This window comes from Ascaphus truei, chromosome 2, assembly GCF_040206685.1.
Source record: "Ascaphus truei isolate aAscTru1 chromosome 2, aAscTru1.hap1, whole genome shotgun sequence".
NCBI lineage: Eukaryota > Metazoa > Chordata > Amphibia > Anura > Ascaphidae > Ascaphus > Ascaphus truei.
In genome coordinates, this window is record NC_134484.1 from 403,733,213 (window position 1) to 403,877,391 (window position 144,179).

The 144,179-nt window shown below is 43.3% G+C and overlaps 4 protein-coding genes across 10 annotated transcripts in view; 3 read left to right on the forward strand and 1 right to left on the reverse strand.

Moving 5' to 3' along the window:
* The first annotated feature begins 4,697 nt into the window (after nt 1–4,697).
* CLXN (calaxin) lies at nt 4,698–15,333 on the forward strand. Of its 4 annotated transcripts, none has more exons than XM_075587357.1 (6): nt 4,698–4,748; nt 5,821–5,976; nt 6,633–6,737; nt 12,749–12,900; nt 13,231–13,335; nt 15,092–15,333. In XM_075587357.1, exons 1-6 carry the CDS (start codon nt 4,706–4,708, stop codon nt 15,134–15,136), a joined length of 606 nt encoding a protein of 201 aa, XP_075443472.1. In that variant the 5' UTR covers nt 4,698–4,705; the 3' UTR covers nt 15,137–15,333. The 4 variants fall into 4 exon arrangements, with proteins under 4 accessions (XP_075443472.1, XP_075443471.1, XP_075443473.1 ...); XM_075587356.1 differs by lacking the exon at nt 4,698–4,748 and adding an exon at nt 4,755–5,314; XM_075587358.1 differs by lacking the exon at nt 4,698–4,748 and adding an exon at nt 4,755–5,314 and having other exon boundaries at nt 5,869–5,976.
* RBM48 (RNA binding motif protein 48) lies at nt 15,287–25,925 on the reverse strand. The gene is made up of 5 exons (XM_075587355.1): nt 25,776–25,925; nt 18,454–18,644; nt 17,643–17,788; nt 16,202–16,752; nt 15,287–15,586 (listed from the first exon to the last, which is right to left on the reverse strand). The coding sequence occupies exons 1-5, from the start codon at nt 25,884–25,886 to the stop codon at nt 15,503–15,505; spliced, it is 1,083 nt and encodes a 360-aa protein (XP_075443470.1). The 5' UTR covers nt 25,887–25,925; the 3' UTR covers nt 15,287–15,502.
* Nucleotides 25,926–26,018: 93 nt separating this feature from the next.
* PEX1 (peroxisomal biogenesis factor 1) lies at nt 26,019–83,865 on the forward strand. 4 transcript variants are annotated; one of them, XM_075587350.1, is made up of 24 exons: nt 26,020–26,423; nt 31,841–31,984; nt 35,196–35,279; nt 38,645–38,759; nt 39,208–39,965; nt 43,844–43,963; nt 45,511–45,634; nt 46,355–46,458; nt 48,461–48,558; nt 49,117–49,249; nt 50,253–50,349; nt 50,677–50,847; nt 54,824–54,978; nt 55,768–55,957; nt 57,344–57,510; nt 58,607–58,741; nt 60,793–60,857; nt 62,135–62,277; nt 62,374–62,477; nt 63,291–63,467; nt 64,709–64,939; nt 67,698–67,889; nt 68,665–68,792; nt 83,690–83,865. In XM_075587350.1, exons 1-24 carry the CDS (start codon nt 26,319–26,321, stop codon nt 83,763–83,765), a joined length of 3,816 nt encoding a protein of 1,271 aa, XP_075443465.1. In that variant the 5' UTR covers nt 26,020–26,318; the 3' UTR covers nt 83,766–83,865. The 4 variants fall into 4 exon arrangements, with proteins under 4 accessions (XP_075443466.1, XP_075443465.1, XP_075443467.1 ...); XM_075587351.1 differs by lacking the exon at nt 35,196–35,279 and having other exon boundaries at nt 26,019–26,423; XM_075587352.1 differs by lacking the exon at nt 67,698–67,889.
* A 37,093-nt stretch (nt 83,866–120,958) lies between these two features.
* The window catches only part of LOC142487670 (1-aminocyclopropane-1-carboxylate synthase-like protein 1), a 79,414-nt gene continuing 56,193 nt past the window's right edge, over nt 120,959–144,179 (forward strand). The window contains exons 1-7 of the mRNA XM_075587360.1: nt 120,959–121,118; nt 121,778–121,837; nt 128,489–128,559; nt 129,439–129,508; nt 130,464–130,530; nt 131,094–131,191; nt 143,898–143,975. Coding sequence (XP_075443475.1) covers nt 120,975–121,118; nt 121,778–121,837; nt 128,489–128,559; nt 129,439–129,508; nt 130,464–130,530; nt 131,094–131,191; nt 143,898–143,975 — 588 coding nt within the window. The 5' untranslated portion in view covers nt 120,959–120,974. The remainder of the gene's footprint in view (nt 121,119–121,777; nt 121,838–128,488; nt 128,560–129,438; nt 129,509–130,463; nt 130,531–131,093; nt 131,192–143,897; nt 143,976–144,179) is intronic.

The following is a 144,179-nucleotide window of genomic DNA, read 5'->3' on the forward strand; positions in this document are numbered from 1 at the left end:
TGTCATCTGCTGTGGCATTATCGGGTGTGGGATCACCCGGCAGGTACCTCACCTCATCAAGTGCACCAACTCTACACACTTTAGTGGGGGCAGCGCTGTCTCACACTTGGCTGGGTTGACTCTGTGGACACCAGAGTGGTTGGGTGCCCGGGGCCACCTCCGTGCTTTGGGGTAAATCCTACTGGGGGGTGGACACGGTGTTGGGGTGGCACTGTGAAGGGGGGTACGGTCCTGCGTGGCCTGGGTTGTTTTGTATCATATGCATTATTCTCCTATGTTCTGTAAAACTGTTATATCACACCAGTGTGTATTACTTGTATTGTCCGGCACGGGTTATCCCACACTGTTAGGATCCCGTACAGGTGAAAGCGCTACCAAGAGATGATTCAGGTACACCCCAGGCTCCCAACGGAGGAGGCTCAGGCCTCCTGTGAGCCACAGGTAAAGCAGCACACACACTAGCCACCATATCTCCCAGGGGGTGGGGGAAAGTGTGCTACATATATATATATATATATATACAGTATATATATATATTTTTTTTTTTTAAATATTTTTTTTACATGTATTGGTGTTTTTTTATTTTTTTATTTATATGTACAGTATTGTTTTTTTTAAAATATGTACTGGGGTATTTTGGCATGTGTTTGGGGGGGTGGTATGAGTGTGAGGAGGGGGGATTGAGAGAGTCGGGTAATTGACAGGGGGAGGAAGAGAGAGGAGCGAGGGGGTGAGGGAGGGAGTTAGGCTGAGATTATAGTGGCGGCGACGGCACCAAAACAAATACCTGAAGTCCGTCGCGGTTGCCCATAGTGCGCACGACCGCGCGGGTCTATATTGCGCACGACCGCGCGGGTCTATATTGCGCACGACCGCGCGGGTCCATAGTCCAACGATGCGGAGACCAAATTTTGAAGCTACAAAACATTTTGTTTTGAGACACGACGGCTGTGTGACGTCAGCGTCACGTGGAGCGGTTCAGCTAATAATGGCGAACCGCTCGCGTGACGTCACTGGCCACGCCACCCTCGCCCTCCTGCACCTATAGTGCAGGTTTTGACTGCGCGCCCCATGCGAGTGACGTCGCGCGCACGCCCCGCAGCCTCCCGCTATAATTTCGGCCTGAGAGTGAGACGCAGGGGGGAGAAATACATCTATGAAGGGGGGGGGGGAGAGTGAGAGGTGAGACGGGAAGAACATAGGAAGAGAGAGGGAAATAGAGGGGGCTCGCGAGGTGGAGGTGTGAAATGGGGGTTGGGGGCTCGCAAGACCGCCGACCCAGGGAAGGGGGGACCTGGTCGTAACTCTGTCTGCAGTCCTGATAATGAGAGGTCTCTTACATTATACAAGTAGTAAATAGATTTCTCCTTGTTTACAAAGTCTATGCTTGCAGTGCCCCTGTATATACAGCACTGTCCTCACTGTGAGTCTGTTACACTGCCCCTGTATATACAGCACTGCCCTCACGGTGAGTCTGTTACACTGCCCCTGTATATACAGCACTGTCCTCACTGTGAGTCTGTTACACTGCCCCTGTATATACAGCACTGCCCTCACTGTGAGTCTGTTACACTGCTCCTGTTTATACAGCACTGCCCTCACTGTGAGTCTGACTGCCCCTGTATATACAGCACTGCCCTCACTGTGAATCTGGCTGCTCCTGTTTATACAGCACTGCCCTCACTGTGAGTCTGTTACACTGCTCCTGTTTATACAGCACTGTCCTCACTGTGAGTCTGGCTGCTCCTGTATACAGCACGGCCCTCACTGTGAGTCTGACTGCTCCTGTTTATACAGCACTGTCCTCACTGTGAGTCTGGCTGCTCCTGTTTATACAGCACTGCCCTCACTGTGAGTCTGACTGCTCCTGTTTATACAGCACTGCCCTCACTGTGAGTCTGACTGCTCCTGTTTATACAGCACTGTCCTCACTGTGAGTCTGACTGCTCCTGTTTATACAGCACTGTCCTCACCGTGAGTCTGACTGCTCCTGTTTATACAGCACTGTCCTCACCGTGAGTCTGACTGCTCCTGTATATACAGCACTGCCCTCACTGTGAGTCTGACTGCTCCTGTATATACAGCACTGCCCTCACTGTGAGTCTGACTGCTCCTGTATATACAGCACTGCCCTCACTGTGAATCTGACTGCTCCTGTTTATACAGCACGGCCCTCACTGTGAGTCTGGCTGCTACTGTTTATACAGCACTGCCCTCACTGTGAGTCTGACTGCTCCTGTATATACAGCACTGCCCTCACTGTGAGTCTGACTGCTCCTGTATATACAGCACTGCCCTCACTGTGAGTCTGACTGCTCCTGTTTATACAGCACTGCCCTCACTGTGAGTCTGACTGCTCCTGTTTATACAGCACTGCCCTCACTGTGAGTCTGACTGCTCCTGTTTATACAGCACTGTCCTCACTGTGAGTCTGACTGCTCCTGTTTATACAGCACTGTCCTCACCGTGAGTCTGACTGCTCCTGTTTATACAGCACTGTCCTCACCGTGAGTCTGACTGCTCCTGTATATACAGCACTGCCCTCACTGTGAGTCTGACTGCTCCTGTATATACAGCACTGCCCTCACTGTGAATCTGACTGCTCCTGTTTATACAGCACGGCCCTCACTGTGAGTCTGGCTGCTACTGTTTATACAGCACTGCCCTCACTGTGAGTCTGACTGCTCCTGTATATACAGCACTGCCCTCACTGTGAGTCTGACTGCTCCTGTATATACAGCACTGCCCTCACTGTGAATCTGACTGCTCCTGTTTATACAGCACGGCCCTCACTGTGAGTCTGACTGCTCCTGTATACAGCACTGCCCTCACTGTGAGTCTGACTGCTCCTGTTTATACAGCACTGCCCTCACTGTGAGTCTGACGGCTCCTGTTTATACAGCACTGTCCTCACTGTGAGTCTGACTGCTCCTGTTTATACAGCACTGTCCTCACCGTGAGTCTGACTGCTCCTGTTTATATAGCACTGTCCTCACCGTGAGTCTGACTGCTCCTGTATATACAGCACTGCCCTCACTGTGAGTCTGACTGCTCCTGTATATACAGCACTGCCCTCACTGTGAATCTGACTGCTCCTGTTTATACAGCACGGCCCTCACTGTGAGTCTGGCTGCTACTGTTTATACAGCACTGCCCTCACTGTGAGTCTGACTGCTCCTGTATATACAGCACTGCCCTCACTGTGAGTCTGACTGCTCCTGTATATACAGCACTGCCCTCACTGTGAGTCTGACTGCTCCTGTTTATACAGCACTGCCCTCACTGTGAGTCTGACTGCTCCTGTTTATACAGCACTGCCCTCACTGTGAGTCTGACTGCTCCTGTTTATACAGCACTGTCCTCACTGTGAGTCTGACTGCTCCTGTTTATACAGCACTGTCCTCACCGTGAGTCTGACTGCTCCTGTTTATACAGCACTGTCCTCACCGTGAGTCTGACTGCTCCTGTATATACAGCACTGCCCTCACTGTGAGTCTGACTGCTCCTGTATATACAGCACTGCCCTCACTGTGAATCTGACTGCTCCTGTTTATACAGCACGGCCCTCACTGTGAGTCTGGCTGCTACTGTTTATACAGCACTGCCCTCACTGTGAGTCTGACTGCTCCTGTATATACAGCACTGCCCTCACTGTGAGTCTGACTGCTCCTGTATATACAGCACTGCCCTCACTGTGAATCTGACTGCTCCTGTTTATACAGCACGGCCCTCACTGTGAGTCTGACTGCTCCTGTATACAGCACTGCCCTCACTGTGAGTCTGACTGCTCCTGTTTATACAGCACTGCCCTCACTGTGAGTCTGACTGCTCCTGTTTATACAGCACGGCCCTCACTGAGTCTGACTGCTCCTGTTTATACAGCACTGCCCTCACTGTGAGTCTGGCTGCTCCTGTTTATACAGCACTGTCCTCACTGTGAGTCTGGCTGCTCCTGTTTATACAGCACTGTCCTCACTGTGAGTCTGACTGCTCCTGTTTATACAGTACTGTCCTCACTGTGAGTCTGACTGCTCCTGTTTATACAGCACTGTCCTCACTGTGAGTCTGGCTGCTCCTGTTTATACAGCACTGCCCTCACTGTGAGTCTGACTGCTCCTGTTTATACAGTACGGCCCTCACTGAGTCTGACTGCTCCTGTTTAAACAGCACTGTCCTCACTGTGAGTCTGACTGCTCCTGTTTATACAGCACTGTCCTCACTGTGAGTCTGACTGCTCTTGTTTATACAGCACTGTCCTCACTGTGAGTCTGGCTGCTCCTGTTTATACAGCACTGTCCTCACTGTGAGTCTGGCTGCTCCTGTTTATACAGCACTGCCCTCACTGTGAGTCTGTTACACTGCTCCTGTATATACAGCACTGCCCTCACTGTGAGTCTGTTACACTGCTCCTGTATATACAGCACTGCCCTCACTGTGAGTCTGTTACACTGCTCCTGTATATACAGCACTGCCCTCACTGTGAGTCTGTTACACTGCTCCTGTATATACAGCACTGCCCTCACTGTGAGTCTGTTACACTGCTCCTGTATATACAGCACTGCCCTCACTGTGAGTCTGGCTGCTCCTGTATATACAGCACTGCCCTCACTGCTCCTGCCTGTTGCATCTCTACCTGAAAGCAGCTGTCCAAAGCGCGGTCACGTCACAGCAGCGGCGGCGTGTCTGATTGGTGGATGAGGTCTCCATGGTGACGGCTTGTTGTGACTTGGCAGCATCCCATTCTGCCGGTACTCTCGGTACTCTGCGGCGGGCACAGCGCGGGGGAGCGGTACTCTCGGTACTCTGCGGCGGGCACAGCGCGGGGGAGCGGTACTCTCGGTACTCTGCGGCGGGCACAGCGCGGGGGAGCGGTACTCTCGGTACTCTGCGGCGGGCACAGTGCGGGGGAGCGGTACTCTCGGTACTCTGCGGCGGGCACAGTGCGGGGGAGCGGTACTCTCGGTACTCTGCGGCGGGCACAGCGCGGGGGAGCGGTACTCTCGGTACTCTGCGGCGGGCACAGTGCGGGGGAGCGGTACTCTCGGTACTCTGCGGCGGGCACAGCGCGGGGGAGCGGTACTCTCGGTACTCTGCGGCGGGCACAGCGCGGGGGAGCGGTACTCTCGGTACTCTGCGGCGGGCACAGTGCGGGGGAGCGGTACTCTCGGTACTCTGCGGCGGGCGGGGGAGCGGTACTCTCGGTACTCTGCGGCGGGCAGCCTCAGTTGCGTCATGTCCCAGCAGCATTTCCCCACCATGAATAGGAAGAACATGCAGAAGTTAGCGGAGACGCTGTGCAAGACCGGCAAGCACTGTGAGGCCATCAGCATGACTATGGGGCTCCGTCTCATTCACTGTTTAACATGTTGCAAACATTGGGAGACTGTATCATTCACTATTTAAGGTGTCTCGATCATTGTGAGACTGTATAATTCACTATTTAAGGTGTCTCACTCATTGGGAGGCTGTATAATTCACTATTTAAGGTGTCTCACTCATTGGGAGGCTGTATAATTCACTATTTAAGGTGTCTCACTCATTGGGAGGCTGGCACCTTGAATAGTGAATTAGACAATTATTGGGAGACTGGCTCTGAATGAAACATTTCATGCATGTGTGGTATTTGCTTCTCTTTTTTGTATTACATGCAGAATACTTATTTTACAGGTAGAAGGTGATGTAAAATCTAACAGCTCTCATCATGCAATCTGTGAAAAAAATTACTTTGCCACAAAGTCATGAAATAATTCCAGCCTTGCATTTTGCTTTTCACCTCTCTACATCATAACAGATTGCTGTAAATCCCTTGTTTATTTTCAGTCAATAAGAATGAAGTGGAGTGTCTCATCCGGCTTTTCTATACACTAGTGGAAGGCCCCAGTGAGCGCAACACAAAGGGAGGGATAGACCGAAACACCTTCAGAAATATCCTGCACAACACATTCGGGATGACAGATGATATGATCATGGACAGAGGTAAGAGTTATCGCTCAATCACCGAAAAGCGCTCAGCGCCACTTACCTGTGAAAATGATCTCTATAGATAAGACTGACAATAGGCTATTTCAGGAGTGGGCAACTCTAGTCCTCAAGAGCCACCAACAGGGCAGTTTTTAAGGATATCCTTGCTTCAGCATAGTTGGCTCAATCTGTGGCTCAGTCAAAGGCTGCGGCCCCGCTGGCGCTGACCGCGCTCATGCTTGGAGAGTGGTGACGTCACCAGCTCTCCAAGCATGAGCGCCAGGTGACCTAGCTATTTCTCAAGCACACGCGGGGGGGGGGGGGGGGGGCGTTGCAGGCAAGCTGAGCGCGGTTCAAAGTAACTTTTTTTTGTTTATATAAGCGCCAAGCGTGGGTGAGCGTGTGTGCCCGTGCACGAGCGAGAAGTCACCGTGTGAGCGGGGGGTCAAAATTTAAATTGCGAGAAGTAACCTCGCCAAGCAACGCGTGGTCAGGGCGGTCAGCGGCAGCATGGTCGCAGCCAAAGACAGCCACGGATTGAGCCACCTGTGCTGAAGCAGGGATATCCTTACACCCTGTCCTGGTGGTGGCCTTTGAGGACTGGAATTGCCCACCCCTGGGCTATGTAGACCAATCATTATTATTTACATGCCGAGGCATGCTTCTTCCAGTTTTCCGTGGATTTGACAAAGACAACGACAGCTACGTCACTGTAACAGAGTGGATTGAAGGTCTATCAGTATTTCTTCGTGGGACATTGGATGAAAAAATTAAATGTAAGTGTACTCTGCATATTCACAAATTACAGATCTACAATGAAAAACAATACAATCATAAAACCCCCTTTCTAATCCAGATGTTCAATAATTAAAATGTGTTGCCATGAGCAACTGTACATTTGTAGATATTTTGATTGACGCAGAATGCGCTAAAGTTGTTGATTAGTCTAATTCACATAAAGTAGATCTCTAGGGGATTACATACAAAGGTTTCTAAACTGCACAACTGGAGCAAAAGCCGTGCAAAACACAGCATCAAATTTATCAAAGAAAAGCAATTGTAGTTTGAACTTTTTGATAAATCCGGGGCAATTTTATTGCTCTAGTTCTGCCGCTGGAAGATTTTAGTAGCAAGACTGCTGCCAATCTTTGTGTTTGTCAGACTTAGAAGTCCAGTACCTGTAAAGATGGGTCCACATTTAACATTTGGGGGCACAGAAACTGCAGCTGAACGGAGCCTGATCCGGAGCCTGATCGCAGTTTTCCCATGCCCAAAAACTCAGTAGACTAAATTTCCCATAAGGAGTAACGCAGCGCGGTCCCTGCTTCTGAAATGCTTTAATTCCAGGTCCCGGGACCCCTTGCTTCCTGAGGTACAGGTCTCCGTATCAGGTGCCGGTATCTCCTTCAAGTTTAAATGTCCTGCGTCACAGCCACGGACTGGGACTTGTACCTCGGGGAACATGGGGTCCCCGGACCTGAAAGTAATGCGGCTCAGCTCCAAAAGATCCCCTGCTTCAATTCTATGCAATAATAATAAAAGTAGTTTCATTACCTTATTGCAGTGATTTTCAGCCGTGGTTCCACAGAACCCCGGGTTTCCACAAGCACCTTTCAGGGGTTCCGTGGCCAGCAGAGGGCGGCGGTACCCCACATAGCAGTGACCCGGGCCTCCCGAGCACCGCAGAAGCAGCAGCAGCCACCCGGTCACTGCTATCCTTCCTCTCTCTGCTCCTTCCGGAGCCCGAAGTTGTGTCAACTTCCGGCTGACAGGAGGGAGAGGAAATATTGGGTAAGAGCGTGCCTTTTAAGTGTGTATGTAAGTGAGAGGGAGAGACAGTGTGTGTGTGTGTGTGTGTGTGTGTGTGTGTGTGTGTGTGTGTGTGTGTGTGTGTGTGTGTGTGTGTGTGTGTGTGTGTGTGTGTGTGTGTGTGTGTGTGTGTGTGTGTGTGTGTGTGTGTGTGTGAAAGCAGTGTCAGATTTGCTATTAGATATATACCGCGGGTATGAGGGGCAGAATTTGGGGGCGGAAGATTTTCTCTGCATCTTCCTGATGTCACAATCCTCAGGCTCGGCACCTCCCCTAAGCCTGGATTAGAGGAGACATCTGAATGGGGAGAGGCCTACTACAAGCAACTGCACAGCGCAGGAACATTGTTTCAATTCTCTATGAACACGCTGTGCAGTTGCCTGTGTGAGGAGAAGGCGGCAGGGAGAGAGCTGTGCTGGTGAGTGAGGAGGGGGGGTGTCCGTGTTGTGTGTGTGTTGCAGGTGGAGTGCCATGTGTGTGTGTTGCAGGGTGGGGGGGGTTTGGCATGTTGTGTGAGTGTGTTGCAGGGGTGGGTGCCATGCTGTGTGTGTTGCAGGGGTGGGTGTCATGCTGTGTGTGTGTGTTGCAGGGGTGGGTGCCACGCTGTGTGTGTTTCATGGGGGGTGCCATGTTGTGTGTGTATGTGTTGCAGGGGGTGTGCTGTGTTGTGTGTTGCAGGGGGGTGCCATGTTGTGTGTGTGTTGCAGGGGGGGGTGCCATGTTGTGTATGTATGAGTTTTGGAAGACACAGATACCACAGTTTCCTAAATCAGGGCTCAAAAGTGTGCAGACACACCCATATAATAAATAATCTATAACAAGATGGGTGCAATATGTATTATAACAATATTGATAGAAAAATATGGATGGTGTATTCAGGTCACCAACGTGAATCAAACTTGAGAAGAGGTCACAATTGCTCAAATAAACACGGTGTGAATCTTGTTAACACGCTAAGGATGTCTGGAGAACCCACATGAATAGGGATTCTAGACCCCTAGAGCTAGACCAGTATAGTAATGAATAAGAAAGTCCATGAACTTGAAAAAATCGAGTATCCACGACCTTGTGGATTTAGGTGCCCGAATACAGCGTGCTCTCAGCCTGGGTTGAATGCAGGAAGTGATGTCCCAATAGGGAAGATTGAGGCGGTACACTGCGTTCCAAAAGAAACTGGAAGACGGAGGCTGGGTCCCTTGATAAAAAATGTTACTTTATTGAATTCACTACAACATGCTGGCGAACAGGAATCTTGAGAGGAACCTCTGACGCGTTTCTTGTTTTCCGGTTTTTTTTGGGGAACACAGTGTACCGCTTCAATCTTCCCTCTTGGGACATCACTTCCTATGTATGTGTGTTTCAGGGGGGTGCCATGTTGTGTATGTGTCTGTTGCAGGGGGGGATGCTGTGTGTTATTCGGGGGGGGTTACTATGTTGTGTGTGTTGTTGGGGGGGGGGTGCCGTGTGTGTGTGTTGCAGGGGGGGTGCCATGTTTGAGTGTGTGTGCTGCGGGGGTGAATTCAATTTGTGTGTGCTGGAGGGAGGTGTTTTGTGTTGGAGGGGTATTTTGTGTGATGGGAGAGGGGTGTATTATGTGTATTGAGGAGGGGGCGGTATTATGTGTATTGAGGAGAAGGCAAGACGAAAAATGTAGGGGCGGAAAAAGTTATGGGCCTAAGGGCGGTAAAATTGTAAATACGCCACTGTGTGTAAATAAATGAAAGTGGGAGAGTAAGTAAGTGAGAGTGGGAGAGTGTGTGTGAGTGGGAGAGTGAGTGTGTGTGGGATAGTGTAAGTAAGTGAGAGTGGGAGAGTGTGTGTGAGTGGGAGAGTGTGAGTAAGTAAGTAAGAGTGGGAGAGTGTGTGTGAGTGGGAGAGTGGGAGTAAGTAAGCAAGAGGGGGAGAGTGTGAGTAAGTGAGAGGGGGATAGTGTGTGTGTGAGGGGGAGTGAGTGCGTGCGCAAGGGGGAGAGTGTGAGGGGGAGAGACACGAGAGATGGGGGCGACAGGGGGTGGGGTGGCATAGGGGAGGCGAGAGATGGGGGATAAAGAGGGTGGACGAAGGGTGAGGGTTCCCTAGAATTTCACAATCGAATTCTGGGGTTCCCTAACCAAAAAAAGGTTGAAAACTACTGCTTTAGTAGCTAGCCACTAAGGTAATGAAGGGGTTAAAAAGCAGTAGCCGGTTTGTTGGTGGTAGAGGGGGTGGGTAAAGGATGTAGTTGCCCAGGGTGGATAGGGGAGGTTTAGTGGTAAGGGTTAACCCCTTAATTACCTTAGTGGTGGTAACCGCTAAGGTAATTAAGGGTTTACTGGCCATTAGCTAGTGTTTTAAATGTTGGTGCCACTGAAGAGGATGAGAAAGGCCTTCATCCTGGCAGGGGTAAGTACAACCTTTAGATACTACAGGGTGGCTGGCTATTTATTACTTTTAAATTGGCCACAGCACTATTAGCCAGATATGGCTAATAGGGCTTTTGCCCATTATGGTGTGTGGTGGGGGGGGGGGGTTGTTGTGGGTAGAGGAGGTTGGTAGTAGGGTGCTCATTGATTGCCAATGTGGCTATCTGTGCCCCCGTTGAGGGCATAGATAACCAAAGTGACAATGGATTAAATGCTAATGTTTGATTTGATTGTATTGTAATTTGTATTTTATTGTAATGTGAAGTACTGTATATTTGAATGGGCAAAAGCGCTGTAAGCCATATTTGGCCAATAGGGCTTTTGCCCATTCCTGTGTGGTGATATGAGTTTGTGGGTGGCAGAGGTGGTGGGTGAAGGGGGTAGTTGCCCCAGGGTGGGTGGTTAGGCCTTCCGGGTGGGTAATGGGAGGAGTTAACCACTTATTTACCTTAGCTGTATTAACTGCTAATTAACCTTCACTCTACCACCAACAAACCGGGTACTGCTGTTTTACCCCTTCATTACCTTCGTCGGTAGCCACTAAGGTAACGAAGCTACTTTCATTAAAATGTTCATACATAGTATTGAAGCAGGCGGTCTCCAGAGCTGAACCGCATTATTTTCATGTCAGGGCACCCCCTGCTTCCCGAGGTACAAGTCCTAATATGGGGTGTCGGTATCTCCTGAAAGTTTAAAAGCTCCGGTCACGTGACGCAGGATATTTAAACTTGCAGGACATACCGGCACCTGATACAGAGGGCCTGTATCTCAGCCCTAAAATGTATGCGGTTCAGCTCAGGAGACACCCTGCTTCAATCCTATGTAATAAAAATAAAACAGCACGACATCGAGAGGGACGGCTTCTCTCTGCGCAGCTCTTCCTGACTGGTGGCGGTAGGATTAATGCAGCAGGAGTCCCATTCAGAAGCAGACTTCTGCTGTGGTAATCCTTACAGGAAATTTCACTGCGCTGCACTTGGCTGCAGTCAGGCCACTGTCCACCAACTAACTGAAGCGCAGGTTGCATATGAATTTGGCCTCATCTGTATTTACAATAAAGCTGGCAATTTGTGGGCTCAATTGACTGATTCACAGAGATAACATTAAGGCTGTTAGCACAAACTACAGTATAACCAGTGGCGGATTTCAAAATCCGCCGCCCCATGGCACTTACATGTGTCCTGCCGCATCCTTGCTGCTTCCCTACATCTCCTTTAGAATCCCAGCATCAAATGACGCCGCAGACGTCGTCAATGTGACGGCGCACGGCGTCACCATTGTATCGCAACGTCATGCCGTCATTTGTCGAGACGCCGCGTAAAGTCACGTTGGGACGTCTGCTGCGTCATTTGACGCTGGGGTTCCAAAGGAGATGTAGGGCGGTAGCAAGGAGGCGGCAGGACATGTAAGTGCTTTCCCATTACTGTATTTCCTTGATTGTAAGACGCACAATCGATTTTTGCCCTTAAAATCGAGGAAAATTACTTTTTCACTTACCATGTTTCAGGAGAGGTCCCATGTCAGCGGAGGATGAAGCGGGCGGTGGCGGCAGGAGAGGTCCCACGTCTGCAGATGGTTGAAGATGGATAGTGTGCGGCGGGAGTGCGGCGGCGGAAGGACAGGTCCCAAGTCTGCAGGTGAATGAAGATAAGACAGCGGACGGGCGGTGGCCGCAGGATATCATAATAGCAGGAGAGCTGAGCGGCATAGGAGAACGACTGGGGTAGAGTGCACTTTGTAACTGGAAGTCAGACACCGGTCAACTTCCGGTGTTACAGTGTGCACCTCCCAAGCCGTTCCCCTATGCCGCTCTGCTCAGCTCTCCTGCTATTATGATCTCCTGCCGCCGCTGCCACCACACGCCCACTGTCTTATTTTCATTCACCTGCAGACTTGGCACCTGTCCTGCCGCCGCTGCACAACCGCCAGCTATCCATCTTCAACCATCTGCAGACGTGGGCCCTCGTCTGCCGCCGCCGCCCCCTTCAACCTCCGATGACATGGGACCTCTCCTGAAACATGATAAGTGAAAAGAGGGGATTAGTACTGTAGGCACTTTTTTTCCTTTTCATTTTTTTAATACATCGATTCTAATACGCACCCCGATTTCAGACATGTGAAAATCGAAAAAAAGGTGTGTCTTGGAATCGAGGAAATAGGGTAGGTCCGATAGGCCAGAGAGCACAGCAAATGCATATGGTCGTGGAAAAAAAATTCTGCCCCCAAATTTTGCCACCCCGGGATTAATGGGAAATCTGCTCCTGAGTATAAATGGGATTTAAATCCCTTTTCAGCCTGGCGAAAAATTACTCTGCAATGAATACAATGTGCTGTGTTTTGGCAGAGAACATGCTCACCCAGCACACTACTAAACACTAGTCAAGAAATATGTAGTTTGGCTGGAGAATGGCATACAAAATTGATTGCTTTTCTTTATCATATAGTTATTTTAGTTTTGTAAATCACACGTGAATGTGTATGCACATATGCTGGTGCAAAATGGAATAAAACTGATACTTTTTCAATGTTCTTCTCCCTACACAACTCTCCTGAATAACAATGTGCATCTTCAATAGATTGTTTTGGAGTTTATGATCTGAACGGTGATGGGTATATCTCCCGAGAAGAGATGTTTCACATGTTGAAGAACAGCCTACTCAAACAGCCAACTGAAGAAGATCCAGATGAAGGAATAAAGGACTTGGTAGAAATAACATTAAAAAAGATGGTAAAAATATATGAATTGACATATATAAGCAGAAAACCCTTTCCGACTGTATGTAAATCTGAGGTTTCATAACATGTTAAAAATTGAATGCAGTATTTTTTCTATAACCAAATAATTTGTTTTTGAGAGACATGGTCCAAAACTAGTCGCTATGCCGATTCGCTAAACTTAATAAACTATTTGTATGTTTTCAGACGAAATTCACCATTGCATTTCAGCCCAAAACGTCCCAATCAGCCACTTTGGTGGATATAGAATAAGCCCCTTAATGTTCTGTAGAACAGCTCATGTAAAAAATGCTGCACACAGTTATATTCCATCTTTTAACAGGATCATGACCATGACAGCAAACTGTCCTATGCGGATTTTGAAAAAGCTGTAAGAGACGAAAATCTTCTTCTAGAGGCATTTGGGCCTTGTCTCCCAGATATTAAGGTAAGGATCACATGGCGGGGATACCGGCTCCCCATACCGGGACCTGTAACTTGGGTAGCAGGGGGTCCCCGGATCTGAAATTAAAGCGGTTCAGCTTCGGAGACCCCCTGCTACAATACTGTATTATTAAAATAAAATAATAGCCCCGCAATCGCCTGTTAGAGGCGCACAGGCAGAGTGATTCAGTCTCACTCTTAGTGCACGTCTCTTACAGACAGGAGCAGCCTGGTAGGATTCACACAGCACGAGTCCCATTCAAACGCAGGGACACCCACTGTGTTAATCTGATGGGCCATTACGTGTTGCATTACTATGGCCGCGACGTGTTGCAGTGTGTTCTAGAATTTCCCTTAATACGCTGGCGCCATAAGGAAAGGCTGCATCTGTAGGAGGCATTGACTTACTCCAGTACTGTATGTATCGTCAGAAAATGAGTGGTTTCATCAGATAAGAGAGTAACTAGTAACTACAGTATTTTTGAACTCTCCAATAGTGGAATTGTTTCTGTATTCCATTCCAAACACATACACAGGAATCAGAATGTGACAGGGCTCTTGTTCAGTCACAGTTTTACCAGTGGCTGCCAGTAATAACTTTTACTTTAACTAGATTTACTAATACTAATTTAAAAAACTAATTTTACTAATTGAAAACATAATAGGAACATTTCCCTGATATACGGTATCTTACAGAGAAGAGGTGTTGGGAAATTAGGTGCGAGGTTTTAAATAGGAGAGGAATACTTGTCGACACAAGAAAAGAAGCCCCTCTTAGCAGCACTCAATTCCTATGTGAATCTTGTATTTACTTAAAATATAACCTATAATGTGGTATTCGTATAAAATAATATTGGACAAACTAACATAAAACTTATCTTATGCAACACATTAAAAAAGCTGGAATAATAGAAGAGCTCGGATCTGATTGGCCGATAGCCTATTGTGGTAAGAAACCCAAATGTATATTAGGATCCGATAGCTCTCGGTATATAATGACCCTAGACACCGTATGGAATGTGGAGAGGGATCAAAGACCTCATAGGTAATGTAGACACCAGAGTATACCTTGATATCTCATTAATGTTGGGTACGTAGTAGCCCAACAATGAAGGATGAAATAAAAGGGCACCGGTTTCCAAAATAACCTAGCTTAGTGTGGCCTAATAGTAAGGGTAACCCTGATGCATATCTTGGTACCCTGGCCGGCCAGCAAATGTCACTACATTAGTGGATATTAACACAGACTGTATGATTGTATTGATCTCTCTCGTAACGAGTGTCACGTTAAGCTAAGGCAAGGCAGTGCTAACTTAACATGGCGTTAAGCCTATGCGAATAAGATGACTAATGGCCTTTGTTTTTGCATATAAGTGGCTCTGTGAATTCATGTTAACCTGTGAGCATAATGTCCGTTACCGATTTTGATGACATTATGAGCTCTGCGTTAACGGAGCTTCGTGTATCCGGCTCAAAGTGTTGTTGCACCTTTTAAAGATCAATGCAGTCACATTACTCAACAGATTGGGCCGGAAAATGTTGCAAGTAGTAAGCAGCTGGAAAACAAGTTTACTAATGCGGTGTTCTTCATGCATCATTGTGCAGAGCTGGGCTACTTTTGTTTACTGCAACCCATAAATAAGTCAAGTTGCACGGATACACAACCTCATTCTTTAATCCTCTTAACTGACAAAGTTAAATACCCCTTTAAGTTAAAGTCATAACCTTTTTTTGTTTTAAAATGCTTTCTATTTTAACAGAGTATCATGGCATTTGAAAAAGAAGCATTCACACAGACCCCATAACCTATAGCAGAGACCATGAATAACATCCAGACAGACCCAGACTTCTTCATTGCTGCAGCAAGTAAACTTGGACTTACAATATATTCATTCACTTTAAGCCTACACTAATAAATGTTTCATAGACATGTTCAATAAATAAACACACAGCAATCAAGTGCAAAAATATATATATAATAATAAAAAAAAGGTTTAACATTGCTGTGTAAATCAGATGTATATTTGGTTCTCTTAATTTAAGCAAAAATATGTAATGATCAATATTTACTGCATGTGAGTGCAGTACACACTTGATTTTCTTCTTCCCCCCAGAGTAAAGAATTGGACGAAACAGTGTGGTATACAGATAAGGACATTGAGGGGCAGTGGTTAAATTCTTCTCCTCTGCTTTTTTGGTGGAATGGTTTGTATGTCGTCTTTCTCCTGTGTGGTATTTATCGGTGCAGCAGAAACCTATGGAAAGAAAGCATTAGTAATTCAGTCTAGTAGTGCACAATTGTTTTATTACACTGGAGCATTACCTCCTATAGTGAAACAGTTATAGTTTACTGTTGGATCAACTTGGTAAAGGGGTAACCATGTATCCATTGTACATACTAAGAACTCCCTAATATGGATATTTTTCAACGTTGCCCATCCACTGCATACCTATTTTAAAAAAAACATACTTAGGGGTATATTCAATAAGCACCGAAGCCTCTGATCGCACTGCGATCAGTTTTCGGCAGATTGTAGTGCGATCGTTCACTTTGGGGTTTAATAAATCAGCCCCCCAGTGTTTGAGATAATGCAGTGGAAGAGCACCCTTGAAAAAATATTCACATTGGAAAGTTCTATGTACAAGTTTGGATTTTGTTCCCACATTCATTTTTATAAGAGTAATTAAGCAGTCCCATGAATAGAATATGCTTCTCAGACATATCCTGGGGCTTACGTAATGTTTCCTTTTCTTCTTCCTATGTACACATGGTCGTAGAATAAACTGCATGCTCTTAGTGGTTTATGTAGCATCCATAACCTGTCTACACACGACCCCTTCCTCTGCGTGAGGGCTATGAACATACACACCTCTTTTAGTTTCACCCTGATTAAATTGGCGGAGACATTTAGAGAATTATCATCCATATCTACTTTTGGGATTTCTGGCAGCCGTGGTCCGATTACAATCGCTTCGCTGTCAGGGCTTGATCCACACAGAGCGAGGGCATTGCTTTTTTCTCTTTTTCTCTGTCGCTCTTGTAACTGAGCTGTCCTAGGCATGAATCTCACAATACCATTATCTGGAGGATTTGGTCTGCATTGTGCTGTGACACTTGTTCTTCTGCTCTGCCATGTCCCCGTTACGTTGCTGCATGAAGGCGTCTGGTGGACAGTGTCCCGAGATGCTTCTCGGCTGGTGTTCTGAAGTGCTGAAAATGAGCTGTGGATATGTTCCCTGGGAAAAGCAGGGGCACGACAAGGTGTAGGCACAAAGCAGGATTCCAGAGGGTCGCAGGGATGTGGATGAGGAGTACACCTGGAAGTGTGTACATCATTGAAACCAGGTTCAAGGAAACCAGACTCATACGTTTGGGTGACATCCTTAGCGACTTCTTGTTTCTTCTCTGTCACATGCCAAGCTTTAAAGTAAAACAAGCTTAGTTCAGAACTACAATAAATCGACTTTCATGCATCTTATGGATCAAACTGCATTATTTTAAAGCGACCGAGTCATAACTCATTGCTTATTGTTTCTTCTCAACACAGAAAAGTTGAGAGGGGAAAGAGAAAATTAAAAAGCAGACAAAATAATCTTGCTTTTGGAAATAAAATGGCTAAACAAGTGTTAAACATGTACACTGATTGAGTTGTCCGTAACATCAAGAAGACTGAAAAATCCCTTTTTTGGTATTAAGATTTCTCACCAATTCCATATTTTTTCGAACAGCACAAAACTGTCCTCTTCCTCCATGGTGATATTTAAAACACAAGGTAGTTCATGTTCAGAGACAAAAATAAATAAATAAAAATGTAGATTAAAAGGTGCAGGCTGTGTTTTTTCTTTTTAATGTTATCAGGGAAGCAGGGATCTCCGTAGCTGAACCCCGTTAATTTCAGCTATTGGGACCCCCTGCTTTCAGAGGTACTTACCTCCATAGCGGATGCAATCACCGCTGGGAACGCAATGCGGCTGTTTAAAGGTCCCGCATTGCACGGGCCAATAAGCAGCTGCAACATCATGCATCATGGCTTCCTCTTGGCCCACGGGACCTTTAAACATGCAGGAGATACCATCTTTACCTTCTCCAGTAAGTATCTTGGGAAGCAGTGGGTACCCATAGAAATGAATGAGCTTCAGTTTTGGAATCCATTGTGATCTTATTAAATATTGAATTAGCTAATCCCTGGTACGCTGTGTGCATTCTTTTTGTCCGTTTTAGAAACACCCTGCATCCCACGATGGGGAATATATATTATTTTTTTACGGAAATGCTGCTATAACAGACATCTCACATGTCGTATTACGAACCTCTGTCGGATGTTGCTTTTGCTACAAACTTTCTCCTTTCCTGAAGCTTCTCTCTGGTCTCTTGGACAGTTTCAAATTCTGGAGCATAGCACAGATGAAGCAAACCACCAAAGAAACTCCGCTCATCTAGTTTTCGTTTGGCCACTCTGTACGCAAGAAGAACAAAAAAAAGAAAAGTTCAGTCAATATGTTTAAATAAAAATAAATCAATACATGGCTTCTATTTTCAAACTGTCCTGTGAAATTAATTATCTTACCAGGCTGATATCACAATTACTTTCCAAAATAAAATAATGGATTGACACTGACGATATATACACAATATTCCACAAATAGCTCATCAATCCCCCCCCCCCAGTATTTTTAGACCCTAATTAACTACATTTGAAAACATTACTCCCTTTGGTCCTACGTGAAAATGCCCCTTAAATAACTGAAGAGCTAACGTACGACTAGTACAAGGACTGAAGACATCTGGATGAGGTATTATTCAGATTCAGGAGGTCACATTTACATAGAAAACTATTTTAACTTAAGAGCACCACAGTATATACTTATCCAATCTACAATGTTCATCTAACTGGTTGGGAAGCCCAGGCAGCTGCACAATTTGTAACATAAGTATTGACAATCTAACTCCATATCATGGTATTCTAATCTACCATGTGTCTCCAAACTTAATATCCCATCAGAATGCAAAATAAGCAAAATACAGTGACAATAATAATTAAAAAAAATCTTCTGAAAAGCTTTATAAAAACCCCCCAAACAAACAAAAACAAAAATGTACACCTTTAGTTCAGGACCTTACCTTGCACTCTGCAATCTCTGAAATTTAATAAGATACACCTCTGTGAACTCTTCTGCAGGGTATTCGTCTAAAGCATTGTACTCTTCTATAGTTCCATATAATGCAAACTGTTCAATCAGCTCCTTCATAACGCCTATTGCTGGAACACCCTGTACCAACAGGTAACGAGACTCCAAATTGATTGTGTACACCTAGAACACAGCAGTAAAGGCCACAATGTGAGCATTGTTACCATTGTTGAAGCATGATTGGAACACTATCCAAATTAACAGGCTATAATGAGTATAATGAGCAGCCTGATGTAAAACAGCAAATAATTGAGAAATAAAAAAAAATGTATACTGTAGAACAGGTGTGCGCAAACTTTATGCGCTTAATTTAAATGCCGTTGGGAAAAGCGCGGGCCTCTGCAGCCGTCGAGCCCCCCCCGAAAAAACCTTCCGTGCACCCCTTCTGTAGAATATAAAACAATACAATATATATCATATAGAAAAGCAGCGCTCACGTATTCAATAGCAAATCTACCTGGGTGCACTGAAGGTAAGTAATATATAAAGATTTAGACATCAGGCACTATCAGGATCAATAGATATAGAAAAAAAGGGTTTATTTGAATAGGATCAACGTTTCGGTCCCATCAAGGACCTTTCTTAAGATGACCTTGGGAAAGGTCCTTGAAAGGACCAAAACGTTGATCCTGTTCAACACCCACTTGTTGTAACTTAACTTCCATACTAAAATCTGAACATCTTAGTTAGGATATTGTTGATTCGTCACTGAAGAAAAGAGAGCGGAACAAATCTAACATCAGTGCTAGAAAAACACTGGGAAAGACAATAAAGAATGCTGCGTTCAAAATAAAAGCGTCCTTCCGTTGTAGCTGATGATAACTATATGCGTGAGAAACCTGAAGAGGTCTTATAGATAAGTTATGTGTTCAGAATGTCGCATATACTCTGGTCGGCTTGGGTTAGAAACCAGGAACCGCTGAGGCAGTGTTTCCCAACTCCAGTCCTCAGGGAACCCCAACAGGTCAGGTCTTAAGGATATCCCTGCTCCAGCACAGGTGGCTCAGTCAAAATGACTGAGCCGCTGATTGACCCACCTGTGCTGGAGCAGAGATATCCTTAAGACCTGACCTGTTAGGGTTCCCTGAGGACTGGAGTTGGGAAACACTGCGCTGAGGGAAGAGTGATCTCAGGAACCACGTCACCAGCCTTAACACAGTAGCCTTTAAGAAGCACAACGATAAACATTAGATACAATGTTCTTCAGGGGCTAATATTCTAGCCACATCATAAAGAGTATACCATAGTACGCACAAAATCCTTGATACTGGAAGTTGCGTTGGCGTGCTCCCTGCAGCATGGAACAGTATAGATGAAGAAAAAGATGACAGTGAACAGCAAGTAGAATAAAAGGACTGGATTGCAAAAAAAATAAGAGAAAAATGTATCCAACTTATCATAATTTTCTTTTCCTGGAACCATATGGCAATGGGCACCGTAGGGTTAAGTCCAGCTTTAGCTTGAGTGGGCCAGGAAATTTAATTCTGCAGGTAATACCATAAAAAGGCCCCCCTCCGACCTGCAGCTTGTCTTTGGTATCTTCCATAAAAAAATACAACTGACATATTAAACATAGTTTCCCGTCCTATGTATCCACTGTCATATGGTTCCAGGGAAATAAAATTACGGTAAGTTGGATACATTTTCGCTTTTCCTGTTCTCCGTGGCAGTGGGCACTGTAGTGACATACCCAAGCAATACAATAAGGGAGGCAATAATAAATAACACCAATATCAGTTTCAACTCATTTATTTTGTTACTACAGACTGAAGTACTTTGCGACCAAAGCTTGCATCCGGTGAGGTATGAATGTCCAGTCTATAGTATTTCATAAATGTGTTAAATGATGAGAATGCAGCTGCCTTGCAGATGATGCCTGTGCCATAAACACCCATGATGTGGCCATGGCCCTTGTTGAATGAGGCTTTTGACTTAAAAGGTGGATTTTCTCCTTTGTGTTCATATGTTTTCCTTTTGCATGAAACTATCCATCGGGATATTGTTCCTTTGGACACTGCTTGCCCAGTCCTGGGTCCTTCTGAGAGGATCAACAGCCTATCCGAATTTCTAAAACTTTGCATGCACTCAGTTAATATAGGTTTTCAAACATCTCACCAAATGGAGATTGTGTAATACTTCCTCTTTCTTACTCCCCGGTTTTGGGCATAATGAGGGAATTACAATTGTGTGATTAATGTGAAATGGAGATACCACGTTAGACAAAAAATAAATGGTAAATTGGTCGCATGACTGCCTTATCCTGGTGTATGATAAGGAACCGTTCTTTGCAAGATAGAACTTGGAACTCTCCCACTCCTTGCTGACGTTATAGCTACGAGGAACGCTATCTTTCATGACAGTAGTTTCAAAGATATCTGATATACAGGTTCAAAAGGATGTGCTGTCAAGGCATCCAGAACCAGCAAGAGGTCACATGACGAAACTCTCCTCCTGATTTGGGGTCTTAACCTTTTGACTGCTTGCAAGAAACGAATGATGAGCCTTTCAGATGCTATATTTCTTTGTAGTAGTGCCGATAAAGCAGATACCTGCCCTTTTAATTAACTCAGACTGAGTCCTCTGTCAAATCCTTCTTGCAGAAACTCTACCAATGTCACCGAGGTTGGTAAGAAGAAATCGTGTTTCTGTTATACACACCAATGCCTGAAACAAAGCCAAATTCTGTAGTAGACAGTTGATGTCGACTTTTCCTTGCTTCTAACAGAGTTCGTATAGTCCTATCTGAACATCCTTCGTCTCTTAGGACTTTCCACTCAATCTCCAAGCCACCAGAGCTAGTTGTCTGGGTTTTGGATGTTTGACTGGGCCTTGATGTAGCAACCCTTGTACATTTGGTAACTGCCACGGAGTGCCTATTGCCATGTTTATTAGATGGGCAAACCATGGTCTCCTTGGCCAATATTACACTATCAACTCTGCTTGATAGATTTTTATTTTCCTCAATATCTTTACAATAAGAGGGCCTTGGAGGAAAGAGATATGCCAGTTCGAGCGGTCACTTGAAGCGGAAAGCATCAATCTGCGCGATGGAAAAAAAAAAAAAAAAAATCGGGTTGACCCCAATGCTTCACTGTTTTGTCAAATACTTGGCTGTCTAAGGCCCATTCTCCAGGGTTAATTTTATTGCGACTGAAATAATCTACTGCCGTTCTTTGTGGACCTTGTATGTGTATGGCTGTCATAGTTGGACAGCCTTCTGTCATGACAGGATTTCTGATGTCAGTTTCATCAGTCTTCCACTTTTTGTCCCTCCTTGTTTGGCTATATACACACTTTACCACGGTGCTGTTGGCGGGTCTTATTTGTAAATTTCTACGCCTTATGTGACCTTGGAACGCTTCTAGTGCTTTCTGAACTACCTTAAGCTCTAGCAGATTTGCTGGTAAATGCTGATCTTTTGCTGAGCAAGCACCTTGCACCACTATCTCTCATCTGTGCTCCCCAACCTGCGCCGCTGGCATCTGTGGTGATTGGTAATCAATGCACTTGGTGTAGCGTATGTCCTTTTGACAGATTTTGGATTTTCTCCCACCGTAGAGATAGTATATATATTTCTTATCATATCCTTTAGATTTTCGGTACACTATTGTAAGAAATTTTGTTGTAGAGGTCTCATATGAAGCCCTGCCCATTTACCACATTTAGTGTTGACATGAATTGTCTCAGGAGTTTCATACAATCTGCTGCAGAAGGGAAACTTGCCATCCTGAGTGCTCGTCTGGACCCCAAACGAACTTCTACTTCTGCCATGAGATTCTATTCCCAGGAATTGAATGATTCTGTTGAAATGAGTTGGTTCTTGTTTTTGTTAACAATCCAGCCATGATGTTGTAGCAAGGAAATTACTACCTCTTTGCCTTGTAATAATCGCTCTTTCCTTTACAATTTTACCAATAGATCATCCAAGTAAGGGTATATTTCTATGCCCATTTTCCATAATTCCGCTATCAGTAGTGCCAACACCTTCGTGAATGTTCTCTAGATGTTAGGGAAAATGACAGAGACGTATATTAGTAATGTTCCTGATTTACAGAGAATCGGAGGAACCTTTGATGTTTCTTCGCTAATGGAATGTGCAAGTAGGCGTCTTTGAGCTCTATTGATACCATTGAATCGTAAGGTTTTACTTCCTGAATCATGGCGTTTAGCAAGATCATTTTGAACTTTCTTATTAGCAAGAAGGTATTCAGTTCTCTTATATCTATAACTGCATTGAATTGTCATGATGGCTTTACCCCCAAAAAATCTGTAATAAACTATTTCCCTCTGATCTTGAGGCACCTTTCTTACCTTTTCTTCTAACAAGTCTTTCAGAATGACACGCATTCCCTTGGTCTCATCTGTCCGAGAACATCTTGATGTTCAGGACGCGTTTTTTCTTGAAAATCATCAACTCCAGGTGGTATCCGTAGGAAAGAATCTGAAGTACCCACTTGTCTTCTATTGGAGTCCAAGCATCCCTGAATTGGATTAATCTTCCTCCAACTGGAGACTTCACTTCGTGACCCACTGGAGTCACGAAAAAAAAAAATGTTTTATCCGCCTCTTCAAAAAGTTGTCTCAAAAATGATCTTCCTGCACGGTATCACCTTGCTTCTTTATATTGTGTTCTCTGATGAGATGAAGAATAAAATCTCTTTGCTCTTCGAGGCAAAAAGTGCTTTTACCTCCTGATGCTTTGGATGTAATTGAATCCAGCTTCTCCTCAAAAAGGAATTCTTTCAAAAAAGGTAAATTACATAAACTGCTCTTAAATGCCAAATCTGCCATCCACTGTCTGAGCCACAAAACTCTTCTTGCGGTTAAATAATATGCCATTGATGTGGCTGGTAATTTTACCGCATGTAGTGACGCATCAGCAATGTGGTCGGCTGCCCACTTGATCTATGATAAAGCTTTTAGAATTGAAGCTTGCTCGACTCCTTTCTCTAATGCTTCCTCAATATTAGAGATCTATACGGGCATAGCTCTTGATACGGACGTGGTTCATATAGCAGGTTTGCACGCTGCACCTGCCGCCAGATAAGATTTCTTCAGCACGCTATCCATCTTTCTAGTCTATCACTGCTGTGTCAACAACTGGTAGGGTAGTTTTCCTTGTAACAAGATATTGCTGCCTCAATTTTCAGAGTTACTTCCCAGAATTTCCCTTCCTTTTGTGCAAAAGGATATTTTGTTGAATTTCTTGGGAATCACTAGTTTTCTATCAGGCGTAGCCCATTCTGCTTGTACCGTATCCTTAATCACTTGATCCACTGGGACTTCCGCAATTCAGTGTGATATTTTACTAATTTTGTGAGTGAGCCTATTTCCCCCTTGTATTTTTAATATATTAAAGCCAAACACTATCACGCTATAGGCCATGCGCGCATATATATATATATATATATATATATATATATATATATATATATATATATATATATATATATATATACACATACACACACACACACACACACACACACACACACACACACACACGAATCTCAGTGTATCACTGCCATAAGGGAATGAAGTTGGTCAAAGAACTTTGTATTCACAGCTGCATTGAATCTTAACCACCCCACTGTACATCTGCGTTGCCCCAAAGGCGGACAGCCTTAGGCACAGCCAAGGGCAGACAAAGGGTGTGAGATGTTTGCTGCCGCTCGCTGATGTTAAAGCTTCTCTATTTCAATCTGAAACTCACAAGGCCTTTATCCCTTGTACCCCAGTTTCCAACTCTATCTGTCCATAAAATGTCTGTGAATTGACTGTATAACCCTGTTCTTTTAATGTAACCATGTATTTTTAGAACTCTGTGCCCAGGACATACTTGAAAACGAGAGGTAACGCTCAATGTATTACTTCCTGATAAAACATTTTTATAAATGAATAAAAAAAAAAACCTGCAAAAAAAATACCTTTGAATTCTCAAAACATCATGCAGAAAGAAAAAGATAAAGTCACAGATGTATTGAGATAGTGAGTTAATGACATTTCAATCTCAACCACCCCAGTGAACGTCTGCGTTGCCACAAAGGCGGACAGCCTGGTGGGGCTCTCCAAGCACTGCTCCCCTCTGCGCAGGACCAGCGTGCTAAGGGTTAGCATTTGCTTGTACTTTGTGGAACATTAACCCCACCCACAGAAATGTTAATGAGCCAAGACAGAGAAATGTGTGTTCTCAGCTGCAACAGATTCAATCTCAACCACCCCAGTGTACATCTGCGTTGCCCCAAAGGCGGACAGCCTTTGGCGCAGCCGAGGGGCAGCCAAAGGGTGTGAGCCGTTTGCTGCCATTCGCTGATGTTAATGCTGCTCTATTTCAATCTGAAACTCACTAGCCCTTTATCCTCTGTGCCCAATGTTCCAACTCTATCTGTCCATGAAATGTCTGTGAATTGACTGTATAACCATTCTTTTAATGGAACAATGTATTGCTATGACCAGTGGTCGACAAATCACCAAAAAATCTACTCACCGAACAAAAAAAATCTACTCGCCACCTAGTACCACACGTGTGCTGCTTGGGCCAATAGGAGCTCGCCACGATGTTAAATCCACTCGCCCGGGGCGTGCAAATGTATAGGTTTGTCGAACACTGGTTATAACTATGCCCAGGACATACTTGAAAACGAGGCGGTAACTCTCAATGTATTACTTCCTGGTAAAACATTTTATAAATAAATAAGTTTCAGTCATTGTGTAAAATACAGGCAGGCAGAAGCCGCACCCCACTTCATGGGTTAATCTACCTACAGACGAGTGTGCACTTATCATAAGCAACTTTACATAACCATTGTCTCGAGCCAATATAAAAACAAAAGTTGTATGCAAAAAAAAAAGATACTTAAATCATAACACAGACTTTCAGCCTTCGATGGTGATCCTGGCTGAGTCCAATATTTACATTATATAACTTTTGGAGTTTCTTTCTACCCAAAATATTACTGGATAGAGGCTGCTACAAATATTAAATCACTCAAAATCCCTCTGTGACAATGTAACGCCAAAGCCTCAGTGCTGCCAACCTAACTCCATGCTATCAGGGCACACGGTCTGCTCTTGTTTCCTATCTAAACTCCATTTCTATGGGACATGGAGACACAGCGGACTAAATGAGTCTCATGGTGACACGGCCTCAGCCCGGCAGCGCTGCCTGCTTCATTCCTCCGCCAGTGATGCACAGGCCGCACTGCGGGCTGTGCTAGTCCGCGGAGATGGAGCGGGAGCCGTCATTTTACGCACTTTGACAGCTCTCGGCCTTCGTCCCTCACGGTACTTGGCTCGCGAGTCACAAATCCGCTGCTGCTCGTGGTGTGCGTGAACCTCCAGCTGCGCGCGGGCACCCGCCGCCATCTTTCCTGCGTCTCCACGGCAACAGAGACAAGTCGCTTTCTCCGCCGTCAAGTGACGTCACACGACAGACCAATGGAAGCAGGGCTGGGTCTCCAAGTCCCACCTACTCCAGCCCACACGCGCGCTGATTGGACAGAAGATACCATCACACCAGATAATCTGGGGTGGGCTGTACTCAGCGCGGGCAGGAGTGCGACATACTTAACCAGGGACCGGTACAGAGACAACGATCCTCGGGCCTCGTATCTAAAGCCGTATTAATGTATTCGCCTGCGTGTTTATGGGTGTATCGCACTGCAATATGATGTCATGTTTGTAATCCCCCCCCTTGTCACTCGGATCACATGCACGGACCCCCCCCCGCCCCCCTTCCTCCGCCGGTGCACCTCGGAGTGTCTGGTCAGACTGTGACCCGCAGCGGGTGTTCGGGCCATGCGAGGTGGGGGACCGGCCGCGGTGACCCTGAAACTCACAGGCACTAAGGACAGCTTCCTGCACCTGACACCCGGGCTGCAAGCGCAGCTCCGCCTGCAGCAGGTAATACACCGCATGCCATATCTCCCTCCCGACAGGTGTCACCTGCACGTAACGTGCACTCCTCGTGTCCCACCCGCGGCGCCCCGTGTCCCCGTGACCGGTATCGCATAGAGGGGCACAGCACCCCCTAAATGGTGGCACCCAATGGTCCCGACCCTCCCCCTGATATGTGTCCCAATCACAAACCGGGCCCCATACCACCCCGATAGGGTGTCAATACAAACATAAGTCCTTGTGATCGCACAGAAGCACAGGGAAGGGCCACACTTTCTCAGCTAGCGGTCAGAGGGAGTAAAACGGACCAAGGTGCATGCAGGATTCAGTTGTGAATAGAGTGACGGGCACAAGCACATCAGTATGGCACTCGAGATCAAAGTATGTTAAAACATACACTTATACTTGCATATAGTTTAAAATAAAGGTGAAACACGAACATGTAATAAATATATACAATATAACTAATCAAGTACTGAAGAGATAAATAATATTAAGTAATAAAGGTTAAAAATAAGTAAAATATACCAGAATTCAAAATGAGTGGTACTAATAATAATAGCATGTTCTTGTATAGCACTGCTAGTTTTTATATAGTGCTTTACAGAGACATTTTGCAGACACAGGTCCCTGCCCCGTAGAACTTACGATCTATGTTTTTGGTGCCTGAGGCACAGTGAGATAAAGTGACTTGCCCAAGGTCACAAGGAGCAGACACCGGGAATTGAACCAGGCTCCCCTGCAGCAATCTCAGTGTCAGTCAGTGTCTTTACTCACTGTGCCGCTCCTAGCAAGTGCTATATGGTAGTAGAATTGGGTACAACGTTATGAGAAACAACCCGCTATAAGGTAGTTTGGAGATCAAAAATAGAAGTAGACAAATCTTATTGCAACAGAGTGTCATGGTAGCTGTCTATAACTCTTCTAGTGCTGTGGTAGTAACTAGACATAGATATATGGGACCAAGTAGCTGAGGACACATGAATGAACTAGGGCCCCCTCCCCTTAACTGTCAGGTGCACTGGGGAGACAAGGGGGGAGAGGGGGAGGAGTATAGGCCTTGATGGGGGAGAAGGAGGGATTGCATGGAACTAGTGGGAGTAGGTATAGGGACTGGGGAAAATGGAGAGCCAGAACAGAGGGTAGGGATCGGGGAGTCCAGAGGAGGGCACAAGACCACTTGGGCCAACCTGCAGAAGTGGGGCCCAGCTGAAGGGAGAGACTACCCAGTTGCTGGCATTGCAGGAAGGAAGGCCCAACTTCCTGTGCAGGCTCTCCAGAGCAGCCGGGCCTGGGACATTTGTCCTGGCTATCCCCCACCTATTGGCGGCCCTGTCCACAGTAAAGTAAGAATGGCAAGTATCAGAGATATCAAGATATGCTGCTTATTCAATGAGAAGAGCATGTGTTGACTTAAGTGGCTGCTGTTTATTTATTTATGCAAGAGCACAATATATTGAATGAATAAGCACAGAGTTTATTAAAATACTGAATATTTTCATGGCCTTATCATGACACCTGCGTTCCTAAAATTACCCGGAAACAAATATCTAAGGTAACTGTAGGCTGATACAAAATAGACAGACAAGCAGACCCAGCTGGTGCAGCACTAATCAAATTACCCTCCATTCAGGGTAAATACAAAGTCCAAAATAGTGCGCTCCTTGCTGGTGTAAATTTAGTGACAGACAAAATCACATTTAACTCAGATAAGGGATAAAATTGAAAAGGGACGAGACGAAAACAAGAAAATCAATTGTGCAATATGTCTAAAATTAAAGCATACATTTTTTTTAACATTTAATGGTCTCGCTCACATATTGCAAGATCTTTTTGGCAATGTACAGTCTCCGTAGTCTCCAATCTCAGTTACGATCCTACTCGAGTATCTGGACTCAGCCGTGCTGCTGACTCACAGTCCCAGTCGGCGTCCTCGGAGCTGCTATCACTTGCGTGTTCCCACCGGCATGCGTACACAGTGCTTCCTCGTGATTTCAGTGGGGGCTGGAATTCCTCCAGTCAGTCCTGTACCACTCCACTCCTACGCGTTTCGCCAAAACGACTCTGGCTTCGTCATGGAATGATTCCCCTTTATTTTAAACTGTATGTAATTAAAAGTTTGCTTTTAGATACTCACTGTACTTTGATCTTGAGTGCAATACTGCAGGGTTTGTGCACTTCACTTTATTCATCATGTGATCACACAACAGAAGTATCCTGGGTCAAAAGATACAGCGCATTCACGTCAACGTGAGAGGTCTTCTTACGCCAGAAGGTGTCTAGTTGCAGAAGACTTTTTAGTGCAAATGGGTCATAATTAGGGATTATGGATTTTGGTGTCTATTTTTTTTTTTAAAATGTGTTTATTTTTTGTCTTTCCAGTGTTTTTATAATTTTTTTTATTAAATTGGGTTGATAAGTGTTAACAATTTGAAACAAAATTGGGACACGTTTGATTTTGGTGTTCTTTTCAGTTTTCATACTACTCGTGTTGTCGCCTACCTGTGGCAAGGCTGCTACAAGAGCTGGGACTCATAGGAACTGATGCTTAATTTCCTGCTGTTATCGGTTTTAACCAGAAGTGCCAGATGATGAATTAGTGGTGTTTTTCAGTTAAAACCGGAATCCCTAGCTATAATGCTGTAGTAATTCCAAGGTTACAATGGTCATGGCCGTGCTAAAAAGCAGTTCTTGGTTTGCAGAAGGAATTTGAAGGTATGAAGTCTCCTAAAATAGTTTGCATCAACACAAAAACTACTAGGGAATGTCTCCACTTTAAAAACAAAGATGGTTTGTAAAAGAGTGATTATTTTTTAGACGTTTTAAGTGGACTTCACCTCGAAGACATTATGCACTTGTAATTGGAAACTTCTAGCTTCCGTGTGCGTGCAGTATTTTTTTCTTTCCCTGGTAATTGGTGTGCATCAACCTTTTGATCCTGACTGTAACGGAGCAAACAGGAGGGATGTTAATGAGTGACAACTTTAGCATGGGAGGTGGAGGTTAGCTACTATTTTCTTTTGCTACCTGCACGTTTGTAGACAGGCAGCGTAGATATTATCCAGAAATGCATTCAAGGTATTTTCTGTCCTTAACAACAACACTGTAGGAGATTCATCTTGCTCTGATATTTATAGAGGTGGCCGAAAATATTAAATATTTAGGAGGCAAACAGAATGTTTAAGAGCCAACGTTTTGTTCCCGCTACCCGTCCCAACCCGTCGTCACCTCTGTGTCACTGTGTTTGTTAGTGTGCATCTGTGACGCCCTCTCATGCAGGTGCACACTGGTGCTCTCCTCCACTCTTGCATGCTTGCGCTCTCAGCTCTGGCTAGCCCTGCCCGCTCTGGCTAGCCCTGCCCCCTCCAACTATCCCCTCTCCCTTTGACTATCCCCGCTTCCAGCTCTATGATCTCCCTGCTCTTCTCACTGAGCTGCACAGCGGTGACTTGACCTGTTGATCAGGTCGGTCCTCACGGCGCACAGCACAGGCGCCAGGGGGGAGATTTTAGGTGACCAGGTTCCCGGGATTTTTCCATCCGTGAATAAGGGGTATGGTACAGATGCAGCGGCCGTTATTCGAACATTTCACGCGGTGTATAGATCGGAATACCCATGTCATGGCGCGTGATTTCTTCCAACCTTCCTGCCTTAAGACGCGAGTGCAGAAAATGTCATTTTAGTGTTCTGATTTTTAAACACCTGAAATTGACACAGTAGCACAGTACTGTACACATTGCAATTCATTCATTTCTGCCACGGCTACGAAACAGAATCCATGAAATTCAAACAAAGCATCCGCGATAAACACGGGTGCCTGGTGTGATTGGCTGCGTGAATGCCGCGTGGAATACAGCAGCGCACACGAAAACGGCTCCGTGACATGTTCGAATAACGGCCGCTGCATCTGTAGCTTGATACCGTTTTATGTGCCATCCAAGTCACTAGCAGTTAGCGCAGAAGTGAACGCCGATGCACCTTAGTACATCAGCAGAGCTTAGTGAATCGCCCTTTGTGTGTGCATTTATGGTCATTTTGAAATTCTAGCAGTGACCAGTCTATTAGCTCTGGGATAACTTTAATATCACACCATAAGCGGCTTTCTTGAAGAAAGTGTCAGTTGTGTCTTTAAGTTTGTTCATATGACTCCATTTATCAAACATTTCCGTCATTAATTCCTAAGTGCCACATCACCTTGTTGTAGCTGCCTGATGAAAACTTTGTGAGCTCCTTTTATTGATGATACTGTAGTAAGTTTTGGAATCCAAACCTTTTCACCCCATCCTCGCCACTGATTGAATAGCTGCCATTCAGATGAACAGAGCCACTAAGCTATATGATAGCCATTAATGTAAGTGTCCCATACTTAGCATCTATGAGGTAAGTTAAAGAATTATCATTTAAAAACTAGAGCATGTTGTTTAAAATACGTTTTTCAAGGCCACATATGATTTGTCGATTTATTGTCTGGGTTTCCAAAGTACCCTATTTCCTCAATTCTAAGAGGCACCTTTTTTCCGATTTTCACATCTCTGAAATCGGGGTGCGTCTTAGAATCGATGTATTAAAAAAATAAAAAAGGGTCTACAGTACTAACCCCCTCTTTTCACTTAACATGTTTCAGCAGAGGTCCCATGTCAGCGGAGGATGAAGCGGGCGGTAGCAGAGGTCCCACGTCTGCAGATGGAGTGCGGCGGCGGTGGCAGGAAAGGTCCCAAGTCTGCAGGTGAATGAAGATAAGAAGACAGTAGGGTGGTGGTGGCAGGAGATCATAATAGCAGGAGAGTTAAGCAGGAGCGGAACAGCTTTGGAGGTGCGCACTGTAACACCGGAAGTTGACCAGAGTCTGACGTTCGGTTACAGTGTGCACCTCCCAAGCCGTTCCCTTATGCCGCTCTGCTCCTGCTCAGCTCTCCTGCTATTATGATATCCTGCTGCCGCACACCCACTGTCTTCTTATCTTCATTCACCTGCAGACTTGGGACCTGTCCTGCTACCGCCACCGCATTCCGTCCGCTGTCCATCTTCAATCCTTTGCAGACATGGGACCTCTCCTGCCGCCGCACACTTCATCCTCCGCGGACATGGGACATCTCCTGAAACATGGAGAGTGAAAACGTAATTTTCCTGGATTGTAAGGGCCAAATCGATGGTGCGTCTTACAATCGATGGCGTCTTACAATCGAGGAAATACGGTATATAGAAGTAAAAAATGTTTTAATGTTCTCAGCTCATATGTTTTACTCTTACTATATGTATATATTTTTAAACTGGCATAATTTTAATGATCTGAAAATATAATTTTGTCATTTTATTTTCATAGTTACATGGAGGGTATTTGTGTGTCTGTAATTTGACAATTCAGATTGTTATGAAAAAATAATCGGGTATTTGAAAGCAGTCTGATGTATTTTTGCCTACAGAATCATGCAGTGGAAGTGTCGTGGGGCGAGGAGCCGGTGTTCCTTGGTTGGATGGAGAATCGGAGCAGGTGTCATACAGAGGATAATATTGCTGAGCTGAATCGACAGCTGGGCGAGAAGCTGGGACTTTCAGATGAGCAGCAGGTGTGTAAGAAATCAGTTGTCCCAAAATTGGGAGGTAAAGCGGTGTTGATAAGTTATTGGCCTTGAATACACAATCCTATGGTTTGAATTAAAGCATTAAAGGTAAATGATCAGTAAAGGGGTAAGTATTGTGCGTACATCAGGTAAGTTCTTTTAAGCATTTCATGTAGTTAAGACATGGGTTACCACACTGGAAACAGATGGACATCTGACACCACCAGATCTCCTGTTGAGCTGGTTGCGGTATAGCAGATCTCTTTGGAATGGGCAGCACCTCGATAACGGAACGCAATCCTGCCTCCGTAGTAGACACGAGGGCCGTATCCTCAGCAAGGCAGTCAGGGGGCGAGTCTCAAAGGTGTATAAGGAAACTTTTCCAGGCAGAGCCCTGTGCACAGCACTAGTACTCGCAGCAGACTCTGACGTCACCACACAGCGTCACAAAACTGTGACCATGAGGTATCAGTCTAGAGATTGCGGTAAATAGCGGTCTGTGTCATAGGGGCAAATAAGAACAACTAATGTCCACAAGGGTGAGGAAACTCCAGCCACAACTGTTCCCGGCGTTGCAAAGCGGCGGCTTATGATCACAGTGTAAAACGCCACAGAATTGCGGCTGTACAGAGCTTCTCAAAAAGCCAAAATGAGCCGTACGTTGGTACTTGTTGGCGAAAGGAGTAATAAGAAACAGTTAAAGGTATAAGACAACCAAAATAGTATCCTACGCGTTTCATAGTTTGCAGACTACTTCATCAGGGAATGGTTTTACACAGGACACTTGAAGGGAATTTAAACACCCCGGTCTGTGGAGATTGGTCGAGCATAGGGGGTGTGTGCGACCAATCATACCAGAGCGGAGGGTTCAGCACGGCTGATTTGGTCATTCAGCCGGCCCATTTTCACAAAATGTAATAACCTCAAAATTAAAAACATAATTAAACAAGCGACGCAATAAATGCAGTAGTTAAAGCTGCAATGAGAGAACAAACATGTTGGATATATACATATATACTTTATCATAGAATCGTGGACTATTTTTTATAGACATATGTAGGTACTCTCCCTTCTACGGCTGTACTTAATCTCTTTACTGATTTCACATGGAAAAACAGCTACAGATGGATTACATGTGACGTACATGCGTTGTACACACACATACCTCATGTAAAGGGACTAGAATCAGTTAGATACTTTTTAGGAGAAGACTAAACACTACACCCCCTTAATCGTGAATTCATTCTCAATTTGATCCAGTTTATATTGTCACGTATTTTCATTATTTCAAAATTTTCCATCCAGCAGCAATGGGGACTCGCTTTGCCCCCAGCTACACCAATTTGTACATGTAAAGGAGTGGAAACCAAAAAATCTGGTCAAATAACCCCTTCACTAAGAATGTCATTATGTGGCGTCGCTATATTGACGACATTTTGTATGTCTTGGAGGGTGATTCAGAATCAGTTGACAGCTTTTTAATATATCTGAATGACAACAATGAAAACTTAAAATTCACTTGTCGCCAACACCACAGTCATTGATTTTTGGGATCTGAAATTAGAAGCTTCTGTTGATGGTAAAGTAAACACAAAGACCTTTTTCAAGAAGGTAGATTCGCATAACCTTTTACTGCCATCGAGTAACCATAAGAACAATTGGATTCGTAATATCCCGCTAAGGCAATTTATGAGACTTAAGAGGAATTTTAGTACGATTGAGGACTTTAATGTACAAGCACAAGATCTGTTCCAAAAATTCGTTCAGCGAGGCTACTCTCTAGATAGACTAAATGAGGATCTACATAAAGTCCAAAATATGAACAGGAGCCTGATGTTGATTCCTAAGCCCAAGAAAGCATCTAGCACAGAAAATGACAAAAAAGTTGAAGTAGCATTCATTACCAACTTCTATTCTGTTAGCAAATCTATCAAGGGAATTATTTAAAAATATTGGGGGATTCTGTCTAATGACCCAATTTTGGGTTCACGTTTAACATCTACCCCCAGATTTATTTACAGAAAGCCAGGAACCTAAAAAATATTTTAGCCCCAGTGACATAGGCAGTATAAACAAACTAACCACTAATAACACGTGGCTGACAACAACAACAAAAAATCCTGGGAAATGTCAGTTGTGGAAAATGTCTGGCTTGCAAATCTCTTCACTCAGACAGAAATACTTTTAGGTCAAATTCAACAAATGAAACATTTGAAATGAAAGATGGCATCTCCTGTAAGACTATTTACTTAGTATATCTCCAAGAATGCCCATGCGGCTTTCAATATATTCGCTGCACAAAAAGATTCCTCCAAACACGCATCCTTGAGCATATAAGGAATTTAAGAATAGGTTTTGAAAAACATAGTCTGTCAGTGTCACAGGTGCTCACTACAATCTGGACTAGACCGCGGGGCTGAGGTGGGGATGTGTATAACCGACACCCTACAACCACGGGGCTAGGTCCGGATAGCAGAGTCAAGGAGGTATAGCCGGGTCTGGGTAGGAGAGTGTTGGTAGGTCATGGTACTTGCCGTGGTCCGGGGTTGGAGAGAGGAGAATAGTCATGGTCCGTTAGCCGAGGTCGAGGAGTGTAACCACTTCTTGCATGTTTTGCAGCTGGGAGATATTGATAAATAGCTGTCTTGGTTCTGTATTCACTGATTGATGCTAAGCTGTAGCATGCCTTACATCCTATTCAAATGAATAGGAGCTAAGCCATGCTGGCGCATTTTTTAGTGAATATGGACCTTAGGCAGAGACTCGCTAAGCCCCGATGTGGGGTATCATACCCTGATCTGATGTTAACTGCCATTCAAGTCAATGAAGGTGCAATACCCGGCATCAGCACTTGGTGACCCCCGATGTTAGTTTGTCTGCTGGTTCTTGAGTAGCACCCAGAAAATCGGGAGGTGATTCCTAGATAACATTTTTCTCATAACTATGGAAACATGCTTTACTTTGTGATACCATAACACAAGTATGGTATGATTTAAAAACAAAATATACACGTCTTCTATAGTCATGTGTCAACTGTAATCTTACATTATATATATACTTTGACTGGAAACACATTACAGAGCAATAGTTTGCCTGAACTTTAAGCAATGAAGGAGTTCAGAGAAGCAGCAGTTGGAGCCGCTTCCTAATGAAAGTGGTGGCTTGTGAAGGATATTTGAGGAATGTTTTGAAGAATAAATATCATTCCTCCCCCCAGGTGTTCCTCAAGCCGTGTTCCAGTGTCCCGTCTTGTAAGGAAGTCACAGTTGAGCCGCTATCCGCTGATGATTGGGAAATACTGGTAAAACACAATGTTTCCTCAGCATAGTTTATAAAGCCGCCTTTGCCTCCATTTTGAGTGGAGCTGTGTCTGCAAACACTCACTTTTACCATATGCATTTTCCCGTCTGTGTTGCACCACATGCATTATTATACCACGTCCTACACTTGTACAATCAGACATTTTAGCCTCGTCAAATGCCTTTATATACCACTTGCATTTATACGTACTTGCTCTTGCTGCATCTACAGTATATTGCAGTTCGTTTTTTGCTCAAAATATATTGCACAGATTGCAGGCTTTATGGTGTCGGAGTTTCATTCCTTCAGATCTCATCCATTTCTCAGCGTGACTTTGTCCTGCATTCATTGATTAGCTTTGTATTGCTGAGCAATGCATACAGTTCTGAGCTACATGATGAATAAAAGCTGTAGTCCTGCAATGTTTTCTCCGCTCCAGAGTCGTATTCAATGGTCGCCCCCTCACCCTTCTTGTGACTGCATTGGTCATTGCATTGTGAGCCTTCCAGTTCAGTAGATATTAGTATTGTTAGTATCACCTTCTTGCCAGCAGCTAGTAATTAGTGGTGCTTATGCTTTCATCCATGTATTACGCTGATGATGCCATTAGTAAAGACTGCTGATGGCTGTATTTTTCTAATCCCACCCAGGGGATGCTATACTCATTTCTCTTTAACACGAGGACTATTACAAAATAACATTGTCAACATATTTAGGAAAACTTTCTCTTCTCCACCAGTTTGAACTCTGGTATAAAAAAAAACTAAACAAAAATCACACTAGTAATGTGCATTGCTGCTTTAAAGAATAATTATTGAGTAGCAATTCACACTAGGTCTGTGCAAACATCTGTCAGTGAGTTGTGAGCGGAGTGAAGGACCTGCTGGTAGAGGACATTTTAACTTACTGACATTGTCTTTTTCTTTTAGCCCGAACACAGCAGTGCCAACAAAGGTTTATTAAGCCCCTTCTCCGTTGTTAGGACTGGCAACCAATTTCAACTTGACCTTTTGCCTTTATTATTTAAGCTGCTCCCGCTATACTTCCCTTTGTGTCTTCTCAAGCCGACACAGTTCACAACAGATGCCTAGAAAAATAGAGTTAAGGTGGGTGAGAAACCCTGCACTGCCGTGCTTTAAAGATAAGAGAATTTGGTACGTACAAATTCCCTCATTGTTGCCCTTCCTATAGCAGTGTAACCAAGGGATTTACCATAGCAACCCAACTCTAGGGAGGGAAGAAAACATAACTAAATGCCACCAATTTCGTGTCCACCACAACCTGCAGCACTTTCCTGCCATAGGCCTTCGCAGAAGAGGCAGTGTCCAACTTGTAGTGCTTATTGAAAGTATTGAGACCTCCCCATGTTGCTGCTCTGCAAATGTCCTATGGTAAGGCCTGTGCCCACTCTGCGTAGGCTGTTGGTCTGGGTGAATGTACAGGCGTCTCCAAAACTTTGTATGCCATATAGCTGGTTTTGTTAAGCTTTTTCTCCTGTCTTGGCTCTCACCTTCACCCTGAACTGGGGAGACTGCCTTGTCTTTGTGCAAAATGAGATATGGTTGTTTGCATGACAGAGGCTGCATTTCCCCATCTCTTCTGGCTGCTGCCACCACAAGTAATATTTTAAGAGTCAATATTTTATTTGCTGCTTCTTGCAAGGGTTCTAAAGAAGCCTTATACAGGGCTTTTTAATACGCTACTAAAATCCTATAGCGGGCCTGGCGATTTGGTAACTGAACTGTATCCAGTTTTTAGAGGGCTCTAATAAACGTTTTGTTTGAAGGTTCATCTCTAGAGACTCCCGTCTTATGGCTCCTAGAGCTGATACCTGGCTTTTAGTAGACCTTTCTCTACCTTCCTACGAGAAATACAAGGTATGTGCAGGGGAGGTGTGATGCAGATGAATATTGGAGCAATAAATATAAACAACTCACACGGCCTTGTGTGAGCCCCTTCCCTCAGGGTGATATTCTTTGTGATGTCAGTCTGATTAAGGATGGTAGATATAGTCAGTCCCGTCTTCACAGTGTTTCACCAAAGTGGGTGTAGTGAGCGAATGGCTCCTCTCCCAGATACCCAAATGTGGAACATGGGCAGAGCCTGGATTAGCATAAACCAAAAGATTTATTATGTAAAAACACATAAAAACATAGAGCACTCACACAGCATAAAAACCCAGTGCAGCCACAGATCGACCCGACAGATCAACTCCTTCCCGGTGAGCTCCTGCGGGCGCGTCCGACTGCAGGACCGGTGACAGGGAATCTTGTCGGAAGTACGGCAGCCGTCTGGGTTCAAAAGACTACGAGCACCGGCAGGGAACTACGCGTTTCGCAAATTAATGCTTCGTCAGGTTCTGTGGGAAGATTCTGGGTTTCATCTTCTTTTTGGTCAGGCTGCAGAGACTGCGACAGGGGCTAGTGTATTTTTTTGTATTTTGCTAGCTTACCTGTGTTGCATTCATACACGTCATACCAGTTAGGGAGCGCCCCAGCTTTGTTTTTGTTTTAAGGTACAGTACCTGCAATAGTGCTTGTATTGTTTTTTTTTATTTTTTTTTACTTTGACTAGTGACATTATGACATTTGGTAGATTCCTGCAGCATCTTCACCTATTTCTATTTAAAGGTTGACGAAATGTATATGTATATATATATATATGTTTACTGGCTATGCATCTTAATTCAGGCTGTGCTCAAAGCTGTGAAATGCAGCAAGCTTAAGCTTATAGGGGACCATGTTAAATGATTTTGAAGCAAAAGATGGCACTGTGTGCTCATTTGCATGTCATTTCCCAGATTCCCTTGCAGTGGCAGTGCTGTGTGCTGGGTGATAATGGTGAAAGGCAGGGTTGCAGACCTGTCTAAGACATGCAAATGAGCATACAGTAATATTTCCATTATCTATATATATGTAGAGGTATCAGTACCGTGTTAGCCGAGCTTCAATAATCAAAAAATAAATAGATGATATATTGTAACAATATTGTAGATTGTAACATCGCCGGAAGAAGAGATCAGTGTATCTCGAAAGCTCGCACAAATAAAAGCATTTCGTTAGCCACAGAACGGTATCATCTATTTATTTTTTGATTATATATATATATATATATATATATATATAGTGTGTGTGTGTGTGTTTGGAAGGTCGTATTGCGTCAGTTTGTCTTAACTTTATATGTACTCGTTGGGTTATACATATGGTCCTCCTCCCTACATTGTACTGGCACCATAAAAATAAAAGATAATTATAATAGTGTCTTCCCCTTCCTTAGGGTTTCTTTTTTGTTGTTGTTGCTGTTTTACTTCTCTTTTTAATAACACACAAAGCAACCAATATTAACATCACATCACACTGTTTTTAGGAGCTGCACGCATCTGCCCTCGAAAGGCATCTTCTGGATCAGATTCGAATCGTTTATCCAAAAGCCATATTCCCCGTCTGGGTCGACCAACACACTTGCATTTACATCCAAATCGGTGAGTGTTTAGGTAAAAGCAACACAATAATGAATGTAATAAGTGAAGGAATCCAGCTGTGTTTGTTTTGGGGGGGAATGGGAGGGAGAAGCAAGTTGATGCTTTTTAAACATTTTCCTAACAACACTTTAAATTCCAAGTATGTGTTTACCAAAACTTTGAAAGGCAGTCACCCTTTTTTTTAAAATAATGTATTGTAAAAAATGGGCTGAATTTGTTGACTGGGGTTGTGGTTTAACGTAATTTGATTTAATTGTGAAATCTGTGTACCACACTACGCTGGGATTTACTCATCACTGATGCACGTATTGCACCGCTATCCCGTCAAATGTTGCGGTGTGATAAAAACCGTATCGGAGGTTATTGTATCGTCCCGTAAGTATCATCACTACCACCCTTCCTGAACACATAATGGAATAACATTGTGTTTAATTATATTTCATTACAGGGGCACTGACGCCAGCTGCTAGTTATGGAAGACTGGAGGCTCTCACAGAACTAATTGTCTCTCCGAAAATTCGGGACTTTGCGGGCATTTCCTCAAATTTTCCACCTCCAAGGACTGAGAATTTGCGTGAAGCATCCAATAGCGGAACAGACGATGGCAAACAAACTGGGATGATAGTAAGAAGCCGAGAATCTCTATTAACCGAAGGTGAGAGTGGACCTATTACACCTGACCATTCAGATGGCTTTCTCACCGAGCGCAGTATATGGGACACACTGGGAAGTTTGTTTTACCGTGCTTCAGGGAAGAAACCCATTCCGTCTCTGGGTGCCAGTGACAAGGATATATTTGCGAAGACTTTGTTAAAAAGTGTTCGCCTGAAAGCCATTTTCAGAGTATCCAAAAATGTACCTCATACCATAAAAAGCAGCCAGGCATACATAGACAACTGCAATGACAACACGGTCCAAGTTTTTCTGTGGAATCCGGAGCCTCCTGGTTTTAAACCTGATGTGGCCATAACATTTGGAAAAATCACAGAGCTTCCATCTCCAAAAAGGCGACAGGAAAAGGCAAAGAAGAGCCCTGAACCCTCTGAGCGAGAAAAGCAATCGGGGGTCACGGAAAGCAACAAACCGCACAATGCTGACATTGGGGCCAGTGCCATGGTGAAGATTGTGTGGCACGGATTTGAGGAACTCCACGATGCCATAGAGTATGACACAAGGAATGGAAATACACATGTTGGAAAAGTTTGGGTCAGTTGGCAAGCAGCTTTGTAACTATTATTCGTAATCTCATTGGTGGTGGAGATGCGGCAACACATTACAAACCAATGTGTTGTGCACAGATCCAATAATACACAGATTGAATTAAGGCATGAGAATATGTCTAAAACCTGTTGCACGCCTAAATCTGATTTTTACATTCAGTAAGGAAGTCATCAACATTCTATCTATATTGATTCAATGTATATTCTATATACATTCTAAATTGATTCTTTATTAATAAATTCTGTATTGATTTAATATTTTAATATTAGTGTTTAATTATTTTTACAATATTATTAATCAGATTAATAAACACACAGATACCCAACAAGCTCTGAGAAACTCCAAACATTACCACTAATATATATATATATATATATATATATATATATATATATATATATATATATATATATATATATATATATATATATAAAAAAAAAGTGTCAAAGGGTGTGCTAGTGGGCGTGGCTAAATGTATACAACAAAAAACAAACAAAGATGCCCAAAGCTACTTCCAATGTGACAAAAATACAGTGCAATACCTATATATTCTCTTGAAAAGGGGTAATTTAGTTCAACCCTTTGGCCAAAGCGTCTTAAGCCTGCTACCACTTCAAGGCATGCCCGTTAGCAGGTCCTAACACTCAGAGTTAAAATTCTTATTTACCTCTATAATTAGGGGAAGAATGATCAGCATTGTTTGTTTTTTGTTGTATACATTTAGCCACGCCCACTAGCACTCCTTTTGACACACACACACACACACACACACACACACACACACACACACACACACACACACACACACACACACACACACACACACACACACACACACATATTATGTGGTAATGTTTGGGGTTTCTCAGAGCTTGTTGGGTATCTGTGTGTTTATTAACTATGTGCAGCTGTCTCAGCTGTTTTTGAGAGGTTAGTGGCCCAACCCCCCCAAGGTTTAAGCATTTTGCTGGGTTACGACAGATCCAATGCTGATCATTCTTCCTGTAATTACAGAGGTAAATAAGAATTTTAACTCGGGGAGTGTTAAGACCTGCTAACGGTCATGCCTTGAAGTGCAACAGGCTTAACACTTTGGCCAAAGGGTTGAACTAAAGGACCATTTTTCAAGAGGTATATAGGTATTGCACTGTGTATTTTTGTCATATTGGAAGTAGCTTTGGGCATCTTTGTTTATTAATCAGATTACTTATCTAATACCTCCTGGCTGGATTTGTATTATAACATGTTAATAATATCTGTGACGGGACAATGATACTTATGTTACTTAAAAAAAAGAATTCTTTATATTTTTACTAGTAATGCTGCTAAAAGCAGCTGTGTAAATATTAGTACCGTAAATTCCGGACTATAAGCCGCACCTGTATATAAGCCGCACCCATTGAATTTTAGATTTTTTTTTATTTTGACCATATATAAACCGCACCTGATTATAAGCCGCACCTCACATTAACCCCCCCAGCACCACACATTAACCCCCCCAGCACCTCACATTAACCCCCCCTGCACCACACATTAACCCCCCCTGCACCACACATCAACCCCCCCTGCACCACGCATCAACCCCCCCTGCACCACGCATTAACCCCCCCTGCACCACACATTAACCCCCCCTGCACCACACATTAACCCCCCCTGCACCACGCATCAACCCCCCCTGCACCACGCATTAACCCCCCCTGCACCACACATTAACCCCCCCCTGCACCACACATTAACCCCCCCTGCACCACACATCAACCCCCCCTGCACCACACATCAAGCCCCCAGCACCTAACATTAACCCCCCCTTCACCTCACATCAAACCCCCAGCACCTCACATTAACCCCCCCTGCACCACACATCAAGCCCCCTGCACCACACATCAAGCCCCCTGCACCACACATCAAGCCCCCCAGCACTTCACATTAACCCCCCCTGCACCACACATCAAGCCCCCAGCACCTAACATTAACCCCCCCCTGCACCTCACATCAAGCCCCCAGCACCTCACATTAACCCCCCAGCACCTCACATTACACAGTAAATACCTGCCGTCCAAGCAGGCGTGCATGCGCTGCTCTAGCAAGCAGCAGGCAGGAAGTGCCTCAATGCTAGAGCGTGCTGCTACTAGGGAGGGAGGGAGGGAGGGAGGGGGAGAGCAGAAAGCGGGAAAAATTCACATATAAGACGCACCCGAATATAAGCCGCGGGGCTCAATGCGTGGGGGAAAAGTAGCGGCTTATAGACCGGAAATTACGGTACAACATACGCATGTAGAGTGTAGATTTTTTTTTGTCCTAAAGTAAAACCCAATGGAGCTTTCATTGAGTCATATAATATATTTATGCCGTGATTCAGTAACATCCGTTGCAGTTTATCGCACCACGACACCGCATTAACTATGTCGGTTAACGCGCACTCACACAGCCTATATCAGAGCTTCGTAAATCTCCTCCAAAATGTGATATTGACAGGTTTGGTTTAAGAGACTATGGCCCAGGTTCATGAAGCTTATTAAGATTCAGTTACCTCAGTCAGCATCATATTAACGGTAACGCAGTAATCTCTAAAGAAAGTAGCATGTCTACTGCGGTTAATGTTGTGCTAAAAGCATAGTGTTCGCAATAACGATCTTTGGGGAAAATGAGATCCAAATGAGCATATCATATTCACAAATCTTTAAGGTTAACATAGGGAAATAAGTTATTTAGATCACACCTAAACCTGGCGTTGCTCTCATCCAGATACTGAAAATGGGCCAAAGCAATAGCTAAAAGCTGTATTTCAGTGCCTGCATAGGAGTAACGCCAGGTTTATCTAAATAACGAAGTATTATTTCCCTCTCCTATACCCGAAAAGCCCTTTTCAGTATCTGGATGGGAGTAACATAAGACTGGAATAACTTCACAGTATTTGAAGATAAAGGAGGATTATCTTGAAATAAAATGTTGTTCAGCCTATGTTAATCCGCTTTGTACAGCCGTTCTTTTTGAATAGAAGTATAGTGGATACAGCGTTAATCTCAGGGCAAAAATGATAATGTAGGAGAAGGGAGAAAAGACGGAGCACTAAATCCACTGCAAGCTTGTAAAAAATACAAAGGTGCGTTCCCACAATAAAAAAATAAAGTTTAGTGGTTCAACAACAAACAGACAATACACCTACGCGTTTCAGGCTATAAGCCCTTTATCAAGGTGAATAAAGGGCTTATAGCCTGAAATGCGTAGGTGTATTGTCTGTTTGTTTTTGATCCATTAAACTTTATTTTTTATCGTGGGAACGCACCTCTGTATTTTTTACAAGCTTGCAGTGGATTTAGTGCTCCGTCTTTTCTCTCTTCTCCTGCATCTGATCAACGCAGACGGAGGCACATTGAACCCCAGGACCTGTGGATATCAATGGCTCTCTATCACTAAGAAGATTATTGCCGCATGTGAGTCTATTCCATTACTCTGTTCCATTATTGGCTATAAGGATTTATTGCTTATTCCCCCATTTCATTAGGATGTTTCATTAGTGCTGGACACCGGCGGGTGTTTGTTATCCTTACCTCATTGCTACGTGGGATTCCATTTTCCAGCTATACATCTCTTTTTGGGGGCATTTATCCTAGCCTTATCATTCATATTGGAGGGGTGCTCCACATACGACTTTGCTTTACAAGCTGATACACTTCCAACTGCCTTTTGTTTTTGGAGCACCATACAACAATTTTCTACCAAAAATGATAATGGCCTTTCATTTTGTTGTTGAAGATATATTTGCTTTGGTCTTAGGTTTTTATCTAGAAATGAGAACTGCATTCTCTCATAGTACAATAGCGGGTTATTGTATTTTTTTTCTCTTTATGAAATAATTCTAGGTTACAGAGAACTTGAGAAAGAAACTGAATATTGATCGTTCTGCAGCAGTTATGATACAATCCTCTGAATCACTTCCCAGCATTCCTAGCTCTATTGCACTGCAGCCAAGGCTGCGTTTGGTGAGTAATTGGTACATTTAACTTCTATTCAGGGGCAGCCAAGGTCATTGGGTTACATTTTTTACATTGATTTTTGACTACATTGTGGTAACTTTTTCTCCTGATTTACATCCTTCTGTGAGATCTCAATAGTTGCCATTTAACTGAAGAGGAGGTGCGCTTGTTCCATTCATATTGCTCCTGCGAGTAATGTTGGTGTTTAGCACTCAGAGCAGCAGAAATGACACACGCACCATATGACTGCAACCTATTGTATCATTTCTAGACTGCGACAAGGCAGCCAAAGACGTTTAGTGTCACCCATTTCGTACTTAAGACATGAACCGTAGCATCGCCACACGTGGGATTTTTAGAGGGTCAGACGCCAAATTCATGTAGTTATGTGGAATACACATTAGTCATTAGTCTTTCCTTAAAACGTGCAATTAGCAAAATAATTATTCTGCTGTTCTGCATTCCATAACATTTCTATAACTCCATGGCTTTTAAATATCAAATGTCAGCTGATTGAAATCTTTTTGCTTTATTTTGTATCTTGATTGCCCATTAAACAGCACGCACTTTTTTTGTTATTTCTTGCTAATATTAAGCTTTCTTAGGATGGTTATTGTCACTGAAACAGAGCCTTCTGAACATACCCTTTTTATTCATGTATTGCAACACATTTCACTATTTACAAGTCCGTTTCAGTTGACAGGCACTCACGCACTCAGGCACACACATACACACACACATACACACACACAGACAGGCACTCACGCACCCAGGCACACACACACAGACAGGCACTCAGGCACACACATACACACACAGACAGGCACTCACGCACTCAGGCACACACATACACACACACAGACAGGCACTCAGGCACACACATACACACAGACAGGCACTCACTTTCCCCCCACACTCTCCTCCCCGCTCCCCGAAGCCTCCCCTCATTGGCTCACAGCCACACCACGTGACGCGTCGCCGCTTGGGATTACAATTCTCTTGAATTCCCTGGCGGCTGACGCGTCACAGCGTTTAGTGAGCTGTGCCGTGAGGGGTGACTGAGACCGGCTCGGGAGGATTCCCCTGCTGGTGGGGAACGCTCGTGCGGCCGCCCGCACCGCCGGGCGCAGCGGGTCCCAGCCCTAAGAAATCTGCTCCAATTTTTCTTTGTAACACAGACTGTAATGCAATCTAATATGTTTTAGTTGGTTATAATGGAGTTATTTTACAAATATATGCTGTGTGTGATTCATTGCCTGCATTACTGACCCCTGCAGCACTGAAGGAGTTCAGGGACAAAAAACCTATTTGATAGCATGTAACATATCAGGTGGCAGAATGCACAGAATACTTTTCTCTAGAGATTAATTAAAACTAAATATATATATTTTTCATTTTGATTTGAAAACCTGAACGGTGTTGGGCAGAATAGCATGTTCACATTAGTCTTTCATTTATTTGAGACAGAATCTTTATTAGTGCTAGTGAAATGGCAAAATTAATTTATGATAATGATAACAGCATGATAACAAATGAATTAATTTTCTTTGCAGGATCGAAATATCACTGAAAAAGAAATACAATCAGCATTTCATACCTGGTTGCAGTCTTCTAGTTCATTAGCAGTGCCTTGGATTTTAGGGAAAACGGACCATATCCAGATTCCTGTTGAAGGAGGTAACTGTTTTTGATTGATCATCTTTCCTTAAGTGATGGGGTTTTTGATGTCCTGTACGTTGGTGTTTGGACCTTGCAAACTTGCAGGCAACAGCGTCCTGTGTTATGACAGTATGTCAGGAAATACACCTAAGGTAACCATGGCATTAAACACACATTGTATGTTATTGTGAAATCTAGCAGCCGTACCATGTCGTAGCTGCTTGTGACATTAGGTAGGTCCATCTATCTCCCTGTGCTTACTGGGACTGAAAATGCCTCTCCTATTTACTATATGCAATAGCTTTGGGACACCAAAATCAGCTCAAGCATATTTGTGAGAGGGATTGCACCTTCAATGCATTTAGAGTGAATACACCTCGAATTATGATTTGTAAATCAATTACATGGAAATTGGGAAGGGTTAGCATAGTGATTTTCATGTTGTGCTTGAATAATAAACAAGATAAAAGCCTGTTTAATTCCAGCCTTCACCACTTAGTTCATTAAGAGTTTTATCACTTTATTTCCCAGTCTTTGTTCATTTCTTTCCTATTAAATCCACCGTGCAAAACATAGTACCGGGAATGGGCTGCCAGGAATCTAATTCATATGGGTTTCATGCCTGTAATATAGCTGTTAGACACCCTGTAATGCACTGTAACATAGTATAATATGTCATGAATGCTATTAACTTGATTATTGCATGTGCTTATACTGTATGTGTGTCTATTATTACAGAAATGCAGGAGTTCCTCATTGATGTGGACCATACCTCCGAAAAGAAAAGCCAAGATAATATTTTTATGTTCTGCCCAAGCTTCTTGCAGGAGACAAAAATTCATGTAAATATCAAGTAACAGCAGGTACTTAAGTAACATCTTAAGTAACATGGTTCTTTTGTTGTATGTACTTGTGCAATGTAACAAGTAACAGCCATTTTATAACTAGATCAAATAATGTAAACATCAAAAGCAAAGGGAGCATTTATAACGCCTGTCAATCCCAAAATATGGTTTTTAGGGGGGGGGAGAGAAGGGTGTGGACACTGATCAAAGAGAAAGGATGGCTTACAAATACTAATGTAAAGTGAACTACTGTATTTAAGAGTATATAAATTCAATCAAGACTATGATCTTAAGCTTTGCAGAACAATAGCTATATACAGTGGTTGACAAATCACCAAAAAATCTACTCGCCACACAAAAAAAAATCTACTCGCCACCTAGTACCAAACGTGTGCTGCTTGGGCCAATATTTACTCGGCCGGGGGTTAAATCCACTCGCCCGGGGCGAGCAAATGTATAGGTTTGTCGAACACTGGCTATATATATATATTTTGGTAGACTAAAATATAGCAGGTGTTAACCCATCGTCACACACTCAGAGTTTCTAGGGTATTAACGATAGTATATAAGCATACAATATAATAAGACAGAATATAGTCATAACCATGCTAGGATAACACAAATGTTATTATTTCCATTATACTGTAGTTCTAGTCTGTACTGTGTAAGCAATGCTTAAAATATGCTTATGTGAGCATGACAATCACAATATATAATAATAATATCATGATCAGAAGACACGTTAAAAACTAGTATGAAAAAGCACAATTCATATAAAGCATGTGATGATTAGAGAATTGATGATAAGTACAGTATGTGAGGATTAGAGAACTGTTGTTGGACAATACATTTGAACTACTATTGATACAAATGTTCAGCAGATCCTCTTAATTAGATTTCAAAAAGGAACGATACAAATGACTTGTGTTCCTCTTGGCACTGCTTGATCCTCCAGTCACTGTGTGTGCTTTTATCAGCTGTATGTGGCAGACGCTGCTTGGGACTACACGTTGTCCTTCTTACTGTACATCCTTCCTGTGGGGAATCTGGGGAGGTAGTCGGCCATCTGCTAGACACGTGAGGTGTACGTTCTGAAAGTTAAAGGTGTATTACAAATATCGAACATAATTATTTCATGGCCATTTTGATGTTTGTGGATTGAAAAAAAATAACGGGAAAGCATTAATAGGCTTGGTGAAAAGGTGCATTACTACTAGCTAACCTACAATAGCAGCAATGAATGAAAATCAACGACATAGTTGTTAGAAAAAGGACATAAATGTAATCACTATTAATTTGATTTAAAAAAAAATTAAATGTTTTTTGTGTGCAGGTTATTAAATATTTTAGTAACGCATCCCATTTAGATTTGTCCAAGTGACCCTGGTCCAGCTTACAATTTTACTTTTTGGTACCAGAGGCAGAAAAAATAAAGTGACTTTCCCAAGGTTATAGAGAGCATACCGTTGAATCTTAATCAGTTTAACCCACTTCTAAAGCTGTGACTATCATTGGACCTTTCCTTATCGTAGTCTAGTCATAATTTACCCGATTTATTGGGGCTGCCACTGTTTATCTCATTCGGTTAGGTCATTAACCTCTCGAGTGCCAGATGGGCCGCTTCACCATAGTTCTACAGCCCCTCCGGCACATTGTGGTCACGTAACTGCCTCGAAGCTATCATAAAATTGCGGCGTCACTGATGACTCAAACGAAAGAAGAGTCCTCTTCGGTTCCTGCGCTGACCAGATTATACTCAGCGCTCGATGAGGGTGCAGAACAAGATCTCTCCTAGAACAACCAGCTGAAAACCCATGATGTGGCCACTACCGGCATGTCATGGGGTCCCTGGAGTGTCTACGTCATGGGGAACTCAAAGGGTTAATGTTATCAGCTGTGCCTGTAACGGTATAACATTATTAAGCACTCACCCCTCTTCAGACTGTGCTCGGGTTTGATCTGTGTTTGTGAATTGGTATGTATTTCTTGTTATCTCTAGGTGCTGTCTCAGCCCATACTATCAGAAGAAGAATCTGTCAAACCTGTGCTGTTTGACCAAAATCTTTCTTACTTGGAGTTGCAAATGAGCCAGTTGGGGTATGTGTACAAAACAAAATCTACATCTTTGGGTTTGTGTTGAATGATCATAGCACAAAGTTCTGCGCTGCACAATGTTTACACATTTTCTTGAACTGTTAGTTTTTCCTTTTTTTTTTTGTCTGCCCAATTTATCTTTTTTGTATAGTTCAACTTTTTTTGCTTTACCAATTTTTGTTTTAAATTAAATGTTAGGGGTCTGTGGCCCCTTAGACCGAAGAGGAATTAAGATTCAGTTTGCAATGTTTATCATAGTATATCAAGCCATAAGAACCATGAGCAAGAATGGTCTATAAAGTAGTGGTATTTTGGTCCTATTTCAGTATGGACCAAACATTGGGAAAAAAATGTATTCTTCAACATTTAGGGTCATAATTCTTACGATATGTTCTGCCATAAGTCACCTCCCAGCCCTTTCACTTTAATGGGTCAGCAGGTGTCATATGGCATGTCACTATTTAAATAATAGGCCGCAATATTCCATCAAACGCAAAATACATTTTGACCTAAATCAGGTATTCAGCGTTTGAGTGGTATACAATACTTTTTGTTTTACAGAGGTGTGGATAAGCTGGCGACGTCTAGTTACGAGCATGTTGTTCATTGTCTCTTGGGGCGTCCTCTGTCCAGACAACTAGTTGCCACTGCTTCCGGACTCCGCAGCGGAGCAATCCTCATTTATGGAGCAAAGGTAACCAGTGCTTAACCCCAATCATCATGCTTATTGTCTTGCAGGAGAGACCTCATTTCATGTTGACTTTGTAAACAATCTGTGTTTCTATTTTTGTTTCCCAGCTGCAATTTTTTCCCCTTTAAACATATGCCAAATAATAAAAGGTTACATTAATTTTTATACAAAAATAATTTCCACATTTTCAATCCCAGCAAGATGTGAGATTTTATTTATTTAGAGTTTATTCAAACGCTTCTCCTGCCCTTATTGCTTACCCGGTACATCATGAGGGCTGGCACACCGGGGGTTCTTATAACGTACCACGGACGGGGGGAGGAGTAAAGGTCACTACATGTTAAACATGGACGGCTATTTTGGTAATTCACGAAGAAAAATAATAGGGAAAGGGAACTTTGAATGATGTTGTTACACAAAGTAGTTCAGGTAGCATCATTATAAGCAAAACAAATAATTGATTAACTTCAGAGGGCATATGATGTCACCAGAACATTATAATTAATCGCCAAGTTCTTTATTTACACATCTATGTTGTGTGACACCTGGACCCTAAATTACAAGTTGAGTATCCGGGTCATTGATTCCAAAAAACTCGCCAATAATGCCCTAGGTGGAAGAGTTAAAGACTCAGGGTGAGGCAGAGTGATGTCCTGTTCTAAGGGGATTATAAGTATTCGAAGATAAATGTATATTGTTCTTCTGTATTTTTCTATAATGGCACCAACCTGCAGCGCATCCTTCTCACCCACGCTTGGGCGAGCTCTCGTCCCCCTGCCATGCTCCTCTTCGACTAAAATCCCTTTGCCCTCAACACCCCCAGGCCTCCTCTCACCCTAGGCTGCTCTACTAAGCTACAGTCTCCCCACTTTTCTCAGAAAGCGTCCAATCCGTGGTGTTGTTTATTTTCTGTATACTCCTTGAAGAAATTGCGCCTCAATTGTCAAGAGCTGTTTATGGCAACTGTCTTAATTGTTCAACTAGCTGAAAATCGTTTCTTTTGCAGGGAAGTGGAAAGTCAACTTTAGCGAAGGCTGTATGTAAAGAAGCGTTTGAGAAACTGGAAGCTCACGTGGAAGAAATTGATTGTAAATTATTGAAAGGTATTGAATTAATGTTGTTTTTGCTAGCTCCATATGTTAAGTATAAGTATTAGTATATTTTGCAGTGGACCTTGGTGGCTGCTTTAAGTTGACCCATGCAAAGCGGTGTACCATAGATGTTTGTTAAAGCAGTGCTTTGTAATCTTAATTCACTTTCCCCATGTATGTTACTCTTCCTATTTTGTGTCAGTGTTGCCTTTAACTCCACTAGTGCCATACGAGTCTGCGGTGCATTGTGTTTCATTTCCCTGAAATAATGTGGCAAATGTATTGACAATATCATGCTTGGAATGTGCACATTATCTTCAAAACCTGATAATCTTTCAGGAAAGACATTTGAAAATATGCGCCAGACTCTGGAAGAAGCCTTTGCCGAGGCAGCCTGGAGGCAGCCCTCTGTCCTTCTGTTGGATGACCTGGATTACATTGTTGGCGTCCCTTCTACACCAGAGTTGGAGCAGAGTCCTGAGGCAGCCCAAAGCAAGCACCTTGCACATGGTAACAGCATGGAGCCACAATGACCTGACGTACAGATTTCCGAACACCACATATCAAGGGCTTTCTGGCTAGCACCATTATGTAGGTTCAGCAGGGAGAGATGGAGCACTACCGGAAAAAATTGCTGGAGAGTGTGTTCCCAATAAAAATAAGGTTTATTGGATCAGAGCATGACAATAAGGATGAGTTAACAACCCTTATCGACACTTCATCACATTTTATAGGCGGTTCATAGATGATTTAATATTTATTTGGGAAGGAGGGGAAGAATCACTTTTATTATTTATTGATCACTTTAATAATAATGAATTAAATTTAAAATTCACTTACACTTTTGATAATCATCACTTACACTATTTGGATTTATTTCTGTTCATTGATATGGATGGGAAAATCAATTCTAATGTTTACAGGAAAACTAATTCCCGCAACACATATTTAAGATTTGACAGCTGTCACCCTAAGCCTCTCCTAAATTCAATCCCAAAGGGACAATTGATACGCTTAAAGCGAATATGTTCAAAAAATGAAGACTTCATTACTCAATCCAATGAATTACTAAAAAGATTTGAGGAGAGGGGTTATCCAAGATCTAATCTCAGAAGGTCGCTAGAAGAAGTGGAAAAAATGGATAGAGATGATCTCTTGAATGCTCAAAAAAATCGTTTAAAGAGTCAAAATAAATGGGATGCAAAAAATCCAATTTTTATTACACAACACAATATTCAAGTTAATAACATTAAAGGGATTGTTAGAAAACATTGGAATGTTCTGTCTGCAGACCCATTACTAACTAAGGTACACACTGAAGGACCTCGTTTTGTATTCAAAAAAGCAAAAACGATAGCCAATCATGTTTCAAGAAGCCTTTTTTCTTCCTCATGTTTAGATCAAAAAGAACATCTCCCAAAGGGTTGTTTCAAATGCCTCAATTGTATTTCTTGTACTTATATGATGCCGTCCTCTAATTTTGTGTCCTTTAATACAGGACAATCATATCCCATCAAATCCTTCATTAATGGTAATGCCACATTCATAGTCTATGTATTGGACTGTGGATGTGGCAAACAATATGTGGGACGCACCACACGAGCTTTAAAAGTGAGAATGAGGGAGCACATTAGATTAATTAAGGTAGGGGATCTCACACATCCAGTATCCCTACATTTCACTAATTGCAAACAAGGAGACATTAGAAAATTAAAATATAGAGGCATTGAACATATTAAAAAACCCTACAGAGGGGGAAACAGGTTGGACATACTTGATAAAAGGGAACTCTTCTGGATTTTTACCCTCAATACAAGAATCCCTTTTGGTCTAAATTCAGAATGGGATCTCAATCCATTTCTAAAATAAAATGAAATCAATTAAAAAATCAAATACAATAGTGTTATGACAACAATCTTATGTCGTGCAATTGATAATATGTGTTTGAAGTATGTAACTTGTATAACTAATTATACTAACTTTTGTCACTAACTTGGGTATAACATTTACAATAAGTTTAGATGTAAAAAAATGTTTTAAAAAATAGTGATCAAAAAATATGGACTACTATATGCTAAAATAAATTTTCGGTCCACACTTCCAATGATTCTACAAGAATATGGATCATAAACATCTGATTATATGACTCTGTTCCCGTACTTAGACTGAACAGGGATGCTGTGAAATGTTGGATGGATAAATTCACAGATAAGGCTCAATTAGTGAATTTCTATATATTTACATAACCATACACACAAATGGCTGCATGTTCTAATTTATATCTTCTGGGTCCGTTTACAGAGTCATATATATATATTCTAAACCTTAACATCCATGATTGTCTTTTCTTTTAAATATTTTTTTAAATACATTGATTATCTTTGTTTTTAACATTGTTCCAATATATACTTCATTTGTAATGAAGATCGTGTGCACTACTCATTGCTTAAGTGTTAATAAAGTTAGTTTAAAGTTTTTTTCAATGTTCGTTTGAAATAATAATAAAGTTGTTGTTGATGTTCATAGACGCGCTGACGTCACCGCTCTACCCTGCGCGACGGGCGCCACTCGTGGCGCGCCCTATACACATGGCGCGCTGCTCGTGACGCAGCCAAGCGACGGGTTAGGGGTGAGGAAAGGCGGGAAAATGAACCTTTATAAGGTAAGAGATTTGATCAGAGTGTTATCACCTTGAGAAAGAGCGGAAGCTCGAAACGCGTTGGTGGGGGCCCTGGGGCTCATCCTTATTGTCATGCTCTGATCCAATAAACCTTATTTTTATTGGGAACACACTCTCCAGCAATTTTTTCCGGTAGTGCTCCATCTCTCCCTGCTGAACCTGTCTACTACTCTGGAGAACCGGCAGCACACACCTATGAAGAACCCACTGAAGACCAATCTGCAAAAAGTGAGTGAATTACTCCAGTTAACACCACAGGAATCCCTTTCAATGTTACAGACCAGACACAAGCAAGTGTGAGTATTCATCAATACAAAGGTGTTACTCTTCTGGTATATTGATCAAATGGATGTGATGTTTCAGATTATAGATGGTCCAATATAGTGTGGGATATCTCTGGGAATGGATTGATTTTTTTCATTATATTGTTACAACCTATATTGGTCAGGTCTATGTTAGAGCACCATACAGCTTTGTTTTGCTCTAGCACCATTATGTAACATTGACGTATAGTATATTAGACTGAAACAAGACCATCGAGATTTAAACATTCCAAATCATACAGAGCCTAAAGTAAATGCTTCGTAGGACCCTGTATAAATGTGTTTTATTTTTTTTTTGCATTGCTTTGAATATGAATATAGAGCTGAAAATTCTAGTAGCTACACATTTGCAATTCTTCAGACAGATATATAGTTCATGCAATTAAACATGGCGTAAAGAGACGTAAGTTAGAAAGGAAGCAACATTGTGCTTTGCCAGGGTCAAAGTCAAAAGTTCACATAAATAGAGTATATAGAGCCTTGAAAGTTAATACAATATCATTATAATACGGAATTAAAAAGGAGAAAACTGAGGGAGTGCGACCAATTAGTGTCTAGGTCAGAGGTTTTCAACCTTTTTTTGGTTAGGGAACCCCAGAATTCGATTTTGAAATTCTGGGAAACCCCAACCCGCGCCCCCTGTCTCTCTCCCCCCCACCCCCTGTTGCCCCGTCTCTCTCTACCCCCAACCCCCCCGTTGCCCCGTCTCCCCCCCACTCCCCGTTGCCCCATCTCCCCCTCCACCCCCGTTGCCCCGTCTCCCCCTCCACCCCCCGTTGCCCCATCTCCCCCTCCACCCCCCGTTGCCCCGTCTCCCCCTCCACCCCCCGTTGCCCCGTCTCCCTCCCCACCCCCCGTTGCCCGTCTCCCCCCCACTTCCCGTTGCCCCAACTCCCCACCAGCCCCCGTTGCCCCGTTTCTCTCCCCCCACCACCCCTTTGCCCCGTCGATATTTATAGTAACTTTGAATTCCTTTTGTGTGTGTGTGCACGTCAGTGTGTTTGTGCGCGCGTCTGTGTGTGTGTGCGCGCGTCACTGTGTGTCAAGTTAGTCACTGTGTGTGTCAGTGTGTCTGTCACTGTGTCTTCCAAGTGTGGCACTGGGGTGGAGGATGCGCTCAGCATGTCCTGCAGGCCCTCCCAGCACTCCCCACAGAGCAGGCAGGGGTGCGCACGGGGTAAAGTTTGCGCACCCCTGGTGCAGGTTGAAGTAGAAAGATCACCCTCTTTATTTTATTCATCAAACTTTGTCAAATGAAACGCTGTTTGTCAAAATAAAGTAGCATCGAGCACCCTGTGGTTTAATTAATTTGCAGCTAGGAGACTGATACATAACCCTCATTGTGTTGTTCCAGGAGACTAGAGTATATCTCACTATTTGTGGGATATGTAGATGGTCTTTTTTTTATCTCTCCTTTTTAACAGTAGAGGGTTTTTTCATCATTTTTTGTATGCACCATAACCCTAATGTATCTGTGTTTCAGTTTTGAAAGATATGATGAAAGAAATCATATCCGTGGGCACCCTGATTGCTGTCGTTGCTACAAGCCGATCTGAGCATTCCTTGAGTCCGATTCTCATTTCTGTGCAAGGAAACCATATCTTCCAGTGCCTTAAATATATCCAGCCTCCAGCTCAGGTAACTATAGGCCTCGGATTAACGACTATACTCAAATGATCCTATAATTCTACTTCTCATGGCATTATTGCGTTCGTGTAAAAAAAAGAGGGGCTGTGAGGATTTGCAAACCTTCAAAATGTACTTATTTATAACAGATCATTCTCAGATTTAATTGCTAATCAGTAGTTCTGCAATCTACCCGTACTTCTCACAGCACTAAGAAAAAAACAAAATATGTGCTAAATGCAGTTCTGCTGCTGATAACAAAAAATAAAGTTAAAGGGTTTCAGTTAAGATACAAAATGTGTATACATCCATGAATGTCGCCTCACTGTGTGTGTGTGTGTGTGTGTGTGTGTGTACATACATGTGTATTGATAAAGCTGTACAGTATATAGATATGTTTCTGAAGAAATTGAGCATGGTGTTTGTATATTTGGTATTTTGAAAAAGATGGGAGGCGTGTTTCCCGCTGCTTTTGAACATAGAGGAGGTTTAGCAATCTCGGGTGTTCCAGTGGCTTTGCAAGAACTTCCTTCTAGCTGGGCATTGAGTCTCTTGAGAACTGGTGGGGTATGAAAGTGGAGCCCAAGAGCAAGGAACGGGTGGTGAGCCGCCGCTGTAATATAATCAGTGGGGAACCCTGGCAAGCCATTGAACAAACACTTTTATCTTCACTCAAATCTAGGATTATGGAAGCATACCATTTTCATATCCTGAATATTAATGTAATAAAGAAGCATTCAATGGAATTTTAACAAATATATGAAACAATTTACATGTGTTTTTTTTGTGCGTTTCTTTTAGGAACAAAGATCTGAAATGCTGCGTTGTGTAATACAAAACAGACTAAACACTAGTATTGCGCTGTTTCAAGACCTTGACCTCAATTACCTTGCAAAAGAAACAGAAGGCTTTGTGGCAAGAGATTTTACAATGCTTGTTGAGCGAGCCATACAATCTAGTGTTGCAACCAGAAAGACGTGTAGGAAAGAAGGTAGTTTGTGGTGTTTTTGTTTTGTTCTTACAACTTTCATGACCTACAACAATTTCTAAATGGACTGCAGTGTAATACATTGTGTACATCAGTGCTTTTTAACTTTTTTTTTTATTAAGGAGACCTATAACTATATTTTGAAATACTGAGGAATCCCAACCCTCTCTAATAGCGCGTCTGAGATCAGATGCATTGTAAGGAGCCCCAACCCCCCCTAATAGTGCGTCTGAGATCAGATGCATTGTAAGGAGCCCCAAGCCTCTCTAATAGCGCGTCTGAGATCAGATGCAGTGTAAGAAACCCCAAGCCCCTCTAATAGCGCGTCTGCGATCAGATGTATTGTAAGGAGCCCCAACCCCCTCTAATAGCACGTCTGAGATCAGATGCATTGAAAATTCTTCTGTATTTGGTACCGTTTTCAAATGACCGGAAAATTGCACGAAACCGCTCTGGGATGCCCATGAAACCCAAGGGTTCCTTGGAACCCTTGTGAAGGTTGACACTTTTTGAGTAGTCTGCTCAGTAATTATGGACCATAATGCAGTGTAGTCTTCAGCCATAAAATACAGTCTGACACCGGAAGACACCTTTCAACCCATTAAAGTCAATGGGCTGTAAGATGTAGTCCAGTACCGGAAGGTATCTTATGGCTGAAGACTGCCTAGTAACTATGGACCTATATGTGCAGCAACAGGGTTAGGGAATGACTTCATTCAACTGGACCATTCAAGCACAGACGATGTTTTAGTGCAATGCCTACTTTATTAAATCAAGTGGTGATAGGTACTGCACTAATATTTTTACTAATTGTAAATGACCCTTTATGACAATTGGGTGTTCTCCTAGCAGAGATGGTTGTAATCCTGATAACATGAAAGCATAGACAGAGACCGGCTTCAAAAGCAGAAACTCTGGCTTTTTTCCAGCCTTTTTTTGTGCTTTCACGATGCATTTAAAAAAAGCTGTTTTCAAATTCATATTTTTCTTTTCTTTCAATTTTCTTTGTTTCTATGGCACCTATTTTGTTTATTAATAAAATAAACACACATTTTCATTATTTTTTTTGGTTGCATTAAAAAAAGCATTTATTTAGAAAATGTCCTAAACAGGCACCTCTGCAAGAAAATACTTTAAAAACTTGAGAAAGCACAACAACCATTGTCAATGAATATAAAAAATGAATTCCTTTAGTTAGAGGTTAGTTAGGATCTTATACTTAACTGGAAGATGAAGGCCTCACTAATACCTGGATCTAGAATAATGCAACAGTTTTAAGATTCTCTAGACTACTAAAGTACATTGGGATGTCTAGAAAATATTATTATTCGTAAATATGTTGTGTTACCAGCCTTTACCGATCATCTGAATTCTTTCTTATGCTTTTAGAATTGGCTTTGTCAATGTCTGACTTCCAGAAAGCCCTGAAAGGATTTACTCCCTTGTCTCTGAAAAACATTGACCTGCACAAGCCGAAAGAGCTGGGTTGGAACATGATCGGTGGTTTACATGATATTCGGCAGGTCCTTAAGGATACCATTGAGTTACCAGCCAAGGTGCCAGTGTGATTTTCATACTGAAATATCTGATACAACCTAGGGTTGGTTAGGATTCATCAGGTGGCAGCACCCATCCATGTGCCGCATTTGGTTATCATTTTAACCATTAGATTAATAGAGGCACATGGAAGCAAAGAGAATCAAGTGCAAATACCGTTTGAATTTAACCAAGTGAACACACTGGTGGAAGTGAAAAATATAAACATATACATACTGTATACGGTCCTCTGGAAATAATGCAGCTCCAGAAGTGGACTCAATCCCAGTCCAGTTAAGATTGCAGGAATTTATACTTGGAGTACTTGCACTCCTGATCTTCTGTTCCTGTAATAGAGGCACACGCTTAGTAGATTTTCAGAATTCGCCTTCTTTAAATATTTGATTGCCCTTATAGTTTGTTACTTTATGTGTGCTCTGAAGCTTCCTCTATACAGTATATGTAACATGATGTACACACCGGCTCAGATGATCGCTGCTATGAGCAGCATCAATGTTATAAACTCTCCTCACTTGAAGATGTACAATTTGTGAGGACACTAATACCAATCGATTCCTTGTTTTTAAATGTATGCTGCAGTGGCAAATTATAAATAGCAAAGCAAATTTCCCAGGATAGACATATTGCTATCACCAGGGCTTTTTTGCTCTAATTGAACAAAGAATGTGTAGCAATTTCAGGGTTAACATAATAAGGGGAATTTTTACTATGTTTTAAAGAAAAAAGAATAAAACGTGTTTTAAGTCGTAAAACTATGAAAAATTATTTTCCAGATTTTGCAGTAAAATATCTTCCATAAATATCTTTGAAGCAAGTAATAGGGACTGTGGCTTTAATCATGAAGATTTGTAATGCAATAGGGTGACAGCCTTGAAGACCTGGCTAGTTACACTCTATTTTAATTTCTTCAATATAATTCAGAATAACATCAGGTCAAACAAGAAAATAATTATTTGTGCAACATTGTTTATCGACCTCGTATTGTTTTTTGCGTGTGTGTGTGTGTGTGTGTGTGTGTGTGTGTGTGTGTGTGTGTGTGTATGTATATATATATATATATATATATTAAAAAAACATTTAATGTATTTTTTTCAGTATCCAGATTTATTTGCAAACCTTCCAATACGCCACAAATCTGGAGTTTTGCTGTATGGGGCACCTGGCACAGGGAAGACTTTGCTGGCAGGCGTGATCGCTCACGAAAGTGGAATGAACTTTATCAGCATTAAGGTGAGCATGGTATTTTTTATTAAAGCAATACCTTCAAATACAATATTTTACTAGCCAATATTTTAGCGATGACTTTAGAAATGATGCAGGGCTGCAGATTATTGTACAGTACTGTAGTCACTTACTAAACTTAAAGTGTTTTCACTTATAAAAACGTGCTCTAGACGCTCTACTAATCATCTGATCAATTTCTGTGGCTTTGAAGTGACTATTACACTCTGCAAATTCAACAAACTTTTGACTAAACTCTGTAGCCTGACACCAGGTGTATTTGCATTTAGTTATTTTCTTCTTCTTCTTCCTCCTCCTCTTCCATTCCTCGAGGTATCTCAGGATTAATGATACTTTTAATTATTTGTTCATCACTTAACCACATCCCACTAGTAGAAGTTGTATCTGTATTAACCCCTCTGCTCCACTTCTTCTGTAAGTTTGCTGACCAGATTCTCAGCAGGAGCATCTTCAATCATTTGGAAAATGTTAATAAAAGGGCGTTCCAAGACATGAAATCCCTCAAACTCTTCCTCACCTGAAGAATAATGTCCAAAAATAACACTTGGCCATAATGTTGCCTGGCTGTTTGCAGGGTTACGTCTTTCCATGTTAAAGCTGCAGCATTAATAGCATCTTTAATATTGAATGAAGACTGAAACTCTTGTACACTGCAATCGGAGATCACTAATTTGTGTACGAAAAAAATCCCCCATAGGCGGTCCTCAACTTCTGAATTGCACCTTGATAAATTGACTGTATCAATGATGTGACGTTTGCTGGCAGATATGTGGCAAAGATATTCCTACAGATAAGTTCTGAAGCCGGAGAATGAGCCCAACAATTATCTAATAAAAGAATAGACTTTCTATCATCAGGCAAGACTTGTTTTCTAAAGTTCTCTTTCATCGTGGGTACAAAATGATTGAAAAAAATCCAAGCACTGCTTGGGCATCATAGATAATGGGCAAATGTGTGATACCTTTCAAAGCCCTAGGCTTCTTGAATTTACCAGTAACAAAACGTTGCAATTTATGTGAACCAGAAGCATGACCACAAACAAGAACCGTGAACCTATCCTTATTCACCTTGAAACCACGAGCCGTTTTTTCAGCTCCACCAACTAAAATGCTGTTGGGAAAACAACGCCATAAGAGCCCAGTTTCATCAGCATTGTAAATTTGGCCAGGCAAGAAATTATGCTTCTCAACTAAAGTATCGAAAACCTCGCTGTACTTGTCTGCTGCCTCGCTATCGGCAGACCTTTGCTCTCCGCAAATATCACCCTTATGGATGCCATGACATTCTTTAAAATTACGTAGCCACCCTTCAGAAAATGTACACTGGTCAGTTATTGGCATTTCATGCTGAAACTCGCTCGCTTTTTCAATTAACATAGGCCCTGTTATTGGCTTTCCATCAGACGGCTTAGCCGTAAACTACTTCTACAAAACAGTATCTAATTGAGAAAACTTAAGCGTTTTAAATGTTTGTCACATATCAACACCTCTAGTGAAATCTGATTCAGCTCGAAATAATTGCAATTGGTCCTTCTGTTTTCTAATATCATTGATTTGAAGATGATTCGATGTTGAACTCATTCATAATAACACTTCGATTCTCGCCTTTTTCAAGCTGTTTTATAATGTCCAATTTATGGTGTATTGTCCAGGTTACATGCTTTCCTTTTGCACCTCTTTACCTCTGCTCACGTAAGAAGCCATTATATAGCGATAGTAAGTTCAGCACAAGAGAAAATGGCGGACCAGAATGCAAAGCAGCAATAGATTCATCTAGGTACTAAGTGAGCCGTCAGATGCCGCACTATCAGGAGTTCCGAACTACTAGTTGCAATGCAAAACAAAATAAATAGAAAAACAAATTATTTATATTAACAGTAATTATACTGGTTATAAATGTAATATACAAACATCATCATTTAGGTATATAACATAACATATATTAATTTGAGGTGTTAAATACTTAATAACTAAAAATGAATAGGGTTTGCAATTAAAAAGGAGGAGTTAATTTCTATGTTAATCCTATTTCATTTACAGGGCCCGGAGCTGCTGAGTAAATATATTGGAGCAAGTGAACAAGCACTGCGTGATGTCTTTACAAGGTCTTTTCTTTACCTGAATTTTTTCATATACATTGAACTTGATCTATTGCCTTCATTTCATTGTGGGCTAGAATCGTCTATTTGTTGATTTCTTATTTACAGGCATACCTCAGTTTAAGGACACTCACTTTAAGTACACTCGAGTAAGGACATATCGCCCAATAGGCAAATGGCAGCTCACGCATGCGCCTGTCAGCACGTCCTGAAAAGCAATACCAGCTCCCTACATGCACCGAAGTTGTGCACAAGCGGGGAGACTATAGAGCCTGTTACAAATGTGTTATTTACATCAATTATGCACGTATATGATGATTGCAGTACAGTACATGCATCGATAAGTGGGAAAAAGGGAGTGCTTCACTTTAAGTACATTTTCGCTTTGCATACATGCTCTGGACCCATTGCGTAAGTTAATGCGGGGTATGCCTGTATGTCACTTTTTACTGTACTAATGAGTTAATCTATTCCAAATATACGTGCCAAAGAGTTTACAATGTATGCCTGCCCAAAGAACGTTATAATCGCAGTTTGCATACATACACTGACAGATTGATACTCGTACAGTTGTACGGATTTCTTAACGTTTACACAGTTTCTTCAGTATGTTTAAAGAGATTTAATAAAAAGGTTTAAACCTTTTAAGAGGAAATCTCTACCCTGTTAGTGAATTGATACATAAAATAAATAGAGTTGAAAAAGTAATTTCTCATGTTTTGTCTGAATGTACTTTGTACTGTATGTATGGAGAAATTCCTTCCGGAATGTCAAGTGTTTGAGTTCCACTGAGCCAATGAGAATCTGTAGACAATTTGGACATGCACTAACTTCCGGTATGGGTTATCGCATTGCCACCCCAAGTTTATGGCCATTTAAGTCAATAGCTGTTAACGCAAGATCATAGTGCGTTAACCTGTACCGGCGGTTCGTCATTATACCCCATTGTCTCAGGAGCCTGTCTGGGAATCGGAGCTGCGAACACGCAAAGCAAATGATTAGTCTTTTCATTTTAATTCAAAGTTTCATTTACAGCTCCCATAATGAAAAATAATGTACAATGTCAAATACCCCTTTTGACTAGATTACCCGTTATTATTCTAATCAGGTAACACCAATTAAAGGCATATTTACTAAATTATCAATGTAATTGTGAATGGTCGTTAACAGGTGACCATTCAAATTAATAACAGGGAGGCCTAGCCAAGCAAGTGCTTTATGTATTAAATAATTTTGTTAATGGAAGCTGATTTTGTCTGACTGTCCGGGCCATGTGCTTCCAGAGCCCAAGCTGCTAAGCCCTGCATTCTATTCTTTGATGAGTTTGATTCCATTGCCCCTCGACGAGGTCACGATAACACCGGTGTGACTGACAGAGTGGTCAACCAGATGCTGACACAGCTGGATGGGGTGGAAGGATTACAAGGTAAATAATTGAACAGCAGGTTTACCGATTGTGACTGGATGAACTTGGTTTCCGTCAATTAACCCAAAAGTTACCATACTTATTTAATTTTGCTAGGGGTTTATGTCCTGGCTGCTACAAGTCGTCCTGATTTGATTGACCCAGCCCTGCTTCGACCTGGACGTCTGGATAATTGCCTGTATTGCCCTCCTCCAGATCAAGTAAGGAGGCAATCTGCGGGGTCATTTTTGTTTGACAATGTGGCTTTTAAAACATCTAGAAGCTCTCATATTACTCTGTCTTCTAAAAGGTCATTATTTATTAATATAAATAAGGAAAGGCCAGTTTGGCGTTTAAAACTGAGAGCTATTTAACGATCATAGTGTTCATTTTTTTTTGCTGGGATGGAATTGGATGTCAAAATGTGGTATTTATCCCATTCCAGCCATCAATTTTGCATAAGATTTTCGGGATATTTTTAAAAGGGTATTAAAGAGGCAATCCAAGCCGGGTTTTTTTCCCCCTTTCATTTTTTTAAAAATTTTTTTTATTTTTTAGTACAGAATTGAAGCAGGGGGTCTCTGGAGCTTAAATTAATGGGGTTCAGCCCTGGACGCCCCACTTCCGGGGATACTTGCCTGTGTACGGGGTGCCGGTAGCCACTCCAGGGTTCACTATATGTCTGCTTTTCAAAGCTCCCAGGCCCTGTGGGCCAATAGGAAACCGTGATGTCATCCGGTTCGGCTTCTTTGTTGTCCCATGTGACGAGGAAGCTGAAAACTGCAGAGATACCGGCACTCACTTTGGAGGGGGTCCTCCGGAAGCAGGGGGTCACCAGAGTTAAAATTAATGGGGTTCAGCTTCGGAGACCCCCTCCTTCAATCCCTTATTAAAATAGGGATTGAACCGTGTTGAACTTGTGCAGTTGTAGGTTTGAATGAGTTTGGCAGCCCTTCTAATACAGTGCTAGGACATCTTGCATAGGATCCAAAATGTTTGTGCTCATCATAACTTAAATCTCTCATTTTGTATAGATGTCTCGATTTGAAATCTTAAAAGGACTCAGTCATTCCATGCTGTTAGATGTCGATGTGGACTTTCAGCAAATAGCAGCTTTGACAGAGCACTTCACTGGAGCAGATCTGAAAGCGTTGCTGTACAATGCTCAGCTGGAGGTGATCCACGCCAGCCTGGCACCAAGCCTACCACAAGTATGACCATTCACTAGCTTTGTTTTTGGTAATGCCTACACAAGCACTGTGCTTTTTGTTGTCGGCAGTAATGGTTTGCCGGTATAAAATCTGTAGTGTTCCAGGAGAAGCGTGTTTCCCTTATTTGATGAATATGGTAATTAAACATAGTTGTTGTGTATAAGCTTCTGTGATTAAGTGTATAGATGTAACCATACTTGGTTACAAATGGTGTTGATGTTGGAGTTGGAGACCATAAAGGAGATTAGGTGATGGTTCAAGAGTGGACACATGGAGACCAGGAAGTCAGAAAGAGAACCCGTTTTTAGTAAAGACATGATCAAAGTAGTGGTCTTCTTTATGGGTGTTGGAAGCCGGCCATTGTTGAAGGTCATAAGAGGAAGTATGGGATAGAAGATGAGAAGCCATCTGAACTTTTGGGAGTGTATCTTGCGTTGAAGGGTGAAGGGATGGAAGTAACGAACATAGGAGCGAGAAAAGTTAATGGTAACACAGAAGAATGAAATGAAGGTGCAATGTATATGAAGTGAGAGTTATAGGGAGATGGAAGGAAGATGAGCGCTTGATAAGCATGGATGACGCTGTAGAGAGAAAGGAGTAACAGGATAGACATTGTGAGCAGATAGGTAGAAAGCCATGTATAAAATTGAGCCTGCAGAAAGGTATGTGAGAAAAGTAAAGGTAATGCATAGTAGAAAGTCAGACTGGGCAATGGTTGTACTGTTGTTGCTTAGGAGGTAAACCTTCTTATGTGTGATTTGTTTCTCTAAAAGCAACGCTTGTGTTGGCATTCTTTTTTAGTTCCTCTTCTATACAACTCCTGTTAAATTCCCTGTATAACTCAAAATTCACTTACAGTAAGTCTTCTTAAAATGTGAACTCTTGACTGCTTTGCCAAGCCCCTGATTTGTCTTTCCCTACAGTAACCAAGTTTGAACTTACCCTTCTAGAAAGTCACATGAACTAGGCAAATTAAACGAGACAATTTGCGCATCACAGACTGAAGAGAGGAAATTAAGAGTGCTTGAAGACAAGCACACCAGATGAAAAAGTAAACTGTGTATGGGAGGATGTAATAAACAGAATCCATAGAAGGGTTAACAGATTAATCAATGAGTCAGTTGAAGTTCATACCTAACCCTCGCTTTGCCTTTCTTTGCCTATTTATTAGAGCTAAAGGAATCATCAATGCCAATCCTTTACCATGGGAGTTATGATCTTACGTCTATATATTTTTTCAGGATAACTGCTCTGGATCTGACAGCGATATGAGTTTATCATCAATAATATTCCTGAACCATAGCAGTGGATCGGAGGATTCCGGAGGAGACACCGACTATGTTCTAGAACAGTCTCTTGTATCCCTAGATATGATGGAGTTTCCTCCTGAAGACTCAAAGTCCAGCATGTGGCGCCTTTACTTTGGAAGCTCGGATGAATCAGACTTGGGAAATGGCTGCTCATCAGATCTGGTAACTTCGCAAGTGCTTTATCTCTCTTTATAGTACAGCCATGCAAACAGCTGGTATTTAGATGTACAGTAATTATTCTGTAGGAACACCAAGCACACACGGGGCTGGTATCTCCCCTCAGTGGATGGTAACTGAGGCACAGTGACACCCCATTAAAAGTTGCTGACCTGCTGGTCTTACATGGTGGCAGGTCTCGCCTCACCAAGGAGAGAGAAATGGTTAAGGGGCAGAAGGGAGGAAGAGGGAGATTGGAATTGGAACCTGCAAGAGAACAGATGGAAAAGATCTCCCCTCATTTCCAGAGACCACACTCTTTGCTAAATCTTTTTACTCCGGTTCAGTAGGGTACAACTAAATGATTGATATGTTTAAAAAAAAAAAAAAAAAAAAAATTATTTTTGCAATAATTGTATGAAAATGCGATGACTGTAAACATTGTAACCTGAGGTTTAGGGTGGGGTTTTGACTGCTTGTATCTCTGCATTATCTGTCCTTTGTCCTTGTCCTATGTCTTGCTTGTTGTTATGCAGGGAGTGTACATAAATCTCATTACTTTATCATTGGGCTAGAACAGGGTGGACAAGTCAAGTTAGAATGACTGCGCTACTGATTGAGCCACCTGTGCTGAAGTAGGGATATCCTTAAAACCTGACCTGTTGGTAGCCCTTGAGGACTGGAGTTGGCCACTCCAGGGCTAGAGGAAAGAAAGCGTCTCCCTGCATACTGTACCTCAGACACTGTCCAGAAATCTGTCTTTTCATCTTGTGTACCTTGTGCATTCACAAAATGAATGACCCTGACCGATGACCTTACCGAGAAGAGAGTGACATCTTATAGAAACAGACATTTTACATGTGATCCCCAGATAATTAACTTTTCCCCCTGTTGCGTAGCTTTATGCCCATCTGTACCAAACTTACAAGTATAGTGGCGTGTTCGTATGTACAGACAATAGGAGCTGCGGTTGAGGTCAAGCTGCGTGATGTCTTTTGCTGAGACTTTTCTGATTTTAATAGCACAGTGGCTTGAGACTGCCTGTAGTCCACAGTCACAGCTTAAGCTACATTGAAACTACTATATGTATGTATATCTGTATTTATATAGAGCCACCCAGGTACATACTTAGCGCTTTACAATACACGTGACATATTACAATATATATACATACATACATACTTAAGAATGCATGTTTATTAGAGGTAGAGATGAATGCACCTAAACTAGTTAAAGGTGCAGTTTCCACAACTGCAATCTATTTTGCAATAAAGCAGATTCCCAGCGGGACTCGAAGAGCTTCACAATTACAGTATAGTGAGCGGGATGCAGGACATAGGATTATTACAGACACAGTCCCTGCCCAAATGAGCTTACAATCTGTTTTTGGTGCCTGAGGCACAGGGAGATAAAGTGACTTGCCCAAGGTCACAAGGAGCCGACACCAGGATTTGAACCAGGTTCAAACTTTGTGTCGTTTACAGAATTAGTGTCTTTACCCACTGTGAGCCTCTCCTTTTCCTTCAGGGACTAAATGTATCTGTATTCTTTGTTTCTATTCTTTTTTTTTCGAGCTGTTTTTGATTATATTTTAATTATACTTTAAAAAAGCCCAAAGCCAGCAGTAGATTATTCAAATGGCAACTCCTGTTTATTCACAATTTCACTTCTCCACCTGGCAACCCAGAGTTTTTTTCCGTGCAGCATATAAGGGCTGTTCTATAGAGGGTGCGCTTTCTGCGCGGCATTTATAGTTGCCTGAGGTTAGTCAGCCTTTCTATAATAGGGGCGCACGTTAGTGTGCGTGGAACCGGCCGACAGGGGGAAGATGAGGAAAAGAAAGAATTTGCGGCGCTACCGCTGTGTGTGTGTGTGTGTGTGTGTGTGTGTGTGTGTGTGTGTGTGTGTGTGTGTGTGTGTGTGTGTGTGTGTGTGTGTGTGTGTGTGTGTGTGTGTACGTTAATAAATATTTTATTCACCAACGTGTCTTTTTTAAATAATAAATTCCACAAACATACACACACACACACATATATATACAACCTGTCGCTCCTGGCAGCACAGACCACCATACACACAAAAAGTGTGCGTCACGTGCACGCGTGTTCGCACAGGCACACGCACGGCCGCACACAGTATATTACGGGCCTTAAGGATCTTGGAAAAAAAGTTCTTATTTAATCTTTTTAGATTGGGTTATTTTAGGTCTACTAATGTCACTACAGTAAGTGAGAGGGGCTATACGGCCATGTTTATTTTGGTCTTGGGCTAATTTTTTTTTTAGGAATAAAATACATAGTTTCAAAAAGTGAGCAGTGGAAAAGCCGAGAGGTGAAAACGGACATCCTAAGTACAGTACTGTGAAGAAACCGTTCCAAAATAAACATGCAGGAGGACCTGACCCTTTAAACATCAAAACCATAGGGAGACCAAGGTTGTAAAAAAAAATTGAGGCTTCCACCTTGCTTTGGAGAGGCAGAGCATAGCTCCCTTTATTATTACTAATGCATACAACAGAATATGTTTTGGTGCTAAGCATACCCTTTCCAATTACAGAAATTGGACACAAGATTTTCTCATCGAGGCTTAGAATGTCTCACGCACACAGTGTCTTACAGTATATGTTTTGCGTTATATTGCCTCTACTACACTGAATTCAGTAAAACATGTCCTTTAAAGCAGCAACCACCATAACACTATGTACGAGTATTTGTAGTTTCAGATGTAACACTTCGCTTGTCTCTTCCTTCAATTGTCTTTACAGACTTCTCAGAGCTTATCTGGAAGCAATTCCATAACACATGATTTTACTGGCTTGACTATAGGAGAATTAGTGCCTTCACAACCTCTAGTGTTCATAACATCCTCACAAGAAGATCACCAGGAACTTAATCAGGAACAAATACAGAAACTAAATGCTGAGATCAGTATTATCAAGGCCAACTACATGAATGTGGTATAACATTTTTCCAAGTTCTTCTGTTCTATTCCCTCCCCACCTCTATACTTGAATGTGTTCTCATTTTATGCAGCGTATGGACACCGTACTTTATCTCATTGTGTTTTCACAGAAAATGAGCGCTTCCCGTGCTCCTTTTATTGCTTAGTAACTGCTTCATGCCCAGACAGTTCTCATTCTACAATATGTTTACTTACCATGTGCACATGCCATGCATAGAAGAACATTAAGCCCTCCCCTGATGAGTTAAAAACTCATTATTTGGGACATACCCAAGGAGCAGTATCTTGATCTCTAGCCAGCTGCCCTTCTATTTTAGGTGCCTATTGTTTTATGCAATTGTGCAAGTTCAAGAGCGTTCTTGCAGCTGCGTTAATTTCACAGAGAATGAGATATTTTCCTACTTTTTGATACCTTGTATTGAACTAGCGTGAGACTTCATGTTGTTTTACATGAGCTGTGAAGATCAGCGATGACTTCTGAACATAAAAAGTATAGCTCATGTATAACAACACATGGGAATAACTTTCCTATTGATCTAATAGAAGGTACCAGAGACGGCAGTAAAATCTGAAGGTGAGAGTTGTGAATGTAGGCCTCTTAGTAATGGTAAACATCATTACAATTCATAGTTTATTGAATAAACTTGAATACATTATGCCTCTGCATCCTTCTGTTGTCAAGTCACAGGATAAACCTGCTTGCAGGAATATGTTGTTTGCTAAATAGTAATACATGCTTTGTTGACTATTTGTGTACACTTTATTCTAAGGAGGATGAAGCTCACTGTCAAACAGACGCTAAGAAAAAATCGCATGTATTCCAGCATCACCTTATGACTGCACTTGACAACACAACACCATCTATAAGTCAAGAAGACTGGAAGTATTTCAATGATCTGTAAGTATTACATTCATTCAAATTATATTTTTGTGCCCCTGTCTCTTGTACTTTCTTTAATGTTCTACAGCTATGAACATAACCTGTACATGCAAACCTTTCGTGGTACACTAGTAGAGGTTTGCAAATTTTGTGTTTTTTCTTTCTGAATTGTTCTACATTTTTACAGGGTTTAAATGCTAAAAATGTTTGAAAGGAAAATATATATATATATATTTTTCTTTGTAAAATGTTGCAATTTTTGTCATTTGTTTTTATTTTAAAAATTAGTCACATAACCAACATTTGGCGTATCTCACGTGCAAAAATTGTCTGTGTGTGTATATTGTGATGCCCACACCACGTTGCAGTCTCTTTTAGTCTCAATTTAAGGCAGGAAACACTATTTCTGTACATAGGGTTTATTTACAGGGATTAAATCATACACCAGCAGGCCCACCGTCCCTTTAAGTCAAACAAAACATTAAAAGAACATCTATTCCCTTTAGGGAAAACTAACTACTTGGTAGCTTTAACCCTTAATAACTGGATTGCCAGCTAACCTGGTTCCCACCCCAAAACATGCCCTGCCATATGCAACAATCTACAGAGTCTCTGCACACGGCAATAAAGTGTTTTTCTTATCTGATAGTCCAGTGTTTGGAGCGGAGGTCCCCGCTTCAGCACGACCTCGCGTCCTTCCTTCCTAGGGGAACTCTGCCCCACGTAAGCTCAGAGAATCTCTCCCCTGTAAGTCCAAGGACAGGACATCCCCGCTTCAGCACGGTATCTGGTCCTTCCTTCTTTGGGGAAAACAATCTCTCTCACTCTGTGTCACTCTCAGCATGACAGCTCCCTGTATCTAGACGAGCATACACTTGCCTAGGCAAGTGCAAAAAGACCCCTATAGTACCAGCACTCGCTAAAGTAGTGTATAATGTGTTAAGGATAAAACGTAACCTTTATTGGTTTATATTAAAGGATAAAAAAATGGGTTGAACACAAACCACAGACGAACAACACTTAAAACGACTGGCCAAAAAAAACAATAAAAATGTATTAAACAATACACTCCCAAACCAAATCTTGGTTGTTGGTAAATCAGAGGGACTGTTGGCCTTCATATATCTGATGCCTATACCCAATTGAAGTAATAATGGGGAAAAGGTACAGTGAATCAGGGACATTAGTTTATAGACACACACACTCTCTCTCTTATGATATTCAGTATGGTGTGTAATGGTTGTGAAGACGCACACCATACAGCATGCTCTATAACCACATACCTTGCAAGATTTAATGCTAAGATATATGTTGGGCGATGTAACTAAACCCAACTGATTGGTAGCAAAAGATCTTTGTACATATACACTATTATAAAAAGTGTTGTTGGTACGGCATGTGACAAGAAAAAGTTGATTATGGCTGCAATCCTGCCAAATTAAATGTCTACTTGATACACACAAGGAAAGAATGACATATAAGTCATAGCACAGGCAAGTGAATTAGTCCTTGTTGTGGGGGTGTTAGCAACGCAAATTAAAATATCTGAGTGGTATCCGGATAGGCTACAATGTAGCTGGGTATACTTTATTGGTGATTAACAGGCTCACATTGATTCACAGATTTCAGTTCACTTAATTAATCAGTGATGACAGTAAACTGATGGTCAAATGTATTATACTGTAAAGATACATGTGGAGCCTTTGAACAATAGTATAAATTATAATCAAACACCAATTTCTAACTTGAGCAGTACAGTATATGGTCTTATGAATAGTAATAGCTAAGTGGTGAAGCCAAAAGCTTTGGTATTACTCATACAGTCTACACCTAAAATAATGCTTACTGACTACTGCTCTGTTAGTCTGTGATTAGTTTCAAAGCGTCAGCGTCAAAATTTGGTGTTTGATTATAATTTATACTATTGTTCAAAGGCTCCACATGTATCTTTACAGTATAATATATTTGGCCATCAGTTTACTGCAAGCATGTCAAACTCGCGGGCCGCACGAACATATTTGCGGCCCAGCCCAGTGGTTCCCAATCTGTGCGCCGCGGCGCCCTGGTGCGCCGTGGCTTGCCTAGAGGGGCTGCCGGGCCGCAGGGGATTGGCTGCAGGCAGAGAGGAAGCCGGGGGCGGGGCTTCCGCTTTGTGCAGAGCACACGGTGTGTGTGTGTGTCTGCCTTCCCGCTCCTGGCTCCTCTGCCTGCTTGTGGCTGTGTGGTGTCCCGTCTTCTTCTGCCCCGGGTGATAGGAGAAGGTAGGAGGGGTGTAAGGAGAAGGTAGGAGGGGTGCTGGGGGGGGGGGAGTTAGTTGTACATTTGCCTGTCCTGCACGGATCGCATGCCTTTCCTCCCTCCTCCTCCCCCCAGTCACTCACATCCGTCGCTGCCTCTGCTCTCCTGTGTGTATCTCTGTGTGTGTGTATCTGTGTGTGTGTGTATCTGTGTGTATCTCTGTGTGTGTGTGTGTGTGTGTGTATCAGTGTGTGTATCAGTGTGTGTGTGTGTGTATCAGTGTGTGTGTGTATCAGTGTGTATCTCTGTGTATCTGTGTGTGTGTGTGTGTATCAGTGACTGTGTGCAGGGAGCTGCCTGCACGGATCTCCTGCCTTTCCTCCTCCTCCCCTCCCCCTCCCCCCTCCTCTAGTCACTCACATCCGTTGCAGCCTCTGCTCTCCACTGCTCTCGCGTGTGTGTGTATCTGTGTGTGTGTGTCTGTCTGTGTGTGTGTGTCTGTCTGTGTGTCTGTGTGTCTGAGAGAGAGAGTGTGTGTCTGAGAGAGTGTGTGTGTCTGAGAGAGAGTGTGTGTGTCTGAGAGAGAGTGTGTGTGTGTCTGAGAGTGTGTGTGTGTCTGAGAGTGTGTGTGTGTCTGAGAGTGTGTGTGTGTCTGAGAGTGTGTGTGTGTCTGAGAGTGTGTGTGTGTCTGAGAGTGTGTGTGTGTCAGAGAGAGTGTGTGTGTGAGAGAGAGTGTGTGTGTCTGAGAGAGAGTGTGTGTGTCTGAGAGAGAGTGTGTGTCTGAGAGAGAGTGTGTGTGTCTGAGAGAGATTGTGTGTGTGTGTCTGAGAGAGTGTGTGTGTCTGAGAGAGTGTGTGTGTCTGAGAGAGTGTGTGTCTGAGAGAGAGAGTGTCAGAGAGAGTGTGTGTGTGTGTCAGAGAGAGAGAGTGTGTGTGTCTGAGAGAGAGTGTGTGTGTGTCAGAGAGAGAGAGAGTGTGTCTGAGAGAGAGAGAGTGTGTGTCAGAGAGAGAGTGTGTGTGTCTGAGAGAGAGTGTGTGTGTCTGAGAGTGTGTGTGTGTCAGAGAGTGTGTGTCTGAGAGTGTGTGTCTGAGAGAGTGTGTGTGTCTGAGAGAGTGTGTGTGTCTGAGAGAGTGTGTGTGTCTGAGAGAGTGTGTGTGTCTGAGAGAGAGTGTGTGTGTCTGAGAGAGAGTGTGTGTGTCTGAGAGAGAGTGTGTGTCTGAGAGAGAGTGTGTGTGTCTGAGAGAGAGTGTGTGTGTCAGAGAGAGAGTGTGTGTGTCAGAGAGAGAGAGTGTGTGTCTGAGAGAGAGAGAGTGTGTGTCAGAGAGAGAGTGTGTGTGTCTGAGAGAGTGTGTGTGTCAGAGAGTGTGTGTGTGTCAGAGAGTGTGTGTGTGTCAGAGAGTGTGTCTGAGAGAGTGTGTGTGTCTGAGAGAGAGTGTGTGTGTCTGAGAGAGAGTGTGTGTGTCTGAGAGAGAGTGTGTGTCTGAGAGAGAGTGTGTGTGTCAGAGAGAGAGTGTGTGTCAGAGAGAGAGAGTGTGTGTCAGAGAGAGAGTGTGTGTGTCTGAGAGAGTGTGTGTGTCTGAGAGAGTGTGTGTGTCAGAGAGTGTGTGTGTGTGTCAGAGAGTGTGTGTCAGAGAGTGTGTGTCTGAGAGAGTGTGTGTGTCTGAGAGAGAGTGTGTGTGTCTGAGAGAGAGTGTGTGTGTCTGAGAGAGAGAGTGTGTGTCTGAGAGAGTGTGTGTGTGTGTGTGTGTGTGTGTGTGTGTGTGTGTGTGTGTGTGTGTGTGTGTGTGTGTGTGAGAGAGAGAGAGAGTGTGAGTCAGAGAGGGGGAGAGAGTCGGAGGGAGGGAGAGTCGGAGGGAGGGAGAGAGTCGGAGGGAGAGTCGGAGAGAGTCAGAGGGAGGGGAGAGTGGGAGAGAGTCGGAGAGAGGGAGAGTCGGAGGGAGGGAGAGAGTCGGAGAGAGGGAGAGAGTCGGAGAGAGGGAGAGAGTCGGAGAGAGGGAGAGAGTCGGAGAGAGGGAGAGAGTCGGAGGGAGGGAGAGAGTCGGAGGGAGGGAGAGAGTCGGAGGGAGGGAGAGAGTCGGAGGGAGGGAGAGAGTCGGAGGGAGGGAGAGAGTCGGAGGGAGGGAGGGAGTCGGAGGGAGGGAGAGGGAGGGAGTCGGAGGGAGGGAGAGTCAGAGAGAGAGAGAGTCAGAGATGCCATGTGTCAGGAAGAAAACATTAAGTTTATCGTTGTTCTTGTTCTTTTTTTTTTATATACTGTACTTTTCGAAATAAACCTACGTTTCTATGAAAATTGAAGTTTTTGTTTTTTTGCGGCCCACCTAAACTTAAACTTTGTTTATTTGGCCCGTGTTAGCCTTTGAGTTTGACATGCTTAGTTTACTGTCATCACTGTAGCTGTTTTCTAAACCACAGAGATGGCAACTATGTTGCCTGAAGGAAGGATTAGTCTATCCAAACTAGTAGTGACAACACTGTTTAGTTGCAGTGTTTATTAAGTATGTTATACCACAGACAGGTTTACACATCATATAGGTCTGACAGCATCATAGTTGCAATCTCAGTGGTTTAGAAAAACAGCTATTTACTATATGGCTATCTATTATACAGTGTACATGGCTATCTATTATACAGTGCATATGGCTATCTATTATACAGTGTATATGGCTATCTATTCTACAGTGTATATGGCTATCTATTCTACAGTGTAGTATATTATCAACTGCAGCTAAATGATAAGGTCTAAGGGCGTACATGGGTACACCTCCAGTTGAACTGGAAAATACTGTTATACTCCGTTTCACATTTTAAATATCGCCAACATTACACAAACTATTGTGTGCTCTATTTTAAATATCACCAACATTACACAAACTGTTGTGTGCTCTATTTTAAATATCACCAACATTACACAAACTATTGTGTGCTCTATTTTAAAACTATACCCATTAAGTATCGTTTTTATTTTATTATCATCTTTACAAATTGTGAGGAGTGTGCACCATTTCTAGGGACTTCTGTATCTCTTGTACCCTTGTACCCTCTGGTACAAACCACCTATTATCTAAGGATATTTCCCTGTTAGCACCCCCTCAACCAAAACTTTTGGGATTTTTGCAGCGAGGTTCTCTCCTCTTTTATTTCTGTTATTCTTCAGGTTATTGATTTTGATTTGTTTTTGTCTTCTTTTTAATCATGCGTCTTCTTTTTAACTTTAACGTTGGATTTATGCTGGATTAAAGTTTCTATTTTGTGATAAGACCGTGTGCCTGGACTATTCTCTTTATCTTCTATTTAACTTCGCATTCAGGTGTAATCTGATGTGTCAAAATGGTTAAGTACTGCAGTCTTCAATCACTTGTTTCTTGTTAGTTAGGATATACAGTACAGTAGTCCATTTCACTCCTGACTCCATAACGATCTTGAGGTGTCAATTTCCATTGTTGTTAAATTGATTAATTTCATGGTAGAAGTTTTCTACTTCATTGTCTGCGTGACTTGATGTTGGAACATATACTTGGATTACACTACGTGAAACCTGTATCTCTTTGTCAACTGAGTGATGATTCTGGCTGCTCTTTCTGATGGGCTTTCATACTTCACTATGTTGTTTCTCCGTGTCCTTGTTAATGATAAAGCCTACTATAGTGATTCTTTCATTATCTATACCTCAGTGATAGAATAGGTGTCTGCTTTTGAGCTCAATAAGGCCTTCATCTTTTCTTCTAACTTTACAAAGGCCAACAATATCCCATCTAATCTTTTTACGTTCGTCTTCCAGTTCTTGCAGTGGTGCTTCACTGGAGAGTCTTCCAGTTGTAGGGAGCCAGGTTTAGGTTTGAATGACAGCTTTGGTTTAACTTCCAAGAATTCTTATCACACTCTGCCTTTGTGCCTTTTTCCTGAACGCATGCAAGCCCAGGGAAAATTCAGCCCCCGGAGAATGAGATCCATTGTTTTTTGGTGTGATTTGGTGTTTGAGGCTTTACTTGCTATGCCTGTTTCATTTGAATGTTGGCAAGTACCTTTCCCACTTTAGCCGGGTACATTGTTGTACTGTGGTTAAACCTTCCAGCACAAGTGCCACTATACATCTTCCTGAACACCTGTTGCCACTTTGAGTCAGTTAGATAAGGATTTGACTGGATACCAAGAGAGATTAAAAGACCAAGACGTCGACCAAAAGTAAGATGGGAGGATGAAATCAGAATATTTGTTGAAACGTTACAATGTGGAGAAGAGGCTTGCAACCACAATACCTGGAAGATCATTGGGGAGGTCTACACCAAGCAGTGCGTTGACATGGGCTGAAGATGATCTATATATACATACATACAGAAATACTTCACCCAAAACCATGTCCAATGGAGACTCAGCACTGCAATGGTAGTGATCAAAAACATTTGTATTGAACATATAGTACATAATAACTAACGTTTCGGTCAACTATGGGACCTTCCTTAGGGCGTTATACATTTGTAGAGGACTGAGGGACATATATACAGTGAAGGGAACCAGGAATTGAAAATCTGTGGGGGGGGGGGGGGAACAAAACCCCAGTGCCACAGAGCTTGAACCTGGTTGCCAACCCCATGTATACAAACCCTTTAACTGTGAAAGGTATGTGATCCCCAACCCTGATCACATAGCGCAAAAAGCTATATACATAACTAGTATGGGAGTACCGTATAGTAATAATCCTAGCTTGAAGGCAGAGTACATAAGGTATCATCCAGTGTGTATGACTAAACAGAGTCCATAGCAGCAGACAGGAAGAAACACTGTATCCACAATAAAGTCTGTATTAGCACTAATGTTCTCAATGTTCTGTTTGCTGGCAAAATAGTTTATGATCCATTTCAGCAGAGCTTCTAGCGAGGTATTATTCACACCCCCAATCTGATTCAAGCATTGCAGTGTCGTTCCTTACATTGCGTGTCACTCCGTTCATCTGCATAAAGTCCCAACTTGGCCATTCACGCTCCTGGGTGGGTTGTAGATAATTGATTGCTGTAGTCTGTAGCCGGCTAATCACCCATCCTATCCTATAATTGAAGGGGGCACATACATTCGTCTGTCTGGTGGGGATGCCGGTTACTCCTATGCTGCCGCAGGTCAATCATCCGCTCTCCAGCATAATGTGTTGCCGCTGTACTAGTGCACAGCTCAGTGGGACTCAACCTCCTCCAGTGAGTCTCTGCAAACAAGTTCTGCAGCTGAGTAACAAAAGTGTGCACACTGCTCCAGGAGTCGGCCGCGGTACTCCGCTCACATTTTAAGGGGCACTGTCTGTCTTCATGGGTACCGTCCATACCAAGAGGGTGAAGCTCCTTCATGCTACGTAGTGTATATATAGAGATAGTAGCCTCTCTACTGTAGCTACTATGTGTTAGTTCCAGATAAAAGCTCTCGTCCCAAGCTGACAACATACATCTTGCAAGGCCCATCGGGGGTCATATATCATGGACCCTATCAGTCTCACTGTCCACCTCACTGTCCAAGTGGACAGATAAATTCCTCCTGGCTTGAGGTATAGTAGTGCATATATTGCGTAAGTGGCATCTGTATGTTTCCAGGTCTAACAGGGTGGGAGACATGCGCGATTGGCATACATCTTAGTGTAGTTAGCCCATGCCCTGTTATATCTATGTTCATGGGGATGTTTAGTGCTTTATGTATAGCAGATCTATGTAGTTTAATACGCCCCTTCAGCAAGCTCGAGGTTTCACCAACGTATAGACCATACAGGGATTTTATAAAGTGTATAATTGCTTCATAAAGTCATGTATTTTGATGTTGGTTCCGTCATGTGGATGTGTATAGGTCTTGCCAGTGATCATGACTGGCAATCAATGCAACCATCAAAAAACCCAAGTGATTTAGAACGGCGCTAAACGACAACCGTGTAAAGTCATAAATATAAAGGGAACATATAAAACTGGGTGTAAGGTGAAATAGAAAAATTCTCGACCTTCAAAGGGAATTGTATAGATTCCCTTAAAGCAACAGTGAACATCCAGGGTAGGAAGGGAGCGATGATTCAGGAACACCCCAAAAACAAAATGAACAAATGATGGTGCAGTAAAATCACAAATGTATGATGAAGCAGAGAAACTTGGCTCATATAGATTGCCTACTTACAAAAAGCAGGTGAAGAATCAGCATTTGCGGGGAACAAGGTGTGTAGAAACTCAGGAGGGCTCTCACTCAGGATGGTACTCAAGAGAAAATACAGCAGAAAGAGACCATAGTGCAGACCAACAAACGGTTTATCACAGTTAAAAAGCTTAAGAAATGTACTCACAATGTGTACAGCAAAAATAGGCACATAAAATGGTATTGGAGCAGTAAGTCTCACGTCGGGAGAGGTGGTGATCACGCCGTCTTCCTTCTGAGCTCCCACAGTCAGACCGCGTTGGACGGCGTCTGACGTCACATCCGTTACGGGCTGGACAGCTTCCGGTTAGACAGGAGAAGGGACGGATACACGGCACAGTGGTCTCTTCACCTCTGGGACGGGGGTTACTGCATACAAAGTTGAAGCTCTACGTGTTTCGCTGAACTGGCGTCCGCTTCATTAGGAGCAATGTGACACCCATAATGGGTATACAATCAATGCAACCATGACATTTATATACCCCAGTGGGTCGTGGTAGCCAGTGCGTTTGGGTGGCATATTTCTCTATGTAGGTCTGTTTTGACCAGGAGATCGCTCACACTACTTACCCATCTTATAAGAAAAAAAGTGGGGGAGTTGTAAAAAGATGACCGATCTTGTTGTCAAAAGATAGGTCTTTTTATGTATGTATGTCTTTATTTATATAGTGTCCACAGTGTACTCCGCACTTTACAAAGACAATACATTACAGGGAACTATAATACAATAAGTGCAACAAAGTCAGACAATAGGAAAATAAATCCCTGCCCTGTAATACAATTTAAGTGGTATGTTAGGAGACTTGGTGAGAGCAGGTGAGGGAATAAGTGCAGTATATGGCAGTGTTTGGCCACAATGGTTGGTAGGAGTGCCTGTGGGTGAGGGACAATAGCCATGAGTCCAGGCTATTGGGATAGTTCAATTAAGAGGTGGGTTTTAAGGTTTGTCTTGAAGGTGGGGAGGGGCGGTGCTAGGCGTATACCGAGTGTGATCATATTCCAAAGATAAGGTGAGGAGGGAAAAGGGTTTAAGACGAGAGAGAGCAATAGAGGTTGAAGGAGTGGAGAGGAAACCGTTATGAGTAGAGTGCATCAGACGAGTAGAGGCATAACGAGAGATCAAAGCTGATATGTAGGAAGGAGCAGATGAGTGGAGAGCTTTAAAGGTACAGAGGAGGGCTTTGCAGGGGATCTGAAATTTGATGGGAAGCCAGGAGAGGGATTTAAGGAGGAGATGAGAAGATACTGTTTTGGGACAAAGTGACATTGTCAAACTTTGCCGAGTAAACACATCTCAGTGGAGGTATGTTTTTATACATTGACAAATTGTAAATTACTGTCTTGTTTGTCCACGGTCTAGTGCCCCATCTGTTTGTGTTTCTGACTGCCGCTCCTTTATTTACCTTTGCTAATGGGGGGCTCATTTGTCGATGTATAAACGTACCCTCACTGAGATATCTAATCTGCAAAGGCCTGTCTTTTGTACTTACTAATGCACATGGCCCTTTTGATGGTGAAATCACCAACTACAAACTACAGACCGTTAAAGCTAAAATACTATTTTGTTTAATCAGCTACTAATATTGCCCCCACAGAGAATACACTCGCACATATGTTCAAGAAAAAAATTCTTTTGACCCAATATGCTATAAACACGATACTCCTAAACAGATTGGTAAGCACAAAATGAGCTACAGCAACCTGACTAAAAATGAATATAAAGCCATAAAAAAATTGAATACCAATAAGGATATTATCGGGGGCACCTGATAAGGGTGGAGGTATTGTGGTTATCAACTACAAACACTACATGGAGGACATTGTGAAACAACTAAGCGATGCAACATTTTATAAAACGCTGAACTGAGATCCCACGGGTCCGTTTAAAAAGCAGATAGATGCAATGCAAAATATGGGTTTACTCAATGGCTGGACTTCAGAGGAGACTTTGTTTTTCTTGTCCCAACTACATCCCATTACCTCGATCTTATTTACCCTACCCAAGGTACACATCTCTTTTCAACCTTCCGGGCACAGACCAGTCATCTCAGCGAGAGGCTCCTTATGCCATCTAATATCCCAATATGTAGATTTCTTTCTACAGCAATTTGTGGCCAAGATGAGTAGCTACAGTATGTGCAGAACTTAGCCAACTTTTTTTTAACAATATCAGCCAGATATATTACAAAATATAACAAGTGATACTTTGCTAGTCACACTGGACGTATCAAGCTTATATACCAACATCCCACATGACACTGGTATGGATGCGACTAGCGCAGTGGTTTCCCAGCTCCAGTCCTCAAAGACCGCTAACAGTTCAGGTTTTAAGAATACCCTTGCTTGAGCACAGATGATTCAGTCAAAATGATTGTGCCACCTGTGCTAATGAGATGATATCCTTAAAACCTGGACTGTTAGCGGTCCTTGAGGACTGGAGTTGAAAACCACTTAACTATAGCACATACACCATCTTAGACATCTCCTACACAGGACCCCCTGTGTAAGTTTATCATGTTGCTTATCGATATAATCTTATGAAAAAAAATATTTAAAGATCGAGAAATCTTTCCATAGACCGTTAAGGGGCACTGCCATGATATCCAACATGACCCCATCGTATGCAAACCTGTTCATGGACTACTATGAACAACTTCATATCTTAGCTGATGACTATGCTAGATACATCACCCTATATAAAGGCTATATAGATTATTTTTTCCTAATCTGGCAGTAATAGAAAGATATGCAGACTGAGTAAATTGCCAGACTTAAAGTGGAGAACCCGGCCATATTCACCGTATCTTTTAGCACTATACAAATCTGTTTCCCGTACATGGTCCTTTACAAGAATACAGGGCTCTTGGGACACGTCTATACCAGAAAGATACAGACGGGAACACACTCCTTTTAGCATCAAGCCACAACACAGGTCAATTAAAACAGGGATTATCCTATTCACAGATTGATGCGAGTGGTGAAAAACACCAGTGATATGGGTAAGATAGATATAAATGTCATGGTTGCATTCATTGCCAGTTCATGTTCACAAGCAAAAACGTAGGCACATCCACATGACGTAACCAACATCAAAATATGTGACTTTATGAACTGTCTACAGTAAAATGTATGTCAATAGTGCATGTCCCCCACCCAGTTAGGGGGGGGGGGAGAGGGGAACAGGGATAAACTCATACAACAATTAGCGCATATGATCTTTAAACTTCAGACACTTCCCCAAAAGGACTCAATGAGGACTTTAAGCTGGGTTGTTTTCTGTGAATATGTGGATATATATCACAGAGCCATTACGAAGACACTTGAAATCACATTGTATATACAGCAAGACCCTGCTTTCGGCACCCCGCTTTTCGGCGATCCACTGAAATGGCGGTACCGGCAAGGGGGCCTCCATGTCTGCACATGCGCAGAACGGGGAAGTCCGTGTTCGCACATGCGTAGAACAGGCGGTTGCAGAGGGTGCGCATGCGCAGAACGAAGGTTGCTTGTACCGAACGGAGGTTTCGCATGCGCAGAAGGGGGGAATTGCCGGTTTGCGCATGCGCACATGCCGAAAATCGCCAGTTCCGCTTTCCGGTTATTTTTGCTTTACGGCAGGCCCTTAGAACGGAACACACCGCATGCCCGGGGCCCGCCTGTAGGTTTATTCATTCCGGTCTGGACTGCCTAACAGACACTAAAGGGGATGGAACTATCAGTAGTTACCTCTCGGGACAGACTCTGACTGCAGAACATGGGCCGCAACGAGGACTTCCAACTGGTTTCCTCTATAAATATTAGAGTGACTGTTCAACCAAAAATACATTTGAAACTTTTTGCTATAGAGATTTTTTTCATTCCGGGCCACTGCTACATTATGTACCTGCCAAAGTGGATGACACTAAATATAGTGACCTTCAGGGATGAAGTCAGACTACAGAATATGGACAATTAGTGCACGGGCTGATGCACTGGATCTTATATACCAGACCTGGAAACATACAAATACCATTTATGTAATATATGCACTACCTCAAGCCAGGAGGCATTTACCTGCCTACTTGGACAGCAGACAGTGAGACTGATAGGGTTCCATTTCATATGACCCCCGACGGGCCTTGCTAAATGTATGGTGGCATCTGGGATAGGAACTTTTATCTGTAAGGAACGCACAGTAGCTCTAAAGACTATTAATTTTGTGTATGTACTGCCCCGCATGAGGATGCTTTGCCCTGTTGGTGTGTACGGCGCCCATGGAGACCAACAGTGGCCCTTGGCATTTGAGCTGAGTACTGTGGACGACTCGTGGAGCAGTGTGCACACTTTGGTTACTCAGCTGCAGGATTTGTTTGCTGCATGCCGAGACCCACTGGAGGAGGTGGAGTCCCATCGAGCTGTGCATCAATACAGCGGCAGTGCATCACACCAGAGATCGGATGACTGGGATCTGCGGCAGTGCATCACACCAGAGATCGGATGACTGGGATCTGCGGCAGCATCGGAGGAGTAGCCAGCGTCCCCACCAGACAGATGGATGTGCCCCCTTCTATGATAGGATCGAATGGGTGATTTGCCTACTACAGACTGCAGCAATCTATGACCTACCACCCACGGAGGCCGAATGGCCGAGTCGGAACTGATTGCAGACGAACGGAGTAACACATGCAAGGTAAGTAACGACACTGCAATGCTTGAGTCAGATTGGGAGTATGAATAATACCTTGCTAGAAACTCTGCTTAAATGGATCATAAACTATTTTGCCAGCAAACATAACATCAAGGACATTGGTAATGAATACAGAAAGCCGGCGCCTCCAAAATTGAAATGTAAAATCTGACCAAATATAAAGTCGAATCGGGGATGGCAAGCAATCCTGAGGGGAATCTTCAATGAAGTCTCACGAGGATGAAAAACATACATAAATAACAAAGACAAAAAGAAAAAATCATAGTGTAACTCAAATAACAAAAAACAAAACACTGAAAAAGATTAACTAAAGGATTATTCCAAATTTTATATGCGATTAATGAATATAAAACAACAAACATATGTCCGTTGGGCTAAAGACACTAATGAAGCAGTATCATCCTGTAGGAGTAAAATTGGAATCCTACTTACAGCAAAGCTGAGTTAGTAAAACCCATAGAGTAGCTGTCCTTTAACCCAGACCAGGAAACCTCTGCAGAAGGATGAAATGTCGTGACCTCCAGGGCTCCACACTACCGGAACAACCACTGCTGCCGCACACACAGACCCACAAGGTCAACAGAGTGCCACGTGGGTGATACGCAACTCCACGCTGCAGTGGCAAACGGCAACGCCGCGCACACAGACCCGCTGGTCGCGTGGTGTGCCGATGACGTCACAATGCAGCGCGAGGACAAGGGGAGGGCTGGGAAAGTCAATGCAGCTCGTAGAGCTTAGAGGGACAAAGTCTGGGCTGAACACCACTCAATAGGGGGAGAATGATACTAGTCTTAGAGCCAATAAAACCACCCTACGCGTTTCGTGACGGAAGTCACTTCGTCAGGGGCATGAGTTCTATGATAGGATCGAATGGGTGATTTGCCTACTACAGACTGCAGCAATCTATGACCTACCACCCACGGAGGCCGAATGGCCCAGTCGGAACTGATTGCAGACGAACGGAGTAACACATGCAAGGTAAGTAACGACACTGCAATGCTTGAATCAGATTGGGGTTATGAATAATACCTCGCTAGAAACTCTGCTTAAATGGATCATAAACTATTTTGCCAGCAAACATAACATCAAGGACATTGGTGCTGTTACAGACTTTATTGTGGATACATTGTTTCTCCCTGTCTGCTGCTATGGACTCTGTTTAGTCATATATACCGGATGATACCTTTTGCATTATGTACTTGGCCTTCAAGCTATGATTGTTACTACAGTATACAGTACTCCCATACTTGTTATGTATATAGTTTTTTGCGCTATGTGATTAGGGTTGGGGATTACACAGCTTTCACAGTTAATGGGTTTGTATAAATGGGGTTACTAGGCAATCAGGTTCAGGCTCCGTGGCCTCTGGGTTTTGCGATTCCCCTCACTACATATATATATCCCTCAGTCTTTCACAACTGTGCACTCCCCTGAGGAAGGCAGTGGACCAAAACGTTGGTTATTATGTATGTTCAATACAAATCTTTTTGATCGCTGACATTGCAGTGCCGAGTGTTCTTCATTGGACCAGGTTTTGGTGAGTATTTATTCTTTATGATACATGCACTTGTTTCCAATTCTTGTGTGTGTGTGCGTGCGTGCGCACTATCTTTTTGTGAACTATTATTTTGCGAAAAAACTGCAAATTTCTCAGCGAACTTGAACTTGTTTGCGCTTTCCTCACATTTCTACTTACAAATATATTAGCCTAATACCAATTTGCTTCTATCGAGTTGTTTCCAATGCACAGTATAGTACATTTAGTGGTGTGTAATGTGCTAGGTAAAGCATGACAGTTTACATTTACTAACTACTGTACATACTTTTTTATTTCTAGTTATGAACATTTTCAAAATCCCAAGAAACGGCGTGGAGAAACATTTAGAAGTGGCCAGAAAGTAACCTTAGCATAACACTGGCAACCTAGAGTTTCTGTCCTGCAAATATATAATGCAATTAACTGTAATTCAAGCATACTTTTGAAACTGCTTTAAATAAATAAATAAAAATGTATCTACTTTTATTTCTTTAATCTGTTCTGAATTTACTACATATAATTCTGTGAATGTGTTTGAACCCATGTTTTGGAAAGCATTTCTTTTTCACTTCAATTACACAACAATGGGGAAAGGGGAAGGGGTGGAAACCCTCGCATCAGCCTGTAATAAAGTGAAATCAACAACGGTGCAATAAGGGGAGAGAACAGAATAATTACTAGAGAACAAAGACACCCTCTGGGCAGCACTCGTTGTATGTGATAATGAAATGGTGATAGACTTAAAATTAAAATACTTTAATTATGTTTGTTAAAATAAGTGTCAAAATCGTTGAAATAAATGGACAACTGACAGGGGTTAAGTATAGTGATGCTGGCACTCTAAATAAAGGGAGAGAATAGAAAACCCTCATTAATCCCTCTAGGTGCCAAAGTACCCAGTAGATAAATCCAGTTGGACTCTTTTTGTAAAATGAGACGATTCCAATCACCCCCTCTTGGACTAGGGGGGACGCTTTCAATCCCTGTGAAGCAAAGGTTAGTAATGTCACCACCATGCACCTGATGTATGTGATTGGCTAGAGGGGTGTCCAGATGATTCCGTATTGCCCCTAGATGTTCCAGAATACGTTGGCGGAACTCACGGATGGTACTTTTTGGTGCACTGACAGATAACCCCCCTTTATTTAGGGATCCTTCAAGACCAGAGTAATTTCAACATTGTAGCCTACTGGCTGTACAAAACTACTATCAGTGAGCTCTCACTCTATTGCTATATACTCTGCATAGCATTTTGGCATATACTTTTTGCATGGTCAGTCCACCGTCACCTGTATCTATTTTACAGGCTTTTTAACCTTGTCATTGCTGAACTAGGGGGTTGACTATCCAGTCCTTGATTTCTCATCTCTGCTAATTAGCAGATAGGTGGGATCTCCACCTCTCCCCCTAGATTTCAGTTTCAGTATTGTGTATTTTTGTCTGTTTTATGTGTTGTGTTACCACTGTCAGTTGTCCATTTATTTCAACGATTTTGACACTTATTTTAACAAACATAATTAAAGTATTTTAATTTTAAGTCTATCACCATTACATTATCACATACAACGAGTGCTGCCCAGAGGGTGTCTTTGTTCTCTAGTAATTATTCACTTCAATTACAAACAGCAGTAAAAAACCTTTTTATTTAGACAATATCTGAAACATACATGTTGATCAGTTTAAATGTTTAACTCTTCTGTGCCTTGAATGAAAATTGGTCTTTGATAATAAAATGAATCTATGCCTCTTGTCATGTTTTTTTTCCAATGCACAGGACCTTAATTACTTTAAGATTTAGGCCCAGATGTGTGAAATAGTGTTAAGCCATAAGGCACATTCTAATATAACTTTGCAGAAAAGTGAAAGCATTCATTTATGTAGCCTTTTCACTACTATTGTTTGTTTGTTTCTTAATATACACAGTCCCAAAATACCAAATATCCTATAACCAATCATGCAGTTTTGTTTAAAGCTTCATAAACACGAAAGATTACTGCAACATATGTTAAAGTTAAAATGATTGAGGATTATTAAAGAAACCGGATTTAGAAAAACAGTGACTGCAATTTTTAAAGTCTCTGTATCTCTGCTAAACACTTCAGGCGAAGTCTTGTCTCAGAAACATTAAAGCAGCTGTCACCCTAAAAAACTAAAGTTAAATCATACCCTGATAGATAATGTTGTGCTGACCTATTTCTAACTTATATTATTTCACTGGCAACCGCTGTTACCATCACAACGCCATCCATGTATATCATGTTTCACTGCACTAATACACGTGATACAATATGACACATAATAGGAATAAGCGCATCAGACATAAAAGTAATGTAGGCCCTGCTACAAATGTGTGTATACTGTGAATAATGCCAAGTTGGTCTACACCTATCACATGGTGCAATGGGGAATGGGAGACACTAGCCCTGGTCTGCCTGGCAACACATGACAGGAGATGTGGGATTGGATGGGAGGAAGACTGGATGGAATGTTGGACAAGGCTACCACTTTGAAAGAAATCAGAAAAATCAAAATGCCCTTTTGAGAGGGGGACAGAGAGACAGCCCAGGTGACCGTGAGATGGGCTTGAGAGACAGCGTGACACCTGTATTGTATGAAATTGCTAGCTAAGGACAGAGAAAGTGAGAAACAGCAGCAGAAACACACCCTCTACACACAGAGAAAGAGAGAAGAGACCAGCAGGAGAGATCTATTGAGTATCATCGTGTGGATTACACACACACCTCACAAATGTGTCATCCATAACAGGCCTTCAACGCAACTACAAGCCATAACGGCTCCAACGAAGTGCTGGCATTAAAGCTTCTACATTGGGCCCTGGGACTAGTATAAGGAACAATAGCGCAGCATCTTAATTTATTGTTTCTGTACAAATACAGACTTGCCTACCTTAGGAATGTCTCAGGCCTCTGGTGTCCCGGCTCTCCCCAGCTGTGCGGGCTTCACTCGTGCCAGTGAGTTCCGTCGTCGGAGAGAGGCCCTGTGCGGGACAGTGAGGGAGGCCCACAGCTGGGGAGAGTCGGGGCCTGGCAGCCAGTCAAAGCAGTTGGACCTGACCTCTGCCTGGGCCTAACTTCTTGCCTGGCTGTGGGTCCTCTCGTTGTCACTGGGCCCTCGCTCTCCCAAGCTGTGGGCCTCCCTTACTGACACTGTCCCATGCCAAGCCGCTGACGCACTCCAGGATTCATGCCAGTGCGCGCTGGAAGCTGAGCCGTCAACTTATGGCTCAGCATAGGACAGGGTTCCTGAGGGAGGCCCAGGGCCAGGTGGCAACGAGAGGACCAGCAGCCTGTCAAAGAAGTTAGGCCCAGCCACAGGTCTAGCCAAACTTCCAACACTGGCCAGGTTCCCCCTCACTTGTCCCACCCTGTCCTTTATTACTTCTTTAACAGAAGAGCCTGCAAAGACATTGTGAAGGCTTGCATTGTGTGACAGCAGAATGGTAAGTATTGGTGCACTGTTCTAGTACCTGTAAAGCTGGAGAAGCGAAGGTTTTGATACTTTTCAATGGATGAAAGCGAGTTGTTTGCAGATTTACAGTAACTACTGTAAATCTGTAAATGAAAGTTTGTGCTTACACACGTCTTTCTTTTTTGTAGAGTACATCCCAAGAAGAGACTTGGGAGGTCTCAAAGGTTCATGTGATCCAATAATGGTATCATAGCCTGCATTCAACATACAAACATTTGCCTTGTAATCTAACTTGTTACAATGTTGCTGAACCCTTTGACAACAGAAGAGTTTATATCAATATAGGGAAAAGTGTGTTTTGATGCACTACTCTGTTTTTTGGAATAGAGCGTTAGTATTGTATTGTATGTCTTTATTTATATAGCATAACCTCCTTCCTAATTTAAGCTCACCCCCTCCCACATTTAAATGGATATGGGCTCACTCCATAGCATCTTCCACTCAGGGGAACTTGCCTGCTTGCAGTTTGGCTGTGACATCTCTAATACAGAGTGCTTTTCCTGGTAATGTACAGGTTAATAAAAGCTTCAGTCAGACTCAGAACTTTGCAACTAATATTGACAGATTTACTATAAATCATTCTTCCTGTTATTACACAGGTTATTAAGAATTTATATTAGCGTTAGGGACCCCTGATATGTGGTCTGCCTTGGCGCTGGCTCAGGGGCTTACAACAATTTTGGCCAAAAATGTCAAACTAAAAGACCATTTTACTTATTAGATATTTATACATATATATTTAGGCACTGTTCCGTGTATGAGTCTCACTGGATGTGCTAAAAACTGAGCTTTGTCTGTGTTTTATGTTCTGTCTCTGGTTTTAAAATATATATTGCCATGCTCAGTAGCACTCCTCTGTGACACTCATATGCTTATATATATGTTGTGGTCATTTTGGGGGTTCAATAGGAGCTTGTTAGGTGTTCAGTATGTTTTACAATTCTTGTCCAGCTAGTCATGGCTGATTGGAGGGTGGCAACCTCCTTCCTAATTTAAGCTCACCCCCTCCCACATTTAAATGGTTATGGGCTCACTCCATAGCATCTTCCACTCAGGGGAACTTGCCTGCTTGCAGTTTGGCTGTGACATCTCTAATACAGAGTGCTTTTCCTGGTAATGTACAGGTTAATAAAAGCTTCAGTCGGACTCAGAACTTTGCAACTAATATTGACAGATTTATTATAAATCATTCTTCCTGTTATTACACGGGTTATTAAGAATTTATATTAGCGTTAGGGACCCCTGATATGTGGTCTGCCTTGGCGCTGGCTCAGGGGCTTACAACAATTTTGGCCAAAAATGTCAAACTAAAAGACCATTTTACTTATTAGATATTTATACATATATTTTTAGGCACTGTTCCGTGTATGAGTCTCACTGGATGTGCTAAAAACTGAGCTTTGTCTGTGTTTTATGTTCTGTCTCTGGTTTTAAAATTTATTTATATAGCGCCATTAATGTACATAGCGCTTCACAGTAGTAATACATGTGGTAATCGAATAAATAACAGATAATATAAATAACAGATCATGGGAATAAGTGCTTTAGACATAAAAGTAACATTTCGGAAGAGGAGTCCCTGCCCCGAGGAGCTTACAGTTTAATTGGTAGGTAGAACGTACAGAGACAGTAGGAGGGAGTTCTGGTAAGTGCGTCTGCAGGGGGCCAAGCTTTATGTATCGTGTTCAGAATATCCACAGTGCTATTCATATGCTTCTTTAAGCAAGTGTGTCTTAAGGTGGGTCTTAAAGGTGGATAGAGAGGGTGCTAGTCGGGTACTGAGGGGAAGGGCATTCCAGAGGTGTGGGGCAGAAAGTGAGAAAGGTTTAAGGCGGGAGAGGGCTTTAGATACAAAGGGGGTAGAAAGAAGACATCCTTGAGTATTGTACATTTAATGCAGAGTTTTAGACTTGATCCACTTATCATATGGTGGCTTTTTAGGGTTGCAAAATAGGGAAATAAAATGGAGCACAGAGATGCAGAGTGTGATGCCTCTCATTATAATTATATTATATGTACAATGTAACTCCTCCCCAACTCCTACTGACGCTACCCAAGTTGCAAACAAGGGCAGACGGGGCAAAATACTTTGTTACATTCGTGCAGGATTAAATGCCCTTGTATTGCACCAAAATTGCCTTGATGAATAGATCCCATAGGGGTTTAGGTGGTGATACTCGTTCATTTTGTCAGTCCTTATAAAGGTTGGGCTCAAAAAGGCACATGCTCGTGAGCCTCTTTCATTTGGGAAGAGTAGTGTAAGCATGTAACCATGATCCCCAGGTTCAACAAAGTATCCGATAGTTCCGCCGTCTCTTTCCATGCACTCCACAACTGGAACAATCTACCTGAGACTCTCAAAACCGCCACCAGTCTAAGTTCATTCAAAACTAAAGCTGTCTCACATTTAAATGGGGTCTGTAACTGTTACGTAGTGTGGAGGTATTAGCATTGGTGACCCTCATTGGCTGCTCTGTTGAGTGTGGGAGGGCGCCTAGGAGGATTGGGCAGGTGGCACGTCTCCTGTGCCTGCTGGTCACGAGCTACACGTGGGCGGAGTCCAGAGGCGGGCCGGAGAGGCAGGCATCAAGTCCCGAGCGGGACGGTGCGCGTGCCCTGCATGCCGGGCAGTCCCCGGAGCAGAGAGAACAGGACCGGCGGTGGGGGAAGGAAGTAAGCGGGGAGCGTGCTGAGGGTGGTGTGACTCCCCGATCCTTACCCCGGGTAGAGAAGACTGATTCCTTTATCTCTAATGTAACTAAGGAAACATTTTAAATAAAGTTTCATTAATTGTAAAAGTTCATATGTGGTGTATGTTCTTTTCTATCCCTGTGGACATCAGTACTTGGGCCGTACCATTTGCCCACTTAGGGTCAGAATTTTAGAACACATACGTAACATAAGTATAGGACTAGAGACTCATAATGTGTCCTTAAATTTAAAAAAATATCGTTCTGATCCCTCTGGTCTTAAATATATGGGTATTGAACAGGTGCTTCCCCACTGGAGGGATGGGAATAGAACAATAGCCCTGTCTAAGAGAGAATCTTTTTGGATCTATTGTCTAAAGACCCTGCAACCGAAAGGCCTAAAGGTCGACTTTGACATAAATGGCTTTTTGGTTTAAAAGATACACTACCATTAATATACCTTTTTCTTTGTTATCAATATATTGGTTTGTAGTAATTATTAGTAATTTTTGATATTGTTTTAAGAACACTTGGATTGATTTAAAAAAATTTTTTTTTTAATCTATTCTTCATATTGAAGATTTGATAATTAAGTCATTTTAAAAGTTTAAAATTATGGACCTTATATATTAATTGTCTTTAAGAATCAATGACTGGGTTCTGGTTAGATATGTTGTAACATTTGTATTTTTTTAAATGTGGCATCTATTGTGTTTTAACACTTATTTTTTTGTATTTTAGATGCTACTATTATCTCAAATAAGTGTTAAGTACAGTACTTTAGAAGATGTTAATCCTGTGTTTTTTATGTTGTAATATACGCTCTATATTTTGAATGTTTTTGATCTTTTATATATTTGTATAATCGGTATTGTACTATTATGTATGGATGTCCTAGCGTTTATTAGCTGATAGAAGCCTTGATAGTGGCTGATGATGTATACTGATGCAGCATATGTGCAGTAGCCTTTTGGGGGTTAGTGACAGTCTTCATGACACCAGCACAAACAACTAACGTTGCTACGAGGAACCTGCCGAGGGATTATAGTATGCTCGGGACACCTCAACTCCAGGCAACGTCGTGACGTCATGGAACTTCAACTCGCGATGACGCGCCGGACACCTGAGAGCATCGTGACCTCGTTGATGACGTGATGCAAGTGTATTTCGGGTGGCTGGGAGTGGGACCACATATTCCATCAGATTAGCCTTTGAGGAAGTCTATTATAGATGAAACGCGTAGGGCTTCATCCTAGAATAGGTTCCAATTTTCCAGCCCAGTGACTGCTTATCGGCCGTGCAGCAGGATGAAGGGCTGTCTAGGGAGTGATGTTTGTCCAGTTCCTGTGTTTTGACCCAGGGTGGTCCGAATGCTCACTTCAAAGACACTTTTGTACAGTAAGTTCATTACTTTGTGTTTTTTTAATAATGAAAGCATTTTTGCTTTTTTCCTTGTACGTGGGATTCCCCTCCCTCTTTCTTCTTTGCTGACCAATCGTCTCTGGAGGTGTGAAGTACTTACCTAGAAGGTCTACGAGTTGGTTACTCAAAATAACCCCACTGCCTGATTGTCACGTGCAACACATGAGTTTAACATCTAAAGAGCAATCTGAATTCTTAAATTGTTATACAGTGCTGCACTATTACTGTTTTTTTTTCCTTTTTATATTCCTGGATGAAATTTGTGCCCTTTTTTTTTTTTTGCCACTATTCTGTCTGGACTGGGTTTGAGTCCTGTTTGGGAGCTGCATTTTCTATCAAGGACAGTATAAATGTATTTGATCATCACTATTCACTTTGGAATTTATGTTCATTTAGTGTTTTTCACATTTAGTAGTGTTATTTGCATTTGCACCCTTTTTCTTTACGATACTGTATGTCGAACTCTGTATTGAATATATAGATACCAACGTGATTCTATATTTCTATACTTCTGTAAATCAACTTTTGGCTGTAAAAAAAACAGATCTCTCTTTATATAGAGTCCTATTTCTTAATACATTCCATTTATCCTGCTGATAATCACGTTGTTTAAATTTGCATCACACATCCTGCATCCTTTCTTCAGCCAATTTATTATCATGTATTTTTGGAAGATTAATGGTTTATGCAATATTAAGGCTGACATACTCGTTTATTCACAGACAGGTGTACACAGATTTCTGGATTCATCCCAGATGACTGAAAATACAACATTTAATCTAGATGACAAATCTAATGTTACTAAATGACTTGAACTTTTAATTTAAAAAAAAGTGTGTTTGTGTGTGTGTGTGTGTGTCAGTCACTATGTGTGTGTGTGTGTGTGTGTGTGTGTGTGTGTGTGTGCGTGTGTGTCAGTCACTGTGTGTGTGTGTGTCAGTCAGTGTGTGTGTCTGTGTGTGTGTGTGTGTGTGTGTGTTACTCTCAGAGTCCTGCCCCCCCTCTCACCTGGCTCTCTTTACCCCTCCCCCCGCGAAGCTGCACACATGGCTGTATATGCTGGTGCCTTCTGTCGGAGCAGCGGCAGAGGTTCGGAGACACGGGGATGGGGGGGCGGCTGTCTTAGTGCCAGGGAGCAGCCTCCACTCTCATCCCTGGCGGAGCTGTGTCCTTCTCGGCGGAGGTACGGGGACACGGGCGTCCTGATCTAAGTATGCGCCAATAATAAAGGTTTAAAATTGTTCTCACTATTGAAAAGGATGCAGCATGCTCTTGGTAAGGCGTTCTCGGCATGGTACCTCTGAAGTATATAAAACAAAAGCCAAAAAGCGACAAGGGTGCACAAAAATACCAATGCAATCTGGCTAAAAAAAACATTAAAAATCAGATGTTTAAAAATGAATAATATATTAGCCTAAAAGTCCTATTCTCAGGTAAATGCCAAATTGACCATCAGGGGTAGGTGCTTCTTCTTCTTCAAAAGTATTCCCAACTCTCACGGTGTGAATAATAGTGTACTGCAGTGGGTTAGAAGAGCACACACACCCCCCTTTGATGGTGCAGATTATTTTATTACAAATAGTTGAAAATAAAAACGGGAAAAATTCCCACTCACAATCTTGGGTGCTGTCATCCTGCACTTAGACACCCAATTTGTGGTGGGAGCACTGGGTCCAAGTGCAGGATGATAGCACCCAAGATTGTGAGTGAGAATTGTTCCCGTTTTTAGCCACTCCCCAGTATGTCTTGTGACCAGTGATCTCACTATATGGAGATAGAACGGTATATATAGATCTCCCAATGTTCTAGAAACAAGTTCCTCAGAGTTCAGACTGAAGCCTGATCGTGAGTCCCGAGTGACATAATCGCATCGGCACCACAGAAAGGTCCTAAATCAACTCCCGATCCAATATGCATGGATGAGGTAGGCAGTACATAGAGTGATGGGATACTGTTCCCCGAGGACAAAGTGTATACCCACCATAGGCCCACATGAGAGAGGGCACTGTTGACACTATGCAGGAAATTGCCAATCCAACTATTAAGGAAACAAGCCTACTGTAAGTACCTCCCCAGCGTAGGAGTGAGAGCTACCAGTGGAACAAGCACAGAGTAACCATATTATTTGCCACCAGTTAATGTCTGAAGTGAAATCTGTTTTTTTGTATAGTGAGCATTATCAACCGATCTCAATAAAGTTCTTGTTTGTACTATAAAAGTTCCTGGCACCCATCATTATTCTATCTATCTATTTATCGCATATCCACACCCAGCCTGCATAGGTCTGAGATATGTACCAATGCATTATGGCTAAACAATGGATTTGAATGTTGATTTGTATCACTTTTTTGGGCAGATTAGATTGAAAGCATTTTTTTTACATTTTGGAACACGGACAAACGATAAAGGATTATCCAAATACAGTGGATACACGAGAAAGTGATTGAGATACATCTTAACAAATTGACCTTTCTACTGTAGATGCAAAAATAAAAGTAAGTTCAGTCCCACACAAAACAAATTTGCAGTAGAGACTTTTGTAACTTGGTCAATACAGAAAAAGAGAAATTAAATTTTTAATCAATGTGTGATTCAAAATAATCTTAACATACAGGAGAGTGATAAGGGATTTATGACAACTCCAGACATCAGTGATAATTAAATCAGCTGATAAGGGAGGAACCCTTGTAATTATGGGCAAGGATTTTTAAGTTGTGGAGGCCTTGGCACAATTAAGTAATACAGATAATTACACCCAATTATCTAATGAACCTACAGATAAGTTTTAAAAATTTTATTTTTGAATTTGAATGTAGCGTTTAGAAATGGAGTAATAACATCAACTGTTACAGATTTTTTTTTAGAGTGCAGAACCCATTAACACAAGTAGTTTATCACATACCCAAGGTACAAAACAAAGTAAAATATCCTCTGGGAAGCCCCATTGTGTCAGAGCTTGATTCCATCCTTTAGCCCTTATTGATATTACTTGATGCTTAGCTGCAGACTATTGTAATGGGAATTAAATCATATCTGAAGGACACATCTGATTTTCTTTGAAAATTACCACTGAAGATTCAGGAGTGAGATCTACAGTACTATGTACCTTATATGTGAGTAGTGTATATGCCTCAATAGCCCATGAGGAGGAAATTGTAGCAGTAGAACATGCTTTATGGGATATAGATCAGACTGTAGAAATTAAAAGCATTTTTAGTAGATATCCTTAACTTGATTTTGGGTAACAATTATTTTAGGTTCGAGCAGACTTTTTTCTTACAGAGATGGGTACGGCAATGGGGCCCATCATACGCAAATATGTTAATGAACTTATTTAATCAATCATTCACATGTTTATGGGCATCAGTTATACTGTACTGAGGCCATGTTGGTACATAGATGATGTATTCTTGATTTGGTGAGGGGAACGTGAGGAACTATGGGGCTTTATTGACTATTAAAATGTGCCAGATGACTATTACATTTACAGCAAATATACATATGAAAACTACATTTTTTGCATGTCAGAATATATGAAACTAAAAATGGAAGTGGTACAGATATTTACACTAAGAGCACTGATAGAAGTTCATTATTATAGGCTTCAGTTTTTCTCCTAATAATCTTAAAAATTCTTAACCAAATAGCCAATTTTTACGAGTCCGTAGGATTGTGAGTGATAATAAATTGATGGAAGAAAGGATGCAGGATATGTGTTGTAAATATACAAAACGTCGTTATCAGCAGGATACATTTAATGTATTAAGAAATAGAGCGCTGCCTAAAGAGAGGTCTGTTTTGTTACAGCCAAAATTTGATTTACAGAAGAACTTTAGAATCCCATTGGTCTCAACATATTCAATACAAACAGAGTTCGAGATATCGCAAATAAATATTGGCCTGTTCTTCATTCAGTGTCATGACGGGATCGCTGGACAATTCAGTGCTCCACCATTAATATCGTATAGCAGAGTGAGGAACATAAAGGCTATAATTACTAGAATGGATTTATTTCTTCACGTCAGGATTCGCTATGATTACAGAGACCATATAGTAAGGTTAGATTTGTCATCTAGATTAAATGTTGTACATTCTGTCATCTGGAATGAGTCCAAAAATCTGTGTACATCAGTCTGTGAATAAGCGAGTGTGTCAGCCTTAATATTGCATAAACCATTAATCTTCCTAAAATACATGATAATAAATTGGCTGAAGAAAGGATGCAGGATGTGTGATGTAAATGTAAACAACGTGATTATCAGCAGGATAAATTGAATGTATTAAGAAATAGGACTCTATCTAAAGATAGATCTGTTTTTTTACAGCCAAAAGTTGATTTACGAAACTATAAAAGTATAGAATCCTTAAAACAAAGAAAAACAATGCACACAAGCGCACCACGGAATAATATAAAATATATCAATATTTAATATCAGGCCAATAGACCACAAAAACACAATACATAAATAATAAATCACCATAGTACACAATCATACACACAACATTTATAAAACATGTATGGTCACTCCCATAATAAGAATGCTAACCCAATATAGGCTTCAATGAACAGCAAAGAAATAATAAAATTAAATAAAAAAAAGTATAGAATCCTGTTGGTATGTATATATTCAATACAATCAGAATTCGACATACAGTATCATAAATATTGGCTCGTACTTAAGACTGACACCAGGATTCAGTGCTCCACCATTAATGTAATATAGAAGAGCGAGGAACATAAAGGATATGATTACTAAAACGGATTTACCTACTTCACGACAGGATTCGCTATAATTACAGAGATCTTTGGGGATAGAATTTTAACAATATTAATTTTATCCCTTATTTTAATAATATTTTAATTATATTATTATATACCCAATGACTATGTTTATTCTTGTCAGCAGAATGTATTAATATCATTATTGTATTTTACTTAAAATAGTTATTATATCAATGTAATAAAGTTAACTGTAATATAAGTGTAGCGCACTTTCCTCCACCCCCTGGGAGATAGGGCGGCTACGGTGTGTGTGGTGCTTTACCTGTGGCTCACAGGAGGCCTGAACCTCTGCCGCTGGGAGCCTGTGGTGTAGTACCCCGCGGGCCTGTCCCCTCTAATGGCCGCCTCTCTGGGTGTCCTGCTGCGCATGCGCGAACACTCTCACGCCGGCGCCAACCCCAACATGTGGCGCCCTGCAGAGAGAGCCACAGGAGCCTCCGACAAGCCGATCGTCGCTCCATACTTCTCCACAGTGCCGTCCGCACCTGTCCCGGCCTCCGCTGTCAGGTGCGACCGCGCCGGGAGGTAAAGGGACATGGGGCACCAGAGGCGACCCTGCTATATAAGATATTTATAGAATTGTAGTTGTTAGATAATAGATAATACAATATGAATAAACATTCATTGTCAGTCCATCCCCCACATAGACTGTTTAGCCACTAAGGATTCATCCAATCTGATTGTCCAAAATAATCCAAGAACCAATCAGAGTCCAGTAAAGGCTATATGCATGTATTCATGAACCGCATTGAAATAATCCTGAAGAAGCTATTGTAAGCGAAACGCATAGAGTCTGTGCAGTAGGCTTTTTGGATACCCTCTCCACTGATACCGGATCACTGCCTGTCCCTCACTGCAAAATCGATTGCACCGGAAGTGACGAGTTGCACCGCCAGAAGCACAGCAGACCAGAAGACACTGGTGAGGATACCAGATGCCACTTAGCTATAGTTTTATATATCAATGCTGTTTATATTTATGTAAGTGTACAATCATCTGTTTAATACTAGCTTTAAGTATATGCAGTTTTTCACTATAGTATTTTTCTCCTACATTGAGGAACATAACACCCAGACCATAACCATCTCCTAAACCAGGAAGTGAAGTCTGATGATCCAGAGCCACATTGATTGTGGGATATGTTGGTTTTTATTTAAAAAAATGTGAGTCCCCATTCTATTGAATTCCTAGTTTTAGAGACCTAATTGAAGTATATTACGCTATGTTGTGTTTACCTGCTTCATTTTTCATATGGTGATACCTGCGGTCCCCAAACCTTCCAGCACATCGTTTACAGAAGAATTTGGACCTTTCTCCATAGGGTTGAGCTGCGATCTTTTTCACTTTGTAATTGTTTGCACACGCACTTGCACTTTATTTTATATTAATATTTATTAGTGCACAATTTAAACCTTTTTGTGATTTAATATTGTTATAACAACATATCACCTTAATACACTCTATATAGTAGCGCCTAAGTACCACTTTTTGTCACAGCCCGTGTCATTAGTGACAGAACTGGTCACAAGATCGTGATGTGCCAAAGGCACTGCCCCGCTGGCGCTCAAAAGAATAAATCACCCTGCGCAGTCTGACATGACGGACGGGTTTGGGGAAGATGGGCCGATCCTCACCCTTTGCATTCTGTAAAACCCCACATCTTAGATACAGTATGTGGGGGGGAGGGGGCACCCGGCCTTCCAGTCCCCCACTGCGACTTTCAATACTTTCATGCTGTTTAAAATTATTCCGCCACCTTTGCGACCCATTGCTTTCCAAAAGCAGACAGGCATTTTTCTCCCAAATGTTTCCTTCCTTAATTCCTTCCCCATAATAAAGGATAACTACATGTGGGTTATGGTTACCTCCCGGGTACTCTTGTTTCTGTTTTTCCTATTGATGTATTTTTTTTCATGTACAACAGCTGTCCCATCAACAGTCTCTCTTCTAGTAGTTTTGGATACCTTCTCAATGACATTCGCCTGGACAATGTAAGTTCTCTGACAAAGTTAGTCAGTTTCCACCTCCATGTCCCCAGTTTGGCGTCACTGTTGTGCCTGGACAGCACAACATTTCCTAAAGAAACAAAACAATCATAACTTATTTGCTTACAAAATATGGAACTAATGTGTAAATATGGCCACCCCATTGTCCACGGTCCCCCGTCCCCCCCAGAGTGGTACATGTTTGGCTGCTACAGTGTAGACTCTCCTTTGGAGTTTGCCAACCCAGATTCCTTGGTCCTTATGCAGGAGCCTTTGACTCTATTGAAACACAAACCCTAAACCAAAATGCTTCCTTCCCTAAAGTTCCTTTCCCACAATGTGAAGGGTTTGAATGGCCTTCAGAAATGCAGAAAGGCCATGTTGATTTATAAGACACCGAAAGCAAATATCTTTTACACATTAAACTAAATGCAACGCCCTCATTCTGGAATAAATTATATCCTCATATAGATCTGGCCTCAGCCAACCACAAAAGTAAGTGATGGCTATCCTGATTGACCAGAAAGTGCCATTTGTTCTTCATAAGATTAAAAGAGATCAATCAGAGAGATTTTTTTAATATGAATTGGTACAATGAACAATAGAGAAATAACTATGGCAAATGTATATGCCCCCAATGACTCCAAAGCCTCCTCCTTTAAAGCATTTTTTAAGATTATTAACAGTTTAAGATGGGTAGTGACTGTCCTAGGCGGCAACTTCAACACCGTATTTGATAGTGGACTGGACAGATCAGGTACCCGAAGGGTCTTGGGGGGTGAAAATGTGGATTCACAGCGGTTGGCGGGATGAGATACCTGGATGAGAGCTCATTGATAGACACGTAAAGGAAATTCTGTCTGTCAGAGGGGAACTGAACCTCTGTCTATCAGAAGCAAACGAACGGGCCATTAGATGGACGAAACAAAAATTCTATGAGAAGGGTAATAAACCAGAAATTATGGTGGCTGGAAAATTGAGACATTAGATTAAGGCAAGGCGTATTCACTCTATAAAACAAAATGTAAGCCTTTTGACGCATGACCCCACACACATTCTCTATCTCCCACACTTATTACAAAAACCTAAATGATGGTAATAAAACCACCACTACCCAAAATCTGCTGGAAAACACACAGCAAATCCTATCTAAGTGTAAACTTCCCAAACGAAGATGCTCATCACTACATTGCTTAAATGAGGTAATCACTATAGAGGAGGTAAGCGAGGTGATCAAACCCCTTAAAACATAGAAATCTCTGGGGTCCGATGGTTTTACCAACCCAACACTTAACAACATCATGTAACAACTTTCTGAAAGGTAAACTAATCCCAGAAGAAATGCTCCAGACAGGCATCATCTTGATCCCTAAAGACAGGGAGGAGCCCACTATTTGCTCCAACTAGAAACCTATTTTTTTGATAAATACCAATATAAAAATCTTCTCCAAAGTTATGACCAACAGACTATATAACCTCCTCCCTTCATTTGTCCACCCTGACCAAGTGGGTTTCATTCCACATAGTCAAGCCCTAGATAACACAAGACGAATGATGAACTTAAGTCCTCGTTTGGTCTCCCGTGACAGATGCTCTTTTCTAGTGGTAGCGGTGCAATGCACACAGACTCAATGCTGTAATTCTTGAGGGCATTACAGAGCTGAGTTGATCTAATGTTTAGATCACAGAGCTTGTGGGTGACAGGAACACTGTGCTAGGCATCAGTTACCACTACCCCTGCCCCCTCCCCCCCAGTAGTTAGTCTCCGTCAACTGAAAGAAAAATCAATTGAAGCATGGTGGACATGTACAGCTTCAGGGCCAGCAAGAGGGTAGCTGTTCACTGCCAGGAGTATGGCCTGCGCATGGGGAAATGAGACAGGGCAGACCTAATCTGGGACCTTGTGCAGCACGAGGAGCAAGCCCTAGTGGAAAAGGTAGCAGATGAGGTAGAAGGCCCGCTGCAACCACCCCAGTCATGTCCCACTTGCCCAGTGTGGAGAGCACCTGGAGCCAGCCAGCCACTGCCTGATCAACCAGAAAGAGCGAGAGAAGCGTTACAAAGAAAACAACCCACATCGTGCGCTCAGAGATAACTCTTGTGGGTATTAGAATCACTGTTGATGGTGTTGAAACCAATATATATCAACAATTATTAAACAGATAAGATAATACATAGAATATAGATAAAGTAATATAAAGAAAAACAACAGGCAGCAGTAAGAAAAACAAACGTTGAAAAATAGTTGGTGGATGAAAAAAGGAATAATCACTTTGAGTAATTGCTGAACCAGGCTCTTTCTGCTTTACATAGGGGTAATCCTTGACCCCAAGAATGATGAAGTAAAGAATGCCTAGAAGAAAGCGCAAAGAAATGCCTCCATGGTGACATATGGAAAACAAGGAACAATTCCTGCGCTCCTACCAGTTTGGCTATAATATACCAGTGACATGTTTACATTTAGAACCTACTTCTGTGTAACAAAGGAGTTATTAGGTTGCATCTTTTATTCAAAAGAGGATTCAAGCCTGAGAACCTCGTCAAGGTAAACTCTGTTTAGCAGGTACAGTACCTACACTGACTCTATGCAATTTTTTATTGTCCTATGGATTAAACTTTGAAGTATGTAAAAGTGCCCTAAATGGGTTAAATAAATAAAGCATATGCTTATTTGTGATTTGGTGCAGTTAAAAGCTGGCCAAAGCCAGTAACGCAGTTCTCTTATTATAAAGGTATACTGTGGGTGAACAAATACCCTAGTGTGAAATATTAATACTTACACGTATCTCTTCTTTCTGTCAGCCATAAACACTCACCTGCTCTTCACATTAGTCTATTTGTGCACCCACTGTTTACCTTCATAATAAGGGAACTTTGTCACTGCCTTTGGCCAGCTTTTAACTGCACCAAATCACAGGGCAATTTCACATACTTCACAAGGGAAGGTTAAGTACAATGGGCACCCACGTTTGGCACATAGACCGAAAGCAGAGCTGTTTTCTCCACTGCCAAATCAGAATCATCGAATCCACCTTCATGGAACGCTAGCTCGGATCATCTTGACTGGCAATGGCATAGGCACTGTTCTGATTGGCCTATCCATATCTCCCACTCGGCCTGACATCACGGTCGGCAAACAGCCAGACCTGTAGCCGCACCCCCTCACCTGCGATTGTCCCGTTCATCCTTCCTGCCACGCTCTGATTGGCTGAGTGCCCTTCCTCTATGGTTTTGAATGGAAGAGGGGAAACTATAATTGTGAAGCCGCTCCATAGTTACAGGTAGTTTGTGGTTAGTCTGTAATGGATCAGGGGACACGCGCCTCTCAGCGGGTCCCCGTCACCTCTGGCCCCACGGTGGCTCTCTGCCCCTGTTCCCCACTCTCTCAACCTCTTACCTGTCCCGCTCCCACACCGAGCCGTTCCTCCACGGCGCACGCCGCATCCACACGCACATGACCGGGGCACGCGCACGGCAGCCTTACAGAGGGCGCGCGCACCCGATCCTCTTACCTGCCCTTCCGCGCCGCTAGCGCCACCCCTTGCAGGCGATTACCAGGAATCACACCCCTGTCTCCCTCCCTGCTCACCTGGACCTATCCCTGCGATCACCCAGACAGGCCTCCGCTCCACCCCTTGCTACCATTGGCCCTCCGTCCTTTACCCCAGTCTGCCCTCTCCATCGTCGCTCTGCATAGCTTCTCTGTGGCTCCTGTGTGCAGTGTCTATGCCAAGCTCTGTTCTCTATTTCAGCTCTCGCTCCTGTCCCTGCCCCTGTTTGGATATCCTTGGATTGATCTCGGCTCTGTTTGACTACGTGTACCTCTCTACCCCTGGACTCTGCTTTGGACCTCACTATGCTGCTTTCTCCTGCCCCTGACCCCTGGCTCTTGGACATTAACCCTCCGACTTCTGGCACCCCGGACTCAGCAAGTATAACGTTAATCCTTTTCTCACCAGGCCCAGCAACGCATCTTACTACACTCCGGTGACGTCCTCACTGCTGTGGGTGCGTGTTATACCCTTACCCACCTCAGTACTGGGGACTGGCCAGGTCTGCGGGCATACAGGCGTTACATAGTCTCAGTGAGCATAAACTGACTGGAAATACAGGCAAGTGGCAGTCCAAGGCTTTTGGATCCACAGAGATGATCGGATTTGCAGGAGATGTCCTGAGTAAGCATGCCTTAGTAGTGCCCAAAAACATCTACAGTACTGAGTTAGGAGGCCCCGGTTAACCTTGTAGTTGCTGCAACTGATTGTGGTGAGTGTTTTACAGTGTTTTCTGTGTTTTAACTGTGTGTCTATGTGTGTGCCTATGATTGTGATGTTTCCTTTTGGCTCTGGCCAGAATAAACCCCTATTTATTTAACCACTTACTCTTTGTAACGCCTGTATGCCTGCAGACCTGGCCAGTCCCCAGTACTGAGGTGGGTAAGGGTATAACACGCACCCACAGCAGTTAGGGCGTGCTCGGAGTGTGGTAAGTTGCCTTGCCGGGCTTGGTGAGGAAAGGGTTAACGATATACTTGCAGAGTCCGGGATGCCATAAATAGACGGGTAAATGTCCAAGAGCCAAGGGTCAGGGGCAGGAGAAAGCAGCGTAGTGAGGTCCAAAGCAGGGTCCAGTGGTAGGGAGGTACACGTAGTCAAGCCGAGCCGAGATCAATCCAGGGAAATCCAAACAGAGGCAGGGACAGGAACAAGGAGCTGAAACGGAGAGCTAAGCACAAGTCACTGCACACAGGAGCCACAGAGAAGCTATGCTGAGCGACGACAGAGAGGGCAGACTGGGGATATAAAGGGTGGAGAACCAATGGTAACAAGGGGTGGAGCGGAGGATTGGCTGAGTGGCTGCAGTGATAGGTCCAGGTAAGCAGGAAGGGAGACAGGGGAGTGATACCTGGTAATAGCCTGCAGCCGATGAGGGGAGGAGCCAGCAGCACGTGAGGGCAGGTAAGAGGATCGGGTGCGCACGCCTTCTGTAAGGCTGCCGTGCACGCGCCCCGATCATGTGCACGCAGACGCGGCGTGCGCCGCGGAGGAACTGCCTGGCGTGGAGGAAGTAAGGTGTTGAGGGAGCGGGGCAACATGGCAGGGAGCCGCCGTGGGACCAGAGGTGACGGGAACCCGCTGAGAGGCGCGTGTCCCCCGATCTGTTACAGTACCCCCATTGAGGATCGGACTCCGGACGATCCTCCGAAGGCTTGTGAGGAAATTTCCGACGGAATTGTTTGAGAAGAGCTGGAGCATGAATATGATGACAGGGTACCCATGAGCGTTCTTCTGGGCCATATCCTTTCCAATGAACGAGGAATTGGAGCCTGCCCCTGGACCAACGCGAATCGAGAATGGACTGGACTTTGTACTCCTGTTGTCCTTGTATGGTGACAGGACTAGGTCTCCGAGGACGGTTTGGAAAGTGTACATTTTGGACAAAGTTTCAGGAGGGATACGTGAAACAGAGGGTGTCTTCATGGTGGGAGGAAGCGAAAGTCGATATGCCACCGGGTTAATCCGTTCGAGGACCTTTAAGGGACCCAAAAATCTAGGAGCCAGCTTCTGAGAAGGAGTTTTGAGTTTGATATTTCTTGAGGAGAGCCAAACCCTGCCTCCAGATTTGTATACTGGGCCCACCTGACGTCGCCGATCTTCTTTCGTCTTTTGTTTTTGGATGGACCCTTGCAGGGCTCTTTGAATCTTTTTCCAAGAATTCTGTAGATTGTAGATGTGAGTGTCTGCTGCAGGAACACCAGACAGGAGGGAGGAGAGCGTGAAGACTGCTGGGATGATAACCATAGTTAATGATAAAAGGCGACTCTTGCGTGGACTCGTTCTTCAGTGAATTAATAGCAAACTCTGCCCAGGGTAATAGGTCCACCCAATTGTCTTGAGATTGTGAAACAAAGCATCTGAGATACTGCTCCAAGGTCTGGTTCATTCTTTCCATCTGGCCGTTGGTCTGCGGATGATAACCCGAGGAGAAGAGCAGGGAAATGCCAAGTCTTTGTGAGAACGCTCGCCAAAATTTAGAGATAAATTGAGTATCTCTGTCAGAAACAATGGAAAGTGGCACGCCATGTAACCTGAAAATTTCTTTAGAAGAAATGTCAGCCAAGGTGGCTGAATTAGGAAGACCCTTGAGGGGTATAAAATGTGTGTGCTTAGAAAACCTGTCCACTACCACGAGGATCGTATTCATCCCGTGAGAATTGGGAAGTTCTACAATAAAGTCTATGGAAATATGCTTCCAAGGCTGCTCCGGAATGGGAAGGGGAACGAGGAGACCAGAAGGTTTGTGTCGGGTGGACTTGCTCTGAGCACATACTGGGCAAGCCCTGGTGAAGTAAAAAATGTCCTTGTTCATTTTGGGCCACCAGAAAGTCCATTTGATAAGGTCTAGTGTTCTCTTGAAGCCTGGATGCCCTGCAGATCTCGAAGAATGCCCCCACTCAAGGATTTTGTGGCGAAAATGTGGAGCAGCGTACAGACGTCCTTCAGGCACCTTAAATCTCCTAGGAATATGAGCCTGGGCTTTATTGATTTCATCCAGAATATCAAAATTATTAGCAGAAATGATGTGTTTTGTGGGAAGGATCGTCTGAGAAGATTCATTAGATCCTTCCTCCGTAGAGAATTGGCGAGAAAGAGCATCGGCCTTGATATTCTTGGTACCGGGAATATAAGAAATCGTATAATTAAAGCGAGAGAAAAACAGTGCCCAACGTGCCTGTCGGGATCCTAGACGACGATCCCCCTCAATATATAATACATTTTTGTGATTGGTGAGAATGGCTACTGGCTCCTTGGTACCCTCGAGAAGATGTCTCCATTCCTGCAGAGCTAATTTGATAGCTAAAAGTTCATGGTTCCCGACATCATCATTTCTCTCGGCAGAAGAGAATTTCCTGGAAAAGAATCCGCATGGGTAGAGTTTTTCCTGTGGAGAAGATCTTTGTGAGAGTACTGCCCCAGCTCCCACGTCTGTAGCGTCTACCTCCAGGGTGAAAGGAAGGGTTGTATCCAGATGCCGAAGGATGGGGGCGGAGACAAAAGCCCTTTTGAGGAACTCGAAGGCTTTGATGGCTTCAGAAGACCATGCTGTGGGATCAGCACCTTTCTTGGTTAGAGCCGTAATAGGTAATGCGATAGTGGAGAAATTACGGATGAACTTTCGATAGTAGTTAGCGAAACCAAGGAAACGCTGCACGGCTTTTAGAGAGTTCGGCAGCGGCCAATCCAAAACAGACTTCAACTTCTCATGATCCATGGTGAAGCCCTTATCGTAGATTATGTAGCCAAGGAAGGCTGTGGAAGATTGGTGGAAGAGGCATTTCTCCATCTTCGCGTAGAGGCGATTAGCACGCAGACGTGAGAGGACCACCCTGGTGTGACGAATGTGTTCTTCCAGGTTCTTGGAGAATATGAGGATGTCATCTAAGTATACGATGACAAAGATTCCCAGAATGTCCCGGAAGATATCATTAATAAATTCTTTGAAGACGGCAGGAGCATTGCAGAGGCTGAACGGCATCACTTGTTATTCATAATGACCAGTACGCGTATTGAATGCAGTTTTCCATTCGTCACCATCTCGTATTCGGATGAGGTTATAGGCTCCTCTCAGGTGAAGTTTAGAAAATATAGAGGCTCCCTGGAGCCGATCAAAGAGTTCGGAAATTAGGGGAAGAGGGTACCAATTTTTGACTGTAATCATGTTAAGCCCACGAAAGTCGATACAGGGTCTCAAAGAGCCATCCTTCTTTTTCACGAAGAAGAAACCGGCCCCAGCGGGGGAGGTGGAATTCTGGATAAACCCTTTCTTAAGATTCTCCTGGATGTAGATAGACATAGCTTCGGTCTCGGGAACAGACAAGGGATATGATTTAGACTTGGGGAGAATGGTTCCAGGAATTAATTCGATGGGACAGTCGTATGAACGATGAGGGGGTAAAACTTCAGCCTGGGTCTTGTTAAAGACATCTGAGAAATCGTGGTATACCTCAGGCAGGGAGGAAAGAGAAGTAGAGGCGTTCAGACCGGCGAGCACGGTAACGGGAGGAGGAACCGTCTTCTCCAAGGTAGAAGCCCACTGGATAGGTAGTTCATTGGTCCCAAAATGACCTGGACAGTAGGGGAGTGAAAGACATCGAAGATGATGATTTCAGTATGACCATCCACGGTGGTCATGGTGAGGGGAATAGATTCCCAAATAATGAAGGCAGGGTGAAGCGGATGGCCGTCGATAGCCTCCAGGCCGATGGGCGACTTCTTCTTGACTAAGGGGATATGATTATTGCAGGCATAGTCATGATCCAAAACGTTGCCACCAGACCCGGAGACGATGAAGGTTTCAACCTCTACCTTGATATTGGAACCAACGAGAGTTATGGGAAGAAGGATTCTCTTCGGTAGCTCTTTAGGAAAAGAGGGGGAAGGAGAAATAGTACCCAGTAGAAGCCCCTCTATTTTACTAGCTGCTGTTCCGGGGAACCGATGTAGTAGCAGAGTCCCTCATCTCGGCGGCGGGTTCTCTCATTGGCCCGAAGCTGTTGGCTATCGATTTGCATTGGTTCAGGGGCTTCCAACGCAGGAATAGCCGAGGGAGGAGACCTAGGAGAAACAGGCAAAGGAGACAGTAAACGTGGACGCTGGCGCTCGTGGTGTCACTCTCTGATGCGCTGATCCATCCGGATGCTGAGAGCAATGAGTTCCTCCAGAGATGAAGGACGAACTTGGGCTGCGAGGTCATCCTTGAGGGATTCAGACAAACCCTGCCAGTATGCCGCGGCGAGAGCCTCATTGTTCCACTGGGTTTCTGCAGCGATGGTGCGGAACTCCGCCGCGTATCTTGCAGGCGGCCTGCAACCCTGGGAAAGATGAAACAAAGAAGAAGCGGCAGTCTCCCTACGTGCCGGCGTGTCGAAGACTAGCTGGAATTCTCGCCGGAACTTGGGATAATCCTGGGTTAGGTCTGAGCAGTGTTCCCAGAGGGGAGAAGCCCAAGCGAGCGCATCACCAGTGAGCAGAGCATAGACGTAGGCTTCTTTCGAATGACCTGAGGGAAACCGAGATGGGGACATTTCGAACTGCACGTCACACTGGTTCAAGAATCCCCAGCAAGTAAGGGTGTCTTCGGCATACCGATTAGGAGGTGGAATACGTGGTTCCAAATTACCCATAGGTAGTGGGGCAGGAGGGGACGGTACAGTTGGAGAATCCCGCAGGGAGAGTGTAGAATTTTTTTGCGCCACAGCGGTAACTTGATGTCAGGAATCGGCGTTCTCCTCGCTCCCCACACAGAGCACTTCCTCCCCGCAGGGAGCCCCTGGACACACAAAACAATCCTGCCTTACCGGCCTCCACGGCTCCTCGCCCCTGCCGCCGTCGCGGGATCACTCCCCTCGGTGATTCCTCTGCTCAGCGCCGGGCGCGCCCACCCCCTCCTGCACGCACACCTGCACCATTCACTGGCTCGGTTCACACGTGTACACGAGTTACGGAGCACGCTCAGTCTGCACATTCTTATTCCCGTCCCCCGGACCTCAGGCTCCGCCCCCGCACACTGCACGGGCATACTCAGGTTACTAACAAGACTCACCTGGCCTGTTATGCCTGCACCAATCTGCAGTGTCCCCCTGTAGCTCTTCCTGTACCGCCTCCGTTCCTAATTGGACCTTCCTGCTTTATCTAGCTCCTCTCTGCTCTCAGTCTTTGCTCAACATAGTCTCTGTATGGAAGTACTTCAGGATTCTCTCAGTGTTTTCACAGGTTCTGACGCAGCTCGTATGTCTACCCCATCTGGCTCTCGATCTCGGCACTCCTTGGACAATGCTCACTCTGGTAACCCCTTGAACACGGCTTGGACTACGACCTATCTCCACTCTCCACTCCCTGACTTCGGCAAGGCATCATTCACTCTATCTCTACAACTGGTACCGGCAAGTATTGTCTACCTTACTACACCTGGCCTGGCAACGCTTCATACCACACTCCGGACACGCTCCCTTTGCTGCGGGTGCGTGTATTACCACTTCCCCCTTCAGCTCAGGGGACGGGTCTGGTCTGCGGGCAGCACCGGCGTAAAATTATGTCGAGCCCACAAGACGCAGACCAGACCGAACTTCAACAGTTTCTCTCCAATCTGCTTCAGCAAAACCAGGCCATGGCGGATCAAATTGTGGCACTTACACGCCAGGTCGCAGTACTCTCAGACAGGGTGCCAACCGCGACCCTGCTAGATGTAAGCCCCCACTCCGCAAGCGCAGTTAGCAGCTCAGATGTAAGGATTCCTCCCCCCAAGCCTTATGCAGGTGAACCGCAAGATTATAGGGGTTTCCTAAACCAGTGTGAGGTGCAGTTTGAAATGGCCCCCCATCTCTACAATACTGATCGCAAGAAGGTAGCCTACATTTATAACCTCCTCACTGGCAGCGCCCTGGCTTGGGCTTCCCCGGTTTGGGAGCGACGTTCTGACCTTACCCAAGATTACCCGGCATTTAAAGCCGAGTTTCAACAAGTATTCGATTCTCCCGCTCGTCGGGAGATGGCATCTGTTTCTCTCCTCCAGATCACTCAGGGACGGCGAATGGTGACGCAGTATGCTGTGGAATTCCGGACTCTAGCAGCCGAGACTAACTGGGGACAAGAGGCTCTCATCTCCATGTTCTGGCAAGGCCTGGCAGATCCCATCAAGGATGAACTCTCTCGCCAATCCAGGCCGGATCAATTGGAGGTCCTCATTGATTCGGCTGTCCGAGTGGATCAACGTATCCAGGTACGCCGCTCAGAGCGTCACCGAACTCGCGTCCATAACTTTCAAGTTCCGTTCTCCAGTACTCCCAGCAACACTCCTGCTTCCCCAAGTGCTACCATACCTCTTCGTCCTGCACTGGAGTTGCCAGAGCCAATGCAATTGGGGGTACAACGCATCCGCACACCGATACGGCAGTTCCGCCACGCCGGGGGATTGTGTTTCTACTGCGGATCCATGGAACATCTGGTTCGGGAGTGTCCACTGCATCCGGGAAACGGGAACACCCAGTGAGTACAGAGGGGCTCTCTCTGGGTGTAATGTCTCCACGTCCCCTTTCTAAAGGTGAACTCCCTAAGAAACTTAAATTTCCAGTCTCCCTTTCAGGCGATAAGTTCAAGACTTCTACCGCCGCTTTCATTGACCCAGGAGCTGGAGGAAACTTCGTGGATCTTGAATTCGCCAGGTTAAACCGCATACCACTCGTGAGAAAGAAGGTTCCCATCGCACTCGTCGGTATCGATGAATGTCCTCTTACCCCGGCCCACATCTCCTTAGAGACGGCTCCCTTGCTTCTGTCCTCACATCTGCACAAGGAGATCTTAGTTCTTGATGCCATTCACGCTCCTGGGATACCCATCACCCTTGGTCTTCCTTGGCTACAGCTTAACAATCCTCTCATTGACTGGACTTCCTCTGCTCCCATTTCCTGGAGGCCGAGGTCAGGCGAGACTCATCAACTGCTGGCCAATACCTCTGTTCCCGAAGTTGTTCTACCTTCCGTTTACCATCAATTCCGGGACATTTTCAATAAGGTACAGTCAGACCTCTTGCCGCCACACAGGACTTACGATTGTCCGATCGATCTAGTTCCAGGTTACTCCCTACCCAAGTCCAAGACCTACCCCTTGTCGTTACCAGAATCTCACGCTATGGATGAATATATCCAAGAGAATCTCAAGAAAGGCTTTATTCGTCACTCCAATTCCCCAGCAGGGGCTGGGTTTTTCTTCGTCAAGAAAAAGGACGGGTCATTGAGGCCTTGCATCGACTACAGGGGTTTAAACCACATCACTATTAAAAATCGTTACCCCCTTCCCCTTATTACCGAACTGTTCGATAAATTACAGGGGGCCAAGATTTTTTCCAAGTTGGATCTACGTGGTGCCTATAACCTGGTGTGCATCAGGAAGGGGGATGAATGGAACACGGCCTTCAACACGCGTAGTGGACACTACGAATATCTGGTAATGCCTTTCGGCTTATGTAATGCTCCCGCTGTCTTCCAGGATTTCATCAACGACGTCTTTCGTAAGGTACTCAATATTTTTGTTATTGTATACTTGGATGATATCCTGATTTTTTCCAAAGATCTCCAGGACCATATACGCCACACCTCCTACGTCCTTTCCCGTCTCCGTGAACACCATTTGTACGCCAAACTGAAGAAGTGCACCTTTCCTACGACCTCTACTCCGTTCCTGGGTTATATCATTTCCGATGAGGGGTTTATGATGGACTCCGGTAAACTTCAAGCAGTCACAGAATGGCCAAGACCCAACTCTCTCAAGGCCATACAACGTTTTTTAGGGTTCGCTAATTACTATCGTAAGTTTATACGGAGTTTTTCCACCATTGTGGCACCCCTCACTGCGCTCACCAAAAAAGGAGCTGAACCTTCTGCTTGGTCATCCGAGGCCATCTCCGCCTTCGAGACACTCAAGGAAGCCTTTATATCCGCACCTATTCTCCGTCATCCCAACATCGAACTTCCCTTCGTCCTGGAGGTCGATGCTTCTGATTGCGGCGCTGGTGCCGTTCTTTCCCAAAGACCCACGTCCCAAGATAAGTTACATCCCTGTGCATATTTTTCCAAGAAATTCTCGTCTGCCGAGAGGAACTATGACGTGGGTAACAGGGAACTTCTGGCCGTGAAGATGGCTCTTCAAGAGTGGAGACACCTGCTAGAGGGGTCGAAAGAGCCGTTTACTATTCTCTCGGACCACATGAACCTTCTTTACTTAGAGAACGCTCAACGCCTTGGTCCAAGACAGGCTCGTTGGGCTCTTTTTTTTTCTCGATTCGATTTTCACCTTTCCTATATCCCCGGGACCAAGAACGTAAAGGCAGACGCACTCTCCCGAATACATTCTTCTGAAGAGAGGCCAGAGGAATCTTTGGAGAACACTATCCTTCCACAAGAGAGGATTCTCGCCACGTCTTCTTTCAAGAATCTTGACAAGATTTTGCACTCCCAGAGACGCATTCCCAAAGACTTGGTCGTTCCTGACATCAAACTCTTTGTACCATCCAAATTTGTTCCAGAGGTCCTGTCTTGGGGTCACTCCTCTAAATCTGCAGGTAATCCAGGTTTTAAGAAGACTACTGATCTCATTCGTCGGAATTTCTGGTGGCCAAGGATGTCTCAAGATATTCTGGAGTTTACCCGCGCATGCCCCACGTGCGCTCAAAACAAGACTCTCCGTCAAAAGCCTCAGGGTTTTATGTTACCCCTTCCAGTTCCCAACCGCCCCTGGTCCCACATTTCTATGGACTTCATCGTGGAGTTGCCCAGGTCCAGAGGAATGAACACTATCTTGGTGGTCGTGGACAGGTTCTCGAAGATGTCCCATTTCATTCCACTTAAAGGATTACCCACCTCCCCCGCCCTTGCTGATATCTTTACGGAGCAGATTTTCCGGATTCATGGGATCCCTTCGCCCATTGTTTCTGACAGAGGTTCTCAGTTCGTATCCAAATTTTGGAGAGCTTTCACGAAGAGATTGGGCATCTCTTCTTCTTTCTCTTCCGCCTATCATCCTCAGTCCAATGGACAAATGGAGAGAATCAATCAATCCCTGGAGAAGTACCTGAGATGTTTTATATCCGATTTCCAGGATGATTGGGATCAACTCCTCTCTTGGGCAGAGTATGCCGTCAATTCTGCAAAAAATGAGTCCACCCGGGAGTCGCCCTTCTTTATAAATTATGGGTTCCACCCTCCCTGTCTTCCCATCCCCAATATTCCTTCTGGATTACCAGCCGTAGATGAACGCATTTCTTCCCTCCAAACCGCATGGTCCAGGATTCAGTCTACCCTTCTCAACTCCTCTCGCAGATCGAAACTACAGGCCGATCGTCGTCGTCGTTTGGCGCCCACACAATCAGTCACCCCCCCACCTAGTCAGTCAAAGTCACCCAGTCAGTCACCATCTCCTCACCCTGTTCCCCCATCAGTCAGTCCCCCCACCTAGTCAGTCAAAGTCACCCAGTCAGTCACCATCTCCTCACCCAGTTTCCCCATCAGTCAGTCCCCTCCCCTATCTCCTCTCTCTCTCTCCTCTCTCTGTCTCTCCCCTCCCTGTCTCTCTCCCCTCCGTCTCTCTCCCCTCCTTGTCTCTCTCCCCTCCCTGTCTCTCTCCCCGCCCAGTCTCTCTCCCCTCCCTGTCTCTCTCCTCTACACTCTCCCTGTCTCTCTCCTCTACACTCTCCCTGTCTCTCTCCTCTACACTCTCCCTGTCTCTCTCCTCTACACTCTCCCTGTCTCTCTCCTCTACACTCTCCCTGTCTCTCTCCTCTACACTCTCCCGGTCTCTCTCCTCTACACTCTCTCTGTCTCTCTCCCCTACACTCTCTCTGTCTCTCTCCCCTACACTCTCTCTGTCTCTCCCCTACACTCTCTCTGTCTCTCTCCCCTACACTCTCTCTGTCTCTCTCCCCCACACTTTCTCTGTCTCTCTCCCCCACACTCTCTCTGTCTCTCTCCCCCACACTCTCTCTGTCCCTCTCCCCAACACTCTGTCTGTCTCTCTCACCCACACTCTGTCTGTCTCTATCACCCACACTCTATCTGTCTCTCACTCTGTATCTGGATATCTTATTTACCCTGTATATCTTAACTGTCCTATACTACACCGTAATAACCTATACTGCTTTCTTCCAGATCTGACTCAAGCTTCACACAGGAAACATCGGAACCCCCCCTAACCCAGAAGACAGGTAGGGAACACCTCCCCTCCAATGTATAAGATTGCTGGAATGAAGGTATCTGGACATTGAGGGACTGCGGATCAGGTAAGATCCCAGGCGGGATTGCTGCTTTAGATATTGTGAAGCGTGGACGTCAAGACACTGGTTAAGGGGTTCAGGAAACTAGTAATTCACACCTTGCTTTTATTTCTAGATCACACACACACACACTAATTGTAGTATAATGTAATACAATAAATACATTTATGTCAAAAACGAATGTTGTTCTGACTAGGAATTTATTAAATGTATTTTATTTATATATTTTATTTTAAAGTGGGGTTGGGGGCGGGACTAGGGGCGGGGTTGGGGGCGGGACTAGGGGCGGGGTTGGGGGCGGGACTAGGGGCGGGGTTGGGGCGGGACTAGGTGGCGAGTAGATTTTTTGGTTGGGCGAGTAGATTTTTGGGTGATTTGTCGAACACTGTACATATATATATATATATATATATATATATATATATATATATATATATATATATATTGTGACAGAAACCAGGGGATGGTATCAAATTCCATATATAGGGCTCCCAGGATACTGAATAGTTTCTATCCTGTTTAGGCTGAAAAGTGCAGCCTCAGAATGCATGCACTCCATCCCACAGTTTAGCAACTGCTGGAACTGAGGGATGAGGGATCCAGACCAGAGTTTGTCTGCTGCCTGATTTCTGTCACCTGTCCTGCTAGTTAGAAATCAGGTATTTAAGGCTGTTTCCCTGGTTCCTCTTCCCTCTCCCAAGAGCCTCCCTCAAGAGCCTAGAGGCAGGAAGGCTGCTGGAAGCAGAGAGGGGAAACGCCTCTCACCAAACAGGTTAAATCATTCTGTTCCTTTAGTCTAAAACTGCAAAGTTGCTTATTTTTGTTGTTGGAACTGGATAAGCCAGTCCAACCCCAGTCAGGGAAAACCTTAGTTAATTTAGTTCTCAGACGAGCAGGGTTTTTGTTTGCTTATGTATTATTTTGAATTCCGTGTGGCAGTCTCAGTGCCTGGGACTGAATAAACCAGGCAATAGCCTGTTTAAAGGAACAGCACGTTACGCCTTGTCATTTAACCTACCCTAAAAGACCGTGCTCTAAGAGTCCCGGACAGACGGCGGAGCCCCGGAGTAAGCCGTTTGTCACAATATATATATATATATATATATATATATATATATATATATATATACTGAATATATATATATATATATACTGAATATATATATATATATATATATATATATATATACTGAATATATATATATATATATATATATATATATATATATATATATGTAACCATGCTGTAAAATGGTTGCAGTCATCTCTCCTGCTGACAGTAAGGCCTGGTAAGTTATGGGCATGCCAGCAGTTATCATGGAGGTTTGCCCTCACACCCTGGTGAGGTGTCATATGTCCCATAGGAAGTGACAACATGCTGTGTGTCCACGGTTAGTGACATCAGAGATGTGCCTGTTCCTAGGTGATATAAGACACAGCACTGTTTAAAGTTAGTTGAGTTCCTGTTGTTGTGCTGCCTCTGTTCAGTAAGAGGCACATGGAGGTCTGCAACATTGTTGCAGTAGTCTGATGCAGAGCTGTGAGTCTGGCAGCACAAGGAGACAGAGAAAAGCTGTTGGAGTGTTATGTAAGAGCTATGAGACAAGGAGCAAGTCTGAGTGCAGGCTTGGGAGGAGACAGCTTATAAGACTGTGACCAGGGACCTGGCACAGGGACTATCTCCCTAAAGGGGAGATAGGGAACCCACCAATTAAGGGAAGAGATACCTTTCAAAGGGAAGTGCGGTGAACAATGGAGGGCTAATTACACCCCATTGTGGAGGGCAGTTGGCCCACCGTACAAAAAAAGATGTTCCTGATTAACAACACTCTCGTGTGCAAGTGTGGAGTTATTGCCCAGAGAGGGGCACCACAGAGGAGTTCCTCACCAGGACCATCCCCGAGTGACCGAAGGGATCCTGATGAGGTGGAGGCGCTGCACTGGATCTAGGTAGGACTCAAGCACACTACCTCAGCTGCCTGTCTGAGTTGGCAAACCCCCACACACCATCATGCGGGAGACTCAGGAGTCCTGTTGCCAACAGGTGCACCACCAGACATCACACTGTAATGGGGACTGGTTAGACCACAGGGGCCAATATGAGATTGGGTGGGTCAGGCTAGTCCAGAAAATCCGTTACATTTGGAGGCGCTGCTGAGATACCTGTCAACAGGACAGGCTTTTGCTAGGCACACTGGGAAACAGGGAGAAGTGTCTGCTGCCACTCTGTGCTGCGTTGGGACAGACCTAGGGGCAGTCAGGGGGCTGATGGCGTATGTCAGTTCACAGGGACGACCTAGGGGCCTGAAAGGAGTGGGGGGTTTGGAGCCGGGCTATAGCTGTCCTAGTCACCGTGAGGTAGTGCTAGTTGGTAGGATGCCAGAAGGGATAGCCTGTTAACGTGGTCAGGAATCCTGGAGAGGGTCTGTGCTAGGCTAACCAAGATAGGTAGACGCCCCAGTACTGCATGGAAGCCCCAGAGTACTCTAGCCCATTCCAGACCTCTTACCGTAGGGAGCACAGACTGGGAGGAAGGAGATACAGCAGACACTGAGAGAGTGAGCCTAGCCTGAGGTAGTGCATACATGAGTCCAGCCTACATTAGGTACACATGGTGGTGCATCAGGGAAATCTTTATTGTACCGGTGTGGTGGCTGCCCCGCAGAGAGGAGCCCCATGTACGATAACTATTACGAGGGAATGACGACCGCAAGAATGGAGGATCCGCGCGGTGCGGATAATCCAATGGCGATGCAAATCAAAATGGCGGCTCCCGCTTCCCTGGGAGACCACGTGGGCCAGTTGCAGAGAAATTGGCCGGGACTGGCGCCAATGAAGAAACCCCGCCCTGTCAGGGGTAGTGGCGCGAAAGCTGTGGCCGCGCGGGAAAATGTTGCAGAAACACGTCCGGGACTGGCGGGAAAACCCGAGCCCTGCCCCTACACTGGGAGCGACGTAGAGCTGAGCCCGGACCATCCCTTAATGAAATATGACTCATTTCCGCTTTATCCCAAGTGCAGATTGTATGAAGAACTGCAGTCGGCCGATTCTGTTCTTCATAATGAAACCAATAGAACTGTAAGGTGCAGTCAAGCACATCCTCAAGGATTTGGAGTCTGGCTATCCTATACCAGGAAGCTACCCTTTCTTTTGTGTCTGTGTATACAAAACCTATTGAGACTGCCTGTTAGTATGATCTATGACCCCAACCTGCTGCTACTAGACTACAAGGAGGTGTTCATAGAAGGGATAAGGTGTATACACAACACTTGTGTTACTTGTGACTTTTCGGGTGGTGAATTGGCGTGGATACCCGAGTGTGCCTACTGCGGAGTACAGTTTCTAGAGCCAGTGTTGCTGAAGACTCCGGAACCCGCCAAGGAAAAAGCGGTCCACTTCAAGACTGAATCAGTCAGTACAGGTAATCGAACTACCTACCTCACAGAAGCTGCGGAGGGCACGGGTACTCTAACCGTGGTTCCCGAGTTGGTTCGGGAGCCAGAACCTGGAGAGACAGATGCGATTGGCCGGCATTGCTGCCTGAGTGAACGTGATTGTCCTGTCGGTGAGTTGGCCCCAGGGCCCAAGTGTCCTGACAGGGAGACGCAGTCACTGACGCCCCGACTGCCGCAGCCAACCGAACTATCTGAGGAGGCGGGAGCGGACACAGCCATGCTGACGGCTGAAGCCCCGCGTGCGGCCTGCACCGAACCAGTTGATCCCGGAGAATGGGGATCGCTCCTAATGATCGCAGCGGAGCCTAGAGAGAAAGGGGTCTACAACCGCGGTGAGAACCCGGAACCTCACCGTCGGTCCCCTGCGGAAGTGCCACTACTAGCGTCGGAATCTGCTTCATCGGACAAGGAGCAGGCAAGTCCGACATCGGTGGTGATGCGCCTACCGGCGGACCACTACAGCGGTGCTGCAAAAGAACCAGCACTTACCTGTGTCGCAGCAGAGCGGAGTCTCGAGGTGCCGAGATCGCCGGTGCGGAGACAACTGGAGCGGCGGAGTCCCACGGCCGTGGTGACTTACAGCGCGGAAGGAGGAAAAGATTCCATCCCGAGCCAACGGAGCGGTGAGATACCTCCTTACCCTCCCCAGGCGCCGGTGGTGGCAACGGCGGAGGAAGGCCTAGCCCAGGCCCGAGCGGAGCGGAGAGCAGAACCATCACTTCCGGCAGCGGATGTCGTTGTGGAGGAAGAGATCCCGCATGGGGATCCATCGCAAGATGGCGGAGTATCCGGTTCCGGTGATGATGTCACTTCCGGCGGAGGTAACGGAACGACCAGAGAGAGAACCACAACGCCTCGGCGATCGGGCAGTGCTTCCCGATCACCTGTGTCAACAAAGAGCTGGCAGGCTGCGAGGAGAGCTGAGACGGGTGAGGCCCAACCAGCGGCACGTCCGCACAATGATACGGGACTATCCGAAGGCAGAGAGTGGGTCGGAACCCCACGGATGCCCATTTCCTGTCCCTATGCCCAACCCCATGCCCTAGCTAAAGCCCCTGTCCCTGTCACCTTTTCCTGTGGGTCCACATCCAGTTTGGGAGTGTCGGAAGGGTCCCAGGGAATCGGTGAGGAACGGACTGGGGAGAGACTGAACAGCTATGCCTCTGATGGTGGGTCGAGGGGTGGAGGGCAGTTGGGAAAGGTCCTGATGGGTACCCAGTGTGGCCGTAGTTAAGTCTCAGGATAGCTCCAAACAAGAGAGGTGGTCTAGGCCTCTTTCATCAAGGACCTCTGGGGTATCTTCTTGGGGGGATACAGAGGAGGGGGACTCACTAGAGTGGGGGTCTGAGGAACGTAAGGAGACCCGATGGTGGGCTCCCTTATTTGAGGGATACGTGGGGTGGATGGACCGCACACGGTTCTTACTACAGAAAGAGGACGTAGTGGACTATTGGTGGGCGGTGGGGGAATTCACACCGGCCCAGAGGAAGAGGGAGATGCAGGAACGATGGTTTCAGATATGTCAGCATAATATAGAGCCTATGGGGCCTGGGATATTATCTGACCCTGTGGACACAGACGAGCCCCTGTCATGGGTGTTGCCAGGGAGGGCAGGGAACGCAGAGCTGACTAGGAGCAGCCGGGCCGAGAGGGCTATTATAGCCAAGTACAAACACTCGCATGGCCTGGAATACCCATACGTCGCTGAGCCCCTCATGGAGGGAGAAATTGAGTTTAAGATGGGTTCCACTGATGAGGAGGAAGGATCAGGGGAAGAAGATTGGGATCCTGGCGCGTTAGATGAGAAGTGTCACCCAGAGGGTTACAGCATTGTTGCTTTAAGCCCAGTGGACCATGCTGTGCGCAAGCCACCATAAGAGGGTATGGTAGTACCACTAATGGATACTCCATCAGGGAGTAATCCGGGTTGTTATCATCTAAAGTTAGGATGTATCTGTTACTATGTATGATGAAGATATGTACTGTAATGTTGTGACTAATTATGTGTGTTTTCCATTTTACAGTGCTTCCTGAAGAAAGGTACTTCAAATTTAGGTCCCAGCCGGGGACGGTGGGATTCACCAGGGGGAGAATGTAACCATGCTGTAAAATGGTTGCAGTCATCTCTCCTGCTGACAGTAAGGCCTGGTAAGTTATGGGCATGCCAGCAGTTATCATGGAGGTTTGCCCTCACACCCTGGTGAGGTGTCATATGTCCCATAGGAAGTGACAACATGCTGTGTGTCCACGGTTAGTGACATCAGAGATGTGCCTGTTCCTAGGTGATATAAGACACAGCACTGTCTAAAGTTAGTTGAGTTCCTGTTGTTGTGCTGCCTCTGTTCAGTAAGAGGCACATGGAGGTCTGCAACATTGTTGCAGTAGTCTGATGCAGAGCTGTGAGTCTGGCAGCACAAGGAGACAGAGAAAAGCTGTTGGAGTGTTATGTAAGAGCTATGAGACAAGGAGCAAGTCTGAGTGCAGGCTTGGGAGGAGACAGCTTATAAGACTGTGACCAGGGACCTGGCACAGTGACTATCTCCCTAAAGGGGAGATAGGGAACCCACCAATTAAGGGAAGAGATACCCTTCAAAGGGAAGTGCGGTGAACAATGGAGGGCTAATTACACCCCATTGTGGAGGGCAGTTGGCCCACCGTACAAATAAAGATGTTCCTGATTAACAACACTCTCGTGTGCAAGTGTGGAGTTATTGCACAGAGAGGGGCACCACAGAGGAGTTCCTCACCAGGACCATCCCCGAGTGACCGAAGGGATCCTGATGAGGTGGAGGCACTGCACTGGATCTAGGTAGGATTCAAGCACACTACCTCAGCTGCCTGTCTGAGTTGGCAAACCCCCACACACCATCATGCGGGAGACTCAGGAGTCCTGTTGCCAACAGGTGCACCACCAGACATCACACTGTAATGGGGACTGGTTAGACCACAGGGGCCAATATGAGATTGGGTGGGTCAGGCTAGTCCAGAAAATCCGTTACATATAAAAGAATAAATTACATCTTAAATCTTAAAATATACAGTGGTAGAGAAGATGTTATATGGAATTCTTTCCATATGTATATAATATCAAGAGAGGGTTAACTACGCACAACGTATCGCATCATTTTCTGCAAGTGCATAATCAAGATCCCACTGGTTTGAAATGTATGGCAATTGAAACCATCGTTCCAAATTGGAGAGGAGGAAACACTGTAAGCCTATTGGGGAGGCGAGAGTCCTATTGGATATACGAACTACGGACCCTATCCCCACTAAGCCTCAACGTTGATTTTGACTTAAAATCCTTTTTGGTAAATTAATTCAAGATGTGATTTGTCCAATTTGTTCTTTTATTATTTATTTTTAGATTTCAGATGATTTTATTATGGATTGTTGTTTAAATGTTTAAATATGTAAATGCAATATGTATGTAATATTAAATACACATTATATCCACAAAACACTTTATAAAATAATTAAATATTTGACACTTATCAAAGCACTTTATTCACCTTGTTGAAGGTTTATTCGCAATATAATCACTTTTTTATCATACATTAATCAAATGTCACATACTTAAAATAACATTAGTTACAGTATAAAGAAATATAGGCACTATACTTAGTAATAACATTTGTCCAGAATAATTGTTTAAACATTAGTATGTATTAACTATATTATGTAAAGTAATTTATTCACTTTTTTAGTTATATATATATATATATATATATATATCACATTATTAAGTCAAAATTAGTTTCTATAATGTATCACTTATTCATTCATAGCACACTTATTAGACACACTTTATCACATTAGTTGATGTTATATGTAAAATATTCAGCTGAGATCGTTATTTATACTTTGTAAATTTATTTCCTGCTATCATGCAGCACTGCGCATGTGCTGACAAATGGACATTGCTTTCTACACATTACCCAATGCGCATGTGCAGCAATTCAATTAGGGTGTTATTTGGACTCATTTGGACTCCTATATAAGAGGACATTATGGGACACATTTTTAGAACCCCTGAAGAAGAGAGCAGCCCGCTCTCGAAACGCGTAGGGTTAACTTTGAGGGACCTGGATCGCTACGCCTGAGCTGTTCCCAGTGCCGAGACGAATCAGCTGTTCATCAGCTGAAACTTACTGCAAGATCTTCACGAATCTGCTGCGGTGAATCAGCCACCAGCTGCAAGGTGATATGAGCGCCAAGGGAGAGTGAACACACGCAGGCTGGCGTGTGCAACCATCATCCTAACCCTGATCCGGTGCAGTAGCCGTGTGAGCTGTAAAGAGAGGGGATACTCTCAGATTTATCCACCGCCCGCTTTTATCTTTCGTCCGGTGAGTGGGCAGTTCATCCGGTGTTGCTGAGTACCGGTCCCAAATCGATTGTCCTATTATATGATATATTATTTTGTTTATGTTTTTTATGTCCAGTGTTTTTAATCAGTTTTATTAAATGTTTTTTACAATCCCAATCACCCATGATCTCAGCTGATATATATCAATTTAATAGTTGTGTTTAGTATATGTTGTTTGTCTATTGCATTTACAGTATTACACTATGTTTTGTGTTTTTTTATATTTCTTTTAAGCACATCTCTACAGTCTGGAAACCATTCGGGTCTTCCTGTTGGTGGATATATCCTTTACCTGCCGGTGCCCTTTTAATACTATATTCTTCTTTTATGGAATTCTTTCGCTTTATTGTGACTCATATGTATGTTGCCAATGGGGAACTGAGGTTTTAAGTTGTTGATCTCAAAGTCCATCCTTGAATACAAATCAGAAGCATGTTTTATTTGGAACGTAATGGGTTTGATGATGATTACATGTGCTTACACTCACGTACTCTTGCTCCAGGGTGTGTTTGCATTTGTCACACAGCAAAATCAACATTAAATAAGTGTCAGTGTGCTCAGAGAGCAGCTTCATGCTTGGAAGTCCCTGTGTGATATTCAGGATGAGTGGAAGCCTCTCTATTAGGGGCTCAGAAATTGCCAAAGGAAGTTTTCTCTTGGAACAAGGCTTAAAAATGTACATCCAGGACCCATACCACAAAGACCTCAATCCCCAGGTAAGGGATCCACAGACATGGTGTTCACATTATCCTTATCTCAATGGACAGGCACTAATAATCAAGCATTCACCCTACAAACAAGGACAGAGCATTCAAATCTGAATGGGTAGTAAGAAAGAGGACAACATGAAGAACACATCCACATAGTCCATGCAAATCCAGGTCTCAGCTACTCAAAGCTCAGACTTTCTTTCACCCACCTGGATTGTTGTTCGTTGATTCTTATAAACCTCCTCTTGCTTAATTTCACATTACACAGTCCTCCCTCCATCACATCACTACTTTCTTTATGTACCGCTGACGTCAGATATTATTATGTTAGTTTGTCCGGAGATTGCATTTATAGTTGGTAAACCGAGTCTTATAGGAGGCCACAACTGTGTCATTCGTATGCCTCAACTGGCACTTTTTCGAGACTGTTTTATTTATTTATTGGAAGTTTTCTGCTTGTAACAACAAGAGAACAATTGAAATGCAAAGTGAGCTGTGTCATCCCTTGTTTTCATGTGTGTGAGTGCCCTTCTTTATGAGATTTTAGAGCACATGGGCTAACCTACTTGTTGGCACCTGCATACTCGGAACCTGTGAAAATATCTGGCAACTGTAGTAGGAAAAGGGCGTGTTACCATAAACTGAATACCATGCATTATTTTTAGGGGATCGTAAATTTAGGAACCAGTGAAAACAAGATCTGCTTTGATATACTGCGGGAAAGGGTAAGTATTACATATGTAGATACCTGATCTCAATGGATCTCTGTATATTGCAACAAGCTAAAACAAAGAAACCAAATGAATGTGAAGTTTAAAACAGTGCTGAAGAATATTTAGGTGGGAGGTGTGAAGTCCTTTCTAATTTCCATGAAATCCGTCCAATATCCCACAGAATTTGTAAGATAAGCTTCCTTTAGAGTGTAATGCTTAATTCCAGGTGGCCTATTCATCACTATCTCTATGTTTTCAGTTTTCAGCGTATATCTAATTATAATATAATTCCGCCTTTCTTTGTTAGCAAGCAATGTAAGGAACTTGTTAATCAACTTTCTTACATTTGATGCACATCATTCATTTTATATATTTAAGTCACCTCAGACCTGGTAAATTGTTTGTCTTTTAAGAAGTAAGAACAACAACATTAATTCATACAGTACTTTTCTCCCATTGGGACCCAAATTGTTTCACAATTACAATATAGGAGTGATACGCAGCATTTTCCAGACACAGTCCCTGCGTGGATGATCTTATAATATATGTTTAAGTGCCTAAGGCGCAGGGAGTTAGTGACTTGCCCAAGGTCACAAGGAGCTGACACTGGCATCTGAACCAGGCTCCCCTACTTTAAAGTCAGTGTCTTTACTCACTGAGCCACTCCTAGAGACAAAGTTTCTGAATGTCGCTCTGTGATATCATCCTGGATGGCCCTCCGCCAACTTAAACTTAACATGGCAAAAACAAAGCTCCTCATACTTCCTCCAAAACCTGGCCCTCCTACCTCCTTCCACATTACTGCTGGAAATACGATCATTCACCCAGTAGCCCAAACACACTGCCTAGGGGTCACGCTCGACTCCTCTCTCATTCAAAACGTTTCTAAAACCTGTCGCTTTTACCTCCGCAATATAACAAAGATACGCCCTTTCCTCTGTTGCTCGACTGCTAAAACTCTGACTCAGGCCCTCATTCTCTCCCGTCTTGATTACTGTAACCTCCTGCTGTCCGGCCTTCCTACCTCTCACCTGTCTCCCCTACAATCTATCCTAAACGCTGCTGCCAGAATCACCCTACTCTTTCCAAAATCAGTCTCAACATCTCCCCTGCTGAAATCACTCTCCTGGCTTCCGATCAAATCCCGCATCTCGCACTCAATTCTCCTCCTCCCTTTTAAAGCTTTACACTCTTCTGCCCCTCCTTACATCTCAGCCCTAATTTCTCGCTATACACCATCCCGACTCTTGCATTCTTCTCAAGGATGTCTTCTCTCTACCCCCTTTGTATCTAAAGCCCTCTCCCGCCTTAAACCTTTCTCACTTTCTGCCCCGCACCTCTGGAATGCCCTTCCCTTCAATACCCGACTAGCACCCTCTCTATCCACCTTTAAGACCCACCTTAAGACACACTTGCTTAAAGAAGCATATGAGTAGCACCGTGGCTAATACTATACGCATGATACATCAAGCTTGGCCCCCTGCAGACGCACTTACCATAATGCCCTCCCATTGTCTCTGTACGTTCTTCCTACCTACCAATTAGATTGTAAGCTCCTCGGAGCAAGGAATCCTGTTCCTAAATGTTACTTTTATGTCTGAAGCACTTATTCTCATGACCTGTTATTTATATTATTTGTTATTTATATGATTGTCGCGTACTGTATTACTACTGTGAAGTCCTATGTACATTAATGGCGCTATATAAATAAAGACATACAATACAATACAAAAGGACAGTGCTTAAAGGATAAATTACTACAACCTAATAGATTGACCAAGTGAGATATTTCCTACCTAATTGCTCCTGTTGTCACCAATGTCACCAGTTGTCTCTCAATAATTGCAAAGTGCTTGAAGTATTGAAGTAAAAAATGGAGACTGCTGCTCTTATCAATATTATTTATTTTATTTATTTATTTATAAAATGTTTTACCAGGAATGAATACTTTGAGAGTTACCTCTCATTTTCAGAATGTCCTGGGCACAGAATAATGATGGCAAATACATGGTTACATTAAGTGAACAGGGTTATGCATTATGTATAAAGACATTACATGAACAGTTAAAGATGAAATATGTTATAGGCTTATGAAACCATGACAGACCAGATTAAAATGTAAGACAGCTTTAGAAGTGATACCTTACGTGATAACATCGAAGCATTAATGTGAGTGCTTGGGTTTCTCTCTTCTCTTACCTTCTCACTGCACGATTTCAGGGGGAGAGAGATGAACTTACATCCCTATGTTTAATTATTGGGGGCACCGCAAATATGTGTGATTGATCACTGCTGTTTTGCTTTAGCACATCATTTTCACATTGCACAGTGGTTTAGTTATGGTCAACGCTTGGAGACAGAAGCACTTTTTGAAATGAATGAATGTTGTAGTTAATTTACTATCACATCATCACTGTTTGGTATTACACCCTGTTCTTTATTATCTTTTTCTACATATGTACACGTGTTGTGCACTTATAATTGAGGACCTGCGCCAAGGAGGACTATTGTTTGCAACAATTCTTTGACAATGTCGTGCACAAGGAATGTTCTAGATTTCTACTGTGTTCCTCTAAACATCCAATTCTTTGATTCTGTACAGTAGGTGGAATAGAGTAATCAATCTCTAAGACTTCAAGGACAGCCTTGATAAGAGGCTCCACTTAAACTACATAAAAAACAGAGGATTCATCTGCTTCCATCTCTTCATCGGAGGATTGAAAATTCATGTCCATAGATCTGATTTAATCCTCTGAATCTTCTAAGGAAGAATCCACTGGTCTGTCTAGACTGGTATTGGAGCGAGTCATTTTCTGACCTTTATTACTGGATTGAAAGGCCATCTCAATCCCCTGAGTTACCGCCTCTTCCATCCAAGAGAAACTCTGACATAGCTGGATTCTTGTAACATGCTAGACAATATTTTGTCTTTTTCGTGGTCTTTTTCTTCGTGGCAGGCTCCACGGCTCTGGATGTTGTTTCTTCCAATTGCAAACCTGGAACACTGAGACCGATTTGTTTTTTTGTTTTTTACTCAAATTTATTGTTGATTTTATAGAGTTAGAAATACAACAACGTCAGAATATGGGGGTGGAGTACAGAAATAAAAAATAGGGATGGATTGATTGGGGGGAGTGGGAGGGAAGGAGCACCACCCCGAACAAGCTAAAATAACAGAAATACTCGTATCATCCTCACCATATGAAATGCAACCTGGATGTGGAAATGAAACCTGATAAAAGCATTGAGTGTAGCTCAGACCGGGGATAGCAGATGCTCTGAAATTTAGCAAGGGAGTAATTGTCAGTCACTAGACAAGTCATCATTTCCATATGACAGAGAAACGATATATTGATTCCAATTTTGGACATGTATGCGGTATTATTATTATGTTTTCACATCGCCTTGATCTCCACTCTGGAGGCAAGGGCAACATTTGAAATAAGTTTATTTTACGCTCTAGAGAAGTTCATATTGGGTCTACTTAAGAGGAAGATCCATGGATCAAGTGGGATAACCAGGTGGTGAATTCTCTGAATCTCTAATTCTTCCCAAGATGTCCACAATTTGTGGAGAAAAGAGGCCTGACCACCACAGCCTTTAGGGCAAAGAGGTGAGTAGCGTCGGATACATTTAGATAACCTCAGGGGGTGAGATACCACTTCATGCAAACTTTGTAGGCATGCTCTTTAACTGATGTGCAGCTAGAGCTCTTGGCCACTGCTTAAAAAAAATCTCGGCCCAGTCATCGCTCTCCAGGGATTTGACGAGATCGGATTGCCATTGAGTGATATATTTGAGTCTCATCTCACTCTCAGCTGATTGGACCCTCAGGTAACTATATAAGGCAGCGTTTATAGTGCCGGCGACGTCGCATCAAAACAAATGCATTGAATCCGTTGCATGCGCTTATAGTAGGTGCAACGGCGACGGCGCAACCTAAATCTCTGTAGTCAGTAGAATTTGATTTTTTCAGTGACAATCTCACCATGTGACAGGCTGTAAATCAATCAGATATCTTCTGATGCAGGGAGAGGGGGAATGTGTGTGTGTGATTGGGATTGTGTGTGTGTAATTGTGCGTGTGTGTGTGATTGTGTGTGTGTGTGTCTGTCAAGTGAAACACACTATATTAACAACTTTAAAATAGTAAATTCTTCCGTAATTTAAAGTAAAGTAAATTCAGCATACAAACAGAAATTATAATTATGACATCCGCAGGGAACACAGCCTGGAGAGTGACATTAGCCCCTGTCATGGCCGCGCCCTCCGACCCGTCTTGGCCACGCCCCCCCCACTCCAGCTCCTGCTCCCTACAGACCGTAGATAGCGGTCAAGTGCCTCTCCACGCGCCACCTGTCTGCAGTGCGGGCGCATGGTCTGAGGCAGCGGGGCCTTAGCCTAAGGCCTGGGACATGGTCAGCGCTTATGCGCTGACCCGTGCTGAGCCGTGCTCCCACTCAACACTGAGCCCCTACAGCCGCAATTAGAGCGGCTTTAGTAGGTGCTCGTGCACGCGTCTGCATGCTTGGGGAAGCGTGTGTCTGACGGCGTTTTGAAATTTCCCCGCTTGCCGGAGCGCAGGGCCGGTCATGTGAGCGGTTCGCTCAATGAGGGCGAACCAGCTCCGTGATGTCACTGGCCCGCCCCCGGCCCTCCCCCCGGCCCGCCCCCGGCCCGCCCCCGGCCCGCCCCCGGCCCGCCCCCGGCCCGCCCCCTGATGGCACGCTGTGTAAGGCCAGGGAAAGCAGTGAGGTCAGTTTTCCCATGCGCTCTTCCCTTAACACAGAGACTCAAAGTGTGTTAGGGAGGGACCCTGGGAGATACTAGAATAAAATGCTATAAGTTGCAAAAACTGGAAGAATTCACTATTTGGGATGATTTTATCAACGTGCAGTACCTCAAAATGTACAGGGCTGCTCTCATTGTTCAAGTCTCGTATTCTTTCCAGTTCTGCCTTGCGCCAATTTATAGAAGTTTTAGCTTGAAGACCAGGGAGGAACTCCACGTTACCCCAGAGAGGCTTAATTGGTAAATTATTGGAGGTTAGTATGAATTTAAAATGGATCGAGTCCCCGAACACTAGGGAGTGAAAGATAGTAGGTAAGGTTACCCTGCTTTTTATCCGTACCTGGCAGAGGAGCCATAACAATTTTTCTAGATCGACTGGGGAGACCAGAGGTGCCTCCAGTACACCCATCTTCTCAGACCTGGATTGGGAGTGCCAGAGGACTAGCTGAGATACTTGGGCCGCTCTAGAATAATTCAGGAGACAAGGCAGAGACAAGCCCCACGCGTGAATGAAAGGGGTTTGGTGGTGAATCTAGAGATACATGCCTGGTGGTCACTGATGGGAATAGGGAGAGTTTGAAATAGATATAGTAAATGGGGGAGGAGGTTCATTTTTACAGACTGAATCATCCCAATCCATGAAATCTGGGCCTGATTTCAGGTCAGTAAATCCTCTCGTAGAGTTTTAATGATTTTCAGGTAATTCGCTTTGTAGAAGGAATCAAAGTCCCTGGTGATAAACACCAGTGCCATCTGAGCTCGAAATTTATAGACAACTGTTTCACTAAATCCTTTATTAAATAAACGTTTAAAGCTTCGAATTTGAAATGATTGGTTTTAAAATGAGGATTTTCCGTTTTATGCACTTTGCAACACTAGTGTATGTGATTTTGATCTGCTATTTTGTCCTCAGCAGTCATTTGCGTAACATAAATATATGCTGCTGTTTATTATTTCTCTATATCAGTAAAAACTCTTATCTTGACATTATTCATCTCAATTATTTTTTCGAGTGCTGGGAACAAATTTCTTGTTCTATTGTGTAACATTAGAGGGAATCAGGGTCCCTCCGTGTTCCCGTGCACTATTCTGATATTTACCTTTTTATGCTTCATTTTTTTAGGTGTTGCTAAAAAACGTATACTTTCTGTAGCATTGGATAGTGAAACCGTTGTAAAGTGAGTCCCATGTTAATCAGTGGCGGTGAGCATTGGATAACGCATTCCGGCGTCGAAAAATGGCCCTTAGGGAGGCATTGTAAAGCGTTGGATATGCCATTTGTTGTAAAGTGAATTGTTGGATAACGAGGGCTACCTTGTAGTTACATAGTTACCTAGTAGATGAGGTTGAAAAAAGACGTACATCCATCAAATTCAACCCATGCTAAATTTAGACAACAGATACTTTATCCTATATCTATACTTACCTATTGATCCAGAGGAAGGCAAACAAAAAAAAACCAGTGTAATATCATCCAATGATATCTCACAAGGGGAAAAATAAATTCCTTCCTGACTCCAAGAATTGCCAATCGGATTAATCCCTGGATCAACATCCTTCCCATGTATACTTATTTGGTATATCCCTGTATACCTTCCCTAACTAAAAAGATGTCCAACCTTTTTTTGAACACATTTATTGTATCTGCCATCACAGTCTCCATGGGCAATGTGAAGTTGTTAAGTTGTTGCATTTTGCTAATTTTCCAACATAAGATTTTGAACGAGTTTTTATTTTCTCTTCTCCCAATACATTCTACATATCTCTGGGCTATACACTGCAGGTCAAAACTGGGATCTTATGCTCACATGCAAGCTGACAGTAAGTTTGCTTTTCTACACTCATTTGTATTTGTTTTTTTATTCTTATACAGCTCACAAGGCCGGATATGCACTATCTGGAGCCTGGAATGCTGGCGTATAATGATCCACGGGGCATCAAGAGGTATGTTTTGTTAAAGACTCATTGGTTTTTCACCTCCATTGAGCATGTGTCTGTAATGCAATTGTTAGTTTGTGCTATTGACTCCACAGTTGGCTCTGTCTCTAGTTCTGTTTTCACGTTGATGTACTGCACCGACACACTTTATTCGAGCAAATACCCGGTATGTACCTGGCAGATACCTGGAATGCGCCGCTCCTCACCTCTGACAAGCCCCGTTGCATTTGCCTTCCCAGCCTGGGTTCATGCCTGGCTGATGGGCGGCTGATCTGTTAAATGATAATGATTAGGATTTAATAGGCTGCAATGCTTCGCGTGTCTACCAGATGGCATAAATTCATGAATTGTAATGCAGTATATATATATGTACTATGCAGTATTGCAGCCAGCGGGAATAAAATGCTTCAATCCCTGCTGGAAAATAACTCAATGCACTCGGGCAGAAAACAGTCACAAACCTCAATACACCCGGGTATACCCGAATTCGTGGGACTAGCCGAGCTCGAATAAAGTGTGTCGCCAGTGTATGAATAAGTGGGGTATATTTTGCAGTAGTTACTGTAAGTATTACTTCAACAACTTGCTTAAGCATGTTACCCTAAAAATACCAACCTGCCCTGTTGGTTGTTCTCACAGGCTGAACTTGGGCAGCACTGCTAATGTACAAGGAATGCTTTGATTGTCACTTCAGCTTCTAATGGGGACAATCTGTTTCTCTGTGTATATTAATGTATACACTGTGAAGTGTGATTATCCAATAAAAGGGTATCATTAATACAGTTAACACTGCACATCCCCCCCCCCCTCCCCACACACACACATTTTCTTACGCAATCATCTCATCTGTAGGACTTGTAATACAAATGAATGAATGTATTTCAGCTTCAGAGAAGAAATTGCTAGGTTTCTTACCGATTATGGCCACGCACCAACCTCCTTGAATCCAGAACATGTAAGTAAAATGATTTGCTTTTGATCGTGTTTTATATGAACTACTACAATTGCAATAAAGCAGGCCAGCACATCTCCGGCCAGCAGGAAGCGGCAACATCATCGTTTGTGACTCTCTACTGGACGGCCATTTAAATCCCCATTTAAAACCAGTAAGTAATACCTGTAACTTGGGAACCGGTGTGTCCCTGAAGTTGAAAATAGCATAGCTCAGCTCCAAAAGACCTGGATTCCAACCCTGTAAAAAATAATAATGGGGGTGAGTTAAGGTGGATTTCTCTTTTAGTGTAAAATTAATTTTGTGTAACTGGAAAGGAGTGGCACTTGCCACAAGCGGTGTATTGGACACGGTTACGTGGAAAACCCCACAGTTGGGTTGTGCTAGAAGTGAGGCAATAAGTACCTGACTTGGGTTGGCTGAGAGAGAAAATGTTGTCTCTTAGTGATCCGTGGAAAGTGGTTGTGCCCACATGGCATGGAATAAAAGAACAAACGTGTACTGTATAAACGTATTTGAGACAAGAAAGATCCACAATACATTGTGCGACAAGAGTGGACAGGGGAAAACAATGGTTGATTGAAGTGCCAAATAAAAACTATGTAATCATTTGCTGATGACAAAACAACAGTAAGGAAGTGTTTGATATTTTTAAGGCAGGATTGTTACTGAGGTATAAAGCAGCTGTCATTTAATATAATAAGAAATGGTAATTTTATTCATAATAAACATATTAACATAGGAAATGAAATACATATATATTTAATGTTTTACTTTCTTGTGCTTTTTTCAAATGTGTTTTCTAAAGGACTACAATTTAAAGTACATTATTACTTATCAACTTTAACTGTATAGTTTCATGTTTTTCCTTAGTGTTGCTACAGTAGATTAGTACTTAGATGTACAATTAATTGTACAAATAAACAAATGCTTTTTAAAGTTAGATTTCTGTTTTTAGGTAATTGTTATGAGCGGCTGCTGCGCCATTATCTGCGCTCTTTCAACTGTGATTTGTAATCCAGGAGGTAAGTATTTTTTTCTCCAATATAAATTTACAGTGCACCTGCACTGTAAGACAATGTGCAACGAGAGGCAATATGTGCACTACATGGCAGTGACTGGCCCACACACGTGGACGATTATGGAAGTTGGGCCTGACTTCTGACTAGGCCTAACTTCTGAGGTCGGACCGCCTGGAAGAGCCCGCTGTGTAGGGCACTGACGATCCCTGCAGCTACTGGCAGGGCCAGGAGGAGGCAGAGTGGCTGCAGAACTGCTCTGGTCCGGCTACAAAAATAAGTGCTGGGTTCAGTGTTCCGGCACATTCCCAGTCCACTCAAGCCCGGGATTAGGGAATGTTAGCAGACTTGTGAGATCTTTAATATCCTAAGAAACATTTGGTTACCATGGAAACATTAAGGGCTTTATTTACCAAGCAGTCTTCTGCGATAAGGAAATTTCCAGTGACTTTAATGTCAGTTTTAGTCCAGTCCCAGTGCGGTTGGCCGATTCAGAGTATATAGAAACAGCCACTTAATGTTGCATCACAGTAAATAGATGCTTTGACTGCTCACTCCCCATGTTTCAGATGGCTTTCTTATCCCTACTCCATATTACGGTGGCATAAATGCATATACTGCTTTATATTCGGGATTACAACCTGTGCATGTCCCCTTGTACAGCAAGGTAAGATTTCTGGTTATAATTATCTTTTATATGTTTGCTGTCTATGTCCGATCTTCAATACAGTGAGAAGCAGGGAATCACACCGGAATGCATTCACCTCCATTTAGTTGAAGTTAAATCATGTTACTTCTGATAATATTTTAATTTGTTTTAGCAAAAATACCTGACGATTAATTTAAAACAGGGTTTGCAGTGCATAGGTTTCTAATGCTGTAAATGCTGTTCTTTTCCGGCACGGCACATAAACACAAAAACACTAGATTATAAGCTTAATGTGTCATTTAGCCATTTATTATGGCTTCAATTCATGGCTATTGGTTAAAATAAAAGAATTAAGAGAAAATATGTTGAGTTGTTTCAAATGTTATCTACTTCAAAAAGGCAGTCCAAGCAGCTTAACATTTTATTTAAATAAATATGTTTTTGTTTTAATATAACAACAACAGGAGAGCAAGAGCCCCAAGGAGAGCACTCATCCACTAATATTGAACAGGTGTAACTAGAATACATGTGTTGATAGGGAGGAGTGAGTGAACAAAAAAATGTACATGTTTAATTGAGTCGTAACTCAGAAAGATAAAATAATGGGGGAACGCTGTGAGTCCAGTGTAATACTATTGTAAGCCAGTATACAGCGAATTAAAATAAGGCGAATGAACCAGGATATTAGTCACTGTGCTATCTAAACTCCTATGAAAACTAATATTGACTAATACCCTTGCCAAAGGAATTTACTCATCCCCTTATTTAGTTTGTTAACATCGCTATGTTTGATTAGCAGTGGGAGTGTTTGGAGGGATACAGTAGCCTTGCAAATGATATCATTTTTATGACACATGCTCTGCCAAAGAATGACAGTGGGAATGTCATCCAGGATCTCATCTCTTCCAGGATTTTTTTTACTATTGGCTTGATAATCCCACCCCCCTCTGATTTGTAGGGCAGAAAAAGTTCTCCCTACAGATAGCATCTATATACGGCTCCTACTTCTACTGCAGTTGTCTTTTTCTGTAGTGTAGATTTTAATTTTGTCTAGGAGCCTTAGCTGATTTCCTCTCTCAAGGATGTTGTCACAACCATGGGGAGTTTATGTCCTCTCCTCCACCTGAAGCCCCTGACAGAAGACCTTCTGGGCCCCAAATTAAACCAGTGCATGTCATATTTCTACAGTCTGTCCACTGCAGTGGGTAGCAGCAAACATACAAGCTTTTCGGCATCTCTTTCACCTAGTATCGCAGGTATGTACAGATGTTAGACCTGGCAGGACTTGAACCTGCAACCTCTGCTGCTCAGAGCAGTAGCTCTGGCAGCAAGCTAGATCCTCACCTGGATAGTCTCCCTGCCTCAGAGTGCCTTTGAGCTACTGCTGTTACTGCTGCTGCTTCACTCTGTTGATCCACATAAGCCCTCACTGACACACACCCTTGCTTCCTATTTAAGGCCAGCTCCCTCCTTCTGTCCTTTGATCGATCAACTAGTTTGTTTGGCTGCTGTTAATCTTGTATTTTACCGCTAGTTATCTGCCTGCCTTGACCCGAGCCTGATGACTCTACCTGCCTGCTGCCTGCTTCAACCCATGCCCATCTGACCACTCTTCTTGCCTCCTGCCTGCTTTGACCCATGCCTGCCTGACCCTGCATCAGAAGAAAAAGATTTTCAAGAAAGTTAAAATGTGAGCAGTATGTGACAAACCAAAATTGGAAGTAAATAAGCTATGTGATGTTAGTCTTAAAGCGGCAAGAGCAGACCCGACTGAACAAATTACACATTTCTTATCCTTAATGCAATACTGGAGATGGCAATACTTCAAGCTAGCAGTGGTACCCAGAAGCGTTCCAGATCTCAGATGAGCTTAGATAAGAGAAGGGATTCATCATCTGAGGATTCTGATGTACATTATGTCTCAGAGGGAGAATGTGTAGGTTTTATAGAAGTAGACAAATGGGAAGAAGCCGTGTCTTGAATTGATGTAAAGTTACTAGAATCTCTTATCAAAGCAATGAGAAGCTTTAAACATTCAAGATCAAAAAGAGGAGGTACACAACAAGGAAACTACCGTATACACTACTGTTTATCCCTTTCTGGAAGAGGATACCAGACTGTGCGAATATCCTCCAAGAGTAGATGCAGCAGTGACAAGACTTGCCAGGTGGACAACACTACCGAATGAAGATGGGATCCCATGGAAAGAAACATGGAACAAGTCCTCATAAAGTCATTTCAGGGGGCAGGGGAAGCGGGTAAACCAGCTGTGGCAGTAGCCTCAGTATGCAGAGGCATGAAAGTATGGATCGCTAACATTGATGAAGATCTAGGGAAAGCCCGTTAAACTCAAAACATGTTGGGTGCCAATTTTTAAATCTGACTCCTACAAACTCCTACTAATATATACAGTCTATGACTCTGTCACGCTTGCTACAGAATACATTGCAGAAGCATCATTTATTTATTTATTTATAAAATATTTTACCAGGAAGTAATACATTGAGAGTTACCTCTCGTTTTCAAGTATGTCCTGGGCACAGAGTTAAGACAAATAATACATGGTTACATGGTACGTCTATCTGCAAAGTCTATGCTACTGTCAATAGCTACCAGGGGGGCTGTAGGAGGACATGTGCAGAGGTACACAATGGAGACTGTTGTAAGGTGAAATTGTAACAAGGCTTTATTGTGCCTGTCGCTTTAAACAGCAAAAAAAATCAACATAAGCGAAATAGTGAGCCAACCATAAACCCCTATCTTTGCTTTGGAGACTATCTATACATGTAGCTCTGCCCTCTCTGACTGGGTTGGTTAGCTAAGCTATTTACCAGCCCCAAATCATGGAGACATTTATCAATACACAGACATAGATAATAGTCTTATACGAAAAAGTCTTATCTGTTAGCTGGGCTGCTGTAGGGGAAGCTTCTCTGCTCTCCTGGAACCGCACCCTTGTGTGCACAGAAAATGTCAGGCTCCAAGTTTAGAATCTTGTCCCCTTTGTCTTGTGGTCAGCGTGTCGCTCAAGACATCTGCCCTTCCTTGGTTCAGCCCCATTGTGGACTAAGGAATCTCTGCTTTGTCTCCAAAGTTCAGCTCAGGTGTGAGCTAAGGAGTCTCACTTCCTGTCTCAAAAGACAGGCTTTTCTAAGCAATCAGGCAGGTGGTGTTAGTTAATTGCCTACCAGCAGTTAACCACAACACTGCTCGATTAGAGGCACATTTGTGAACAGGGATAAGTCCCCTGTTACATACCTCCCCTGTTTGTGGGAAGCTCGGGCTTACCACGGCCAAAGCCCATCCTTCCACTCTCATTCGAGATCTTTCTGTGACTTGACTGAGAGTGGATGGAGGAAGAGAACCCTCTGTCCCGCTGGTATTGGAGCCCTTTCTCCAGTTTATTTTTGTCTCCTCCCGAAGGTGCTTGAGATCAGCACTCCTCAGTCGCTCAAGGAGGACTTTTTCCAAGTAAAGTCTTTTTACCGAGTGCGCGGTCATGAGATTTCCGTTGCGTCGGGCACTCCTCTTTTTGTAGACAAACTGTATGGCAACAGTTGTAGAGCAGTTAGGACTAGCCCTTCGAGTTTTCCGCTCCTGAAGCGGTCTTTCTGCACCTCCCCCACACAACGGAGTCGCCAGTTCAGCTTCTTTGGGACTGAGTTGCATCTCCACCTCCCTTTCCAGAGAACGTCCTATCTTTTCAGCTTCCTCAGCTAAGGATTCTTCTGGCTTTGATTCTGCACTCCTACCTGTGTTTGTTGCCTATTGGGCAGCTGTAGGTTTGGCTAGTGCTTTCTTAGGTGGCTCAAACTTCGTAATCTTGTTTTGAAGGTGCGTGGAGTCCCCAACTCTCACTGTACCCTTGTCCTCACGGGCATTAGTTACTGTGGGATAGCGGTGCTTGGTCAGAGCCAATACCTTTTTCCGTATTGGAGGAATCTGTAAGTTACTGGTCTGCAGAGTCTCAACCTGTTTGAGTGCATCTTGTAAGTCTCTTCTCAGGGAATTTATCTGCACACTTTGCTTTCTCTGAGTCTGTATCAGTGTCTCCTTCATATTCTGGAGCTCTGTAATTGTTGTTGTTAAGGTTGCCGCTGCGTCTGTTTTCTCCTTGGGGTACTGACTCAAGGGAATGGAACAGTCTCTCTGTCTCTCCAGCTCTTGCTCCAGTTTCTGAGCCTTCTCACGCTCCCTCTCATACAGAGTCACCTGGTATCGAAGCTCCGCCTCCAACGATGCTCTGGTGACATGCAGCGTGGCCTTTAGCGCCTCATATTGCTCTGTGGGGACATACTGGGTATTCAGATGTTCCTGCAGCGCTTGTACCTCTTTAGCAGCCTGCAGCTTTTCTTCCTGCAGCATTTGCTGCTTCTCCTCAGCATACTGGAGGTGCGTACGCAGACCTTGCAGTTGGTTCTGCAGTCGGTGCTCTGCTTCAAACATTTCCTTGACGTGTTCTGTCAACTCAGAATTTTCTTTTTTTAATCTTAAATTTTCTCTTTTTCCAGTGTCTGTACTATTCAGGGCCTCCTTGCAGTTCACCTTCCATTTTTGCACATCTGCTTGGAGGCGCGCTGTCTCCAGGCGTGAGACTTCCATCTCCAGGTTTAGGTTCTGGAGCTCCTTCTGAGAGACTTTGAGATCTAAGTTAAGATGTAGGATAGTTTTCTTTGACATGTCCAGCTCCTCAGTGAGACTGTGAAGTTCCTTTCTGGAGACTTCCAGTTCTGTGCGGCCGCTGTTGATCTCATGATGTGAGGCATCCAGTGCTCTGCGGAGTGTATGAACCTCCTTCTGAGATACGTCTACCTCTGTCGTGACACTGTTGACCTCCTGTTGTGAGGCATTCAGCTCTAGGCGAAGAGTGTGCATCTCTTGCTGGAAGACTGTCATCTGCTTCAGTGCCTCCTCATACTTCCGCTTCAGCTTAGCCATCATTTTATCAGATTGGCTCTGCTTTTCATCCATGGCGGTAATAGTAGAGTTTGCAGTGTCTAGCTCAGTCTTGAGATCGTCCAATTCTGTCCTGGCCAAAGAGTACATTGTGAGCACATTTTTCTGTAGCTTCACGTTATTTTTCTGTAGCTCTGTGTAACCATCTTTCTTTTGTTTCAATTGTTCACGGAGCATATCACAGTAATGCCTGGCATTTTTCAGGGCATCTTCAGGGCTGGTCAAGGGATCGTCTCTCACTGGTTCCGGCTCCACTTCCCTGGGATAGTTGATTGAGGGTTCTTCATTCTTGGCACCGGACAGACACTTCTTTGGGGTACACGACTTCTGCCTTGGGCCCTCTGGATATTCGGTTAACCGCGGGACGAATTCTCCATTTTCTCTAGGCTGCAGGGCAACTCGGTCCCCCTTTTCCTCCACAGGATCTGCGGACGTGTCTGTTCCTTCCACGGTAAGTGAAGAACCGCTTTTCTTTTTCCGCTTTTTTGTTTTGGATGACTCCGTCCCATCAGGAATACTGGGGTCTCCTTCTTTATTTGATACTTTAGCAGCTTCATTATATACGCCAGGCTTTTCTTGCAGTTACTTTAGCTGACAGAAATATTGGGTGATCTGCTGCTCCCGCTCTTTCTCTTGTCGACCATATTCATCATCATAGAGAGCGATCTTTTCGGTTCGTGCCGAGTTCAGGCACCCCCACCATTCTTGGGGTGTTTTGTGGGTGTGACTCAGTTCGGGTTCCCCGTAAGAGATGTCTTCCTCTTTATTGGACTGGAAGGGCCACTCTTCTGTGGGGTAGGGTTCATTACAGGAACGCTGCATCTTGTCCTCCATTTTGGGGCTTTCAGGTGTAATTTTCTTCCTGACCTCAGGAGGTGCTATTGCAGCTGTTGCCACTGTATTTGCTAGAACCCCCAATTGTGGTAGTCCTACAGGTGGGCATATTTTGCTTGTAGAGGTCGTAGCTCTCACAGGCATCTCTGTAGACTTTTTCTTTCTTGGATAAGTTTTACAATATCAGCAGTAATGTGCACGCATTTTCTCTCATCAGGTATACAGGATGTGCAGGATGTGTGTGTTGCTAGGTAAAAACGTCTATTTGCTTTACACCATTTACTTGATAGGTGTAATCTCTCATTAGGTATGCTGGATGTGTAGTTGCTAGGTAAACACTTCTGTTGGCTTTACACCATTAACTTGCTAGGTGCAATTCCTCTGCTTCAGCAACAGAATTTGGTTTTCTGCTTGAGTTCAGTAATTTTCAGTCTCATCTTTGGGTATTATGGCATTCACACTTCACACTTTGGGTGTCTGTTTTGCTCCCAAGATACATAGGCAGACTTTTTTACTTGCAGAATAAAAAACATTCTTTGCAGTGGAATATTTCTTTCACTCCCGGCAGGGTGACTCACACTCAGCAATTGGCTTTGGAATACCTTTTACACAGTTCAGCAATTACTTTTTCCCCGGTAGGGCAATTTTACACTCTGCATTTGTTTGCTGAAAATTCCCCTGCTTCAGCACAGTCTTGTATCAATTTTCACACTTTTCTGCATATACTCCATTCACAGCTGGTAGTCCTATGCAGTGTGGCAACCTTTATTTGCCAAATCAGTACCGCTCGTGGGTCACCATCTGTATTCACTGCTTCAGCGAAACTTTTGAAAACAACAAACACCTATCCCTTTTTAAGGGCTGACTCACTTCTTGAACCCTGACTATGGCTGGAAGGCAAAACCCCTATTTCAATGACCATATTACACTTTGTGATAGGCAAATAAGGTTTAGCTGCTTCAGCCGTCTCTCTCCTCTTGGGATTGGGGAAAAGAGTCCATCTGTGGTTTTGTAGGTTTCAGTGCAGTGTAAGTTTCCTGCCCAGGTGTGTATCCCTTTAATTCTGATCTCTGCTGCAGTCTGCTGAATCTTTGTTTTTGTTGCTCAGGTTTGTTTGCAAGACTGTATGCAGGCAAAAGCACAAAAAAAAATTCCACAGGCAATCTCCGGCCCTTTAAACTTCAAAGGCCACCTCTCATCCCAAATTTCTGACACCATATGTAGGAGGACATGTGCAGAGGTACACAATGAGACTGTTGTAAGGTGAAATTACAACAAGGCTTTATTGTGCCTGTCGCTTTAAACAGCAAAAAAAAAATCAACATAAGCGAAATAGTGAGCCAACCAAAAACCCTATCTTTGCTTTGGAGACTATCTATACATGTAGCTCAGCCCTCTCTGACTGGGTTGGTTAGCTATGCTATTTACCAGCCCCAAATCATGGAGACATTTATCAATACACAGACATAGATAATAGTCTTATACGAAAAAGTCTTATCTGTTAGCTGGGCTGCTGTAGGGGATGCTTCTCTGCTCTCCTGGAACCGCACCCTTGTGTGCACAGAAAATGTCAGGCTCCAAGTTTAGAATCTTGTCCCCTTGTCTTGTGGTCAGCTTGTCGCTCAAGACATCTGCCCTTCCTTGGTTCAGCCCCATTGTGGACTAAGGAATCTCTGCTCTGTCTCCAAAGTTCAGCTCAGGTGTGAGCTAAGGAGTCTCACTTCCTGTCTCAAAAGACAGGCTTTTCTAAGCAATCAGGCAGGTGGTGTTAGTTAACGTGATTTGTTTGTGAATGGTGCTCTAAAAGTGCTAGGACTGTGTATAATGGAAGGGAGCATAAACTGGGTATATAATAATATAAACAGTACTTAAACCTTAGGTGGGCATAAGATACCCTGAAGGTTGGAGTTGGTTGTCCAAAGACACCCCCCCTTCCTCATTGGGTTAGCCCCAGGTAATGTACTCACATATTGTCCTTCCCAGGGTCTCCCTTCCAAAGCGTGCAGCTGTAAGGTAAAACGTTCCAAAGGCCAGGGTGTGCAGCGCACAGCAAAGATGAAAGAGCAGGTCTTGCAATAAAAATCCTTTATTATTCAAACATCTGGTTGTGGGACAGCAGCAAACTTCAACGCGTTTCGTTCAAAGAACTTTTTCAAGAAGTGCTGTATACAGTAAAATAGTCAGTTTAAATGCAGCTGTTCGCCCCGTTTTCGCGCCAAAAATGACGTCATAGTGTGTCATCCGACCAATAGGAATCCATCAGGCCGCGCATGCGCCGCGCGCCAGAGTGTCCCTGGATCCCCTACGAGCCTCAGCCGAGCTCAATCAGGATCGGCACGCCTCTCAGGGCGGCCTCTGCTGAGAGCACGCCTCTGACAGCCGCATAGGATCCTCCCTCACTCCCCGCTTTCGGCGCATGCGCAGATGAAGCCTCTGAATCCCCTAGCTTTAAAACCTGGATGACGGTCCACAGCTAGCCAGGGGAGATATATATAAATAATTCAAGCTATGTGGAGGGTATCTATAACATTCAGGCCACTAAAATACTGGGCGGGCAGCTTGCAACACCAACATACACAAAAACAATAGTGTAGCTATACATAAATCAAAAATAATATACAAAAAGTTTATATATAATTAAATAATGTTTATCAACTAATGAAGTAAAAAAATCAGCTAAGGGAAAAATTTACACATATATATATTTACAAGATGAAAAATATAAACAAATCAACATATATAGAAAAAACACATATGTATATATATATATATATGAACTACCATAACTACATATTTATAAATTTAAACAACACTATTGTAACAAAATGACTTTATTGATTAAAAGAAATATTACATTAAAAAAAAAATATATATATATATATATATATATATATATATATATATATATGATATTGTTAAAACAAATTAAAAAGATGTAATATCTTGTGTCTATATTTAAAGAACAGCAGATTGCTTGCTCACATTAATGAGATGGGGTTATATCATTTTTAACATTTATAGTATTTATACATCATTATGGAGTGAAGTACTGAATAATAGATATATGAATCTATATACACAAAAATTTCTCATAAACAATCTTATTATACTATGGTCAGATCAATGAGAGCATAGAGGAATATATGCATAACTTATCACAATTTGTTTAGTACAATATGCATAATTCCAAAAAACCAGAATATATTAATTAGGCAAATGGCAATACATATGCTGAATAGAACAGGGCGATGTCATAGGGATATACTTAAGTTAGGTATAGACCTTTAGGAAAAAGGGGTAGAAAGATATATCCATATGTTAGGGTTAAATAAAACATAGTATTATTAAATTTATTTCAGAAAATGGTTAATATTCCATTCTACATTCATCCCATCTGGGTACCTAGTTTTTAATGTGAATATCCAGTAGGATTCTCTGCAATCTAATGTTTTAACGGTATTTCCCCCTCTTTCTTTTTTGATTATCCTCTCAATGCCCACAAATGAGAAGCTATTTATGCCTCCCTGTCTGCATTCCGTAAAATGCTTAGATACAGGATGATTAGTTTCTTGTTTACGAATTAGTCTACAGTGTTCCTGCATCCTGGTTTTTAATGCCCTTGTAGTCCTACCGACATATCTCTTCCCATCTTAGGTGGTGTTAGTTAATTGCCTACCAGCAGTTAACTACCACACTGCTGGATTAGAGGCACATTTGTGAACAGGGATAAGTCCCCTGTTACTGTGGGCAGTGGAGAAGACCTCAAAGAGTAACCTCTGCAGTCTTCCGTTTGAAGGTGAGCTTCTGTTTAATACAAAGTTTAAGGCAATCATAGCGAAGGTCACTGTTGACAAGAGTTTGTTCCTACAGTAGCTCCGGATATCATTCCAGGAGGGACAATCAGACAGGGCAGGTTTTTGTAACATGAGAGGATATTGGCCAGAAAGAAGTCACTCAAGACCAACTGATTGGAGGGGGAGGCCAAAGTAGCCTGTTTCGTGGCCAGAAATTAGGTAAAGAAATAGCCAGGGTAAAACATCTCAGGATAAGAACATACAAACTCACTACTGCAAAGTTTCTAAATCATCAAGGTTTATCAAGAAGTCTAACACTCATGAGGGAGATTTTTCCAGTATTAACCTTGGCAGAAAGAAATCTGGAAGACCTATGGGCCATGTATATTCCAGGAAAGCAGACTGTCGTAGCAGATTACCTAAACTGGAATATTTTACACCCAGGAGAGTGGAAATGAGATCAGAAGATATTCCTCCAAAATGTGGAGATTTGGGGGCAACCCCAGATAAACTTCATAGCATCAACAGGATGGTTGGATGCTTCTGTTCTAGGACAGCCCATCCAATGGCATACATAGCACTACGTTTTCAATGGGACTTCAGAAAGGCAGAGCGGAAGTGATAGCTATATTACCAAACTGGACAAGGAAAACCTTGTTTTCACAACATGGCCATAGAAGAACCTTGGCAAGTACCAATCATGCCAAGAACTTTGAAACAATGGCCAATCAGCCATTCAAATAAGCAAAGTTTGCGTTTGTTGGCATGAAGATTGAGCAGAAGAAACTCAAAAGCTTGGGACAATTGGCTAAACTAATAAATACACTATTGTATACAAGAATGCCTTCTACATCCAGAGAATTTCATGACATATCTAGATAAAATGGTTATAGAATGGTCTGACAATCTGACTGTAAGGAGATGCACAGAGGGACTACATCCTTCTATACAGATCCTCGGTAGACAGCTATACTGACTACACTGCCTGACTTCCCATGACCTATTAAAAGGCACCTGTACTGTCCTCCAGTGCTTCATAACATGCTTGCTACCCTGGAGGCAAGTTCTATGTTTCAAACTCCAAGACTTTCTGCTGGCTCTTGCGAAAACCTGGTATCTATTCCAACTTGGTCTATTACTTTACTACTTTCTCCCTGCTTTGATCTATAGCTTCATCAACTACTATTCTGTTTACTGCCTGCCTTTGGATCATCTGCCTACCCCATCTGCCTGCTCCTAGTTGAGCTCTCTGCTTGCATAGCACTGTAGATCCATACTCATGGTTCTAGTTACCAATGAGAATCCCTATTGATCTGGTACTACAGACTCTCGACATGGATTCCCCTTCGAACCTTGACACTGACATCCTCTGTAGACTTGTTGATTAAGGAACTCTTTGAACCTTTACATTGTATAATGCTCAAGACTCTCACAATAAAGACAGTCATCTTATTGGCTCTTACTTCAGCAAGAAGAGTGGGGGAGATTCAGGCATCATAAGTGGTAGAGCCATGTATTGTGTTCCAACAGGACAAAGTGGTACTCAGACTAGTAAAGACTTTGCTGCAAAAAAATAGTGTTGGTTTATCATCTGAACCAAGAGATAGTACTACCAAGACTTTGCCCAAATCCAATTACCTAAACAGTGAAGAGATTCCACATGTTCGATATAGTAATGTGTTTGAAAGACTTCTGTATACCAATAGTGTCAGAGGGATATGGAAGACAGATGTACTCTTCGTATTACTAAATGGATCAAAGAAGGACAAAGCCGTTTCAAAATCCACGATCGCAAAATGGATTAAGATTGACATTAAGAAAGTATACGAAGAGAGAGGACTAAGCGCGCCTGAGAATTTAAGGGAGTATTCCTCTGGGGCTATGGCCACAAATTGGACAGCAAGGGCTCAGTAGTCACGTTCCAAACTGTGCAGCAGTTTGGTCCTAAACAAATACCTCGATAATGTTCTACAAATTAGACCTATCGACTTTAGTTTGCGTAAGCTTTTGCTGTAAGGTCCCACAGACTGTTGTAAAATTAAAGGTTAAAGTGGTCCCTGGTGGGGTTATTTTTGTTTCCCTCCCTTGCTAACTTTGGTGTGTCCCTTACATGACCACTGGCCATGATGGACGATCAGGAGAACCTTTACCTCCAGTTGACTGGAATTTTCTTCTCAAGCAGTCCATTCATGTCAGTGGTCACTTATTTTTTCCCACCTCTATTAAAGCTGCAGTTCAGTCTTTTTTTTTTTTTTTTTTTTTTTACTTCAATAGTTTTATGTGTGCAATCTCTAATTACCTAAACAACTATATAGCTGCAGGTCAATTCGTTCTCCATGTATTGATAGGTCAAAATTTGGTGACATAATTAGTGAAGGGATCTGTTTATATTCTGCTTGTCTGTCAGTGGAAGCTCATGAATATTCATGAGCAAACATGCACTGACATGTGCTAGAGGGAGGGCAGGGCTGACAAAGGGGTGTGCCAGGGCTTGTGACAGGACATGAAGGGGCAGTGCCTTAGCAAATGGCTGTTAAAATAGAATACAAGAAAATTGGTCTTTCAAAGTTGTTTTTTTAAAAACAGAAAATGCTAAAAGTATTTTTACTTACTACAGAACTGATTTATTAAAAAAAAACACACATGCAGGATATTGACTGAACTGCAGCTTTAACCTATTTCAGTTATGTTTTCCAGCTTTGAGAGATTCTGATATGAATTGCAGGTAGCTGGAGGAGCCTTATATAGGAGGTGCTATTACAGGGAGAACGTTTTCTGTCCTACAAATCAGTGGGTTATGGGTTTAACCCTATAGATGAGCACTGCCAGGAAAATAAAATTTCAAGTCAACTGGAGGTACATTTTCTCCTTTTTTCATTTGTGCCTCAAAAAGATAAACACACTGACTGTAGAGTGTGTGTGTGTGTGTGTGTGTGTGTGTGTGTGTGTGTGTGTGTGTGTGTGTGTGTGTGTGTGTGTGTGTGTGTGTGTGTGTGTGTGTGTGTGTGTGTGTGTGTGTGTGTGTGTGTGTGTGTGTGTGTTACAGTAGAGGCAATATACAAAGCTGGCAATGCATGGTTTCTCTTAAAAATGAAAGTTCTGAATTTTGAGTTATACTTATTTTTGCATTTATTTGAAAGGTCGGAGAAGGAGAAAGTTACTCGTTTCAATTAACAACACAGAAATTAGAAGCTGCCATGCAGAAAGGAAAAGAGCAGGTGAGGATAATAGATAATATGTTATATTCAGTAGAGAGTCTGTCTTGAATACAAAAGCATGCAGATGTTTGATTCCATTAATCTGTGTCAAATTGAGAGCAATAGGCTGATTATGGGGTTCTAGGGGTTTCTAGTGGACAGTGAGGACCAATGATGATGTCATAGTTTATAATAGCTCACCTTTGCCTATTCTGTTTAGGTTTT

Excerpts from the sequence above, each read along its gene's own strand:
- CLXN (XM_075587356.1), top strand. The coding sequence starts at position 5,233 with ATGTCCCAGCAGCATTTCCCCACCATGAATAGGAAGAACATGCAGAAG. Across the intron at positions 5,315-5,820 it reads GTGCAAGACCGGCAAGCACT|TCAATAAGAATGAAGTGGAG; the intron begins GTGAGGCCATCA and ends GTTTATTTTCAG. Across the intron at positions 6,738-12,748 it reads ATTGGATGAAAAAATTAAAT|ATTGTTTTGGAGTTTATGAT; the intron begins GTAAGTGTACTC and ends CATCTTCAATAG.
- RBM48 (XM_075587355.1), bottom strand. The coding sequence starts at position 25,886 with ATGGCGGCGGGTGCCCGCGCGCAGCTGGAGGTTCACGCACACCACGAG. Across the intron at positions 17,789-18,453 it reads CAGAGATTGCAGAGTGCAAG|AGTGGCCAAACGAAAACTAG; the intron begins GTAAGGTCCTGA and ends TCTTGCGTACAG. Across the intron at positions 15,587-16,201 it reads TCAGGGTGAAACTAAAAGAG|GTTTCTGCTGCACCGATAAA; the intron begins GTGTGTATGTTC and ends TTCTTTCCATAG.
- PEX1 (XM_075587350.1), top strand. The coding sequence starts at position 26,319 with ATGCGAGGTGGGGGACCGGCCGCGGTGACCCTGAAACTCACAGGCACT. Across the intron at positions 55,958-57,343 it reads AAAGACGTGTAGGAAAGAAG|AATTGGCTTTGTCAATGTCT; the intron begins GTAGTTTGTGGT and ends TTATGCTTTTAG. Across the intron at positions 63,468-64,708 it reads TGGCACCAAGCCTACCACAA|GATAACTGCTCTGGATCTGA; the intron begins GTATGACCATTC and ends ATATTTTTTCAG.